Source organism: Chelonoidis abingdonii, chromosome 9 (assembly GCF_003597395.2).
Source record: "Chelonoidis abingdonii isolate Lonesome George chromosome 9, CheloAbing_2.0, whole genome shotgun sequence".
In the NCBI taxonomy this organism is placed as follows: Eukaryota; Metazoa; Chordata; order Testudines; family Testudinidae; genus Chelonoidis; species Chelonoidis abingdonii.
This window is the reverse complement of record NC_133777.1, coordinates 49,528,607-49,672,785: the sequence shown is the minus strand read 5'-3', so window position 1 is coordinate 49,672,785 and position 144,179 is coordinate 49,528,607. Positions and strand designations below refer to the sequence as shown.

Genomic DNA, 144,179 nt, shown 5'->3' with positions numbered 1-144,179 from the left:
TTCTGAACTGATTATTTTTTTCAGTCTTCTGTAGGATGTCACCTACTTTTGATGAGGTTTCAGAAGGTGTCCGCTAATGCTTCACTGTAACATTTGTTACCAGGAAAAAATTGTCTGACAAATGTTTACTCTTTTAAATAAATTTATTAAAGAGGCAGAGAAAGGTGTAAAGTAATTGACACTATCTAGATTGCCAAATACACAAAGTAAAACACCTTTCTCCTATTTCAGTTAGATTAAGCAGTACAGTAACTCCTCACTTAAAGTCGTCCCGCTCAAGGTTGTTTCGTTGCTGATCAGTTAAGGAACATACTCATTTAAAGTTGTGCAATGCTCCACTATTATGTTGTTTGGCTGCCTGCTTTCTTCACAGCTGGCAGCCTCCCTATGGCCCCCTCCCCCCAGCACCTCCTGCCTGCCGGCAGACTCTGCAGATCAGCGCCATCCCCCTCCTCCTGCCAGTGGCAATCAGCTGGCTTGTGGTGTTTTGGAGGCAGGAGGGAGGGGGGAGGAGCGAGGACTTGGCGTGCCTTTCTCTTTCCTTCCCTACGCAGCAATCAGCTGGCTTGGCGTTTAGAAGGGAGAGGAGAGGAGCCAGGACACAGCGAGCGAGTTAAAGGGGGAGGAGGTTGGAGGTAGAAGAGGCGGTGGGGTTTGAGGGAAGGAGCGGAGTGGGCAGGTTGAAGGTTGAACCCCCCACCTCTGGTGCTTGCAGAGTAGGGGAAGCTGCCCTGGAACCTAACCCCCACCCCATTTACATTCATTCTTATGGAGAAATTGGATTCGCTTAACATCGTTTCACTTAGTCGCATTTTTCAGGAACATAACTACAAAGTTAAATGAGGAGTTACTGTATTACAATTTTAACTAAAACACTTTTGGTTCAAAGTATGATGATTGAGTTGATTGTATCCTTCATTACATTTCTCGACTTTAATTTTAAGGTTGCAACCTTAAAGTTCCATTACTGTAAGCTTTGTTTTTAATTCTGTTTACATCTATAGGAAACAGTTTTGCTGATTTAATTCAATGAGAATGATCTATAATGCTCGCTCTGGTGACATTGCTTAATCTTAAACTTAGCCAATTTTTGCATTAGAAAAGAGGTGAAAACAGTTCAGAGATACCGAATGGTCTTAAAGTTTGAAAAATACTTTATGTTTAGCTGCAAATGAAGATCCAGAATGGATACTTGTCGAGAAGGATCGATTTGTGAATGATTATGACAAGGATAATGATGGAAAACTCAGCCCTCAAGAACTGCTGACTTGGGTAGTACCTAATAATCAGGGTATTGCACAAGAGGAGGTATGAGGTTTGAGTTCATGGCTTTTGTTTAGACTTAATGAAACTTCTTGAAAATATTGTGCTAGTGTGTAAAATGACCAAATATATGCTGCGTTAATTTAGTCTATTGTACAAAAAAGTATATTTTACATCTTATTAACTGAAAAGTATCTAATAACGCTTTTCATAAAGTTCTTATAAAATTATGATTTTCACTTTAACAAAGAATGTAGATTATTACAAAAATGTTGCATAGAGCAGCAGTTGGAATTCCTATGGACTATATGAATGCTGGTCAGAATATAAAATTAATACAGTCGCACTCCTCAAAGGTAAATAGTCAGTCTGACTTGATGGAAGATACAGTATTTTTAGCAAAACCATGATAAATCTTTCCAAAGTACTAGATGGATAACATGAATCCAATTAAATATTAATACAGAGGCCATAACATTAATTCTTCTGATAGAACTTGCTACCTTTCATCTAGCTGGATAAGTTGCTGCCATTTGTGTCTTGGGTGATAGAAACCTATATACAGAACCTAAGTATACCATAATCCAAATTTAAAACAATTAAATCAGTTGAATTAGGCATAATGTGATAAGGAGTTTAAATGGATTCTTCATCTAGCTGTTTTTCCTTCATCTTATTTTTTCCTGCAGACAATTGAAACACTTAATGTCCCAAAACCAAAGTGTTTGTTTTGGTAAACGGTCCTCGCTATTGCTGAGTACAGCAGATAGGGAGAAACTTACTCTCCCTTTTCTCCCCAATAACTTTATATTAATTTTCCAAATGTTTCTTCTTTTGACTGCATCAGATCATTTGACATTTCAGATTGGAGGGAAGAACTTGTTTCCCCTTCACATTTAGATCATCTTTTGTTCTTGCCTCCAAGAGAGACAGCACATTCTGTGTCAGAAAGAGTAGCATGTTCTCTGGGTTGGAAAGCATGGTTACTGAAGCCACCTCTTAACATCTTTGTTGTATTGTCACCAGAAAAAAAAAGAACTTGGCCAGGAGCCCAGTATTGTCTCTCACTGTATCGGGTCTTTTTTGAGGTTAAGTTGCAAAATGGTTGAAATAAAATTTCTGCAAGATAAAAGTCCAATCAGTCTTTGCCAGCAGGAACCCCAATATCCTGATATTACTTGCCCAAATCTGATTTTTCAGTCTGCTCCATTCTTTCTTCAAGGATCATATTATTCTTGCTGAATACCTGGCTTTGTGTCTTTCTGTGTACTTTCCTTAAATCCTGTGTGGTCTTGAACTTTTCAGTAATTCTTTGCTTATCCAGTTGATTTTTTTTTTTTTTTTCTCGAAGCTGACAGCTTAATTTTCAGGAGGCCATAGCATTTTTCAGACTCCATCCTGGCAAGGATGTCAGTAAATTTTTTTTGTACCATGGTTCCTGCCTTCTTTTCCAGTACCAACAGCTCATCTAGAGCCTTCAGGCTAGAGAGATGGTGACACTGAATGAGTCATTGGATGCAGTTTGAAAGTTTTTTCTGCAGTTTCATTTTGATATTTGCAAGTGACTTGTTGCTTGACCACTAGATTGCCAAACTCCCACGTATTCAATCCCCTTAGACTAACAGTTCAACCTTTTGCTTTAGTAGAATGTTTGTTTTTTTTTTAAAACTGTTCATAAATATATAAAGAATATTCAGCTGCAAATCTATACCTCAGATATTTTAAACTAGCCTTCTTCAAATACTGGAGAAATATTTGATGCTGAGATTTTTAACTTTCTTATCCAAACCATAAACTAGGTTAGAATTAAAGAAGAAAATATGCAAGTGTGGCCAGCAAACTAGGGATATCCAAAGCTGAAAACAGGATTATCTACAGCGTGACCTAAAGAGCCAGGCTCTGTAGCTGAGAGTTGTAACAGCCGTGCATCCTGTGTGGATCAGGCACAGAGGTGGACATTTGAAAGTTGCTAACCAGTGGATTATATATTTCTCCTGTGATGCTTGTAATGAACTTGCAGAGGTTCAAATCCTGGATGAGGCTCCACTTATGTGATGGCAGCCATTTTAATCAACACACTGGGAACCTCCAGAGGTAATAGTAAAATTGACTATAGACTGAGCTGAAGCATCGAGGTTGGGAGATGTGACAGACTCGTTTTCTTGATCTGGCAGAGAAAGGGGAATGTGTAACACACATTGACCAGAGGAATAAACAAGAAACTTGCTCTTCCAGTAAGATTCTTCATTGTCTTTTGCTGCTTGTGGAGATTTGTTTTAATACTATCTTCTTCTGCTTGATCGTGTTTGATATTGGTAAACTGCTATAGAATTGAGTGAGGCTAGACATTCAGCATTATCACTTTTCTGATAGAACTTGCTACCTTTCATCTGGCTGGATAAGTTGCTGCCATTTGTGTCTTGGGTGATAGAAACCTATGTACAGAACCTAAGTATACCATAATCCAAATTTAAAACAATTAAATCAGTTGAATTAGGCATAATGTGATAAGGAGTATTCTCACAGAAGAACTGTGAGAAAACAAACCTGTATTCTAAATATACAGTTTCGACTATTAAGGGGAAAATGACAGTGCCTTAAACATACAAAGGGAGTTGATTTTTGGTTCATAGGTGACAGACATTTTGTGTTATAAGAGTCCCTTTAAACTAATGGCACGAATTAGACAAATCAGTGCTAAAAGCATATTCATAAATGTAAGTGTAGGTAACTTACTGGACAAAACACATTGTGTTCCATTTATTTTAAAGGCTCTTCATCTGATTGAAGAAATGGATTTGAATGATGATAAAAAGCTCTCTGAGGCAGAGATTCTCGAGAACCAGGATTTGTTCCTTACAAGTGAAGCAACAGATTATGGCAGGCAGCTCCATGATGAACGTTTCTACCATCAAGAACTTTAGTTTACTCATTTGTGATCTTGCTGCCTCTGTGTTCCTAAATTGGAGTTTTTCTTTAGGGTACTCAAATTTATAAGCTGCATTGTAAGTTTTATTTTGTGTGATTATAATATACTAGTGTTTGTATAAGTGTTTTGCATTCTAAATTTAATTACTTAAGTAGTTTTGCAAGTTTCCATAGGCCTTTTCAGCCTTCAGAACTATTTATTTACTGAAATATTTAGTATTCCTTGAATTGCAGCATTAGCATTTTTGGCATCTGAAAAAGTAAAAACATTCTTAAATAATCTATATGTTTAGTACTGTATTGTGAAATTAGTTGTACTACCATGCTTGAAGAGTCTGAATGGTTCTGAAAAAAGGCAAAATGTGAGATAAGCAAAAATTACTAATCATTTATTTAAGTGGTTAATGTTTTCAGAAGTTATCAGGGGGAGAGTAGCAATGTTTAGGTTCACTATTAAAGATGTTTTATTTAATACCCTTGGAGGAACATTCAAAAGGATTAATACCTCAGTTGTTCAAGAGGTTTCTGCTTATTTTTAAATGATTTCTATAGCAGGTTAATTGTATGATATAAAACCTTTATATTTTTGCGTCTGTACAGATAGTAATTATTTTTAATGTATAATTCTATATCATTAGAGGTACATGTGATATTTCAGTGTCAGAACCCTCTTCATTTTCAGATTAAAACAGTTAAATGCTCCATCTTTCTATATTTCTTTTCTAAATTTATTCCTAATCTCTGATCATCTAAAGCAACTCCTGTAGTATATTTATTAAGGGATAATGAGAGATGCCTAATCCAATGAGACATTAAAATGTATCCATTTACAGTACTGCCAGTGAAAACTGTGGTATTCCTATGTCTGCTGTACATCAAGTGATGCTCTGTTCCTTTTTTCTATGGCAATTAAGAAAAATGTGATACAGTAAATATAACCCCTTATTTCTCCTATTATCTTCAACATACTGGAACTCCACCCATGAAATTGGTAGCATCCTCAGCCATTATATATCTGACAAGATTCAAGAAGAGCTAACCGTGCAATTGACATTTTTCTGAACAAAACCTGGAATTATAGAATGGGATAATGTTTTTTTTTTTTAATAAAAATGGAATGTTGGGCTAAAATGAACTAGAAAGAGAGCACTGATTCTACAATCATATCACCAATATTTTTAGAGTAATAATCTAATACCTTATTTTGGTGGGGTGAAATACCCCATAAATAGTATTAGAATGTGAGCACCCTTCACTTTCAGTTCCAGCGGTAATCTGAAACTGAGGCTGAAGGCTAAGTACCAGAAGCATTTTAAAACTGAGTGGTGGAAAAATTTTATTAAAATTTTAAGGAAAAATGTATTTTCTAAATACACTTTTAAAAATAACCTTATTTTCGTGCTTTTATGTCAGCAGGTCTCAAACTTTAGCAACCTGAGGATCCCCATTTTGATTTAAAATTTTTTGTCACAGACCTCAAAGTTGGCTTCTAATTTTCCCTGGGGTGGGAGGGTGCTTAACTCCTGCTCAGCACCAGGCCCTGCCCCCCAATCCACCCCTGGCCCCAAAGCCACACCTCTTTCCACCCCTCCTCTTCCCTGCTTCTCCCCCATCCTCCTGGTGCCTCCTGCATGCCGCTGAACAGCTGTTCCACGGCATGCAGGAAGCACTGGGAGGGAAGGGGAGGAATTGATCAGCGGGGACTGGTGGCCCCAGACATGACTTGCTGACCCCAATTTGAGAACCGCTGCTCTCTGTGTTAAAGGACATTCTATAGAAACTACAAAAAAAATTCAACGATCCTCATACACAACATTTCTTTTTCTTGGAAATAACTAAAGTCAGCAGAGTTCATGATATGTGGTCACACCTTTTAACTTCGATTTAAATATAGCTTGAGTTGCAGAGGTTTTTTTATTAATATTCAGAAAAAACATTCACTTGATAATCACTCAATTCTCTGCTAAACATACATACCCATATGAAAATGTTCATGATGAAATATATATTTGGAACACAGCATAGTGTGGCATATTCCATTGATGTAACAGATCTGAGTTAATTTAATGTATGTAGCACATATACTTTTCAGAACACTAATTTGATGCAGCAACATGTAACTGTGCAAAAAATGATGTTTTTGAACTAAGACTGATGCAAAGGACAGCCACTATGGTTTAATTTAAGAGCTACATGCAGTTGTTAACTGCATATTGAAAATCCCAAAGTTTTATTTGGGTGCAGGAATAAAATCAAGTAAAGAAGATTTCCAAGAGAACTACGTGTTTGATTTTTGGCTCTTCAGCAGCTAGCTGACTGTTCTACTTCATAAACTAGAGTCAGCAACAGAATAAAAACAGCTATTTGGGTCATAGCAAAACTAAGCACCTTAAACTGCTGAAAGAGATATTTAATTTTGTCTATACATAGTTAATAAAGCCCTCTTACAAACATACTGTTGTTGCTTGTGTTGCACTTTCGTAGGATTTTTCTCTCCTTCTCTTTATTATTGAGTAAACTCCTACATTGTGTTGTCTTAAGTTTGCTTGTTAATAGTATTAATGATTTTCAGAACAATCCGTGATGCTCAAAGGTGGTTTTAGCATGTCCCTTGATTTGCTAACTCTATTAGCAAAGCAAATATGTAAGGGTAAAAGGGCTTTTTAATACAGTGTTGATGACACATTTAACAAAATACACTTATAATTCTCAGGACACCAAAATAGTAAGAGTTTTTTGAGTTGGAGACTAATATATGAGTGTACTTTTTAAAGACTCCTACTTTCAATTGTTAGTCTAAAGTTTCATCTTCAATTTGTTTGAAATTGTTTTTTTTGAAAACTCATCTCTGGCAGCTTTCAACCAGGTGTCTGTCTACTTTTGCAGCTTAGGGGAAGTCTACACTACAAAATTAAGTTGACCTAAGCCTTGGTTTACACTGCAGAGGTTGGTGTAAAGGCAACTTACAACAACCTAACTCTGTAAGCGTCTACAATAGAACGTCACTCTCGCCAATGTAACTCGCCCACTACATCAACTTAACTCCATCTTCATGAGAGCCATACTGCTTAGGTCGATGTAGTTACGTCAAAGCAATGTCAGTGTAGATGCTGTTGCTTATATTGATTGTTGCTACCTTTCAGAAGCCGTCTCACACTGATAGGTAAATTGGTGCAAAAGCTCCTGGTCAGGACATGCAAAAGCGATTTAATTAGCGTGGTGGGTGTACATCAACTTAACATAGGTCTACTAAATACCTAGCACAGCTGGGGCTGGGGTCATGCTACCAGCGTGGTAGCGGTTAACGGTTAGGGCATGTTAACCAGTAAGACTAATGCTTACTGGTTAACCATTTACTGTTTACATCCCTATCCTAAACAGAAGTTATTTCAATAAAAGATGTTACCTCACCCACCTTGTGCCTCTAATATCCTGGGATAAATACAGCTACAAGAATGATTAAACTTGGTTATGCAAAAAGAAGTTGTGCTACCTGGCAATCTACAAATACAATTCAGCCATAATTATCCAAATAGTTTTTTGGCTGACGGAGACACACTGAAGATACAGATAATCAAGAAAATTTTGAGTGTAATTAAGGCTGGGTGGCATCAGCCTGCTTCAGATAACAGTTTTGAATAATCAGTGACCTGTCCTAGGAGGAAAAAAAAATGCTAATGGATTAAGTACTTTTGTTTTTATGTAAACTAACTTTTCATCTACATGCAGAGTTTCTGTTTAGCATTTAGTTTTAATCAAACCAAATGTTGTTACCTCCTCAAGAGGTGGTAGCCAGATCAATGGAAAAATTCTTCTGTTGACCTAGTACTGTCTATAGCGGGGTTAGGTCAACATAGCTACATTTCTATTGGGTGTGGATTTCTCACACCTGAGTGACATAAGTATGCCAACGTAAGTTCCCAGTGTAAACTAGCCCATAGCGGAGACACTTTCCAAGTCAACAGATGGGATTTTTCCACCGATGTAGGTAATCCATCTCCCCAAGACACGGTACCTAGGTCAGAAGAATCCTTCAGTTGACCTAGTTGTGTCTACGCTGGGCATTAGGTTGACCTAAATATGGTGTTAAGGCATGACATTTTTTAATCTAATTTTTAAAGTGTAGATCAGACCTCGTTCAGAATTAAGGTGGCCTTAATTTGGTTTAACTTAATTCACTTACAAAGTGAATTAAACTAAAATGAATTAAGGACCCCTTAATTCTGAATGAGAGTGTCCACATAAGGGTTTAATGCAGTTTAACTAATCCACTTTCAATACACCCCTTGAGTTAATGCAGATTAACTTTCCTGAGCGTTGCCAGGTAGACAAGGCCTCTGCCTACATCTCCCAGGAGTCATTCTGCGTTGTACACAGATCATTCCCTGGACAAACCTGCACATGAGGGACCTACAGAGAGTCCAGCTCCAGTGACTAAATGACTTGCTAAAATGCGATGAACAGGAAAAAATTCTTCTGCTTGTTCTGAAATCCCTCCATTCATTAAAGATCTGTGCAACTCAGCATCCTGGACCTCAGAATGAACACAATATTTACAAATGTATCAGGAGAGCAGTAATGTAACATGACAGCAACTGAAACATTCATTTTATGGAGCTAAGGTTTGTGAAATTTGACTTAGTTTGCCAGAGCAGCATGCACATTTTAAACCTACTAAAACAATACACTATACTGCACCCACAATTCTGGGGAGATGACAAGAAACAGAATGAACCACACATGACAGATACAATTCACATCACTTAATATACTACTGGTAGGTGCTCAGATGCTATGGAGAAGATGACAAGAAGAAACTGTACAGGGTAGAAGAGAGCAGCTGTTGGTTCTGTTGAACAATACAGAATGCCTCTTACATACATAGAGGAGGAGGAATGAGGAGCATCTCTACACTGACCTGTCTAGACAAAGGATAGGGAAAATTCTGACTATTTCTGTATCTTATAAAAATACTATTTTTATAATTTCCCATCTCAAGCTGTTCATTCCTCACCTGTCTGCATGTATCAGAGTCTGCCAGCAGCAACTGTGCAAGAGCTCTCTCTCACTCTCGGGTCAGACGTCATGGAAACTGATCTGAATTTCATTAACTTTGAAGTTACTTTTGTCACAACTTGCTGTCTAGTAATATTATTTCTCTAGATTTTACACAAGTAAAAAAGGGGATGGATATCAAAGGCCCTAGGCACCAGGCCACAAACGACAAGAACAAAAATAGAATGAAATAGCAGTCTCTACCCTACAGTGAGCAGAATGAACACCCCCCGCACCCACCCACACACACTCTCTCCCCTTACTCCATGCAGAACTCACTCCCATCAAAATCCACCTGCCACACAGATATGTCAAAGCATCCTGAACGCTGCCAGTGCACTGGAGTGGGAGATTGTTCATCGAGAGTGCTCTGTCACTAGCTCTATGAATCTTAAATCGAAGGGGATCAAGCTTGAGGGCTTTAATGTCACACTAACACGAGTTGTGTTCAAGAGGAGAAAAGTGGTCTCGAATGCTGGAAGGTCCCAAGTGATTTATACTTAAGGATTTTTGGGATCTGCATTTTTATCACAGGGCTGCCCGGAGGGCAGGGCAATTGGGGCAATTTACCCCAGGCCCCGAGCCCCACAGGGGCCCCCACGAGAGTTTTTTGGGCCCCTGGAGCAGGGTCTTCACTCGCTCCGGGGACCCCAGAAAACTCTCACGGGGCCGCGGCCCCGGATCATCTTCCGCTCTGGGTCTTTGGCGGCAGAAGGACTCCCTGCTGCCGAATTACCGCCGAAGTGGGACCCGCCGCCAAAGTGCTGGGTCTTCGGGGGCAATTTGGTGGCAGAGGGCCCCGGAGCAGAATGACTCCCTGGCGCTGAATTACCGCTGAAGCGGGGACCCCCCGCCACGAAGACCCCAGGCTCCCTGAATCCTTTGGGCGGCCCTGTTTTATCAGAGCATAACTTTTCCTACACAGGCTGTGATTTCATTGCAATTGCTTCCTGCACAAGTTACACTGACTGCTAGGGGATCCACCTAGCTCAGTTTAGGTGCTTTCCAACATACCTGGAGCATACTGTACAAGAAACATAGCAGCATGTTTGAGGATATGTGTACAAAAGAATATTTCATATTGTTTTTAAAAAAATCAAGATAATCTCTCAAAGGGCACTGCTATTGGCTTCTATATGGCTGATGCTCAAGGTACTAATATAGCAGGGCCACCCAGAGGATTCAGGGAGCCTGGGGTCTTCGACGGGAGGTCCCAGGGTGGAAGGATCCCCCGCCGCGGGTCTTCGGGGCACTTCGGCAGCAGGTCCCGGAGCGGAAGGACCCCCGCCGCTGAATTGCTGCCGAAAACCCAGAGCGGAAGAAGCTCCGGGGCCCCCGGAGCGAGTGAAGGACCCCGCTCCAGGGGTGCCGAAAAACTCTCTGGGGCCCAGGGCCTGGGGCAAATTGCCCCACTTACGGTCCCCCCCCCCCCCGAGGCAGCCCTGACTTATAGAGAAATACAATCAGAAATGGCACTTAAATAATTTGTCCATTCTGTCAACTAATTTTCATTCCCTAGAGTCCTCACTGTCTACTTTATCCATTATGTTGTTTACGCTTAATGCAATTAAGCAATGTTTTCAGTAACAATGGCTTCCCAGCAACATATGCTGCTTATTTATTATACTAAGTTAGTGCTTTATAAAGATTAAAGCACCAGAGAAATAAATGATAAGAAGGGCAGAAATTTGCCAATGCACCTGATAGTTTGGAGCAATTGATTGTGTGAGACACAAATATCTTATTCTAATGGAGGATGCCATGTGGATGATTTGTGAAGCAGCAGATATCTGACTGTGACACCTGGGAACATTCTTGCCCAACCCCAAATCTGGCAATCTGTTCAATTCTGCATGTGAGGAAGAAACACCATACCTAAGTATCTAACATTGTGTCTTAAGACACTGTTAGTATTTAAATAATTTGTCCATTTTTTCTTTAATTCCCTTTATGAGGATTCTATCTTGCAGTAATTGCATTCTTCATAAATGGTCTTAACTGTACTTTTACTTAACAAATCAGTACTGACAAAATACATGTATCACAATTGTGATATTTGCGGGGAGGTCCAAGTCTGGGAAAACAGTATTTTCGAAAGGGACAGGAAATCCATATTTTGTTTTAAGATAAAAAAATTGAAGGTGATGAAATTTAATCTACAAGGGGTTTATTTAAAGTAACAAAACTTTTTAAATATACAAATTGTTAAGGTAGCTAGGAATCTCTCTACCACTATTATTATTAAGGGAGAATGAGACAAGAAAGAGCAGCATTGATGGAAAAAACAGACCTAATTACTTAACCATCTGAAGTATGATTCAACCTGATCAACATTTCTAGCATTCATAGTTCGCAAAAAGAACAGTCGTTGGTGCTCATATACTACAAATACTTTTACCATATGACGGTGGAAACAACTGTTACTTTTTCTGCTGCTTTATATATTTAAGGGTATGTTTGCATGACAAAACATCTCTGTGAATATATTCTCAAAAGTGGAGAAATTTAATTAACTGATTTGTTCTGAGACTGAACAGCTAGTCAGTGTCTGAAGCGTGACCCTGTATCTAAAAGTCAAGAAAACTGTTCTTTAAATGGAGAGAGAAAGTTTACAAATAATAAGCAGTCTATAATTATTTACCTTTAAAAAAAAAAGCATATTGGTTTGGTTTTCCCTGTTTTTTAATCCAAATACTTTATCTTGCAACTTGCTACATCCCTACAGTTTTGCTGTTCTACTGGGACAGCATAGAATTAGGCATTTATAAAAAACAAACCTACCCCCTTAAATGAACACATTTGTTAGAATATTTATGTTTGCCTAAAAATGCCAGAGTAACCTGAGCTAATATTTATAATAGTTAATTTGTGCATTTTCCATGGCATCACAGGGGAAAATTCTAATGCAGGGAGTATACTGTACAATTCCAAAAAATCCTGTTGAGTATCCAAAGATTATTCTACCACTTTTAGCAGAGAATCAATTCACAGATATTGTTTATATTTTTCAGTCACTGGATACTATTTCAAATTAGCAATTGGCAAGAGAGATGAAATAAATGTAAGCAATTAATAAATACAGTTGCGGCCTAATTAATCCAGCTAATCTTTCTTCTCATGTGGCTGGGACAAGCAGTATTTGCATGTGCTATATTACAGCTAACGCTATGTAATAAGACTGATCTTATAACAAACTGAATGATATCCTATGTGATGCAATGTCATACAGGAAAAGAGTGACTCCCAATTCAACCTTTTCTCAAACCAGAGAAAATGTTTGCTCAGAAATGATTGATTGATAACATGAGTTCTACAGGATAACTCAGTGATATGGGTCTGATCGTATTTTTTTTATTCTTATTGTTTCCTGTATATAAGGGAAGTAGGTCTGTGATTCTACTTCTACAATAGGCACTGTAGAGAATTCTTCTTACAGTAGTAATAAATAAATTATTGACTGATTAGCCAAGAAGTTTGGTCCAATGGTTAGCATGGGACTCAAGAGACCTTGATTTAATTCACTGCTCTGCCACAGACTTCCTGTATGACCTTTGGCAAGTCACTTAGGCTCTGTTTGCACTAGAGAGATTACAACAGCACAGCTGTGCTGCTGTAAAATCTCTGGTGTAGCTGCTCTATGCCGATGGGAGAGAGCTCTCCCCTCGACATAATTAAACCACCCCCAAGGAGCAGTGGTAGCTTCTCCTGCTAACATAGCGCTGCACACACTACCACTTATGCCAGCATAATTTATGTCGATCAGGGGTGTGTTTTTTTCACACCCTTGAGCAACATAAGTTTTGCCAACATAAATGATAGTGTCGACATGGCCTTAGCCTATCTGTGCCGCAGTTCCCCATCTGTACAATGGGGATAATAGCACTGCCCCATCTCACATGCATTAGAGAAGATAAATACATTAAAACCTGTGAAGCGCTCAGAGACGTCAGAAATGGGAGCCATATAAGTACCTAAAATAGTATGTGAAACAGTTACATTTAAATAAAAGTAACAAATCTGAGATAATGGGGCATAGCACATCCTACAATATTTTTATGTGCAGGAAGAGTAACAGTTGGAATTTTTGCATTCATTTTGCAATCTTGATTACATTTTAATTACCTACAACTTACATGTTCTTTCGGATTTACTGAGACCTTGGTACAGGGATGGTCAATGGGAACTGCAGGAGCTCAGTGCCCTTTGGGAGTTGTCCCATTAAGAGTAAGCCAGATTCTTATAAAATATTTGTAATCAGAGATTTCACTCAATGTAGTAAAAAATCACTATTAACAACATGTTGTGTCCTGTAAAAACGCTCATTCAGTAATATGGTAACAGCCTGTTAAATAGAGAGATCCAATGATTATATTACATTACCGTATAAATGTTTCTCTAAACAAAAGCTCACTGTTGTAATTATTGTTGTTTTGTCTCTAGATCAACCTGTTAAAACTCCCTAAATAAATAAATAGTTTAAAAAAATGGGCCAGATTTTGGGATGGTGTAAACTGGTGTAACTTGATTAGAGTCAAAGAAGCTATGCCAATTTCCATCAGTGGACTATCTGGCTCAATATGTGCTTCTAAGTATTTTATATCTAGTTTTAATTCTCACCCAGCATACAGGTGAGCTGAGGAAGTGCAGCTCTCCACCATCCAAAGATAACATGTGCCTGCAATTTTTTCTTTCTTATAGCTGTTACTGAAAAAATTGGGAATGTTCTAGGAAAGATTAAAGTCTCGCAAGTTTATTAGAATATACATCTGCAGTGGTTGATCTTCTGTCATTGTAGAGAAACTAAATGAATTCTTTGCTTCAGTCTTCATGGCTGAGGATGTTAGGGAGATTCCCAAACCTGAGCCGTCCTTTGTAGGTGACAAATCTGAGCAACTGTTACAGATTGAAGTGTCACTAGAGGAGGTTTTGGAATTAATTGATAAATGTAACAGTAACAAGTCACCAGTACCAGATGGCATTCACCCAAGAGTTCTGAAAGAACTCAAATATGAAATTGCGGAACTATTAACTATGGTTTGTAACCTGTCCTTGAAATCAGCTTTCGATGGCCAAGGGCAGGCGAAAGTAGTAATGAAACATTCCAAATATTAAAAAGGGCTTCTAGAGGCAACTCTGCAATTACAGACCAGTAAGTCTAATGTCAGTACCTTGGCAAATTATGAACAACAGTAAAGAATAAAGTTGTCAGACACATAGAAGAACATAACTTGTTGGCAAAAGTCAACATGGTTTCTGTATAAGGGAATCGTGTCTCACTAATCTATTAAGTTCTTTGAAGGGATCAACAAACATGTGGACAAGGAGGATCCCAGTGGACATGTTTGACAAGGTCCCTCACCAAAGCTCTTATGTAAATTAAGTTGTCATGGAATAAGAGGAAAGATCCTTCATGACTCAGAACTGGTTAAAAAGACAGGGAACAAGGGTAGAATTAAATGGTAAATTTTCAGAATGGAGAGGGGAACTAGTGGTGTTCCCGAAGGTCAGGTCCTAGGACCAATTCTATTCACTTATTCATAAATGATCTGGGAAAGGGGTAAACGGTGAGGTGACAAAGTTTGCAAGATGATCTAAACTGCTCAAGATAGTTAAGACAAAGCAGACTGTGAAGAACTTCAAAAAGATCTACAGAACTAAGTGATGGACAACAAAATGGCAAATGAAATTATGTAAATAAAATGTAATATGTACATTGGAAAAAAAATACCCAACTATACATACATATGAGGGGGCTATTTAGCTACATAATCAGGAAGAGATCTTGGAGTCATATGGATAGTTCTCTGAAGTAATCCACACAGTGTGCAGTGGCAGTTAAAAAAAGCAAACGGGAAGTTAGAAATCATTAAAAAGGATAGAGAATAAGATGGATAATTATTTAGTGCCCTTATATGAATCCATGTAGCCCACATCTTGAATACTGCTTAGGATGTGGTCTCCTCATCTCAAAAAAGATATACTGGCATTAGAAAAGTTCAGAAAAGGCAACTAAAATGATTAGGGGTTTGAACAGTCCATATGAGGAGAGATTAAAGAGGCTAGGACTTTTCAGCTTGGAAAAAGAGGAGACTAAGGGGGATATGATAGATGGTAATAAAATGTTAATGGTGTGGGGAATGTTGACTAATGAAAAGTTATTTACATTGTTCCCATAATATAAGAACTAGGGTCCACCAAATGAAATTAATGGGCAGCAGGTTTAAAACAAATAAAAGGAAAGTCTTCTTCACACAGAGCACAGTCAGCCTTTGGAACTTTTTGCCTGAGGAGGTTGTGAAGGCCAGGACTATAACAGAGTTTAAAAGAGAACTAGATAAATTGATGGAGGTTAAGTCCATTAATAGCTATTAGCCAGGATGGGTAAGGAATGATGTCCCTAGCCTCTGTTTGTCAGAGGGTGGAGATGGATTGCAAGAGAGAGATCACTTGATCATTACCTGTTAGGTTCACTCCCTCTGGCACACCTGACATTGGCCACTATTGGTAGACAGGATACTGGGCTGAATGAATCTTTGGTCTGACCCAATACGGCTGCTCTTATGGTCTAAGTGCACTGAACACGTTGAAATTCCACCAGGGATGAATGTGTCCATCTCTGTGCTGCCTCTTGTACCTCTAAGGAAGTTTTCAAAGCATGAAAGTAAACCAGATGTTCTATCTACATTTGAGAGGGAAAGGACCCCCTTTTATGCACAGGCTGAGCCAGGTTACAGAATTTGACTCCCTCTATCTTACCAACTTGAGACTCAACATTCTAGTAAAGAAGGTTTGTTTTAAGAACAGAGCTTTCACAAAGGCATTTTTTAATTATGAGTTAACTGGGATGTGCAAACTGATTTTTATAAAATGTTTTTGCAACTTGGTTTCTGACAATATCTAGCTGGGTCCACTGACGAGTTTTCTGCCTTTATCTGGACTTTAGAGCCCTCCCCTCAGAGAGTATAGGAGGTAGAGTCAGAGGAGACAAATCTAATTTATTTATAATACCAGTGAATTACAGGACCAGCTGAGAACATAGGGTTTCAGGGTAACAAGACCAAGGATAGGGGCATTTGAATCCCAGAAATAAATCACTCCTAGACAAGGACAGAGCAGAAATCTGTACTAGACTTTAGGATCATGAGGAATGTTGAAAGAGGAGTCACTAATTTACATGGATGGTAAGTAGAAAGAAAATGGATTGTTCCTGCTATACTGGAGACCCAGAAATAAAAGCTTAGGTAGATTGTGACGGTGAGGACAAATGGTTCTCACATAAACTATTTGAATACCAAGCACTGATGCAATATTTTAAAGTTACTTCTACTGCTTTACAGTTTCCTTGACTGGCTTTCAGCACCCCCTCTATGAAAAGTGTTCTAGTGCCACTGGCTCTGCATGCCACATGTGTTGTGCTCTTACAGGGGGAATAATGTAAGATTAAAGGGGTAAACTCAAAGAACATATGGAGGCTTCAGGAAATGGTGCTGGTGATTCAGATACATTTACACTGCTGCTGGGGGGAGGATGATTCCATGCTCAGGTAGATGTACATGCGCTAGCTCTGTTGGAGATAACCTGCAACAGCATAAAAGGCAGTTCAGGCTAGCTACTTGAGTACAGCCCTAGGATCTTGAATGGGGTTGCATTTCTGTGGCTACCACAACCCACTGCCTGTGTCACTGCGGCCACACTGTGTCTGTCTACTGGAGCTGGGAATTACGGGCAGAGGTACTCCAAGTCAGTAGCAAACTAATGCCTCTCACCATGCTAAACGGTAATGTATTAGGCACAAGACACTGACTGTTGGAGGTGGCATATTTTGAATAAGGTCTTGATGTCTTGTGATCAGTTAAAGATACTGTGTATTTTTCACAAGATTTAGGAGAGACTTTATAAACTCCAGCTTGGGTAATAGTTATCTTCCTACATTCCCCCTGTAGTTTCAGTCAGATAAGATATGTTTCAGTTTTTGTCCTAATCTGCTGGTTAGTTTTTCTGTGAGCTGTTAAACAATTGCCACATTTTACCTCAGAGGTGACTGCATTTCCATGGCAGAGAAAACAATCTCTGTATGTAGTTTTTACATCAATTTAAGTTGGAAAACATTTATGTGGTCTCATTGCAAAGTGTAAGATAGTACAGTAGTCAAAGAGTCCCGACTAGGAAACAAACCTCTTCAACTCTGCACATGCTGCCTACTTAGCTAGCAGTTACATAGTTACTCTGCATTTCATTGAATTCAATGGACTATAGAGATGAACGACCATGAAGACTTTGTCAGTAGAATGTGCAAAGAGCAGCAATATGATAAAAAAGTATCTTTATCCAAAGCTGTGACAAATGAGGGAGATGGAATGCACTTACAGAAACAGAAATCTTTCTATTTTTTCCACTGAAAGCCATTTACAGCTTGTCTCTAGCACAAGTACAAAGAACCACCAGTAGTTCAGTCACATCAGTTAAAGCTGGTGGAACACACCAATGCGTTTAGGTAAGAACACTGGCGCCTTATCCAATATTGTAGTATAACGAGACCCTCTCAGCAAGTTAGGACGCAGGCTACCAGTCTGTGCTGAAATTATTTCAGCCACTTAATTCCCCATAAAACAAACAAGTGTGGCATCCATTGCCTGAACATTATGAATGGCACAACTACCACCATAGGTTATCAGTGAAAGAGAAGCACTGAGGCCTTTAACGTTGAGAATTAACAAGAAAAAAAATTACTTTTGGATTTCTACTAGCCTAATGAACCTGCAGCACTGGAAGGACAGGGAAGTTCCATTTCTAAAAGAATGATAGATCTCTTATCAATAGCCTTGTATCAAAAGATCATATGGAGAAGAAGTGAAGTATAGGGGATAGGACACAGGAAAGGGACTAAGGATACCTAAGTTCTATCACTGACCTGCTGAGTGATCCTGGGACAGTGTTTTCACTTTGCTGTTTCCTCTCTCACCCTTTGTCTATTTAAATTGTAAACTCTTTGGGGCAGGGACTGTCTCTTACCACACATTAGAGCAGCACCTAACACACTAGGGGCCCCACCTCACTTGGCTACTGAAATACTCGCAATAATTTGGGGGAAAATACTAACTGGGATGATTTTAATACAGTATTGAATCCATTTATAAATCTCATAATTGGTAGGCAAAACTAATAGATCTGCTGAGTGCACACTTCAAAAATCAGTGTCCTGTTCCAACTCGCCATGAAGTCAATGGAAAAACTGACGCTGACTTCAGTGGGACCAAGTTAGGGTGAAAAAGAAAATACAAATATACCAATAAACGCATTAGTCTGTGTGCTGGGGCGTTAACAGACATTTTTAATTCCTAAAATTTGCATCATTGCAGAAACATACATGCCCTAGTGAATAGAGCACTGGACTGGTATATGTGGGAGCTTAGTTTCTATTCCTGGCTCTGACATTGGCCAGTTGGATGATCTGGGGAAAGTCACTTCTCTCTATTCCTCAGTTTCCCCTTTAATAAAATGGAGATAACAAGGTTGAGATCCTTGGTAAAGTGCCTTGAGATCTACAGGTGAACAGCACTATATAAGAGCCAGGTATTAATTATAATCAAAAATTCAATATGGGTTTGCCTTTCATGAATTTTTGGGGTTCTGAGATTAATTTTCATGTTAAATGTAAATTTAATTAAAGCAAAACACCAATTAAAGAGACATTCTGTATTATAACAAACAGTGGATTTGTGTCAAGGCAGTTTAATAAGGCCCTTTAAGAAAACCCAACCCCATAAATATACTAGAAAAACATTAACTTTCCTCCCCATGGTTAATGTTGCAGAGTTGTTGAGAACAGTGAATATTAAACTTTGCTGGTTTACATTTAGCTTTCAGCCAGCAGCAAGAGCTGAACTTTAAAAGGGATCTAACAAATCACTCAGAGGCCCGCTGGCTGTAGTTGCTGTTTCCATGGAAACAGAGATTGGCTTGTCACAGAGGATAAGGTGGTGTAAAATAATTGTAAATCGACAGAATTGAGGATAGTTTCAAAGCACTTCATTGAAAATCTGACATCGATTTCCATGGAAACAGAAATGGCAGCTCCCAGATAACCAGTTAGAACTCTTGGAAGTTTTAGCTGTGATTTCCCACTGGGAGATGAAAATTGTGCTGTTTCACTGTTATCAGTGTCTATATACTTTAAGACCCAGTAGGCTCTGTATTGTTGTATAGAGTCTTTATTGTTTTATTTTTTAACCTTAATATAAGCCTGTTAAATATGGGTTCCTTATGTTATTGTGACAGGTGCCTTAGATCTGACAGAGATAGTCTCCTACTATTTTCCATTTCACAAGCACAGTGATTTATCCAAGGAGACTTGACATGTGCATTAACTAGATACCCACATAGTCTGAAGTATTACCATCTAATTATATGCCTCTTTTTATAATTTCCATTTATAGAACCCCCACCCAACCTCTATCTAGAAGAGAAAGTATATTGTCTGTATTATCAGAGACCTATAAATCATTAATATAACACTGAAAAGTGTCATGTTTGCGGCACTGGATGTGTACAATCTCCACCCACCGTGCTGATATTTTAAGGATGAGATCAAATAAAAAACTAACTCTCAACTTCATATCATTACAGCGGGCAGAATCAAAGCACCAAAACTCTGGTCTGAACCATCCAAACTCAAGGGTTTAAAGTCTGAACCTTCCCAGTGTTTAGAGTTGGAATCTGTACTCAACCCAGCATGATCATAAACCTGCAGTCTACAGTAATAACTTGCTGTTACTACAAATGGCCACAATTGCACCTTTCAGCAACAAGCACTTCATAATGGTCTTGAAACTAACATATGGGACTGCTTTCCCCATCCACATTCTAATGAGAATTATGGCTGCTTATCAGCAGGGGCGGCTCTAGGGATTTTGCCACCACAAGCACGGCAGGCAGGCGTGCCTACAGGAGGTCCGCCGAAGCTGCAGGACCAGTGGACCCTTCGCAGGCAAACCGCTGGAGGCAGTCTGCTTGCCGCCCTTGCGGCGCCAGCAGAGCGCCCCCTGCGGCTTGCCACCCCAAGCACGTGCTTGGCTTGCTGGGGCCTGGAGCTGCCCCCACTTATCAGACAGAAGAGATTAGTTTACAGTACATCCAAACCATCTTTTTCCTATGTTCTGTTTCTTTGTATTTTCTTATTAAAACAACCCCAGATTTACAAAAGGAACATTTTTATCGGAGTTTGTAACCACATGTAATATCCTTCGATACACATACACGCTTAGATCCAGAGTTCTCACAATAAGTTCTTTGGTGGCCTCAGAGGGCGGCCACCACGTCTTGCTGGTGGCTGTTATGACAAATCTTCTTAAAATACTGAATTAACTTTAGGAAAAACAAAAATATGTACATCTATATGGCCAAATCATTATAATTTATTTATACGGGGTTTTATTGCAGACTCAATAATAAAAATAATGTACAATTCTCTATTCTTTACTGGACCTAAACAGAATAGAAACACTAATAAGGTGCTTTGCACATCCTTGTATTTTGTTGTTGTTGTTGCTTTTGTTTTTGGTTGCCTTTTTTTTTTCTTTTTAAGACTTGCTGGCTAGTAAGTCTGGTGCTGCAAAAAGTAATATTTGTATATTTGTTAATATCACTTTTCATAGCAGACTTACTAGCTGGCTGGGAGGCTATGAAAAGTGATATTAAGAACCATACAAATATCAATTTTCACACCACACTTACTCAGCCCTGGCAAGCCAGGGGACAAATTAAGCCCTGGATGGGCAGGTGGGTAGGGAGACAGTGGGGGCCAGGGGTGATGGATGAGATGGATGGGGGTCTGGGGAGGGATTGGGGACCAGGGGCAATGGGGAGGCAGTGAATCCAAGGTTTCAGGGCCAGAGCCCAGGGCTGGAGGAGGCTGCAGGGGCCAGGGACAATGATGGGGAAGAGGTGGTGATCCCAGAGCCAGCACCTGCTGCCGTGTGGCTAGGGTCAGGGCCGGAGCCCAAAATCCCATGACCGGAGCCTGCCGCTTGCCGCCCTAGGGCTGAAGCCCGAGACTGGGAAAGTGAGGAACCCACTGGCTGCCTGCTCCTCCAGTGTTTGTGGCTCCAGAGGAGGAGAGGGTCCAACCCCTTCAGGGCCACCAGAGAGGTATTACTTTGCGTTCTCCCTCAGTCAGTGCCCAAGAGGCTGTGGCTGCAAGAAAAGCCCCCGATTGCCACATACGGACACAGTGCCCACATTTGAGAAACACTCGCTTAGATGTACTGCAAAGTTATTTGCTATATACCTGAGGTCAGAAAAAAGTTTATTTTCTGTTTGGCAGGCTTTTCTGAGTACAGGGGATCCCTGATATATGACGGGGTTGCAATGGATACCAAAATGACAGATACCGGGGAATTTTTCCCCATAAGAAATAATGGCCCACCCCACCTTTTCCCACCCCCTCTCCACCTTACCTCTTCCCACCCAGTTCTGCCCCCTCCTCTGAGTGCACCCTGTCCCTGCTCCTCCCCCTCCATCCCAAAGCCTCCTGCACACCACTGAACAGTTGTTTTGCAGCATACAGGAGACTCTGGGAGGGAGGGGGAGGAGTTGATCAGTGGCTTTGTGGGACAGGAGCGACAGGGCGGGGAGGAGGGGTGCTGGCTGCTGGTGGGTGCTAAGCACTCACAGAAAAGTGATGCCAAAAGTGAAGCGAGTAAGTGGCAAATGACAGATATGTGGATGGGACCAACATGAATTGGAACACATTCCTCTACTGATGAGTGATGGATATGTGGAACAACGGAAAAGGGGAGATATATACTGGGGACCCCCTGTAGCTGTGGATTTTGCAAACTACAGAATACAAAGCAGATGACTGTGATGGACTTCAGTGGAATTGTAAGGCAAAGTACTTAGGTCAGGTGGTAGCCATAAACTCATAGATTCCAAGGCCAGAAGGGACCATTGCGATCATCTAATCTGACCTGCATACACAAGCCCATCACAATGGGATCCACTGATATTCCCCTGAATTTTAGGCTCTATATAGCCAGAAATTAGAGAACCTTATCCAGAAGGAGTACTGTCAATTTTAGGCTTTGGTGGTTATAGTTCAGAAGGCCAGCTGGAATGATAATGCCTAGAAAATAGCAGACAGTTGTGGACACGTGGCAAAGAGAGACTACTAGAAATCTGTGGTGTCAGGAACAGTGAATATTTGAATTTTGAGTGGATTAGCCAGGTTTACAGCTTGAAAAGAACATATTCTATTACACATTGTATCTAGCCTGCTAGGCTGGTAGTTGACTCTTTCCTTGGTGCTATCTAGGTGGCCAGTGAACAGCTTCAAGAGCCCGGGGAGCATGAGGGTGGGCTGCGTCCCCCAAGATCACTACAGGCATTTCAGCATTGCCAGTGGTAATCCTCTGGTTAGGAACGAATATCCTTGCTTGCCTTTTTTTTTTTTAAAGTCCTGTGTTATTAAAGACGTGAGCATCATTGCTGACAGTCACAGTCCTGCATAGTGAGAGACAATTAATAGCCCTACGCACTCACATGACAATGGCATTGGTTTTCCAACTCCAAAATGACTTCGCACTGATCAGCTGCATGCTTCCAGAGTGCGATTGCCACTCGCTTCTCCACTGTCAATGCAGCTCTCATTCTGGTGTCCCTGTGCTTGAAGGCTGGCATGAACTTGGCACACAGATCCAGGAATGCAGCCTCTTGCATCTGTAAATTCTTCAGCCACCACTCATCGTCCCAACCTGCATTATGATGTGATCCATCAGTCACTGCTTGTTTCTCGGACTCAGATGCAGTGCTCCGCCACCTACAGCAGCTCTGTGAACACCAACCACTGCCTTGAATTGTTTTCCGCTATGTCCATCAGCAAACTGTTGAAGATATCATAGTGCAACAACTGGGGACGTGACTTCTTGAGAGTCTCTGAAGACAGGAGAATCAGGCTTCCTGAATTTGCAATGTTCAAGAGAATAGCACAGAGCTCTGAAAGCTGACATCTTTGACAGAAGCATGGAGAGACCAAAAAGCACCATGCAGGTTTGTGGGATTTAAAAAAAAATGCTGTGTAAATTATGGGAAAAGGATGGTATTATGGAATGGAAAAAGTTACATGCTTTGAATTTGATCCCTGCATGTCATTAATATCCCACAAAACATTGCAAAAATGTCCCAAAAGGCATTAAGTATCAGAAGGGTAACCGTGTTAGTCTGGATCTGTAAAAGCAGCAAAGAGTCCTGTGGCACCTTATAGACTAACAGAAGCATTGGAGCATGAGCTTTCGTGGGTGAATACCCACTTTGTGGGATGCATCCAAAAGGCATTGTACTGGATGGCGGTGCATGGCACAGAGAAATGCCTGCTCATGGTACACCACACTTTACATCAGTGCAAGCACTCGTAGTGAGCACGTGCAGCTCTAATGCAAACGGTCAAGTATACAGGGGCCCGAGCAACATATACATTGTGGTGGCTGGACACTGACCTAAATTGCATTGACTGTGGCTTGTCACGTACACATGACCAAACTAATCCCTTAACCTCCCTCCTTGAATCTCATTTTACGCTGTTAACATAATATATTGCTTCTCTCTTGCACAGGGTGTCATGGGCTTTAATTCATTATATGTCTCAAAAGAACATTGAGATCATTAGATGAAAAGCATAAAGAAGTGCAAAGCACTAATCAAATGGGGAAGAATTAGTGATGGCATGACTCAACTGTGTTTCCAAATTCCATTCCCAGGTAAGGCAGCAGACGTAGCAAGTGGGATTATGGCATAACGATTTCCACTCACTCCATAGGAAGAATTTCCATATATTCAATTATTTTTTCATAGTGTGAGCATAATATAAGGTAAGACGACCTAAGGACCACATTCCATAGCCAAATGCCTGCTTTAAGTAGACTTCAGCTAAAAATATCTTTTGCTAAGTCACTGATTTTTACTTACAAAAGGTTTTCCTGTACAGTAGTAGCCTCTTAAAATGAAGTCACTTAAAAAACAACAATTCCCAAATACAAAAAACTGCTATTTTCACACTTGCACACACACAGACACGATCTGACACTTTTATTTTATTAACTGATGGTAGAGTTTCTCCAGAGTTCACTGTAGGTGCATTTCACAGTACAGCTTTTTAAAAATATAAACACAAATCTTTCTTCCCACTATCTTTTCTATTCACCTTACCAAAGTTACGAAAATACATTGAAATGCAATTTACATGGTAAATTTACATGGGGGCGAGGGAGAGCCTGAATGAATGATGAAGTCCAATAAATTTAATACACTCTCATCCTCATAATTGTCTCAATTCATTTGGAAGGAATTCTATATGTGATTACCCTGGGGTTAATATCAGTGACATTTCTGACTAACTGAAAACATCTCCTGAATGATCAGTTTTATAGATACTGTTGAACCTGCTGCTGAGCAGAAACTGGTGAGATGGAGGCAGTTATTTTCTTGGTGAAATTTGTTTATTTACAAAATACACCGAAGTCCTGTTTAATTGAAAAGAGATGGTAACAGCTTATAGGCAACTCTCGCAGGGAGCTTGGGTAAGAGATCCCTGCCACGGTCCCCAAAAGCAGCTGCCTTGGCTTTCTCCAGGCCAGGTCTCATACAGATCTCTGCTTACAGTAGGGCATTCCAAGTGTTGTCTATTCTAGTCCTTGAGTTTTTCAACTGGGTAAATCCTGCCCAAGGAACCCCATCAGAGCACACGGTCTGGACAGATTGCCTCGCCATTTACCACCCTTCTTCAGAGCTGCTTTGCAATACGAAGGAATCTCAGAGCTTTAACTTCCAGATCAAGGAGAGTGGTTAAACCCACACAATACTCTTAATGACTCTCTGCATGCAGTTACTGCATCCTGAGGCCTGGTCTACACTAGAAAATCAGGTTGGCATAACTAAATTGCTCAGAGGTGTGAAAAATCCACACCTCTTAGTTAAGCCGACCTAAGTCCCTGTGTAGACAGCATTAGGTCAATGGAAGAATTCTTCCTTCAAACTAGCTATCACCTCTCAGAGAGGCGGATTACCTACGCTGATGAAAGAATCCCTCTTGTTGGCACAGGTAGTGTCTGCACTGAGGCGCTACAGTGACGCAGCTGTGCTGCTGTAGTGTTTAAGCATAGACAAGCTCTTACTTTCATTCTGGTTGCTTATAACATTATAGTCAATACCATTTCTATTTAACATGTGTCTTTTAATGCATTTTCCCTGATTAAGTGCTTCAGGATGAACTTCCTATATATTGTATACATAAAACAAAAGGACATAAAATACTAGGGTTGTGGATCTACACTGTTGTACTCCATACATGGCAAGCTGTTGCTTTGCAAGTGTGTGTGTGTGTGTGTGTGTGTTCATCTCCTTATTCATGATAAGAAATACTAAGTGTTCACACCTATGGGACTTGTTTGTGATGGAATGAAAAACAGTATTTCAGTTTAAAAAAAAAAAAGCCTGGGAGAGCAACAAAAATCCATTGAGATAAGTAGAAAAAATAGTGAATTATGCCAAAGGAGAGTATAGACAGGGGTGCCAAGCCCAGCAAAAGGTGAGTTTGGTGGCTTCCACAGCCTGCTTCCCTATCTGAAACCCTGAAGGCTATGCTAGTTGCTGCTTTGAGTATGGGAAGGAATTTTCCCTTATACCACCAGATTGGCTGAGGCTGGGAAAGGTTTTGTTACCTTTCTGACAGCAAAATCCAACCAGAGGGCTGAGATTGTCTAGCTCCCAGTTTGACCTATGTGAGAGTTGTTTAGTTGTCACATGTTTTGGCAGGCACCTAATGCAGAGACTCACTGATTTAGGCTCCAGATCAAAAAAGGTAACATGGTGGCCAGCCTGAGGGCATCTCCTTATGAGGGCAAATGTGAGCCAAGGTCCAGGACAATATCGGGGGGGACTGCCCCTGTCAATGTGCTTTATAGCAGTGCTGGTGATAGGAGGTGTCAAAGGTCGCCTCTCACCTCAACCCTTGAAAGGGGAGGGATACTAGCAGCTGAGTGGAAGCACCCAGAAAACCTCCTAGTTTTATGATTGGCTGCCCCTGTGGTGAGATCACACAAAGAATTGGTAAAGCATTAATGGGCTAAAAATGACTACTCTGGGCTGTCTCCTGACTGGAAACTTGGATGTAATTTTTGACTAATAAAGTTGTGGCCTTCTTAGAACCTAAACCATGTGGTCCTTTCCTTCTTCCCTGCCACGAGCACACCAGGGAGACAGTCCCTGTCAGACGGAGACCATTTCAGACTTTATCAGCAAACAATCTTCACTTCCAACGACCACCAGTGAAATTCCAGACAGATGTAATTTTGAACTGATGTCCTCTGTCCACAACTGCATGTTGCCCTCTTAAATAACTTCTCTCTAAAAATGACACTGGAACCATCTTGCTCTATTTCATAATGTGAGAAGTCCAGCTTTAAAGCACAGCCCTCTGAAAGTATTGCTAGTGAAGGGATTCAAGCACAGCGGAGGCCAATTGCAGTGGACAGATCATGTTTCCATTTTTCTCCTACTGTCATTCCAGTCCCCACTGCTACCATAAAAACAAAGGGACAGAGCTGTGAAGCACGCTGATGTGGATTAAAAATAATAGTGAAGAATGTGTTAAAATGTTTTGCAGAAATAGAATGACTTTAGATCCTGCCTAGCAGCACATATACACACATGCTGTACTGAGATCTACCTTGTGGTCAAAGAGTGGTGATCAAGAGATTTCAGAGAGGCATACATTCTCATTGTCTTTACTGTTGAAATGCAATTGTTATCATGAAAGATCCATCGTGGTGGTGTGATTCTGTCTTGTTTTTTAAAAGATAGTTTATTCCCCAAAGTTTAGGTAGATTATTGTTCCTCCGCTATTACTTCTCATCCCTCTTTTGAGAAAATGCTAAATAGACAGGAGTTGCTGTCCCTTCATATATGTAAGGATGTTAAATGGAAACTTTTGCATGGCCAAATTTTTACCTTAGCTTGTTTCGCCTAAGGAGTTTGAGGAATCGGCTACCTTGCTCGGGCTTGCATCTGCACTTGCAGAGTTAATCGACACCTGCTGTCTTTTAGAAACCTGCTTTCAATTTACTTTTCAACAGCTACAAACAATTATTTGTATAAGACAAGTTCCTTGGAAGTGGAATGCATAATAATTTGCTTAAATCGTTTCACATAATGCACTTAAATACTTCTTCGTGCAGTTTTCAAGAGCCTCAGACTTGGAATGGTATTTATCCTCATTACACAGTAGCCTCAATCTAAATATTCATTATAATAGCACAGCACATAAGTTTAAACAAGAAACTGAAGAGTCTACAGCTAATAGCTTTCTTAAATTGTTGTTAATATGGCAGTGAAATGCATATATCCCTTCCTTGCATAACAAAGCCTATATGTACTTTATTAATATCAGTCATCTGTCAGGCTAAGCAATAGTTTTCCAGATATTTCATCCTGTATAGTTGTGCTATGTAAGACTGCTTTCTTCTGGATGGAGTATATCAAATCTGTTCATCCATATGAAGCTCTTCTCTGACAACCGAGATAGAAGAACGATTCCCTGAGGACTCCATCCTGCAAGGTTCTGAGCACTCTGGTTCCAATCCAGCAAAACACATCAACATGTACTTAACCTTCCCTACGCTTCAGTTTGGGCCACCATAATGCTCAGCACAATGCAAGGTCAAGTCCCTAGTTAATGAGGAAGTAATCTGTGAAAGAGGCCAGTATTTCTAACCCTGATGCTGTGACAATAGTAGTGGTTTTTGGTTGTTTTTTTAAATAATGAGCTGGGTGAAAGAAACCTTGTTGAATTCAGTTAAAATCCATGCTGGGATTGATAGGTGTGAACTCATCCCTCAATTAACAGAACTGGAAACATAAGCCCCTCAGACAAAAGTGCATGTGAACTGTCCTAGGAGCTTTTGAGCTGAGTATTGTTTTGAGTAGGTGTGTGTGAGAGAGAACACACACCTACTGAGGTCACAGACAAGAACACACAGAGGTAGAGAGAGTTTTTGGGTTTGGTGTTGGCTCAAAGAGTGCGCGGGGGGGGAGGGGACTGGTAAGACAAGAAATTACTCCTTTTTGTTCTTGGTTCCTTCCGTGTTCAGAGACACAGGACTTTGTACATTCCTTGATGTAGTTTTGTTTATTTACAAAGAAACACCTCGCTACCACAAATTTCTACTCCCAACTGGAACACCCATAGAGCCCTATACTTTGACTAGTTGCTCTGATCAAAAAGGAGAAACAATATAGTTGCAGCTGTGGATCATTAAACTAGAATATGTAGTTAGAGCCAGGAGTAGTACCCAGGAATCCTGGCTCCAAGACTCCTGCTCTGCCACTGTCTTTTGTGACTATAAGCCAGAGAGAAACTGAAGCACAGGGATGCTCTCTCTCTAAAATGAAGATAATACTTCTCTTTCTCATAGGAGAAGAGAGGCTCAATTTGAGGATAAACTTGTCCTTGTACATCTCTGCTCTCATTTCCTTCTACTGCCCTTTTTTACACTATGCTTCTCCCAGTGTTCTCTCATTATTCCCTTAGGGCTTGACTGTGCAAGATGGTGAGTATTTATGCTTAAATCCTTTGCTGGATTGGGGCCAGCAAGCAGGACCATTGAAGGCAGTGGGACAACGCTCATGCTTGAAGTGAAGCATTTGCTCAAGAGCTGTGCTTGATCAGGACTAGTGTATTCAGCACCTTGCATGACTGAGCCCTTAGTCTTCTCCTTGCCATTCATGGTTCTGTGCCTCTTTCTCACTGGTTTGAACAGTCTCATATGCGTAGTCCACCAAGTGCCCTCCCTCTTCAGAAATCCCACTACTTCCACAAATCCTTCCCACCGTGTTCTCCTCATCAATACCCTCCGCTCACCCTTCTGGATCCGCACAGTTGTCCTGTGACTTGTCTCTCAGATTGTAAACTTTGGGGGCGAGGAAACATGTCAATTTTATGTTACGTTTGCATCACTACACGCATGTCCAGTAACAATAATTGCAGAACGAATCTTGCAATTAGATCACTGTAAGCAGACACTTATGCCCACAGGGCGGCCCAGTGAGGTCAAGAGGGCTCTGTGTGGCCCCAAGGTCTACCTGTTTGGAACTGACTGCAGGAGCAGGGGAAACTCCTGCAAAATGCTTTGAGATCCTTCAAAGAAAGAGTGCTGTTTCAATAGATCAGATTTTAAAATTAATTGAGTTCACCTCAGGCATTTATAATGGACTTATAGTGGTCCAGGTTTGGAAGTAGATAGTATGCTGCTGGGAAACCCAGATTTCCAGAGCTTTGTATGGGCTATTCCCTACCCCATATTCAAAAGACTCCTTGTTCAAATTCCAGTCCCAATTTTAAAATAAACTCCTCTCAAAAATTTTGAAAGGGACTGACAGACAAATTGCATCGATCGTAGAGTAAAGAGGAAGGCAGAGACAAATCATAGTTTCAAATAAAGAAAATTACCACATTAGTATCCATTATTTCCAGGCCTATAAAAATATCTGTCATCCGATTTAGCTACTTGTTTTAAACACTGCATTTCAGTACTTCTGTGGGTAAGGTGTTCTGTACACTGTTAGATTAGATGTCTGCTCTTCAAAATGGTTAACAACTTCAGACCTCTATGCTGGTTAGCTGTTAACTCTAACTCACCTCTCACTCACTCCTCACTTTAAAAGAGTTTGGGTTTTACTTCTAGACCTCACTTATCCAGCTTCTTAGTAAATAAGGCAGTGCCTCTCTTAATATTTTATTTGCTAATGACTTGACAGATCACACAGGGTGCATTCCTAGCACTCATTTTACTGAATCATCACATTTTAAAATTCCTTACACAGTGATGTCAAGAGGAAGCTCTGGATTAGCATTCCAATGTCAGTGTGCATGCCTTTTTTCTTTTTTTTTAAATAGTCACAAAGACATTTGTATGAAGGCAGTTTGAGAAATATATATATGAAGACACTGTGATTTCCTCAGTCCTGCTAAGGGGCTGCAAAATGTAACTTTGCAGCTACACTTCCTGTGCGTGTGTGTGTGTGTGCACTTATGCACAGCATTTCTTCATAAGCTTTTTGGCAGGACTTTTTCTGCAATGCCTCCTCAGCATGTGATTATTTTAATCTGATTTCCTCCCTGGTTTGTCTCTTTCTATTATGCTGGTTTCCTTATTATTATTTTTTTTGCATTCTCTCTTTGTGCAGTTCATCAGATCCTGTGATCACCTCTTTTTTTTTTTTTTGCCCGTAGCTCACGTGCACACATGGCAAGGAGCAAACTGACATCATTTGACATCCCTCTGCTTCCTCATTTCAATATTAACTGTTTATCAGAAGAGAAACAGGTTTGGGGCTAGGGCTGAGTGTTTTGTTTATTTTTTTGGTTAGTGAGGTTTTTTTCTCTTCACAGTAGCAGATGGAGCTTCCTCAAACTGCCCAGTGCTGTTTTTCATTTTAAAAGAGACAGGACTGTGGAAGTGTTTCACTTTCTGCTCTAGCTGGTGTATTGTAACAGCAGCAAAGCCGAGTGCCGCTGCTACTCTGCTCTCAGAGCAAACCTGTTAAAGGATTTTTCTCCCCCTCGATAAATCAATAGGCATGACACAGCTGCAGTTCAAAGATGCATTTTGGGTAAGTGTGCAGTTCCTCTATATTTCCTGTGTTATACCTTCATTTATACATCTAAAGGGATTTTCTATTAATTTAATTACGGTTCACTCTTCAAACTGAGTTTAGAAGCAGATTAAGCTCCCCCCCAAAAATATACTATTTGCTATGATAACCATTTAATCTTTGAAAGAAAGACACATTGTAAAGAGTTATGGTCGACTTGGACTATATGACAGGTGAGGTTTTGATACTTTATTTCTAAACTAAGTACTCAAACCCTTTTGAAAGAAACAAGGCTTAGTTTGTCATGCAGCCCCAGGACCACTTGTTTATAGTGAATAGTTGGAGTTAAGTATCAGAGGGGTAGCCGTGTTAGTCTGGATCTGTAAAAGCAGCAGAGAATCCTGTGTTGGAGTTAGTTGGAGTTAGGGGGTCGCTACTTTGGGCAGGTGAACTGTTGCTAATGATATTATGATTTCTCTAATACTTGCTTTTAGAATTTTTCAAGCCTCAGCTGAACTAACAGCCCCACACAGAACCTTACCATGCACCCACCTGCTGTGTGTATATCTAACTTAAATATGCAGAAGGAAATTCGTGTTGCATTAAGGGCTCAGCGTCCCAAACCACGAGATCGTGAGTCAAGGTCTTTCCCCTCTCCCTTTTTTTAAAATGGAGATGGACTTAAAATCATGAGAATTTTAGTAATAATAATTTTTAGAGCTGGAGGGGTATTAATTTGTCTTTTGGTTTCTGAGCCTTTAGTTGTCTTGTTTTCAATCTCTTCTGTGGAAACACAAGGGTTAGAAACAATTTGTTTTTTTTAAATGAAAACTGAGGTTTGTAAGTAATCCCATGACTGCAGGAGCTGGGACTTTAAGAAAAACAACCAATGCTGTATGGTTTACAGGCTGAAAATGACACTTCTTCCCCACCCTGCTTTCCCTTCCTTGCCTCTCCCTCAGCCCTGGAAAGCACCTGCAAAGAATAGGGAATCTACATGAGGGAAGGGAGTGAAGATGAGTGCACTACCCCCATCATCCCCTCACCAAGCCTGAGGAGAATCCACTTAAAATTTAATTCAACCCTGATGCTGTGTTAACTTTCATGCCACACCCACAGCACAATGAATGCCTTGTGGGTGAGGTGGAGGGCAAGGACCATGGGTAGAGCGGAGTGGGGAGATAAGGAAAAAAGAGAAGTGGTGCAGAGACAAAAAAAAATAGAAATAGCTAACCTAAACTCCATATTCCCCAAATGAGAAGTAGGCAAACTCCATTTCCCTGCAATTACACTCATGAAAAGGAGTCCACCTCCTTAGCAGCTTGTCTCTACGAGAGTTGCAAAGCCTGGCTACTGGAGAAGAGGCACACAGCAGGCCCTGGCTGGAGCTATTGTTGATGCACAGGCCTTCTGCACAGATGATCCTGATCTCCAGTGAATATTGGAGAATCCACAGTTCCGTGGGCCAGCCACTGGACTCTTTCCTGGTGTGGGTGCCAATGGTTTCCCTTGGTGAGCTTTCCTCCCTTGGATCATCCCTGGAGGTTTTCCCACAGGAGGAGCTTTGAGCAGTTAAAATAGAACCCAAAAATACAAAAATTAAAGTTCCTATTGTAATGCTAACGCAGCCGTGGGTGCACCTAGGAGAGATTTTCCAGGCCTGTTTTTCTGTTAAGGTTGGTAAATGTACAATGTAATATTCAGGATGGGGAAATGTAGCTAGTCAGCGCTACTGTAGGAACTTCAACTTCTGCATTTTGAGACTTCTTTTTAAACCGTGCAACTTACATTTTGCATAATACTTTTTTTTGCATGTACTTTCTAGGGGCCAGATCCTCAGTTGGAGTAAATCAGCATAGCTCTGTGGAAGTCCATGGAGCTATGCCAATTTACACCAGTTGATAATCTGGTCCTAGCAAGGTTTTGGTTGTGCTTTTTCCCAGTAAAAACCCATTGCCTGTATTTTGGAATGTTAGTATTTGAATAATTCCTACTAGGCTTTGAAGTTTACACCTCCTTAAAGTGAACATACCTTTGTTTTTGCTATTGTTTGGCTACAAAGACTTTTTTTGCAGGGCATAGTTAATAAGGTAGAAACACATCCGGTGGCTGTATCTTCACAACGAAAAAAACTAAAATAAAAACTTAGAATATTGCACTATGGATATTGCACAATGTGCAACACCTCACAGTTAAGCACTATAAATCACAGGATCAGCAGTTAATTTCCCATCCATGAGTTTCTGCTATGTCCAATAGCAAGGCAGGTTTTGGAAGAGATTTGCTGCATCTCTTTCAATGAGAGATTATTCTCCCACATTCAACTGGCCCCAACAGCTGTAATTTATGTCTTCATGACAAAACAAGATGGTTTTCACCTTATGGTAGCTATCTTGAGATAGCTCCTTAAAAACCTAGTGGAGACAAGGCAAAGGTAGTTCTTATCTCAATGTATCTTGTAAAGGTCAACCCCCCGTGAGGGGTATACTGTTCACCTCAACTAGCAATTATGAGGTAAAAACTACCCATGCTTCATCTACACTAGGATTTAAGTTGAGGGAGTTGAGGCAAAGATAGCTTTTAGCTTGTCATAGCTAGTTGAAGTCAACACTGTACCCTTCGCTGGGGTTGACCTTGACAAGGAGATAAAAATTAACCGTACCTTGTCTCCACTAGGGTTCTATATGGAGGGAACTATCTTGTGTTAACAACTGTTATATTACAGAACACCCACACATACAAGCTCTTTTGCAGCGAATACATGACCTGAGAGCAGCAGATCTGTGTCTTTAGGGCTGGGTAGAGAAAACACGTAGTTCACCCTGCCTCTTAAGTGTTGCCCATGCTTTTAAAGCTGAGCCCTCTTTCCGGAAAATGAATCATTTCATCTGGTTTAATTTTTCATTTCCTCCCCCAGTCAAACATATGGAAAATTTAGCACAGAAATGACTTTGCTAAATTTCACGCTTCAGCCATTTTTGCTGTAAATGGACTTGGGGAAAACAAAAATCATTAGAATTTTTTTTAAATGTGAAGTATTTTTAAAATTGTCTACAAACTCAGCAATTGCTGAAGGGAATTTGGTTAAACCCTCTGTAAAATTTGCTTTTTTGGCTGAAGTGTCCCATGCTCCAATCTATAAAGTAACACCATTTGGGATGTTTTGAGGGTGAGAAAATAGACACTTACCTACAAAACCATTTTGCTAACTCAAGTGTCGCATTTGCTAGCAGGTGAATGCTTTATAATTACTATGTAAGACCAAGGTAGCAGTGCCATTCTCTCTCCATCTCACCAGCACATACATAGTAGAAGATAACTTTGTGTTAGCTGTACCAGTTGAGTTTCATTTCTGTAAGGTTACGTTAGTGGGCAGAGATACAAGCAATAAGGGTTTATGGTTACAAATTTGGGATTTCTTTCCATTGTTTTTTCACTGCTAGGAATTCTGAGGGTCACCTTTTCGTCCTCACCCCAGTTTGATGCTGAGCCATTAAAATCAATTGAGGCTTTGCCGTTGACTGCAATGGAGCAAGAGCAGGCCTTATCTCCTTTTCTTTTGACACACTCATCCCTACCATCAAAGCCTTGTAATGCAGTTAACTGGCCAGGAACTGGATACGGCTTTTTCTGGCACCTTTCAATACTGTTCCTTAATCATCTTGGAAGACAGAAGACAGAATATGATTTTCAAAAGCACCCAAGTAACTTAGGAGCCTAGGTCTCATGTTTCAAGTGACTTAGGCACTTAGGGCATGATCCCAAGTTCACTGAAGTCAATAGAAAGACTTTGCATTGATTTCAGTGGGGTTTGAATCAGGCCCTGGGGAATCTAAATCTCATTGAAAGTCACTGAAATTGAAGCTCCTTAATGTGGGACCTAGTCATAAACCATTTAGGTTCTATTGAAAATTTGACCAGCAACATAAGGTTCTTGCTTCCCAACCCTGGACTGAGCACAGCACTCTCAGTTTCTGGTCATTCAGAATGAAAAGTATTAGCAATTTTTACTGGCAAACAAGCTGATTCCGCTCTCTTGTAACTTTAAATACATTCTGTGCAAGATACGCTGCAAAATCTACTGCCTAGGTGAACCTCAAACATTACTTTGGTTTTGTGATTGCTCTCAATATTTCTGCACACAGGTATGCTATTTGTACACAGAAGGCTAAAGTAAAAGTTTTCATTTCTAATGAGGCTGTGGCCCATGATATGCAGGCGCAGAAACAAACCTAAGAGTCCAGCATTTCTGCAGGCATAATAAAAACTGTTTGAGAAACTTAGCAGACACAATACTTAGTATACACTATTCTGATTGATATTTTATTTTACAAGGAGGCTCTTTTTACGTGGTGAAACCATTAGACACTCAAGATGTTTGCTTACTTTCCTGTAATAATAAATAATAATAATGATAATAATAAAGAGCTGGAAAAATTGTATTTATGTGTAGGAATGATACAAACACCTTGATGTAGCTACATGAAGCTCAGCTGCCACCTGGTATTGATCTAGACTCTCTATGCTGAAGTAAAAGCTACCTGTGGCTTGATTCCACTAGGATTTTGCATTGCAGCAGCTATCGCTGTGTAAAAATGCACTTGTCATCCTCCCCACCCTACCCCCAGCAAAGACACAGCCACACACAGTTTGCAGGGTTTAATTTGTCCCGACAGCAGCAAGGGAGAGGCTAGAAACCCACTGAATAGGATCTGTGACCCTTCCTGTGCAGAAGAACAAAATAAATGGTTGATCAGATCTCCATCCCAGGATAGTCTAGCTATATTAGCTTTATTTCATCACAATGGACTAGGTTAGTAGTACATTTTCAGTGCATTGGTTTTCACATGCAACAGATAAGAGTTTGTTGGCTCCTATAAGCTTATTCCTCCTGCTACTTTAGAAGAACGGGTTAGTTCAGTCTAATATTGTTTTGATTTCTTTTGGTGAAAATTATTAGAATAAAGCATCTGGAAGTGTAGTGCAGGCCAGTGTTTAGAGCAGGCATGTGGAAGGCAGGACTCTTGGGTCTCTTCCCTATTTTTTCTATAGATTTGCTTTGTGATCTTGTAGGCATGTCATTTAGTCTGTTTACTCATCTGGAAAACAAGCATAGTACTTGTCCATTTCACAGGGGTCTTATGAGCTTTAATATTTGTAGATACAGCATAGTAATTCAATACAGAGTTTCAGCAGACTTGAGTTGGGTTTAAGGGGAACAGAAATATTTCATTAGCACAGAAATATTATTGCAAACTGGGGAGCCCAGTTTTTGACTGGGTAGTGAATCCACCAAAGCAATTTAAGAGGAGTCTGGGCCTTTCTAAAGGGAGTGAAGTAAAAAAAAATACATAGAGTAATCAACAAATGAAAAGGGCCATCTGCCAATTTTCAGAAAGAGCCTTATGAAAGCTTTGAAATGGAAACACTGAACTAATGAAGAATGCCTTTGCTGTAGGTGTCCAGACGCCATAAAAAGAAAAATATTGAAAGCCAGTTAAATGCTGGGACACATTGTCTATGCTTTTGGAATACAAAATTGAGAAATTGAACTCGTCTGATGGTATACATCTGGGGTTGTACTGTATGTTGGCCATCAAAAAAGGTGCTAAAATGTTGTAATCTATGGTCTGCAGGATCCCTTTGATAAGCAAATTTATCAGAACAAATAATCTTATCATATGAGACTAGTGCTCAAGTTATTTTGGGGATAGTTAATTTGAAGAGAAATAATAGACAGTAAACACCAGCTGCACCCCTGAATTCACACCCTATACACCATTGTAATACTCTTTGTACAGAAATGCCTGGTGAGGTATCATATGAAAACTACTAACTTGCTGGTCAATAATATCATAGTGAAATGTATGTAGCAACATCATATGTACAGTTATGAATTCCCCCTGTATGATGTTATTAGCACATATTCAAAAGCAGACAGCCCTTTCTAGGCAAAAATTGTTAAACAGTCTATCCTAAACAGAGAAATATGTGTTTCTCAAATTTACATATAAGTATTAAACATGGAGACTGGTGCTAATGGTTCCTTTTCTGACCTACATCTCTACCGCAACAGTGAGTGCATGCATAAAAAGTGCAGGTATTGATGATAATACAGTTTACAATAATACTGCTCCTGCTTCCTGAGCTTAATCTGGAGAACCGCTATCTTGCTTAAAAGTGACCTCAGTGATTCGAGAAGGAGGAAGAGGAGGAGAAGCCAGTGGATGAGACTGTAAACCCAGTTTGGAAGTTTAACATAAGAATTTTTAACATTATCTGACATTTACACTGTAAAGTTTTTCAATCATTTAAACAAATGTAACAGGACGGAGGCTGCGACAGTAACAGAAAGAGTTACTTCAAATTAAAACAATATTTTCAGTGTTTTGCAACAAGAGTATCTTACCATAAGAATATTCAAGTTCAGAGCAAGAGCCATGGAGCTCTTACTGAATGCTGTTGAACCACTACCATTTTTGCCACCACCACTCAGATCTTCTAGTTGTCACAGCTTGTGCAGTCCATCCTGGGACTCAAAATGACAGACTTGTCCCAATTCTACACATTCTATTGGACACAAATGGGCAATTTCTTTTCTTTACTCATGTTTCCTACATTCTCTTCACATCCAAATTTCAATTATTATTAGTCTGGCATAGCTTTGTACAAATGCCGTTGACCTTTGGCTGGGAAACTTCTTCTCATATATAGTAAAATCAATTAGATTCAAAGATCTAATCTCTTAAGTTTTTCCCCCACTGTGGACTGCATCATTAATCTTCTCCTCCGCACCTCATGTCTCACTTTGCCAGGATTTGATCATAATAGCACAGCGACATACCTGCGTCATTGAAGTTTGCAATGACTCAAGAGAAGTAGCGAGAAAAATGTCTTACATCCCCTAGCTTAAGGGGCATGTTCCCTTGCATTGCTTTGAAGATGCTGTGGAATGTTCTTTGACACTCACTGGGCATTTGTATGGATGGCACATCAGGTTGCCTAGAAAACAGCAGATTTTTGGTTCCTTCCTCTGTCTTTATCTCACCAATGTCATTTTTTGGTTTTACTTTCATGCCATAGTGCAGCAAGGTGGATTCTAACTGTCAGATGATATGTAATGCATTTGCTTAATCTCAGGCGGCTCATCTGTTTTTTGTTGTAAAACATTTCTCAGCAACTACAGTCAAATAACGTAAAGCTGACAATACTATTCCATAAGGACTTCAGGATTCCATCAGGGCTGAGTCAAACACTGAAGGTACATAACCCAGCACTGTAATCATTCAGTGTTATTTTGGAGGTCCAGGATGAGAAAAAAAAGAAAAAGAATGTTGAAAATATGCATCCAAGTTCCAGCAGTTTCTTAGTTCCTTAAGATGTTGCCTATTTACTAGAAATGGAATTCAGTTCTGCTTCCATGTGTTAAGAAACCTCACTGGACAAATCTCAGAAACTGAAAAGTTCCATGGCTGCAGCTGAGCAGTCTTAAAGCATCTTTATCTTTGTCTTAAAGGAAAATAGGAGCAAATTGCTATAAAGCCTTAGAAAACTCAGTAGCAAAGAGCCATTCAGAAAAAGGGTTTAAAAATGGTTTAGAGACATTAGCTCTTGTTCCTATATACAGAGGCAAGAGCAAATAAAAAAAAAAAAAGATTTGTAAAGTAACAGCTTTTTCAAACCTTGGGGCAGGTTGGCTCGTGGTGACTGAAAGCACCCCTGAATTCACACCCTATACACCGTTGTAATACTCTTTGTACAGAAATGCCTGGTGAGGTATCATATGAAAACTACTAACTTGCTGGTCAATAATATCATAGTGAAATGTATGTAGCAACATCATATGTACAGTTATGAATTCCCCCTGTATGATGTTATTAGCACATATTCAAAAGCAGACAGCCCTTTCTAGGCAAAAATTGTTAAACAGTCTATCCTAAACAGAGAAATATGTGTTTCTCAAATTTACATATAAGTATTAAACAGAGTCCTCAAGGCAGCAGCGGGAGGGGATGGCCGGAAACAAATCAATTAGATTTCAGCAAAAAAACACATGGAGAAAGAAAATCATGGAGCTTCCTTCACCACCAGACTCCAAGTTGCCTTCTTTACTGCATGAATACTTTTTACTTTGAAGGGTAATCCTCAGAATTCACTTTAAATGCCACCGGACCATAAAGGAAAGGGGCAGAGAACCTCATGTTCTCTTTCTTTCACCTATGAAGAGGAAGACACCATCACCCTTGGGCCTCTGGGAGAGATCTTGACCAAGAAAAGAGTTAGTCACCATCTTGCTGGAAGACTGTGGGTGAGAAAGACCATCCTAAGCAAATTCTTGAACTAAAACTTGCTAGATTAAGTTTTAGACATTTAGATGTTTACACTTTTATCTTCTTGTACCTAGAGCTGTCGATTAATCGCAGTTAACTCATGTGATTAACTCAAAACATTAATCGTGATTAATCAAACTATTAAACAATAGATTACCAATTGAAATGTAGTACATATTTTGGATATTTTTTTTACAATTTCAAATATATCAATTTCAATTACAACACAGAATGCAACATGTACAGTGCTCACTTTATATTAGTTTTATTACAAATATTTGCACTGTAAAAATAAGAGAAATAGTATTTTTTAATTTACCTCATACAAGTACTGTAATGCAATCTTTTTATCATGAAAGTGCAACTTACAAATGCAGTTTTGTTTTGTTACATAACTGCACTCAAAACCAAAACTACGTAAAACTTTGGAGCCTACAAATCCACTTAGTCTTACTTCTTGTTCAGTCAATCACTAAAAGAAACAAGTTTGTTTTTCATTTACAGGAGATAATGCTGCCCACTTCTTAATTATAATGTCACCTGAAAGTGAGGAAAAGGTGTTCGCATGGCACTGTTGTAGCTGGCATCACAAGATATTTATGTGCCAGATGTGCTAAAGATTCATATGCCTCTTCATGCTTTGGTCACCATTCCAGAGGACATGCTTTCATGCTGATGATGCTCATTAAAAAAATAATGTGTTAATTAAATTTGTGACTGAACTCCTTGGGGGAGAATTGTATGTCTCCTGCTGTTTTACCCGCATTCTGCCATATATTTCATGTTATAGCAGTCTCGGATGATGATCCAGCACATTTTATTCATTTTAAGAACACTTTCACTGAAAATCTGACAAAATGCAAAGAAGATACCAATGTGAAATTTCTAAAGATAGCTACAGCAGTTGACCCAAGATTTAAAAATATGAAGTGCCTTCCAAAATCTGAGAGGGATGAGGTGTGGAGCATGCTTTTAGAAGTCTTAAAAGAACAACACTCTGATAAGGAAACTACAGAACCCAAATCACCTAAAAAGAAAGTCAACCTTCTGCTGGTGGCATCTGACTCAGATGTTGAAAATGAACATGCGTCAGTCCCCACTGCTTTGGATCATTATCGAGCAGAACCTGTCATCAGCATGGACACATGTCCTCTGGAATGGTGGTTGAAGCATCAAGGGACATATGAATCTTTAGTGCATCTGTCATGTAAATATCTTGTGATGCTGGCTACAACAATGGCATTCAAACGTCTCTTCTCACTTTCAGGTAACATTGTAAAAAACAAGCAAGCAGCATTATCTTCTGCAAATGTAAACAAACTTGTTTGTCTGAGCGATTGCCTGAACAAGAAGTAGGACTGATTAGACTTGTAGGCTCCAAAGTTCTATGTTGTTTTATTTTTGAATGCAGGGCTTTTTTGTACATAATTCTACATTTGTAAGTTCAACTTTCATGATAAAGAGATTGCACTACAGTACTTGTATTAGGTGAATTAAAAAATACTATTTTTGTTTTTTGCAGTGCAAATATTTGTAATAAAAAATAAATATAAAGTGAGCACTGTACACTTTGTATTCTGTGTTGTAATTGAAATTAATATATTTGAATATGTAGAAAACATGCACAAATATTTAAATAAATGGTATACTATTATTGTTTAACAGTGCAATTAATTGCACGATTAATTTTATAATTGTTTGGCACCCCTACTTGTAACCCTTTCTAACTTTATTTCTTTTACTTAGCATCAGTTAACCTATGTTCTATTGTAAATAAATTCATTTTATTTTACTATAAACCAACTCAGTGAGGTATTTCAAGGGAAGAATGTATTCACCTCAGCTACATTGATAAACTAGGATGTGTTTTTGTGTTTTTAGAGGAACAAATGAACCTTATTATTTCTCTGAGTTGTTCAGGAGAGGGCAGGGCACTTCAGGGTACAGTAAACAAACCCAATTTTTTTCACTTTTTCCTCATAGGTTTTATCTCTAGACCCTTAATCATTTTTGTTGCTCTCCTATAGACTTCCTCCAATTTGTCCACATCTTTCTTGAAATATGGCACACAGAAATGGACAGAATACTCCAGTTGAGGCCTTATCAGTGTGGGATAGAGCAGAAGAATTACTTCTCGTGTCTTGCTTACAACACTCCTGCTAATACACACCAAAATGATGTTTGCTTTTTTTGCAACAGTGTTATACTGATGACTAATATTTAACTGCTGATCCACTATGACCCCCAGAACTCTTTTCACAGTATTCCTTCTTAGGTAGTCATTTCCCATTTTCTATGCGTGCAATTGATTGTTCATTGCTAAGCATAGTACTTTGCATTTGTCCTTATTGAATTTCATGCTATTTACTTCAGACCATTTCTCCAGTTTGCCAGACCATTTTGAATTTTAATCCAACCTCTCTCAGCTTGGTATCATCCACAAACTTTATAAGTGTACTTTCTATACCATCGTCTAAATCATTTACAAAGATATTGAACAGAACGGGACCCAGGACCAATCCTCTGCAGAACCCCACTCAATATGCCCTTCCAGCTTGACTGTGAACCACTGATAACTACTCTTCGGGAATGGTTTTCCAAGCAGTTATGCATCCACCTTATAGTACCTCCACCTAGACTGTATTTCCCTAGCTTGTTTATGAGAAGGTCATGGGGGACAGTATTAAAAGCCTTACTAAAGTCAAGATATACCATATCTATCACACACCCCCACTCATAAGACTTGTTACCCTGTCAAAGAAAGCTATTTGGTTGGTATGACATGATTTGTTGTTGACAAAATGTTTTCTTCCTGCTCTGAGCTGTGTTTTCATTTCATCCTGAACACCTCAAGGAGGCCTCACATGTGAAGCAGTGATTGGAATTCTCTGCTAGGCTCTCTTTAACAAAAAGGAACAAAGGACAAATAAAATTTGGAGTCCAATCTTGCTCTCAACCTTGATTGGGGGGTTCTAGACACTACTGTGATACAAAACAATAAAAACTCCAAGTGACTTCAATGCAGCAAAAATCAAGCCCTTGGTTACATAGTTCCATCCTATTATCCTATTATCACAATTCTGAGCACCTCAGGGAACAGTAGGAGAGTCATAAAGGTTAAGGCCAGAAGGGACCACCAGATCCTCTAGCCTGATCGACTGTATATAACAAGTATTAGGGCGTAGCCGTGTTAGTCTGTATCCACAAAACACAAAATATATCACAGAACACCAACTCCACCCAGCACCCACACACTAAACCCAGGGCCAGTGCAAGGATGTTTCGCACCCTAGGTGAAACTTCCACCTTGTGCCCTCCCCCGTCCCCGAGCCCCCGTCCTGAGGAGCCCTCCCCCCAGGAGCAGTCCCCTCCCTCCACCCTGAGGCACCCCCCACATGGCAGCTCCCTCCCTCATCCCTGAGGCGCCCCCCCCCGCGGCAGCTCCCCACTCCCGACCCTCTGCCCTGAGGCACCCCCCTGCCCCAGCTCACCCCTGCTCTGCCTCCTCCCCAAGCACGCTATGACTGCTTCACTTCTCCCGCCTCCCAGGCTTGCAGGGCCAATCAGCTTAGGCGCTGCAAGCCTGGGAGGCGGGAGAAGTGAAGCACCACAGTGTGCTCAGGGAGGAGGCAGAGCAGGGGTGAGCTGGGAAAGGGAGTTCCCCTGTGTGCCACCCCCCCTTACTTGCTGCAGGCGGCCCTCCCCGCGCTCTCCTGCCCTAGCTCCCTCTGTCTAAATGCCAGCAGCGACCGGGGCAGCCGAAGATCTGGCCGCTGCGGTCACTGCCAAAGAAAATGGCGCCCCCCAAATGCCAGCACTCTAGACGACTGCCTAGGTCGCCTAAACGGTTGCACCGGCCATGACTAGACCCAACAACTGAAATTAGACCAAAGAGGTAATAACCAAGTGAGACTTGTGTCATAAACAGATAGCTAAGGGTTAATGTTTCTTTTGCCTGTAAACAAAGGTTAACAAAGGGGACCAAACACCTGACCAGAGGACCAATCAGGAAACCGGATTTTTCAAAGCTCAGGGAGGGAAGTTTTTGGGTGTGTGTTCTTTGTTCTGTTCTGTGCTCTCTCGGCTCTGAGAGACGATCTCTCTACCTTCAGGCTCTTTCTAATCTTCTGTTTCCAAGTTGTGAGTACAAAGGCAGAAAAACAATAGGCTTATATTGTTTTTTTGTATTTACATGTGTGTAGTTTGCTGGAATGTTTTAAATTGTATATCTTTTTGGATAAGGCTGTTTATTCATTTTTCTTTTTAGCAATTGACCCTGTATATTGTCAACCTTTATACAGAGACCAGTTTTATGTCTTTTTCTTTCTTTTTATAAAGCTTCCTTTTTAAAACTTGTTGATTTTCTTTTCTAGTTGAGGCTCAGGGGGATAGGAATCTCTTGTGCCAGGGTTAGGTCTCTCAGGGAAAGACTGGGAGGGGGAAATCTCTTTGTGTCAGAGTTTGCCAAAGCTTACCTTTGCAGGGACTTTGACTGAGTGAAGAAAATGGATTCTCTCTGTTTTGCATTCAAGTGTGAAATAGGGTGATCATCGCGGCCATCTAGGGACGGGAAGCCTAGGAGGAAATTAAGAGGAGACAAGGGGAGGGGTTATTTCCCTTTGTTGTAGACTCAGGGCATCTGAGTCTTGGGGTCCCCCAGGGAAGGTTTTGGGGAGACCAGAGTGTGCCAGACACTGGAATCTGGCTGGTGGCAGCGCTATCAGATCTAAGCTGGTAATTAAGCTTAGAGGAATTTATGCTAGTACCTCATATTTAAACTCTAAGGTTCAGATTGAGGAATTATACTATGACAACTTGGTCACAGGGAGGGGTTACTCAGTGAGTAGAGTGCGCACAGAGGGATATCCTCAGGAGATTGAGCAACATGAAATGCTGCTGTCACAGGGGGAGAGCAGTCAGACAATCTTGCAGTTCTTTACAGCATGAGATACAATGGAGCAGACAGGACTGACCAGTTACAGCATCAGTTTGTTTTATACCAGAAAGGCTTATGGGGAAAGAGAAAGTTTCCTAAAGATCAACATTGTCTGGTTTTGTCTTCCAGTTGAACAGGCATTTCATTCTAGTTAGATGGAGCTGCAGCTCTGAGTCAATGAGACTATTCACAATGCCACTATGCCTGCTAGTAACAGCTGATCTAAACAATAGTTTTTGCGCTACTCTGGATGCAGTTATGTCAATATGAAAGTGTTTATATCATAGTTTGTATCAGAATGGGGATGTGTCCATATGAAACTTCCTACCAAAACAGAGCTCTCCGTTCCAAAGCAGTTTAGTTATTCTGGGATAAGGTGCAAGAGAAAGCAATGTAAGACAATTTGTGTGTGGATAGTAGGCAGGTTCTGCCTGAAAAAGCAAAGTTGTATCAGTAGAATGTTCCATGTTTTCATGAAACACTTGTTAGTTGTGCGGAATTTCTTTTTGTCATCAGATTTCACAATTTTTCAGGTTTTGTGACACACCATCCTGATAGATTGAGTTGGCATATTGCATCATATTGAGTAACAGGATGTGTTGAAAATTATTTGGAAGATCAAGATCATTAGTTAAATGTGGATTTTGTGGTTTGAGATGACTATCTAGCCATGTGGATAATCTCTGCTAGGAGCCAGAGGAATTCATTGCCATATACAACAAGGAATGGAGAACATTTCTTAAACATATGTCCTTTCATATTCTGGAGATCTATCACACACAAACCTCTCGCTGAGAAAAATGAGGCTCAGATGGAGAAAAGGCCTAGAGAATGGCTGTGTGACTTTAAAGTGAAACCAGTTCAGGAAGGAGTAAGTGAATCAATGTGAAGAAGCAGTTTGTACTTAAAAGCACTGTAAGAAGAATTGACAGAAAAGTTTGTTAGTGAGGAGAAAGAGGAAGCATGTACCTGTTACAGGGGATTAACGTATTTTCCATACCCTTTATAGATCTGGGATCAAATCCTGCTTAGGTTGTAAATTCAAGGGAATTGAGTGGTCTCACTTTTAGTTCTCAATTGAAGATGTCTCACATCTCAAAACTACTACTGCAGCCAGCCTGCTGTCTCAGAACTGCTATCTCTCTAACAGGGGGAATCCTCAGTTCAAACCCTTGACTGTCTCTTGCTCCTCCAGCCAGGAAATGCTTGAAGCACTATGGAAACAGAAAATTTCACCTCCAAAGAGGTATCTGTTTGTCTCACAACAGTGGCACCGGCTGGCTACTTACAAATAATATATTTATGGATCTCTGAAAGTCTACTATCTATTTTACGTAAGGACCAGAATGCTCTAAATTACGTCGAGATACAGTTCAGCCTATGCTCAGGCTGAACACTTAAGAAGGTGTAAAAAGGTACCTTTGCCCTCACACCTGAACTGCTCAGAACTGTTCGACTGCTTCACGCTGCCCCGGCCCCAGCTGCAGCTCAGGATGGAGCCAAACGTGTATCTGAAGACAGGAGAAGATTTTTTTCTAAAAAGAAGGACTGGAAATAGAACAGGGAGGAACAGATACATAAATGTGGGGAAGATTTTTGGCCTGAGTTTTGTAATATCTACATATTCACTATTAACAGAAGTTAGCCTGAGACCAAGAATCTTCCCCAAATTTTATTTTCAGTTTCTCTTACGTGATTAAATAAATATTATCTAATAATATGCTGGAACAACCTTTGACCTAGCCTTTAGCCCATGTATCTACCAGAAACCAAAATGCCCTCAGAAAAACAACACTACTCTCTGGCCTCACTCCATAACAAATAGGTGGAAGTGACTGAGTCAGATTTCTCTGTCCTTAGATTATCCAGCAATGGACAGCCTTGGTTTGTTGATTAAGCTGAGGCATAAGTCATCTGATGACAGAAAAGTTTAAAGGAACACCACTACCTTGAAAATCTCATTTATCTCACTATTTTGCACAGACTGTAGCTGTAGGTAATCCCCTATAATCATTCTAAACAAAAGAAGTTGGCAAAAGAGTCTTGATTTTTGTAGAGTAGAACCTCAGAATTACAAACACCAGAGTTATGAACTGACTGGTCAAACACACATCTCATTTGGTCCTAGAAGTATGCAATCAGGCAGCAGCAAAGACAAAAAAAAGCATATACAGTACAGTGCTGTGTTAAACATAAAGGGAAAGTTTAAAAAAAGATTTGACAAGGTAAGGAAACTGTTTCTGAGCTTGTTTAATTTAAATTAAGATGGCTAAAAGCAGCATTTTTCTTTTGCATAGTGAAGTTTCAAAGCTGCATTAAATCAAAGTTCAGTTGTAAACTTTTGAAAGAACCATCAGAACGTTTTGTTCAGTTACAATCATTTCTGGGTTACAAACAACCTCTCTTCCTGAAGTATTTGTAACTAGGGTGACCAGACTGCAAGAGTGAAATATCAGGATACATTGGTCGAGTGGGTGGGGGGGGACAGACAGACACAGGTGCACAGCCCTGACCAGAGCCAGAGGCACACTGGTCCATCTGGCCCTGTGCTACCAGAGTGCCCCTTCCTGTTGGGGGTGGGCCCATGCTGTGCCACACAGCTCCCCTGCCCAGTGCCCCCTGGATCCACTATACCTAGAGCCAGGGCCAACTCCAGCTTTTTTGCCGCCCCTCTTCGGCGGCAGCTCTACTGCGCCGCTTCGTTCTTCAGCAGCAAATCCTTCACTCCAAGAGGGACACAGGGACCTGCCGCCAAATTGCCGCCGAAGACCTGGATGTGCTGCCCCTTTCCATTGGCCCCCCCAAGCACCTGCTTCCTTTGCTGGTGCCTGGAGCGGGCCATGCCCAGAGCCCCCCTACAGCCCTTCCACCACAAATGCACAGTGCTGTGCACACACACCCTGCCCAGCACCTCTCTGCCCACAACCCCACCACAGCTGCCCAGCACCTCACACAGAACCCTCCACTCACTAGTTTTCCAATACACACAAATTTCCCCTCCCTCCGTTCCTTCCTCCCTCCCACTTCCCTTCCCCGCAGCCCCACCACCAGAACTACACAATGCCCACACAGACCCACACTGTCCATTGCCCTGACACACACAGATCACCCCCACTGCCCAGCACCCCCAACAGGCCCCCACTGTCTAGCACCCCAAAACACACAAACTCCCCCACTACCCAGTGCCCTCCACACCCTCACAGCCCAGCACCCCACACACACCTCCCAGACACTCACTCCATCGCACCCTGCCCCCTTCTGTGGCTGCACTCACCAGTCCTGCTGGAAGGTCTCTGGGTCCTAGGGTGAGAGTGGCAAGGGGAGTCACCAGACTCTCCACATGCTGTGCCCACCACAAGTGTGAGCTCCATGGCTCCCATTGGCTGGGAAAAGTGCCAATGGGAGTTGCCGGAACTGCGGAGCAGGGCTTTCAGGCGCTGGCAGCACGCAGTGCCCCCCAACCCTAACAGCCAGAGGGACCTGCCAGGGGGTGAGGTGGGGAGTCCCGGCATGCTCACCTGGGATGGCTCCTATCCCGGGAAGCATCCGGTGGGCTGGTCCCTTTGGCTCCTAGGGTCATGGGTTGGGGCGGAGGGCTCTCTGCCCGCTCCCAGCTCCTGCAAGCCCTGCCCCTGCAGCTTGTGGTGCTCCTGCTGGTGGGCGGGTGCCGGGAGCTGCCCCAGGAAGCAGTGCCGCGGCTGCAGTCCAGACGGTCCCCAATATCAGGACAAAGGGCATCCCGACTGATGTAAGGTTGGGACGCAGGACAAGTTCCCTAAAATCGGGACTGTCCCAATAATACCGGGACGTCTGGTCACCCTATTTGTAACTCTGAGGTTCTATGTAGTTAGTTTGCTTTGTGCATTTAGAATCATAGGGTTAGAAGGGACCACAACGGTCATCTAGGCTAACCCTCTGCCAAGCTGCAGGATTTGTTGTGGCTAAACCATTCAAGACAGGTGGCAATCTAGCCTCCTTTTGAAAATCTCCAGTAAAGAAGTTTCCATAACTTCCTAGACAGTCTGTTCCATTGTCCTACTGTTCCTACAGTTAGGAAGTTTTTTCCTGAGATTTAATCTAAATCTTCTATGCAGTAGTTTGAACACAGTGTCTCTTGACCTGCCCTCTGTATCAAGAGAGAACAACTTTTCTCCATCTTTTTTCTGGCAGCCTTTCAACTATTTGAAGACCACTATTATGTCCCCCCTTAATCTCCAACTAAAAAAACATACCCAGTTATTCTAGCCTCTGCTTATATGGCTTGCATTCCATCCCTTTGATCATCTTTGTCACTTGTCTTTGGATCCTTTTCAGTTTTTCTACATCCTTTCTATACACTGGTGACCAAAACTGGACACAGTACTCCAGCTGAGGCCTAACCAGTGCCGAATCGAATAGTGCTATCACCTCCCACGACTTGCAAGCTATGCCTCTGTTAATGCAACTTAAAACTGCATTTACTTTTTTTTTGCAACAGCATCGCATTGCTGAGTTATGTTCCGGTTGTTACCCACCACTTCCCCCAGATCCTTCTCAGCAGTGCTGCTGCCAGGCCAGTTACCCGCCATTCTGTATTTGTGCATTTGTTTTTTCTTCCCTAAGCGTAGCACCTTACATTTGTCTTTGTTGAATTTAATTTTGTTGTCTATAGCCCAGTTCTCCAATTTATCAAGATCCCTCTGAATTTTAGCTCTATCCTCCAAAGCATTGGCAACCCCGCCCAGCTTTGTGTCAGCTGCAGATTTGGTCAGTGTGCTCTCTATTCCTACATCTAGGTCATTAATAAGATGTTAAAAGAACACCAGATCCAAAACAGATCCCTGTGGAACCCCTCTTGAGACCTCCCTCCAATCTGATATCAGTTTATGTATCAGAATGTCACGTGGGACTGTGTCAACAGCTTTGCTGAAATCCAGGTATCTTATGTCCATCACATTCCCCCTATCCATTAAACCACTTACCCTGTCAAAGAAGGAAATCAAGCTGGTTTGGAACGATTTTTTCTTGGTAAATCCATGCTGACTGCTAGTGATTACCCCTACCTCCTCCAGGTATTTGCAAATTGAATGTTTTATACATTGCTCTAGTCAGCGGCGGCTCCAGGCACCAGTGCTCCAAGCGCGTGCCTGGAGTGGCAAGCTGCAGGGGGCACCCTGCTTGTCCCTGTGAAACCTCCCTCAGGCAAGCTGCCGAATCCACGGGACCGGGGACCTCCCACAGGCAAGCTGCCGAATCCGAGGGACTGGGGACCTCCCGCAGGCAAGCTGCCGAATCCGAGGGACTGGGGACCTCCCGCAGGCAAGCCGCCGACAGCAGCCTGCCTGCCATGCTTGGGGCGGCAAAAAAGCTAGAGCCGCCCCTGGCTCTAGTAATTTCCTAGGTAACAAAGTCAGACTGACTAGTCTATAGTTCCCTGGTTTCTCCTTTTCCCTCTCTTTAAAGACGGGCACTGTGTTAGCCCCTCTCCAGTCTTCTGGGACCTCTCCTGTCATCCATGAATTTGAAAATACTATTGCCAGTGGCTCTGAGATTTCTTCAGTTAATTCCTTCAGTGCCCTCTGACCCTGCTGATCTGAATTCAAATTGATCAGATCTCTGATGTGTTCTTCACTTATCCCAGTCTGCATCCCTTCCCCTTTATGTCAGCCTTTGATGAAATGTGCAGTTTTCCTGTTTCACCTGTAGGATCTATCAGTCAGTTTTTTCTTTGCTGAAAAGATCCTTAAAAACCAGAACAGGTGAACAGAAAATCCCTTATCACAATTTCTAAAGGACTTAACACACATTTCAGGACACACTATTTAAGAAATTGGAATTTTTCTAGATTAAGTCTTTTGAAAACACCTTTAAGTTGATAGTGTCGTAGTGTAGGACAGCTTACGAGGTTGGTGGCTCCAAATCTCCATTATGACCTGTGTCCTATGCATCACTACAGCATCAGAAAGGGGATGAAAAGCTGTGGAGAGGGCCCCAAGGAAATATAATCTGCAGAAAAGGGCCTCTTTGGTCAGCAAAGAGCTTCTGCAAAGGTACCATGATTTTAGCCTCCTACCCCAGTTTCCAGCACCGGTAGAGGATCAGGGGTCTGGAGGAGATGTGTTGCTGTGCTCCAGCCATTCTTCACTTCCCATGACCTATGGGAGGTGATTGGAAACAAAGTCAATTTAGAGTAATCTTGCAGCTGCTGTAACTGACTCTGAGGGTCAGGGAAGCCCCTAAAGGGCCACAGAATACAGGGAGAGCAAAGGAGATTTAAAGTCACCTTTGCATCCCCTCTCTCCACCCCACCTTCTGCAGTGAGAACAGAGATGGAGTAACAATGAGGCCCAATGTGCAGGAACTTCATTTCAAGGCTTTAGAGTCAGTGAAAACCAGTAGCATCTGAAAGTGGGTTAATGAAACTGTCAAATTAATATTGTGATAGACCCAGGCCAGTTGGGAACAGCAGAGTAGTTGAAGGGAGATATACTGGCCACTGGATAAGCAGTTTTCTGTTCCCTGAGTGACCACAGCAGGGTCTGCTCCAGGATAATGAGAACACCTGACTCCAATTAACCTGCTAAGAATCAAGTGAGGCAGTTAAGCACCTGACTCTCATTAAGGCCTCTCTGATGCTATAAAAGGGGTCACTCCAGTCAGGCCAGAGGAGAGGAAGTGCATGCGAGAAAGTGGGAGCAAGAGATGCAAGAAGCTGAGAGTGAGTAGGCATACTGCTGGAGGACTGAGGAGTACAAGCATTATCAGACATCAGGAGGAAGGTCAGGTGGTGAGGATAAAGAAGGTGTTGGGAGGAGGCCATGGGGAAGTAGCCCAGGGAGTTGTAGCTGTCACGCAACTGCACCAGGAGGCACTCTAGACAGCTGCAGTCCACAGGGCCCTGGGCTGGAACATGGAGTAGAGGGCGGGCCCGGGTTCCCCCCAAACCTCCCAACTCCCGATCCTACACAGGAGGAATTGACCTGGACTGTGGCTTCTACTAGAGGGGAAGGTCTCTGGGCTGTTTCCCGACCCACAGGGTGAATCTGTGAGGTGTGCAAATCCGCCAATAAATGCAGGACCCACCAAGGTAGAGGAGGAACTTTGTCACAATACGTAATCTGAGCCAATTTATGACAGCAAGAAAAGATCTTGATTATTCAAAAGAAGTTAGGCTGTGTCTGCCTGCTTCGCTATTTAGAATAAGACCATTAGAAATGGTCTGCAGGGTGGATACCACTTTCTTAACACCTTTTTATATAGCTCTTTATTCGGGATGAAGAAGGCACTCCCAGCCATCAGAAAAACTATCATCTTTTTATGTTGGAAATACCAGGTCTCCAATTCCCTGGTTTCACTGAGGATCCTTGGAAGACTGGAGAACTCATGCATTACAACATCCCAAGAGACTGACAGCTGAGCAATTGAAAGGAATAGATAGGATGATTTAAACCTCTGTTTTAAACTTAGAAAGCTCTTTTTGTGAAGGGTTCAAAATCCCTTAATGGAAGACTGAGAAACCGTTTCCTCAAAGTTCTCTAGTTGTCCAAGAAAAACAGGGAAGATAAGACATGAGGTTCCTGTTATTTCAAAAAATAAAAATCCAACAGAAAAGTCCTTAAAGTAAAAATTCCGTGATGTCCAGCTTCTGGGAGAAGCAAAAAAGGGGAGAGCTAAGATATTAAGGTACTGCTTGTCTAAGACTTAAAGTTGCTGAGATGAAGTTAATGAGTTCAGGCAGGGTGCTTGTAGGATACAGTTAGACTAAAGATTTTTTTGAACTAGTACCTCTGTATCCATTTATTTCACTACCCAACAAAGTGCAAAACTGACGACTTGGAGCTACACTAAAGTGGGAGTAGCAGAATGTAGAAAGGCCAAACCATGTACTGCAACAGTAAGAATGACAAATATATATCACTTTACTAGTCCAGAGGACGAGTGAGGATGAAGAAGCACAAAGGTGAAAAGTGCATTACTCTTTTTAGCAGTACACTAAGCCATGCATCTGCTTTGCTAATCCACACTATGTCACGGAGAGAGAGAGACGCACCACAGAGCAGGCTGCTGAAATGCTCAGTGTGGCCAACTCTTGCAATTTTATGAGTCTCATGATATCTGGTGTTTCTTAGAGGCCCAGCTCTCAGACGCCTGCAAGTAATTGAGAATCTCAGCTTTCATTTAAAAAATAATTAATTTTCTGGCCCTCAAGGTTGCCTACAAAAGCATGAAAATGAAACCAGAGCATAACCTAAGGACTCAGCCAGAAGGTAAACAAACAGAACCCCACTATTTTTTTTTAATTACATCTTATGATTTTAAGCTGGCCTCATGATTTTGAGGGGGCCTGACTCATGATTTTTAAAATACACGGGGTTGGCAACAGTATTTGCTAAACAATATGTATGAAACGGTTTTCAACAGTGCCTAGGTGACTTAGAATGGGAATCTTATGTCCTATTTTCAAAAGTGATTTAGGCTCTTAGGCTGCTTAAGTGACTTAGTGTTGAAAATGGGACTTAGGTGATTTTGAAAATTTTTCCCATACATAAAATTCCAGCATAGCCTTTTGGATCATTAGCAACCACTTAAATTTCAAGTAAAGAGGAAAAAAAAAAGTTGCCTAGGAGTGAAAGAGATTGAAACACTGGTATAACTGATTTTGAGAACAGATGTGAGCACAGCTCCTCAGCATCCTTTCCTTATGATCTCCATCCAAAAAAGGTCAATTTTTGTACACAGAAGCCAAAACCAGTTCTAACTAGGAAAGCAAGTGCAGTGTGCAAGAGCTGCAAACAACGGTTACCTTTCAATGGACTCCAAGCAGTTCTGGCCAATATGAGCAAAGGAGATAATTTGTTAGGAAACTGCTTAGAACATGGGCATACATTTCAAAAGTCATTAACTATATGATTACTGGAATAAGAATAATACTATAAAAGTACATATATAACTCCGGACAAGTGCAGTGACTATTCGGGTTACAGAGTTCTAATTTCACACTACTTGGTTCCCTGAGCTAAACCTCTTCCTACACCATCTGTACTATTTATGTGCAGTTGCTTACCAATTAAGCTGCATACCTTCAGCATTTGGCCATTAACAATTTCCAGCATAAAATGCATCGAGATGACCAGATAGACTTTTTGTACTGGGAATACTCCAGCCTTCACCAACCTACCCAAGCTCACAGGATGCAGAACACAATTTTCTCTTTCTTTATTTCTTTGGAAGAAATATATAAGATTCTTTTGCCATAGATGGCACTCTGAAGTCCCTGCACATCTCCTTCCTCAATATCATTTTACGCTACTGTGCACCATGCTAGAGCTTGAACTTGAATAGCAACAATAGATATTTCTCTCTCTCTTTTTTTTTTTTTCTAATTCTTCCTTATGCACCAGGTACTTAGGCTATTAGACCATTTAAAGGTACCCTGTCAAATAAGAGACATGATCCAGTCACAATAAGGATTACAGCAATCAAGAGAAAGTCACCAGCGCAATCAAATGAACTTTGGGAATACAAAGCTCCTTTAATTGTTTACCAACAGAGTCGCAAATTAAATCTGTTTGTGTGATTCACCTACAACATATAAATTTCTGAAATTCGGTCCTTGTTGGAGCTCCTAAAAGGAATCAAATAATCCCCAAGGATCAAAGTTCAGGGGGAAAACACCCCCCTCAAAAAACCCCAGTGATTTTAAACAGTTCCAAAATCTAATACATTATTTATTGTTAGAGCAACACACTTTCGATAGATCATTTTGCAATGGTTGTATAATATGGATTTCCTTCTGGTAAAAGAAAAAAAGATACTGGCATGAAGAAATAGATTCAAACTTCACTTCCAAAAAAATAAAAATAAAAGTCAACCCTAAAACTATCATCCAGGAGCTCCTCGTTCATAATCCTCGCTGGTAATTCTCTCATTTATAAGCTTGTGACAATGAAGTATTAAGTTTCAGCTTTGCTAAAATAGTCAATATCTTATCTGTCAATTTCACCAAACAAGACAACCTGTGAAACAAAACTAGAGCTGTTTGAAAAAATGAACACCTATTTTTGTGAAAAATTTCAAAGTTGTTGTTTTGAAGTGTTCAGAATGGATCCATTTTTCAGGGTTTGAGATTTTCTTTTGTACACAAACTTTTTTAGACTTTTTAATTTACCAAAAACTGGGTTTTCAGCAAATGACAAATGGATAAACATATTGAAAATGGTTTCAGTATTTTTTTCAAAACTTCATTTAAAAATAAAGCACACCAATTTCCTCCCCAAAATGATAGATGATGTTGAAATTTGAGGGGGAAATTTTTTGTTTGTGAAAAAAGAATACTTTTCAGAGAACTTTTCAGCCAGCTCTGTGCAAAAACCCAGCATGACTGAGGAAGATGGATTAATGATAATAGAGTGGCTAAAGGCTACATGTAATTTAATTATAATGTCAAAGTTTCCATAAGCCCTTGTCAGGTCCTTATGGTATGAGGCACTGTGGAAACAGAATTTAAATTCTTTAAGGCAAGAACTGTGTCTATCTAAGAAGAAATGAGCAACAAATAAAGTGAAAGAGAATGAGAAAACATATAGGGAGGGATCCTCATCTGATTCAATGATTATAGACTTCAATGGAGCTATGCCAGTTTACACTAACTGAGGATCTGTCCCACAGTTTTTAGATATAAATACATATACTTAATTTTTTTAGTTTGGTAACTGCATAAATGATGACTTTCCCAATCACTACCCACAGGCTAGCCATGAAACATTGGCTGACTTCTTGCAGGTGTCTCAGCATGAACAGATTGTAAGAAGGGGTCACATTCAGAGAGCCTAGTCTAACTGTCATACATTTCAAAGCTGGAAAGCTTGCCAGTGTGGTTTTCAGGCTTTGGCATGGAGCTGCAGTTGCAGAACACGTTCAAATGGAATGCAAATTCAGAGACACAGCGTCACAGGGGCAGACCTGTAGCCGGGGTTGCCAACCTCAAATGTCCAAAATTATGAGACAGACACTTAGGAAAATGTCTATGTTAAAATTCACACTGCTTTTTCATCTGTTTTAACTCTCGGGGGAAAGTCATCCCTTTTCATATGAGCATATTTCAGGAGACTCAGTCTGAAATGCACAAAAATAAATCCACCCACAAACTGAGGCACCTCCACCTCTCTTTCACTTCTGGTTGGTTGGTAGACACTTCCTCCGCACCATCTCTTCTCCAGGCACTGGTCTCAGCTGCCTTCTTGGTGACCTGCCCTGTGGACCTTTGCAGTCCACAGCTCTTCTCTCTGGTGGGCACCCCCCCTTCACTCTTCTCCACTGGGCACTGCCCCATCTACTCTTTTTTTATTCTATCCAGATTTTTATTCCACCCTCTTGCCCATAATATCTGAGTGCCTTCCCCTAGCACATTAAGCTGTGTATTTGATATGTCACATATGGTTTATTCTCTCATTCACCTTTGCAACAACAGGGAAATTGTGGGTATTGTGCAGTGTTTTTCATCCCTTTTTCTTTTAGGTGTGTATGTGCCATCCAACTCCCACCCCAGGTTACAGTCCCCTGTTCAGTTCCTTCTTCCTTCCCTGGATCCAGGCCCTGCCCATCTCCCTCTGCTCATTTCCTGGACATTGTCCCAGGCCTCTGCTCCATTCTCATCCCCCGACCTCAGATATTGCCTCTGCCCAGTTCTGGGAGAATGCAGCCAGGCTGGGCTGATTCCCTGTGTTCTGTGGAGGAGTTGAACTAGCGTGTGTGGGGGGGGGAGGTGGTCACACTCCCAGGGTGCCTTTTCCATCTGTACTGCTCATCTTTGCCTCTCACGTCCATCGACCTAGCACTGTCCATGCCCGTGATTAGGTCAGTTTAATTGTGTTGCTCAGGGATCTGAGTTTTTCATACCCTTGAGCGATACAGTTATAACCAACCTGATTTCCTAGTGTAGACCAGGCCTAAGTGTCTCTATACAGGGTCAGATTAGCAAGTGCATATCTCATTATAATAGGTATTTGGACACAAGACTGACTATATAGGATCCTCTTATTGAAGGAGTCAGTGGGGAATTTTCCAAAGGTTCATTGTCCAAAGCTAAGCTCTGATTAACTGATTGAGGTTTTTTTAGTATTGTCACAATTTTGTCCTCTTCCAGTAGGACCTTATCACTTGAAAACATAAAGGAACAAACTTGAAAAATGCTCCCGCTTAACTTCCAGACCCCCTCTACTATGCTCCAGTCCACTACCCCTGGTCTCTGCAAGACTACTGAACTACGTGTTAACAATACAGGGCCAAAGGTTTGATGCTGGCCAACTACCCTGCAAAAACACCCCTCCTTCTAAGCAGCTGTGAATTAGTTGTTTCTGTCTAGGAGATTTTTTCTGGTGCAGTGATACATAAAAACATCAGAATTTCAAGTTGTTCCAAGCTGTCTTCTTTTTTAAATTTTTAATGCAAGCCTGACAGCGTACAGGGACTGTATTAATCATTAGGTTTATTTGCGTAGATGTAAGGATATAAGCATTACCACTGCAAGGACCTTCAGCAAGAGCCTTAAAGAGGAGATAAGAGACCACACATTCACTGTTTTAGCACTCAGGTACCACTTTATTCCTGTTAGAGGAGCAAGGAATTGAAACTACACAAGATGCCGTGCCCACAGGCTCCTCTGATTCTTTATATAATCCAAATTCCCACAGCTTAACCACCAATCACCACATGAATCATTATGTGAAACACACACAGTAATGGCTTATTGCTCTCAAGTCAGTCCTGACATTTACCTAAGTTATTTATTTTGGAGAAACTTCAACCTACTAGAAAACCTATACTTTTCAGCTACCCAGTTCCCTTTTTAAAGCATTATTGCATGAGGAGCAGCACCTACAAAGCATTGGGGATGGAGAGGGGAGAGAAAACAGCAATATGAAAATATATTCCAACTTGCCCACTTCATCATGAGGAGTTGATTATCCAAAAACTCTGAGGATAATTTTGTGTAGTTTCCTGCCAGTCTCCCCCTTAAACCCAACCCCCAGATCCAACCTCCCAACCTGTCAGGAAGTTCAGATCTAGATTGTGCTGCACGGACCCACTTATCATTGTTTTAGGCTGGGATTTGGATGCCTACATGCCCTTAGGTCTCTTTGAAAATCCCACCTGAAATGTGCGAGAGAGATGTTGCAAGAGAAATGTAGGACCATAAATCCAGGCATTGGCAAGTTAATTAGCTGTTACCACTCAAGAAAAAGATCTTGGAGTCATTGTGGATAGTTCTCTAAAATCATCCACTCAATGTGCAGTGGCAGTCACAAAAGTGAACAGAATGTTGGGAATCATCAAGAAAGGGATAGATAATAAGACAGAAAATATATTGTCTCTATATAAATCCATGGTATGCCTACATCTTGAATACTGCGTGCAGATGTGGTTGCCTGATCTCAAAAAAGATGTATTGGAATTGGAAAAGGTTCAGAAAAGGACAACACAAATAATTAGGGGTATGGAATGGCTTCTGTATGAGGAGAGATTAATAAGACTGGGACTTTTCATCTTGGAAAAGAGGCGACTAAGGGGGGATACGATAGAAGTCTATAAAATCATGAGTGGTATAGAGAAAGTAAATAAGGAAGTGTTATTTACTCCTTCTCATAATACAAGAACAAGGGGCCACCAAATGAAATTAATAGGTAGCAGGTTTAAAACAAACACAAAGTATTTTTTCACACACTGCACTGTCAGCCTCTGGAACTACTTGCCAGAGGGTGTTGTGAAGGCCAGTACTATAATGGGGTTCAAAAGGGAGCTAGATAGATTCATGGAGGATATGTCCATCAATGGCAATTAGCCAGGATGGGCAGGAATGGTGTCCTTAGCCTCTGTTTACCAGAAGCTGGGATTGAGTGACAGGACATTAAACACTTGATGATAACCTGTCTGTTCACTCCCTCTGGGGCACCTGGCATTGGCCACTGTCAGAGGACAGGATACTGGGCTTGATGGACCTTTGGTCTGACCCAGTATGGCCGTTCTTATGTTCTTAAAAGCTTTTCACTCAGTCCAAAAGTGGCATTGGTCAAAGCTGCAGGAGAGAAAAAAAAAATCAAAAAGCCACACGTCATCTTCCAAACCTCACATTAGTTTCAGAGTAGAGCTGTTGTGAAACCACGGTGGTGTTACAAATGCAAGTCTGGACAGCTTGAGCTAAAGTACTAGCCTATGTAGCTGAGCAGACTCACATGCTCTATGGATCACGTAACACAAACTGCTTAGTGGGCTAGACACTTCCATTGGACAGAGGAAGCTTATCCTGAGCATTTAAGGCCCACAGAAGTTTGAATCTTGAATAACTCCTCATTTATGTGATAGCAGCCATCCTAGCCAACACATGGGGAACAGAATCAGATGCCACCAGAACATCTACAGATTGAGCCAAAACCTAAGCTTTGTAGCTGGGGTTGTAACAGCCTTGGCTCCTCTGTGGATTTTGCTCTGAGTGGGATCATAACACAGCAGCCAGTGGGATACACCATTACAACTAATCTATTGGATGAATTTTGATTTTTTTTCCAGTCAAATGAAATAAATTAACTTTTTCATTATCTGATGAGCTCTAATCAAATGGATGTTTTAGTAAGTATTATTTAGCAATATACAGGCTGATTCCACCTTGAAATTTAAAATTATTGGGGACAAATATTGAACTACTATTCTCAATTTTCTTCCTGTGTTATGATCTCTTTTGTACTGCAGATACCTGCAATGCCACAGTTATGCTTCCACCTAGTAGCTCAGCTGATTTAGGTGTATTCAGCACTCAGCATTAGCAACAATACTTTCCAAATTGAAGATATAACAAGAATCCCCAGACCAGGCAATAAACTTCACAAAATACTCTCTTAAGGTTCAGTCCTGCTTAAATTTAGGCACATTAGTACTCTCATGGTTTGAGTGGAACTCATCACCATGGGATGGTGTGAAGTCCAAAAGTACAACTGAGTTAAAAAATACTTAGATAAGTTCATAGAGAATAGGTCTATCAATGGCTATTAGCCAAGATGATCAGGGATGCAACCCCATGCTCCATGTGTCCCTAAACCTCCAAGTGCCGGAAGCTGGGATTGGACAACAGGAGATGGATCATTCAATATTGCTTTGTTCTCTTCATTTCCTCTAAAGCATTTGGTGCTGGCCACTGTCAGAGATGGGACACTGAGCTAGATGGACCATTGGTCAGATCCAGAATGGCTCTTCTTATGAGTGCTTTGCTGGATTGGGGTCAGAGGGCAGAGCTCCTTGGAGGACTGAGCCTTTAAAAACAATCTCTAGATGAGAGATTCTCAGCCTGTGGTCTGTGGAGCACTTGATGCTGGTCCACAAAGAACCATCTGGCCACATTGTTCTGGCTCCCTTCTCTCCTCACTCTTAGCTGAAGGGAAGGGGAAAAGACATCAAGTCTTTCCCCATATGTACTTTCTCATATAAGCAATTGCTGACTTTGCCACAAAGATGATGAATGAGAGGGGAGGAAGTTTCTGCAATCATGAATGGGAGTGGAAGGTGGTGTCAGGACTGTCTCACTCAAGATGCAGTCCACCCTATGAAAAAAGTTTGGTATCCGTTGGCTTTAGATCATAGATCAAGATGGATTCAAACTATTAATGGAATAAGCTCAAAGCAATATCCAAATATCTCAGTTACACTAAAATTGTCAAGCAGTTTCTTGTTAGAGAGTTAAGATCTGCTGGACAAGATAGATTAGATACTCCTTTTTGATGACCCGACTATGGGCAAATCCTCTTTTGTGTTCATGTAAATTTCACCTAATTGGAATCTCTTACCTGACAGCCAGACGCAAAATTATCCCAGTGGCTTTACAAATGGACATCTCTTCTTATTTCAGACAGCTGTTAAATACTGTCTGTGATCAAATCTAGCACTCATATCATTTATTAGTTATTAAAACATTTCTCCTATTTGTTCTAATAAAATGGCTTAATTGTTTTGTCATTTTTAAATACAAATATACTTCCAAGTCATCTCACAAGAAATGAATAACATTAGCAGTGACCTTCAAAATCTGTAATGAAGAACCACAACGTATCATTCAAATATGTATATATTGTTGTGTCCTCTGGTATGTGGCCAGAAACTGGAGTTAATGTAGCAAATTAGTAACAGGGTTTGATCTAACAGATACTTTGTTTCATTGGGAAAATTGTTTTTAGAATTTATTTTTATATAGAACATTATGAAATGTAATGTGTGAATTCTGAGCACCTTGGCAAGGGTGGCACTTAATTAATAAATAACTCGAAATCATAATTGCTTCTCCCCTCCCCCCACTGGTTAGTGATTTAGACTCAATATCAAATTTACTATATCTGCACATTAAAAAATATTTCTTCTAATTGCCAGCCCAGCAAAATTAAACTTGACATCTGAGAATCAGGGTGGGGACTCTTAAGAGACTGAAAGAGCAGAGGTCAGAATTTGACAGATAATAACTGATGCGTGAAGCAGAACAGAAGCCAGCTCATTCACAGCCAGAGCAGCCTATGCATAAAAAAATCACTTTTTGTCAGTAAAGTCAGTAAGCAACAAACAGGAAGCAGATCCGTTGAGATCCTCACTGTACATACTCACTTTCCAAAAGAAGTGAATGTCAAAGGTATCCCCTCCACATGCTGTTTGGTAGGAATGTAGACGGAACCATGCAAATCAAATTACTGCTGATAGCTACTCTGTCCTTTCAAAGAATGGTCTGTGGTCTCACTAATGGGATAAAATATTCCTGTAGATGCTAAGGGCTGAATTCTGGTGTTTGTACTCAGACGTGTACTGAGGCAGGGGAATAAGGAAGGGACCAGGTGTAGCCCAGAGCCCTTCAGGAATCACTGTGAGCAGTCCACTCTCACGATTACTGCTATTAAAAGTAATATTGTGTGCTAGTCCCATTACCACCTGAGGGACTCAAGCAAGAATGCTAAGCAATGCCATACCCATGCCCCTAAATGGACTGGCCCTGCCACCTGAAGCAGCATAGTTCTTCAGGGAACCTTGGCCTGTCTCTTGGTAGATGTGCTGCAGAAACTCATGGCTCCCTCTTGTTACCTAGAATCTAGATTACTTGTGCAGAGAGCATCACGATTTAGTCTTTAATATGGCAACACTTTTTTCTTCCATTTATCATACATTAGAACAATCAGTCCATTACAAATAGATACTTGACTGACTTCTAGCAGTTGAGGGATAGGCACATTAGCTAGAACCACTCACGTGGCTCCTCAGTCTGCTTGAAACGAGATGATATTAATGTGCACTAAGGAAACTTTGAGCACGTGCCAGCAGGATCTAGAATTTACACCACTCTGGTGAGAATTAATGCACCATGTGGACAGACCCACGTTCTCTCTGGCACTTGGCCTGGGAATTTATCATAGAATATTTTGGCAGCTGTTATGAGTGTTAACTCTTGGGTTAAAGATCTGGTTTTATTCTCCCAACTTTTCTTTCTTGCATTTTTAAGATCTTATTGCAATTTGCAGCATTGTGTGTTACTCTGGGGGGGGATGCACCATGTGTGCAATTTGTTTAATTTCCTCTGGGAAGCTTTTCTTGGGCATGAAAAGGAGCTTTGGTTCTTCTTTGGGGTTTTTTTACAGTGCACTGCTGCCCAGCATTTCTAATTGCATCTCCAGCATTAGAGATGGTATTAAGTGTTGAATGTCAGTCTTGGAAGATTAAGGAAATACTACAGAGAGATAAACAAGTGAGCCCAAATGTCCCATTGTGTGTAACCCTGATCACCTGGTACCCAGTATACCCTGGCTTGGTGCACGGCAGATGAATAATTTCTCACTTCCTTGCTGAGTAAGGATACTCCCTTTCCTGTGGATAGCACTGAACTTGACCCATAATGTCCTGTGTCCGGGATCATAGCTAGCCATTGAGAGGTGGCTTAGTCCTGGAGCAGGCCATGCTTGCCATGTTGTCCAGTGATCTGCACAGACTTCATAAGGAGACAAAAGGGACCCAATGCAGAGAATGTAGGCATTGCCATACTGATTACTAGATCAGTGGGCCAGCCAGTCTAGTATCTCATGTCCAGCAGTGACTGTTGTCAGATGCTTCCAGAGGAAGGCTCTAGAATCACTGTAATGGACAATTATAGAATGTCTGCATACATATCACCACTGGCACAATGATCAACACTCCCCCCGGAACACACCTTTCAAGATCCATGGTTCCTACACATGCCTAGCACAACATGTTGTGTAAGTCATCCCGTGCACTAAATGGCTCAATAGAAACTATGAGGGTGAAGTCAGACAACCACTATGCTCTCAAATGAACTCACACAGGAAAATGATAAAAGATAAAAACACCAGATCACCCATGGAGGAACACTTCACAAACAATTACTCTATACTTGACCTCTCAGTCTGCATCCTCAAAGAAAACCTGCACAATGCACAATGCTTTCAAAAGATGAGCCAGGGGCTTAAATTCATGATTCTGCTAGACACTCAAAATCATGGACTGAACAGACATGCTGGATTTATGGGTTATTACAGCAATCTATAACCCTCTCACCCCCTCTTTTGTCCTATGACTGCAGAGGTGGTAATGGGCGACTCTACTTTGAATGGTCCCTTACAATATATGCTTACACTAAACAATCTGTTGTCTCTTGTATTTAACTGTGACACTCTCACTACCTTTCCCAGACCTGAAGAAGTGCTCTCTGGGACTCGAAAGCTTCAAGCTGTGTGACTTGAAAGAAGTTGGTCCAATAAAGGATATATTTCACCCACCTTATCTATATCCCTTATAAATCAGAGTAAAAATGTGCTGAACACCCTGTGAAACGAAACCATTTATTTTCACTCAGCTGTAGGCTAGACTCCCAATCCGCTTGATCTAAGCAGAAGGCTACAGTGAATAAGGCCCACCTTCACAGTTGTTGTACTGACATGACCATGTTGATTAGGGTTGTGATTTTTTTACTGATCCAGTTCAACCCCAGTGGATGCAATTACATTGACAATGAAGATACCTTATTCTGATATAGTTTATTCATCTTCCTGTATGGGAGGAAAGCTGTATTGCTATCTGCATCCACACTCGGAGGGTTATGCAGCTTTAACTACACTGGGATAACTGAAATAGTACAACTTTTGAGCATAGATAAGATCTAAGGCCAAGTGCACACTACAAAATTTTGTCAGCACAGTTATGCTAATTAGGGTTATAAACCCTTCCTCCCCCATTCCACCCCCACCTCCTAGCCAACATAGCTATGTGGGCAAACCCCAAGGACAGACGCTGCTATGCCGACAGAAGAGTGCGGGTGTCGGCCTAGCTAATGTCTTTTGGGGAGGTGATGTTGCTCTACCAGCAGGGCTATGTCACAAATAGCTGTGTAAGCTGTAACGGCAGAGCCTGGATAGTGACTGTAGACTAGCGCTAAGATCACGCTAGAATGAGCAGCTCGCAACAAAACTAAATATAGAGGAAAAATCCCTCCTAGAAATGCTCCTCCATAATATGATGGAACTTCCCTGGAAAAATTCAATCAGCTATGGGCTGTGGCTTGTGTGTGGAGTATATGACTGAAGCAATTTCTATCAGAAGGAGACCAGGGGAAGGATAAATTGAGATTCTGTCACAACAGCAGCAATAAAGCTTCCATCAGGACCTGAATTCTCAAGACATCGGACGAAAGCAGGTGGCAATCAGCTGTCAGTGGGGTTACTAATTCTCTTTCCTACTTTGGTCCTCAAATGGCAAGTGTAGGTTTGTCTTTTGTTCTTTATTTTAATCACTGGGACAATGGCTTAGGGTTTTATCTGCTCAATATATGTGAGGTGTTAAACATATTTCCACCACAGCAGAACAGAAATAATGCTAGCGTGTGGGAGGGTGTAACTTGCTGGCAAGGATCAGATGGGCATCTCTAACCATATCAATTTCTTGTGGTTACACCAGTGGTAGGGATGGATTCACCATCCCCTTCCCAGCATCTTCTATGCAAGTTGTTTTGCCTCAGTTTCTATAGAATGTGTATTTTGCTGGTAGAGGCATTTGTCTGAGACTAGTAGGGGCCATTCGCCTTCTCCCCCCTTTCTCTTCATCCTGGGGCTCACTGTAAGTTTCCACTAGAGAGGAAGGAGCTGCCGCTGTCAGGAAACTGTGGCATTGAAAGCTTGTAAATATGCTAGTGGTAGCAAAAGATTAACCACAGAAGTTAAACATAGCACTGGGGGAAACAAAAGCTTCCAAAGCCAAGGAGCCACATGCTGCTCAGAACCACTGAAACCCAGGGTCCTTAGTTCAGAAGCATAACAGTAGTTGCACAAGGCTACAAGTCAGTAATCAGTCTGTGAAGTTCATTCCTAAATGTCGCTCAGTTCCTTTCTCTTAAAGTCAGTAGCTGAAGCCTCAGTGTATTTGCTTTAAAATGAAATGTAAGAATCTGGCTGTTAGCTGCCAAATGGTTCCTCTGGAGTCTCAAATCTTGCCAAAGGGACCTAGTTCTTGGTAGTTCTGGGGGGAAGGCAATATGTCAAGGCATTTATAAAACAATAAATCCTTTGAGGTCTGGGAATAGATGAACTATAAGAGTAATGAATGCTTTTGGAATCTTCATGTTGGACAGTAAGCAATTTGTAGTTGGACCTGTAATGTCCTGTGTGTGCTTGTACAACAGCTCATTTAAGCTTTTATATGCTACATAATGCAATACTACTATTTAATTCTTGTAACACTCATGTAATGTATGGCACCATATCTTTATACTATAGCCATTATAGAGATAGATAAATCAAACTCCTCAAAAGTTAAAATGGAGCCCAGAATGTGAGTCAGTGGCAGAACCAGGAAACAGAACCCAGGAGTCTTGGCTTCCAGGGCTGTGCTCTAAGCTATGCTTTAGACAATGGGCGGTTTTATAGCCCCCGTTTCCCTCCCATTTTTGGGGGGTAACTGGAGTTTGCCTAGTTTGGTGGCCCTCACAATTTTGTGAATATAATTCACCATTGACACTTCCATACAAATCTGGAAGTCAGCAAGAAGTGGCCAAATGCAAGTAAAAATGACCCGGTACTGCAAAGCCTCCAATTAAAAAATATAAAATAAAATAAAATAAAATAATCACTGCATGCAACAGTGAAGAAGAAGATGGTTCTTGGCAGCTACTATTGGTGCTTCAGACCAGTTTAATACTCCATAGGGTTCCTGTGCACACTTAGTTTCACTGCACATCCATGCATTGCAGCAACTTTTTAGAGCCTAAGATGCTGCATCTACTTAAGCTAGAGATGGATTTAGTGAGGGGAAGATTCTTCGCAGTTACAGCATTTCCAAAGATAATACACAAAGAGTAGCTGATGTGTTGGCATGATGATAAAATACTTCAGCTGTTCTCCTGTGTTGGCTTTAATGGAACCTCCCTGTAAAAACTAAGATAGGCTAAAATCATTTGTGCAATCCCATGGCTGTGAAACAAGTTCCTCAGGCTTTTATAACTAGACTATCAAGTTGCCATAGACTGAGTGCATCACAGCATGTTGCTGTCTTGCAGGGAAGCCCTGGCAGGAGTGGATAGTCTGCGGGTGGACTGCCTTTGTCTGTTCTTCTCAGAGAAGTGATGTGCACAATAGCGCCTCTTCCACAACAGTACTCAAAATGGAACCCACCAGTGATCAGTATTGTCTCTCCATCTTTTCAGCATATCTGAGACCTCCTGGAGAGAGACAGGGAAATACCATGGGCTCTCATGCCACCAATACACTGATGAGAAATAGCTTGAGGTTGTACTGGAACAAACACAAAATCAACATCCAAGTAATTAAATTATGTATTCAAAAGAAGGAAAAACACCTTAATAGTACATCTAATGAGCTGAGGTACAAATAAAATACATTGTATGGCTGCCATAAAAATTAACTCCAAATATACTTAAAGGTTATAAAGTTCTAACTACACATCTAGGGCGGAATCCTGGCCCTGCTGAAGTCAATGGAGTGTTGTCATAGACTTCAATGGAATCAGGATTTCACCCTTAATGTTTAAAACACAGGTATAATGCTGATTTGGGGAAAGTGTTTGTATATCACTTTCTTGGCTTAGCTGATGGAAGTTTTAGATTATTATTGAATAAGGAGAAATCATGAAGTCCTTTTCCAAAGAGTTAAGGGTCACAATTGACAGATTTCCAGAATAAGACCTGCCCCATGAAGCTAGAATAAAAACCAAAGAGAAACACAAAAAGGCATTATTTGCTTGTCTTTGGCGCTATTACTAGGTTCATTTTTACATTACATCTTTGCTTTAAAATAATTCAATATTTTATTCAATAAACTTGGTTGATCTTCTGAGGTAGGCTGGATAATGAAGCTCTCTAATCCATTGGTAAGCTTTAGAAAAAAATCCAGTTGACTTTGCACAATAAACCTCTGACTGCTAGAACCTGGGTCTGGACAACAGGAAGTGGATTACTCTACAGTTGCCATCTACAAGCATCTGGCACCAGCCACTGTCAGAAGACAGGATACTGGGCTAGATGGACCATTTGTCTGATTCAGTATTGCCATTCTTATGTGCTTATGGATCATCATCATAGACTGTGATGAGAACTAAAAATCATTTTTTCCTGAAAATTTTATTTATGTAGCTTCTAATGTGCATCCCTTATAGATACTGAAGGGCAGGGCTGGCTCTAGCATTTTTGCTACCCCAAGCGATGGAAAGAAAGAAAAAAAAAAAGCCAAGCCATGATTGGCGGCACTTCAGCAGCAGCTCTACCGCCGCCACTTCATTCTTCGGTAGCAATTCGGCATCCGGTCGTTCCCTCCAAGACTGACTGAGGGACCCGCCACCAAATTGCTGCCGAAGAGCCGGACGTGCTGCCCCTTTCCGTCGGCCACCACAAGCATCTGCTTGCTGCGCTGGTGCCTGGAGCTGGCCCTGCTGAAGGGCGAGTCTCTGAATGTTTGGAAATTCAGATATTAATGCGTAATCTTTATCTAGCACTTTGTAGCTTCAGCTCTTATCTGACAACCAGAGAAACTTCACACAAAAGCCCTGGAAGGAACCTAAGGATTATCTTACATATGGTGAAACAGAGACAAAGATGTTAAATGACGTGCTGATGGTTACAGTGGGAGTCTGTTTAAGAGATAGGACAGAGTAACTACTGACTTTCAGATCTGTGCTCAAAACCATTTCTCCCTCTCTGATAAATGCCAACATTTCAGATACATTTCAGATTCTGCTCGTCAGATCTTTTCATTCAGCTAAATTGGGCTGGAGATCTCTGATGCACTTCCTCCCTTTAGGATATTTCAGTACTTGTTGTGTCTGGATCGGATGAGATGTAAAGTAATGTTATGGCAGGTGTCACCAAGTGACACTGTTACATTTAGTCTTCCAAGTTCTTTCTTAGCATACAAACAAATATGCAATCTTGGAGAGACACGCTATGTGTTGTTATATTTGAACTTTGCGAGCAGCAGGAGAGTTTGCTCTCTGACTTGGTCTCTAATTAGCAGCAATTCTTGAAGTAGAGTTGCTCCCTGGGAACCAGGCATTGGTGTTAGGTTGAGATTCTTGAGAGAAGAAATTGCTTACATGCCTTTTAACCATGTTTGGTCCAGGACTGATATATGCATGTAAATAAAACAAGTTATGCTTAGACCACTCCCAGACACCATGTCACGAATTTCTCCACCACTGCAAAACTGACCTGCAAGACCCTGGGGACATCTGCTCCTGCTCTGCAGGAGAGCAACAATAACAAAAGAATAGACTTTCTTGTAGTAAGTTAGTACACCCACTTTGGTGAGAACCGTTATATGTAGAGGCAGTAGGAAAAATAATTTTTGAAAAGTTACTTTGTTTAAGTTCTGTTGGTTGTTTACATTCTGGGAGGAATTAAACTTGGTTCTTGTTTTTTCCAAACTGATTTGTTAAGCAATACTTACAGTAGGTTTCTTGTGCACTTCAGAATGGTGTCTGCTAATCAACTTACATAACTGTTTGCCTTTGTGATTTCAGTGCAAGGAATTCACTGTCCACTCTGGCTATGAGGTGCTTCTCCAGCGAATGTTGGATGGGAGAAAGATGGCAAAAGATGTGGAGGACTTGCTCAAACAGAGGTAAGAAGTGGTGGTGAAGGAGGTATGAAAAACTGTTTAAGAACTCATCTCACCTACTTCTGAACACTCTTGCAAGAGATGCAGGAGGATTCTGCGGGTCACTTCAGAATTTGATTCGGAGAGTACTGTCATACATGCTTTTAATAGAGAAATCTGTACAGAAATGATCTGAGAGCCAACGAGTTCTTAGCAGCAAAGTCAGACACCACGTTGGCATGTGAATCATTTGAATGATGACCCCTTCCCCCTCCCCTACACTCCGCATAGCTAATTTAAGACATATTTCCAAAAATGAAATGAATGAAAATAAACAATGTCAGAATTACACCTTGTCATGCAGTTAAACAATGCTTGGAGGAGGAATCACAGACATGAGCAAGAGGAAAGACTAAGTCATCTAGCCCTCTCTATCAATGCAGGATTTTTCCCCTTGCACTATACATAGAGAAAGACCTGAGTTTCAAAGTTAAGATCCAAATTTTCCCAAAGATTTTTTTTTGAGGGGGGTGCAATAGGAGGAGGTTTGGAAGGACTTTAGATCCTGAGTTCCATTCAGATCCATCTCTAATCAGTTCTGTGTCTGTAAATACATACTTAACTACACGCATCCAATTTATTGACTAAAGCGGCAATCCTCTTTATTAACATCCAGAAGCGAAACATCACTGTTTTCCCTCGTTCACAGAAAGCCAATGCTTCATACATATTATAATATGCTATTAGCCGCAGTGGGTCAATTTCCTATAATTACTGAAATTTGATCTTTCTTTTGGTGTAACCAGGGATATGTATGTTAGCTCTGTGTAGACTTTTCCCAGGCATTCTAGGATTGACCATATTATTCTCCCATCTTTTCAGGACTAGGTCTTTGTTCCTAGATCCTCTTTGAACATACTGTACGCATGTGTGTCCATCTGCAGTCTGTTTCTCACAGGTTGTCCCACAGCAACATGTGGTGGTTGCCATTAGTTTCTTGGTTTAGAAAATACATAGAAACAGAGGCCACTCTTCATTCTCATTTTTGTCCTTCATTTTTAGCTGAGACTTAGAAAAGTTCTATTCAGTATTTAGTTCCAGTTTTAATTGGCTGTGTTTAACAACTAAGACACCATGTACGCTGTATGGTGCTACCCCAAGGCTATTAACTCATTGAAATGTAAATAGTCTCCCAAAAACATTTAAGTGGTTTGGGTTGATTTCCTAATGGAAATGTCTTTTACCTGTGTCACACAATCCTGCAGCAGTCTCATAATGACATTAGGTGAACTGTACCCATTTGAAGTGATTTTTTGTGGCTCCTTAAACTCCTGGAGATCAAATCCTTTCTTGCATGTGTCTGTAGTAGCTAGGAATTATAGTATGTGATTGAGATTATGTAGAGGTGGAGGTGGGGTGTTTCCATCATTTGCAGGATACGCCTAACCATGGCTTGCAGTATGTGCAAAAAGGACTTTCCACAAAGCAGGAGAAAGATTCATCTCAAAGACATTCTGAAACAAGTAGCTGCAGAAATCTCTCAGAATTGTTCTTTCCATGAATTCTCACCCTCCTCCAACCCACTCCTCTGATCTGTAGTAGTGTACGTGTAAGTATGTGCACACGTGTGGCGGCTGTCAGAATCTCTTTACTTTTGGCTAGAAATGCATTGGAGCTGCCTCTTCCAAGAGTGATGCAAGTGCATGTTGGTGAGAAGGACAGAAGAGGGAGAAAGATGGGACAAACCAAACCTTTATTCTTGGAAGCCACATGAGTCACAGTCAGGGATTTTATCACAGCAGCTGCTGAAGGGGCCTTGTTGACACCAAGAATGGGTGCAGTTTTGCCACCTATCTCAAATGCAAACAAATTCTGTCCACAGCTATCCTGTTCTATGCACGAGGATGGGGTAAGATTATAAAGAGGATTAGGACAATGGTTCTTTGGGACAAACATCAAATTTAACTCACTCATGTTACATAAATGCTATGCATGTAAGATTGTTCGGTCCTTCCATCCCTGTTCCTTTCAGTCTGGTTATGTTTTCAGGCACTCTTCACAAAGGCTTAGAAACTTACTTTTTGTTTTAAATGAGAACTGTGGTTCTCCTTTATGGGGCCCAAACATTGATTCTATTAACAACTCCTGCAAGTCCCCTCCAGCTTATCAGCAACCTTGGTCAACCTACGCATAGATTCAGTACTGTCAAATATGGGAATTCAAAAGTCATAAGTCATTCCCTCACCTCGGCCCCAAAACCATGCAGTTTCAAGAAAATGCATTTTGCCCTCTGATTTTAGGTCCTTTAAAGGTTCACATTCTGTGCAACTTTCATTAAAAAAAACCATAAGCTGAGAGTCTCATGCAAATCACCCGACTGCAGGATCTGGGGCTTTTGGAAAAACAGCAGTAACATGAGAGCTGGCAACACCCTTTGATCACCATAGCGCTACCTGAGTTTAAAAGAAGATTCCACATCTCCAATTCAAAACAAACAAACAAAGAGCCCTATCATAAACCCCTCAATTTACCATGCAGCTTTTGATGGATGATTATCCACATTTTCATGCCTCTAATCACAGAAGAATCAGACTGTATTAACAGAACAAAAATTAATCACTCTTTTCCCATGTGCAGGGAGGAGAACTATAAACTAATTGGCTGCTCCTTGCTGTACAACTATTATTATTCAGATACAAGCCTCTTCTTCAGAACACACACGTATTGCATACAAATCATAAGACAAATGGCTTCTAAGGACATTATTAGAGCGAAGGGAATGAGAATCTTGTCACCATGTTAAAAAATTGTCTGCTCTCTGAGCTGCACATATACAAGGGGACACAATAAGCTAATATATGACAAGATCCCACTTCAAACAGTAAAGGGTCAGAGCTCTTAGATGTCTGTTTTCAATACTTCCTTAGCAACTCCAGTTTTCACTAAAAATGCTTTTGGTAGTCCAGGCATCACCCTCTTTTGAACACTGACATGGCATTACTGGCAAGGGCCTCTATTTGTTGCATAAGCACTAGTGGTTTTGCAATGCACTGTGCTGTGGTTTTTGCTTTGCAAAGATTAAAACACAAGGAGTGTGTGTAATGTACACATTTGCTTGAACCAATTTCCTGTACGTGGAATTAAGGCAGCAATTACAAATTAAAATGTAGATATTTTCTGTATTTAAAATAGAGAGATGGCCAGGTTAAAAATCATATCTTAAAAAATAATAAAGTGGCTCCAGTCCTCATTTGGGGCCACGAAACACACAGTGCATCCAGGATGCACGTGCAGAAAGATGGCTTTAATCCACCTTTGCACTCCCCTGATCCTATGCAGGTCTGGCCCCAAGGGGCCATTGCAGCAGGTAGAGAATTACTGAAGAGTCCTGGCTACAACCCTTTTCCCCAGCCATGCCCCTCCCCCAGATGCAAGGATGGGCCTGTGGTATGGAGCCACTATGCAAGTTCTATGCTACCTGAGGATTCGCCTACACTTCGGTGATCATCCCAGGGCTGGATACATTGGCTGTGGGGCTGCTTTGTGCTGCTCCAGTGGAGCAAAAGGCCCAAACGCAGGTGGGGATTGGAGCTAAAGTTCTTATCTAGGGCAATGACAGCATCTCTTATTTTTAAAAGAAAAATAAAAAATGAATTTACTTTTCATTCTTCACTCTGCATTTCCTCTCCCTTTATCCAATTAAAGTAGACTAGTCAGTTTCACTTTGAAGGCATCTCTTACAAATCTACTGTGTTAAATAAAGGTAGTGAAGTGCCCCTGGGATCATACTTGATATTTAGTTCCCGTTAGCCCCAGAAGATCCCAAAACCACTTGGACATAAGCGGCTGCGTGTGCCCATTGACCACCACTTGGAAAGGGCATTCACCTCTGGGGTGGACTGCAGCACTAAGTGGGCAGACCATAGAGGGCGATGGTAAAAATGTGAAACGTCAGCAGAATAATTTATTCAAAATCTGAACTCGAGTACAGCAGGTTGTAAAGTAAGGCCTATCACAGCAAGTGTAACCAGAGAAGTGTTTGAAAGGCAACTAGGTCTCTTTAAAGACAGGATCAATCAAATCATCTCATTGTGGCAGGGACTTGTCTGAATCCATATGGAGAACACCCAGTGTACTACACCTCTACCCCGTTATAATGCGGTCATGGGGAGCCAAAAATCCCTACTGTGTTACAGGTAAAACACCATTATATTGGGGTAGCGGTGGCAGGGCAGCAGCGGTGATTTAAAAAGCCTGGGGCTCTGGCCGCAGGGAGCACCAGGCCCTTTAAATTGCCGGCACAGTCCCACTGCCGCAGCACTGGGATAGCAGCGGCAGGGCTCCAGCAGTGATTTAAAGGGCCCAGAGCTCCACAGCAGCCAAAGCCCCAGACCCTTTAAAGCGCCACCAGAGCCCTGCTGCTACCGCGCTATACGCGAACCCGTGTAATGTCAGGTCGTGTTATAGCGAGGTAGAGGTGTAGTTGTGCCAGATAAACAACAAAGGTCAGAGTGACAAATCAGGAAAATGGAGCTAACATTAATTTAAATGGGGCCTGTTAGGCCAAATAGCCATACACTTGTCTGGCAATTCCTTTAGGATACAGGGGATAACTTTCAAAAGTGCCCAATTGACTTAGGAACCTCAGTCCCATTTCCAAAAGCAACTTGGGTTTCTAAGTGTTTAAAAAAAGAACGAGGAGTCTGGTGGCACCTTAAAGACTAACAGATTTATTTGGGCATAAGCTTTTGTGGGTAAAAAACCCACTTCTTCAGATGCATTTTTTTAATGAAAGCTGCACAGAATGTGAACCTTTAAAAGTCCTAAAATCAGAGGGCAAAATGTATATTTTTTTAAACCTCATGGTTTTGGGGACTGGGGTGAGGGAATGACTTGTGACTTTTGAATTCCCATATTTGACAGTACTGGATCTATGCATAGGTTGACCAAGGCTGCTGATAAGCTGGAGGGGACTTACAGGAGTTGTTAACAGAATCAATGTTTGGGCCCCATAAAGGAGAACCACAGTTCTCATTTAAAACAAAAACTAGGTTTCTGAGCCTTTGTGAAGAGCGCCTGAAAACATAACCAGACTGAAAGGACTAGGGATGGAAGAACCTAATAATCTTACATGCATAGCATTTATGTAAAATGAGTGAGTTAAATTTGCTGTTTGTTCCAAAGAACCATTGTCCTAATCCTCCCCGTAATCTTACGCCATCCTTGTGCATAGAACAGGATAGCTGTGGACAGAATTTGTTTGCATGTGATATAGGTGGCAAAACCGCACCCATTGTTAGTGTCAACAAGGCCCCTTCAGCAGCTGCTGTGATAAAATCACTGATTACGACTCATGCCTAAATAAATCTCTTAGTCTTTAAAGTGCCATCAGACTCCTCATTGTTTCTGAGGATACAGACTAACACAGCTACCCCTCTGATACCAAGAGTTTAAGTCACTTTTGAAAGTGGGACTTATGTGCAAACGGGCACCTGCTGGGGACTCTACTCATTTACATCAAGCATACACCACTCAGCTATAGACCAACTTTTCCACCCAACCGTGAGCCAAGCAAAAATAGAAAAGCCAATTTAATAAAAAACATGTATTCTCTCTAAGCAGATAAGAGCTTCTTCCAAGTCAGAGGAGGACATCAGTGGGTGTCTTTTTAGATGAGCTCTTGATAGCAGTGGCACTGGGGAGAGAGAATAAAGACAGCTACAAACCAATTGTTTGCATCTCAGAGTCGGCTACAAATGCATTCTTGCAAACATGGGCCCAACCTCAACAGATGAAAATAACGAAGGAAATTTTGTTAACAGGGCACAAGCAGAAGAGAGATATGGGAAAGAGCTGGTTCAAATTGCTCGAAAAGCAGGAGGACAAACCGAAATTAAGTAAGTCTTTTTCGAGTTTTTTGCATTAAAGTGCCTCCAGTTTGATAATCAGAGACATGGCTTCACTGAAGAAAGGGTCAGGAATGTGCATTTCACACTGAACTAAGCTGACATTTCAGTTGGCTTGGGAAGCCTTATTATCCACTAAAGCTCAGTTCACCTCATGAAGCATTCTTTCTCCATTTGGCCCCTCTCGGCAGCTTGGTAATAAAATGGCAGTTGTTGCTGGGAGTTTCCTGAACAAGTTTTTATTTCAATATTACTGATCTCTGCAACTGGTCAGTGAAGGAATGAAAGGGAAAAGAGATTTGGACTTGGGCAGCTCTAGAAATCTTGGTAAAGCTTATATTAGAGATATAGGCCAACTTCTATAGCCACTTGAAACGCTTTCACTCTTCAGTTCTATTAACTAATGTACTGCAGCATGCTAAAACAACACATGGTGCTTCTCCATGCCCTCTACTGACAGTATGTATAAAGTGGTGGGAAAGAGGAGAGGTATGTGTTGGCAGGGAATTCAACTTCATAAACAGCACTGCAAGACTGCTGCTATTTCTGATTGACACGGCAGTAATGAGACATCCTGTCATTACAGCCATAAGTAATAAGTAGTAATAATGGTGTATTAAGGTGAAAGAAGATGAAGATTTGGGGTCACAGTAGTTAGGGCTGAAAGAGTGGACTCCAATCTACACAAACCTGCACTAAAGATCCCTAGGGTCACCCACCCCCTTCAGCCCAGATCTGATTTCATAATTGCATCCTACTGGTTTGGTCAATTTATCACTCACTTCCCCCAACGTGCATATGAATTTCGGTTAGTTTTTAATGGAAAATCTGACCTCAAACCTGTGGATTATTTCCTGGGCACCATCATAGCATGCAAGTACCAATCAATCACCTGTATCACTGGCCCTCATATGCTGTGACATATCCCAGATTAAAGGGCCTACGGGGAAATGCTGAATTTGACTCTGGCCATTAATTTGAACTCTTAGATGAGCCTAGTGAAAAGCAGCGTAGAGATTTGAGAGACTCACACTAAGGGAAATCTCTGGCATTATTTTTCTTTGCATGCTATCCCTTTCCTTTGCTGTGAGTCTCTAAGAAAATCCAGTAAGTTAAAAGGAAGAATTCTTTCAGCTGGGAAAATCAGTTTCTTGCAATTCTTGCAATTTCCATTGAAGATGGTTTTAAACATTCTGATGGTTCATTTCATAGAGTGAAAATGGAAAAAAAAAGACTAGTGGTTTCAGAATTAAGAGAGTGGATTAATGATAGACTGTTTCGTCTCCAGTAAATCTATATGCCTTTTAAAAGTCCAGGACTTACAAGAAAATTTCTTCAAAATTTCCTTCCTGGCAAAGTAGGGCCGGCAGAGATTGTATATACAGAAATGAAGGGCTTTGGCTGCTGTCCTAGAACTTCAATAGGCAACCTATGGAAATTGTGTCCTCAGTAACTATAACAATTTGATCTAAAGATAAGTCTAGGTTTCAGCATTGGGATATGAATCTGAATTTCCCTAAAGTTTAGGGATGTTCAGATCCAGGGCTTGGGTTCAGGCCCATCTCTACATTATACTGGTATTTATAATACTTTGTCATGGACAAAGAGGTGAATACACTGTCACAGTGTGTTGTAAAGCTCATTTAGAGAGGAATGTTTCTATAAAACCATGGCCAAACTAGTGGCAGTGATCCTCTTTGCTATGATGCATGTTGTCCCAGATGTCTCACTGTAGTGGTATATTGGGGTTGAGAAAGAGAGAAAGTACCTTTCATCACTCAGCATCCTCTCTGATTGTTTAAAGAGCCACACAGATGGACTGAGAAGTTACTCTTGTCCAGAATATGGGGATATAAACCAGACAAAACTGAGATCTAAGCATGGCACATAATGACATGACTAATAATATGTAGTTTTATAGCCTATATTTTGACACCACGTCAAGTTTTTGTTTGCTTGCCTGGATATATGCTGCAGACAGTAACTCTGCACCTAAGAAGCAATTCAGTCAGAGAGACTCAGAGTGGGAACAAACATACTAGTGACAGGCATGTATCAAAGGGCCTTTTCAGTCTGGATCTGTAAAAAGCGACAAAGAGTCCTTTGGCACCTTATTGACTAACAGATGTATTGGAGCATTATCTTATGGTGCCACAGGACTCTTTTGTTACTTTTTAGTGATAGTCAAAAAGTTTCTAAAAGAATTGCACCACAGCTAACCTCATATTCCACTGCCTAGCCATGAAATTAAACAAAATCTGTACATCTATGTGAAATAGTGAATAGTCTGTCACTCCCAATAGTATTCCAAAATTTAGACTGAACTAAGAATAAAATGGCTCGGTGTGTTCAAATGCAGCTTTTGAAGCTGCATCTGGGCAGCAGTAAATCTGAAATGTAACCTAGGGATTTTGCTAAGCATTTGAATTTGTGACTCATATTTAACAATTAGCAGGAAAAACAGCTTCAGTTTTTCTTGCAGAACACTTTAGTGAACTTCCTGTGTCATACCATATACAGAATCATAAAAGCTAGAGATGGAAAGAAAAAAAAAATCACAGGTCACTCAGTCTCTCTTTCTGCCAGTACAAGATTGTGCCCTCGTCTTTTGTCCAGCCCAGTTTTAAATGTCTCTAGGGAAGGGGCTTTCCATCACTTCTCTTGGGAGATTATTTCATATTCTAGTAGAGTTCAATGTCAGGAAGCTTTTCCAGATATTCAGTCTAAAAAAGTTCCCTCTCTTAATTTCATCCCATTACTCCTAGTTTTTTAGGTTGATACAAGGGAGGAAAATTTACCCCCATAAATACCCAATCCCAGAGAACATCCAGAAGGCCCCAGAGAGAAACAATGGCAAGGCCAAGATTTTAACAACTACTGACAGAAGTGACTGATGAACTAGTTGAAAAATATCCCCATGGCTCCCGCAAGTCACAGTGATTCTCTAAAGAACTTACATGAAATGAAGCAGGAAGGCAAAAGGGGCTGGAGTGCTTAAGGAATAAAACCTACACAGCCCCAGTCCAGGAACAGCTGGCCTACTGACAAAGAACCACTGGCAGACCCTCACTGCAGACAGAAAAGCAGCCAAGGGAACCTTCCTCCCAGACACAATTGCATCTGCCAAATCACAGATAGCAGAACTGTGACATGCAGCAAACAGCTGACTAGGGCCCCAAATACCCATGCCAATACGAACAGTTCTGCCCAACTTCACGGTCAGTGGTTGTCACTGGGCACTTTACATCTCCTGTCCCCAGGGGAGCTTAGAGACTGGGATCTTCTCTAACATCCACTCTACCTGAAGAAGTGGCCTGGGAACTAGAGAAGAGCTGCAAGAAGAAACTAGTTGCAGTACAGGAAAGCCTGATCAGGTCTTCACCTCAGCCCAGCTGGGATGGGAAAGGAATGAGGCTAGGAGACTAAGCAGCACCAGTGAACACCGGTAAGAGGCAGCAGCCACCAGGGTTCACCTTCATGAGCTTGCTGCCTCTTCTTTACAGCAGATACCTTGGGTTGATAGAAGTACAGCCTGCAGCTAACCGTTGTGTGCCATTGAGAGGAGAGAGCCGAGGGCTGGCAAATTGCTGGTCAAATGGCTGGCTGCCAGTTTGGGCTTGAGGGAGGACCAAGCAGCCAAGATATGGATCCTTAGAACCAAAGATTCATGCAGAGACTGGGTCCCGGAGGAAGAGACTCAAGGCTAATTCTTAAGGAGTACCCAAACTCTTTTAAGCCTCCTATAAAGTTTTGAATGAAGTTACTGTATTTTATCCAAACCAGCCTGCCTGTGCATCACATGCCTAGGATAGTGTGCTGTGATAATTCCCTGGTAAAATTAGAAGATTCCCTCTCCTAAATTGGATCCAACACAACAAAGGCGTGGCCTCCAGTGATAATGGAGACGTTCTTGCCTTCTAATACCACATTCAATTTTTTTTGCCTGAGTTTAGCAGCAGTTTCAATCAGGAGGCTGCATCACAAGTAACACCTAATGATTTCTTAGTTACTCAATATAGTAACTGTTTCAGGTTCACCACAAACAAATTACTTGGCCAGTGAGAAGGCTTGAGTGGGGATTCTAAGGTTGTACAATCAGGAAAGCAGCCATGTTTGAGGAAATGGTAGGAAGAGGAATTTTGCCATAAACTTAGTTGAGTTATTACTTATAACTCAATGGCATCATTTGTACAACAGAAAAGTTACTGTAACCAAGGCCAGAAAGTTTTCAAAATGTAATTTTAGTTCAAAAATATTATTTATAAATGAACCTGAAGAAGAACGCAGTCTGAACACAGGCATAGGAGTCAGGAACTACCAAGTTCTAATCCTTTCCCACACAAGTTCTAATCTAATTCACACACGAAAACATTAATATGGAGTTAAAGTTGCAGGTACTCAGCAGCACTCTGTGCTCCACTGGCCCTTCCAGAACAGAACGGTTTGAAAAGCTGGGAACACAGAATTACGTTGATGCTTCCTGCACAGCCTCACCTCTGCCCCCAAAGGGGTGGCAATAGAAGCCAGGAATACAACAGTACCTCACCCCTCCGTAGCAATCCTGCAATTTTCTCTGTGGTGCCCACAACTTTAAATCAGTACTTTGTCTGCTGGCCCACTGACCCCTTCCTGCTGCTCAGAGGGGTGCAGTGAAGATGAGAAAGCCCTTTGAAGATTAAAAGCACCATGTATGTATTAAGCATCATAGTGACAATTGTCATATTGATTTTATCAACTTTTTAAAGCTATTATATTTTCAGTAGTAGAAATAATTAAACAAAATGATAAAAATTGTATAAATGTACAAAACCTCTGAAAGAACACTAGTTGGGAAGCCTCTCTAAGTCAGAGATCCGAGGGGGCCCTACTGTGGTAATTCCATTTCCTAGTATAAGAGAAGTTGCTGCTGGTTACCATGGTAATAAAAACTGTTGGCTAATATCCAGCTGCATAAAGTTATTTTATACAGATAGCCTGATCCAGGCAAATTTAGTCACTGTAGCTTCTTGTTCTTGGAGCTCTGCAGCTGTGGAAGCTATTTTCGATTTGGGGTGGAGTGAGTGTATCTCTCTCTAGCCTTTTAGTCCAAACTTAACTCATCGGTTGGGTGGGGGCATTAGCCAGGGCCCTGGCTAATTTATTACGACGCAGTAAAGGAGACAGAGGCCTGATCCCAGCTCCCTTACAATGAGCTTTTCTCTAAGCATGTTCACCTTAGAGTCTCAACTGTCCACTTTGGTTCTTGTGACAGGGAAGGAGTGGAGAGACTGGCTGGCTACTTCTTATATTTTAATCACCTTCATCCTCCAGTGTACTTTGGGATCTCCCATCATTGGTGCATTTGGGATGCAGGGGGTTGGGAGGCGCTAGTGAAAGAACTGCAAAAAGAGGCCACCAGACCAGAACTTCAAAGGGAGGAGTAGGGTATATCAGTGCAAGTATGGTCAAGGTTTTCAGAGCTTTTCATTAAAATAAAGTCTGAGATATTTGCATGTCTGCAACCTAAATTTGTACTCATAGTCTCATCTGCATGAATGTTAGATGGAGGAGGAGAGAGGATGGGTTTAGGACTTTTAACTTTCTCCAGGCTTTGGACTTGAACATCACTCTGAAGCCTGAAAGACCAGATTGTCATATCTGGGCAAAAGTGGCAAAGATATGAAAAACATCCATACGTTTCACACAACTGGGAAAGGATGTCTCAGAGGATTTTTAAAACTGCAAGGTTTTTCAATTGAATAACAAGCTACTCTGAGTTTGCAAGTGCTCAATGGTAGTTTCTTCTATGGTCAGCAGAATTAGATACATTTAGAAGGAGTTTTTAAAGTGTATTAGAAACAAAAAGAATCTTAACAATGGTATTGGTTCATTAGACCATTAGTAGATGGAAATGGTAGAATTATCAATAATAATTCAGAAGAGGCTGAAGTGTTAAATACAAAACAGAAATATTTATTGAAGAAAAAACTAATGTTGTAGTTATACCATATGATGAAGCTATCACTCCTTCCATTTCACTAGTATCTCATGAGGATGTTAAACAGCAGATAAAAAAGTCAGACATTTTTAAGTCAGCAGGCCCAAATAGTTTGTATCCAAGACTTTTTAAAGGAATTATCTGAGGAGCTTTCTGGATAGTTAGTGTTGATTTTCAACAAGTCTAGGAACACTGGGGAAGTTCCAGAATATTGAAAAAAAGCTAATGTTGTATCAATATTTAAAAAAGGATAAATGGAATGTCCTGGGTAATTATAGGTTTGTCAATCTGACATTGATTGCAGGCAAGATAATGTACTGCTGATATTGGACTCAATTAATAAAGAATTAAAGGTGAGTAATAAAATTAATACCAGTCAAAATGGATTTATGGAAAATAGATCCTGTCAAACTAACGATTTTTATGAGATTACAAGTTTGATTAAAGATAATAGTGTTGAGGTGATATAATAATAAACTTTTAGACTTCTGTAAGGCATTTGACTCGGTACCTCATGATATTCTGATTAAAAGACTAGACCAATATCAAATTAACATGGCACATATTAAATGGATTAAAAATTGGCTAACTGATAGGTCTCAAAATGTAACTGTAAACAGGGAATCATCACTGAACAGGTGTGTTTCCAGCTGGGTCCCGCAAGGAGTGGTTCTTAGACCTACACTATTTAACATTTTTATCAGTTACCTGGAAGAAAACTTAAAATCATCACTGCTAAAGATCAACTATCTGATTACAAAGCTGGCTGAGACCAAAGTTGGAGGCGTGAAATTTAAAGATTCATCTTTAGAGGATCTTGAGTATGCAGATGATGATTCTTTACTTGGAGAGACTATTGACCAACTACAGCTAATGCTCGAAGAGCTGCGAAAAACTGCCAGAATCTATGGGACTTAAGTTCAATGGTGATAAAACCAAAGTTATGCATGCTGACTATAAAACAGAAACCAATAACCTGCCAATGCTGCATGTAGATGGCAAAACAATTCATCCATTCAATGTCATTATCTATCTAGTCAGTCAGTTGACAGCAGGATGTTCCTTACCCAAAGAAATCGCACATTGGATTGGTTTTGCATCAATGGCATTTCAGCATCTTCAGAGGCCTCTGTTTGGGAGGTGGGACCAGTGCCTAATTTGTAATGAAAGAGGTGCCAGGACTCAAAGCATTTAGGTGCTGGGGTTCAAGCAGTTTTTTTACTTTCATAATTGATGTGGCAAGCCTGGAGGTAAAAGAACAAGGTGACTGCAATGGGATGGAAGGGAGGGTGTCCTATCCTACATGCAGAAGAAGTTACATTTTTATAGGAGACTTATACAGCTGAAGTTGACGGAAGTAGAGCATGAGGCCTACCACAAATGAGATTGGAAGATGCAATTTTAAGGGATTCAAGAAACCTAAATTGTTCCATTACTGACTTTTGCTGAAGGAAGACGATTTGTTAGGAACCATTCAACATGAAAATCCATTTTACTCACCACTATAGCTATAACACAGCCATGAGAATCTGCTGGATGAAAGTTTCAGATAACACAAAAATTGGGGGAATGGTAAATAAGGACAAGGACAGGTCACTAACACAGAGCAATCTGGATTGCTTGGTAAACTGGGAGCAAGCAAGTGATATATTTTAATATAGCTAAATTTATACCCCTAGGACCAAAGAATGTAGACCATACTTACATGATGAAGGATTCTATTCTGGTGAGAGTGACTCTGAAAAAGATTTTGGGGTTGTGGTGGATAATCAGCTGAATGTGAGCTCCCCGTGTGATGCCGTGGCCAAAAAGATAATGCAATCCTTGGAGGAATAAAACAGGAAAATCTTGAATGGAAGTGGAGAGGTTATTTTACCTCTGAATTTGATATTGGTGCAACTGCTGCTGGAATACTGTGTCCAGTTCTGGCATCCACAATTCAGGAAGGATATTGGTAAACTGGAGAGGGTTTAGAGAAGAGCCATAAGAATGATTAAAAGGTTAGAAAACATGCTTTATAGTGATAGCCTCAAAGAACTTATTCTACTGAGCTTAACAAAGAAAGGGATAAGGCGTGATTAGATCACAGTTTATAAGTACCTACAGGGGGAATAAATATTTAAAAATATGTCTTCAATCTAGCAGAGAAAAGAACAACATGATCCATTGGCCAGATGCTTGACAAATTCAGACTGGAAAAACTGCACAGAATTTTAACAGGGAGGGTAATTAACCACTGGAACAATTTACCAAGGATCATGGTGAATTATCCATCAGTGGCAATTTTAAAATAAAGACTGGGATGTTTTCTAAAAGATCTGCTCTAGTAATTATTTTGGGGAGGTTCCATGGCCCGTACTAGACAGGAGGTTACATTTTCTGGCCTTGGAATCTATGAATTAAAAGCTAGTTTAGTCCAAATACTGGTAGTTTAGAACCAAGCCAGATGTTTACCATGGCCATGGAAGGAAAAGAGGGGATTGGTATTTAACTGGTCTCCTGATATGTAGCTAGGGCACAGACAGAGGTGAAAGTAAGCTAGTACGGTCTGGTTTGGCATACCGGTAAGAAAGTGGCCACCGGTATGCAGCCAACTATATCAGAAGAGCTGCTGAGCCAGGGGGAGCAAAAGGGGCAGATGTCCTGGGACTGGTGATTTAAAAGGGCCCAGGGCCCTTTAAATTGTCACTGGAGCCCTGAGTGCTGGGGCCTGGGTAGCACTGAAGGGCTAGCTGAGAGAGTCTGGCCCCAGTCCCGCCTCTTCCAGGAGCCCAGAGCCACCCCCCAACCTTGCCCAGGACCCTGGCCACCCTGCGTACCGGTAAGTTACTTTCACCCAGGGCCTGTGCAAAGAAGTTTCGTGCCCTAGGGGAAACTTCCACCTTGCATCCCCCGCCCCCAGCTAACCCCGCCCACAGCAGCTGATCCTGCCCACCGACCCCTTCCACCAGAGGAGTCCTCCCCCCCCGCCCCAGGTAACTCTGCCCGCCACTGCAGCTAACCCAGCTCGCCACCCCCCGACCTGGGGAAGCCCTCATGCAGCAGCTACCCTAGCTGCAGCTAACTCCGCCTGGGGAACCCTCTCCCCATTCTGTGGCAGCTAACCCTGCCCGGGGAGCCCCCCCCCCTTGCAGAAGCTAACTCCACCCCCTCCACAGCAGCTAACCCTGCCCGCCACCCTCCCCCCACACACCCAGAGAGCCCTCCCTGCAGCAGCTACTGCCCCCTGCGGAAGCTAACCCTGCCCGGGGAGCCCACCCGCCCCACAGAAGCTAACCCCTCTCCCTCCACGACACCTAACACCACCCGGGGAGCCCACCCCAGCTCACTTTCGCTCCACCTCCTCCACTGAGGACGCCAGCGCCACTCTAATTCTCCTCCCCTCCCAGGCTTGTGGCACCGATTGGAGGAGAATTAGAGCGGAGGCTGTGTGCTCAGAGGAGGAGGCAGAGTGGAGGTGATCTGGGGTGAGGAGCAGTTCGCCTGTGCGCACCCCCCATTACTCACCTCCACTCCACCTCCTCGCCTGAGTGGGCTTTTAGGCTCCCTCAACCACTAGGCACCCTAGGCGGCCACCTAGTTCGCCTAGTGGTTGCACCAGCCCTGCTTTCATCCCTAGGCACAGAGTACACATAGCTAGTGGGGAGCGTTCTCCTTAGGGCTGAAGAGTCTGCATAGCAGAGGCAATGGTCTAATTCTCCATTTTAAAAAAGCCACACTTTTTATAAAGAGAACATGGTGTATCGTGTTGCTGTTATTTATAAGAAATATGATTGAGGCAGTGGTATTTTCCACTCCTATTCGCTAAGCGAAGGAAAAAATAAGTTGTGGTTTTCCTGTCAGAAGAGTCACTGTGTTATCTTCCTGTGTATCAATAGTAAAGGCACTTCATAAATTACTGCATTAGGCTATTCTGAGCTTGAGGGAAGGGGCAAGACATTCAGAAAAACTCAAACTGACACAGCAAACATTCCACTTTTCAGTTGGATCCATGTCTGGGTCCAGTGTTCCTTAAGATATCCTCTTCCTTTAACAACTGGGGAAGAAAGCTGAGGCTTTGAGCCACAGCTCATTCACATGCAGCTGAACACACTTTAGTGGGCAGGCAGGGGTAAAAAACAGCACAGACAAAAAATGTTAGTGGACATAGAAAAAAGGACGTGGAGCAGAAAGAGTGAGAGGTTGGGGCTTCAGGAGAAGCTAAGCAGAGAGCTGGGTTGCTAGCGACAGGAAGTGCATCTAGTATACACTAGAAGGTTTTACAGCTGTTTCACAGCAGCGTGCACTGGTGCTAGCAAGAGTGCAAACACCAGCACTGACAGGATGCAGGCGATTTTACCCACTCTATCATGAAGCCAGGCTTTCATGACACGGTGGTGAAAGCACCCTCAGTCTATCAATGGCACATTGTTGCTAGCGCTGGTGCAGCTGCACTTTTGCTGGAGAACAGGTATGACATTTTTTAGTGCAAACTAGGTCTATAAAGCATTCGCTCTCTCTCTGCTTAACAGCAGATAAGGCAAAAGGACAAGAATAGAAGGGCTGCACGGCAGCCACCTTACCTTCAAGGAAATAAAAGACATTTATATGAAAAATAAAGGACAGAGCTTGGTTTTAAGGATCACCATCCCACATCCCAGTACAAAATCCTACTTCTGATCAATGGATACTTTGCATCGAAAACAGATTTATAATCTGATCCAATTCTTCTCGGCAGTTGCATTTGGTCCATGGAAAATTAGGCACCAAACAAGGGCCACCCTTGAGGGGGTGGGCAGCAAAGGGAACAGGCCCTGATGGAAGAAAACAGGGTCAGTTTTCAGGTGATCAATCCCTGCAATGTCTATCAATGTCAAGAAAGCTACAAGGGGAAGCAGTGTTACCTAATGTATAAAATTCTGGAGTGGGACTCAGGAGCCCTGGGATCTATTCCTGGTTCAGCCACTGGTCTGCTGGGTGACTGTGAGCAAGTCACTTCATTTCTTTGTAAAGCACTTTGATGACAAGCACTATATAAGAGCCAGGTATTATTATTATTAATTATAGTGAAAGTCTTCCCTACTCAATATCCCGCATCTTCATATTTCCACACAAGGTATAAGCTCCTTTAGGAAAGAAACACATATGGGGATTGCTTCCTAAGCAAGTACCCAGGAAAAGCAATGCTCATGTTTTTAATGTGCTCGTTTCAAAATACTTCAGGAAACACTTACTTCTTTCAACAGTGTGCTGAATATTTTCAAAGTCTTAAAAATACTGTAAGGAATGAAAGTACATCTGTAGCCTGGTTAACAGAAAAAGGTTTCAACTACTAAATGGCAAAAATCATCTGAAGTTGGTGCTTGGTTATTGCTCCATCTGCCACAGCTCCCACAGCTCTAACCCCAAGTACAGCCCCTTCATTTCTCTGCCAAAGTTTCATATGAAAACTGGGTCTTTAAATCCATGTGACTAAGTGCAAGGCTTTAATTACACACAATACATTTCTGTAGACATTTCACACGGATGCTAGCAAGCTGGCTTGCTGTGGGGAGGTTCAAGGCAAAGGCTGATGCTTTGCCTGTAACTTAGTTTAACAACCCTCCTGACTTGAAATAGTGGCACTTCCCTCCCTCCCCCCTTAAAAACGTGAATGTGAGCACAATGAATTTTGTTCAACCAGACTAAAACTGAAGCATCCTCACCCTCACAGACATTAAAACAAAAACATTACAAATCTCAATAGGAAATCACACCCCCCCCCCATGGAGAGGGGCTCTGAAATGAGACACTTTATTTAGTTATCATGCATTCAAGAGTATTAGCAATATTTAATTACAAGCATCTCACACATACATCTCTACTAAATGGGATACTTTCCTTCACCCACACAGCTACATCCTGGTGTACTGGACTGAGATGTTCCATCTATATGTCAGAGCTTCAGAAGGCGATACATAGCTGATACACGGGACTGTACCTGGTATATTGGGCAGCACTCAAGTAATTAAAGAGATATTTGAAGGTTCTTAGTCCTAAAATTTGACCTACCTATTCTCCCTCCTATCTGTTTAGAAAGTTTATGTGCATGTCTATTCCCTCCAAAAAGGTTAGATTCCGTTACTCCCACCTGCTTGTAGCCTGGGGCATTATTCAGCTAACTGGAAGACAGACTAACCCTCCTCCACTCAAAGGGCCCACAGAAGAAAGTAAATCACAACATTTGGCTTCCTTTCATAAACCACTCTGATAGCATAGACCACTTCAAGACTAAAGAGAGTAAACTCCTTTTCCCCTTGTATTGAGATTCTATCTTTCTTCAGTATCCAATACAGCAATCTAACTACATCTGGCAGAAACTGACACCTCAGGCTCCAGGAAAAAATTCTGGAAATGATAGATCAACATTCTGTGCAAACAGCATGTGCAAACAACAAATGTCCTGAGTTCGTTTTTTATATCAATATTTGTATGTTACTCTGATGAGGTATCTAATAAATTGCCCCACCCTCACTATAAGATATTTACAAAAGCAAGGGCCAATTTGTATTGTAAGTTATGTTTACTTTTTTAAAAAATCCCAATAATCTCATCTAGTACAAAAATGGATGAGCCACCTGCTATACTCAATTTATTATTTGGTTTCAAATTTGGGTAAAAAGACTCCTTCATTTCTGAGACCTTATGCTCCAAGTTTCAGTTTGCATCAAACATTTACACCAGCCAGGTTATACATATTTGGGAACACAAGGATAAAATGAAATCCAAGGGCACCTTCACAACAACAAAGTAGTATATTTTAAAAAACAGTCAATCCTTTATGCTATGTCCTAGCGATCCAAGCAGATTCACAGGCTTTTGCAGGCCGGCTTGGAGCCCCCTCTTACAGCAGAGGATTTTGAGAGCAGCAACCCAAGCCTTTAAAGAATTTTTTGTTTAGAGCCACCAGTTATTCATAACTCATTTCAGGGAAAATATTTTGTTGGTTTATACACAAAAAGCTGAAACAGTTTGAAAATAAGATGTATATTGATCATTTTTGGCTGAAAGGCTTTTTGTTCACACAAAGGTAGCTGTGCTAGCAAATTTTGAATCAAGACGCAAGGTTTTCATGATGTTCTTTGGGGCCTGCATGATGGTGTCCATTTGCCTTTATATTTTTCCCCTAAGAGTCCACAAGAGTGCTTCAAGACCTGAAAAAGGATCCTATTTCTCTTTGCTGCTTTACGTCCAATTTAAACTCTAAACAGGCCCCTCTGGAAGGGCATAAGGCAGTGTTTCCCAAACTTGGGACTCCGCTTGTGTAGGGAAAGCCCTGGTGCGTGCCGAGGGACGTACTGGCTGCCACTTCCAGCAGCTCCCATTGGCCTGGAGCAGCAAACCACAGCCAGTGGGAGCCGCGATCAGCTGAACCTGTGGATGCGGCAGGTAAATAAACCATCCCAGCCCACCAGGGACTTTCCCTACACAAGCGGCGTCCCAAGTTTGGGAAACACTAGCATAAGGTATATAGACTATATTTCTTGCTCTTCTGGCTAAGCATGTGCCATGAAGAATGGGGAGGCAGCATATCTTTAAAGATGACAACTTCAGGTCCAGTAGCACAGGCAGATTGTACTAAGGGAGATTCTCCAATGGCAGGCCCAGTTTCTGCCCTTGGATCTGTGCACTGTTGAAGTCAATGAGAGCTACATGCATCCATCCAAGAGCAGAATGAAGGTCTATGTGATGAAGCAAACCTAATTGTTGCCCAAGTGTCGATAGCTACCTTCAAGTGTGCTTAACAACTACAGTCCACCCAAGGACTGAAAATAGCAACCTCTCTGCTCCAGGGCTGGATTACATGTTCAAAACAGTCAGCGCTAAAGGCACTGGAGATGCTGACATGAAAGGATGAGGGCTACCACTTGGCTAGTTCAGCACCAGCTCTGCCAAGTTTGTGTGTGGTGGTGGTGTTGTTTTTAACATGAAACCTGCATGTGGTAAGGCAGGAGCCAGGGATTTGCTTTCTCTTTAAAAGTGATGTGAAGGTCATGCCTAGAATGTTTTTAAACACAGCTCCAAGTCTCAGCCAAGGGAAAAGCATCCGGAATTCCCACAGGAAGCATCAGTATTGAAGAGGGAAGGAGGCTGCACCAGACAGGGTACAAAGTGTGGGTTTTGAGCCAGGTGCCTGCAGGCCCACTCCCAGGGTTGGCTCTAGGTATTTTGCTGCCCCAAGCATGGCAGGCAGGCTACCTTTGGCAGCTTGCCTGTGGGAGGTCCCCGGTCCTGTGGATTCGGCGGCATGGCTGTGGGAGGTCCGCTGAAGCCGCGGGACCAGCAGACCCTCTGCAGGCATGCCACCGAAGGCAACCTGCCTGCCACCCTCGCGGCGACTGGCAGGGCGCCCCCCATGGCTTGCTGCCCCAGGCATGCGCATGTCATGCTGGTGCCTGGAGCCGCCCCTGCCCACTCCTTTGGAAGCCAGGTTGCCATCGGGAGCCTGCGCCTTGCCCAAAGTACCACAGAGAATGTGAGCTCTAGTATGTGTGTCTCTGGCCTCTTAGGGTAGCCCAGGATGTACATGATTTCCTCATAGATCTCTGTCCCCTAGGGGTTGGCAGGGCCACACATCCCTCCCCACTCTCTCAGTGGCAAAACTTTATGCTTTTAGACATTGAATATTTCAGAAGTGCCACTCATAGGCTTGGCTGAATATTTCTTCCCCTCTCATGGGCCATATCAGGCTTTCCCTTTATCAAGCCCCTGTACAGGCCTTTGGGAGATCACACAGTCTGTGCCCTGGAAAGATTACCTTCTAAATTCACAATACAGCTCCTAGTAAAACCACTGGTGACCAGGCTCCTCAGACCTGTGTGCAATTGGAGCAGCAATGCTGCAACAGAATGGTAAAGTGGGGAGTGCCCACTATGCCTATGGCAACTCGCTCTGAATTTCTTCTCTACCTCTTTGCTGTTCTTTCTGCTGCTTCATTAAAACATTTGCGGCTTGTTCCCTATTCATCTGCCTGACTGATTATCATTTACCCAACAGACAATATGCTACTGCCCTTTGCCAGCCCCCTGTGAAACACCATTATAAGGCCCCACCTCTTACTTTGACCCAGCTCCATCTGGCTGCTCATATTGACCAGTGTAATGTTTTGTCTTGCTAGTCTCACCTGTTTCATGGCCTGGTGCGGAGGTCTCCATCTGGTGGCAGAGCTTATTCATACTGCACTATGCAACTGTGAAAAGCCACTGTATGGTCCAGATTTCAGACCCCTAGAGTGTATGGCTCCGAAAACCATTGGTCTTAATTTGGTTTCTTTAAAGAATTTGGAGACAGTACCACAAGGGGGTGCTACAGAAGTGCAGGAGGGAGGTAATGTCATACAGCCGATCCATTGCTCCTGCTGTGAGGATTACTAAGGAGTTAAAAACAAGATATACTAGTACGGCACTGATCTCTAACTACAGAGGTCTTACCTTTCTCTGTCCTCAGAGATCTCCTCTTTTGAACTACTATTCCAAACATCAGTTATACTGGTCATTTGTATTTCCCTGTATTCATGTTCTCACCGAGACATTGGTAAAGACAAGTTAATATTAACGTGTTATAACGAATACTGAGGGGTTAAACAGTCCAGTGCACCAGGAGTTCGGAAGTCTTTAATCCCCTTCTTCACGAAGCATTTGATTACATGGCCTAATGATAACCTATAAATGTAATCTCTCGCCCTTTTGCATGGTCAATTTTTTTTGATAGGGCTATTAAAGGTTTTATTTATTTTTGTGTTTCTTTGAGGGTAAAGGTCTGGTAGTGGATTTTTTTGGTTTTTTTTTTAGATTCACAGTCTGTCATTAGGACACTATACTAATAAGTATGTGTTTGTTTTCTCAGCACTCTGAAGGCAGCATTCGAGGTCCTAAAGCAACGTAAGTTTATATTCGCCTTTCCATCCCTGTTGGAGTCCTTTCATTGATGGCTGATTTGTCGTGGGGCCAAGTCAGCACTGAGGAAGACGGATTTTCTATTCCAAATGTTTTACTGCCTGTTGTTTACACCCTTTATTACTCTAATCCACGGTATGGAGAGATGGGTATTCACATGGGTCACAATCCTCCTCAGTAGCTCCACATTTTGTCCAAATGCCCCTTCTCCAAGAGCATGCACTGTACCCACTATAATCCACTAGCAGAGGAACAGCCAAGCTGCCATCCCAGTTCCTTTGCTACTCCCCTTCCTCCTGAATTCCTAAGAAACCAAAGAGCCATAAAACTGTCTCCAGTTTAGATCCTCAGGTCTCTGCACTGGGAACTATGCTTCCTCTCCCAGGCCAGCCATTTAATAAGGGAAGGGATTTCCTCCTCTTTTTGGAAACAGGATCCCAACCCCGCACCAATGAGTTGACCACACATGGCTGAAACATAATCAAAAAGGACCAGCTGGCCAATGAGTGACCCCTAGCAGGCTAATTTGCTGTGTGACCTTGGACAAATTATTTAAGGCAGCATCTCCGGCAATTAGGATGTTTAGTTTTCTGTACCTCAGTTCACTCATCTGTAAAATGGGGGCTATCACACACCCCTGCAGTTGTAAGGTGCTTCAGATCCCTCCCGATGAATGACAGTAAGCAAAGGCACACCCATCTCACCAGCACAGTTGGCAGAAAGCACCCTTCACCATGGTCACAACCTGGACATACAGAGACACTCCAGGATCTAACACACTCAGATTGTCCATCTGTGCTACAGACGGTGGCTGCACTCCCCTAGTTAGGGGTAATAATGGAATTTTTGCCAACTTTTTGGGCTGCTTCCCCAACACTTGCTCAGTCTTATCTGGTTTGAGGCACAGATGACTAACCCTCATCTAAGCCCCAGGCTCATCAAGACAGCGGAATATGCACTCTCTAAATGCTAAAGTTTTTACATCCCTACAATGTAATAGTATAATTACCTAGTATACTATGGGGTGATGCAGTTGCACACACGGCCTACAGTTTAGATAAAGAAGCCAAGATTTTCAAATGTGGCTAGAGGTTTAAGGTCACTCCTGGTTTGAAGGGGCCTGATTTTCAGAGAGGTGGGTGCTCAGCACTTTCTGACAAACAGGCCCTTTTCAAGACTTCTCAAAGTTGGGCACCCTAAAATCAGTAAGTACTTTTGAAAATCTTGGCCAGACATTTTAGAATTTAACTTCAAGAGTAAGATATTTTTCTTCTCTACTGAACCCTTCATTTTCAGCCTCCCTAATTAGATTATAGTGCTGAGACAAGCCTGACTGTAATTGGGAAGTGGCTGACAAGAGAGGCTGATGTCAAGAAGTGTGATGGGTAGGAAGGTGATCACAATGTGGATAAGAAACCTGGAGTCAATAGGGAGACATGGAGGGGGAAGAGCTAGAGCTCTTAAAAAGAAAGGGGAAAGGTTGGAGGTGCGTGTTGGGAATATGAAGAAGTGAAGGGGGCCAGCTAAAAATATTTCTATTCACATTCTCCTGCCATGCATAATCTTGGCAAGTGTCACAAACAGCAGCAGTTCTGGCCCCATGTTGCAGGCATCAATGGGATTGAGATGAGTCCTATCCTCCTTTAACTGATGAGATAATACAACAATCTGAATAAAAAAAAGCCCTCCTTAAGTTTCTGAGACTGCCAGGTGCATGTAAGTAATACATTCATGCCACCTCCCAGTAAATACCTGCTGAAAAACCTGACTTTGTATTCATTAGAGGCCTTTTCACTGACTGTCTATAAATTCTCATCTGCCTTAGAAATTGAAAATGTTGGAAACTCTCATATCCAACTGGCATTGATGCTGAAGGATGAACTGAAAGGAATAGAGGAGTTCAGAGAAAGACAGAAGGAGCAACGAAAAAAGGTGAGGAAATATAAGAATTGTCAGACCAAGGGCCCATTTATTCTGACAGATTGTCTCCAGCAGTGTGCTATGGATGTTTCAGAGCACGATAATCGCCCCCTTCCCCGCAGGCTCCTAGCTAACTTGATGCTGGGGGGAATCTCGGTCTTTCTGTGATCACAGCTGGTGATGAGATAATGCTCTGAACTATGAAGACTGAGAGCCCTTGTCACTTTCACTTTCTAGCTAATTTAACTGCAGATGCTATTTTTATTCCTGTAAGGGCTTGGCTACACTTGTGAGTTACAGCACAATAAAGGAGCACCAGGCAAGGCACGTAGAGCGCTTTGACTCCATGGCTACAGTGCTGTTGGTACTCCACCTCGGCGAGAGGAATAACATTTCCTGCGCCTTGGCTACAAAGCACGGGCATCAGTGTGTACGAGGTGTTCGGTTACTGCATTCTGATCGGCCTCCGGAAACGTCCCATAATCCCTTAAGTCAAGTGGTCACTCTTGTCATTGTTTTGAACTCCTGTAGGAATGCAGAAATGCCCTTTCAAAACTCTGTTTCTGACAGCTGGCATGCAAGCCATTAGTGTGAAATGCTGTGAGTGAGAGAGAGAGAGGTGGGGGAGGGAAATGGGGGTCCGTGTTGTCTGAACTTACAAGATAGTATGCTGACATACTCTCAGCCCCCCAAAACCCCACTCTCTCTCCCCGCACATACACACAACACACTCCCTGTCACACTTTATCACCACACCCATTTGAAAAGCACGTTGCAGTAACTTGCATGCTGGGATAGCTGCCCATAATGCACCGCTCCCAATATCGCTGCAAATGTGGCCACGCCACTGCGCAAGCAGCTGTCAGTGTGGACAGACTGCAGTGCTTTCCCTACTGTGCTCTCTGAAGGCAGGTTTAACTCTCAGCACTCTACATCTGCAAGTGTAGCCATGTCCTAAGTATTTAATCTCTTTTTAAAACTCTTGCTAAGCAGGTTGCTTCAGTAAAAATCCTGTAAGAGCATAGCAATACACTGAAATTGAAGCAGTGACAAAAGTTTGTGCATTGTGTTGAACTTGAAGCCTAAGTAATAAGGTGATGAATGTGTTAGAAATCCACAAGATAAATGATATTAATCTAGTATTCACCAGAGGTGTTATATTAAAAGAACTCAACTATGTTCAAGCCAGCTATCGTCTCCTTTGAGCCTCCCAAATTCAGCATCCTTTGAACAACCCAGAAGGGCCTGGGGACAGAGCATAGGCAGGGCCACCCAAGGCTGTTTGGGGAGGCTCAGCCTTCCCCAGCTTTCGACACCCACCATCCATGCCCCTTTTCCCGCCACCTTCTCCAGGAAAGAAACTTTGATTCCCACCATTTCCCCGACATCATGGATGAGATGATCTAGAGATTGAGTTCAACACAAGGCTCAAACTTTTTGCTACTACTTCAATTGCAGTATATTTTAGTGTTCTGGCAGGATATTATAGAAGCAACTTTCTTACCTAAAGTTAAAAGAAGTGATCAGACACTTACAGCAGTAATCAGCAGGGACCTAGAAATCCATTTCCCATGGAAAAAATGCAGAATTTGCATTTTTACAGAGAATTGTTATAGTTTTTAAAGTTTGTGAAAAAATAAAAACATCAATGTTTAACTACATTTTACGGAAAGTACCAGCATCACTAAGTGTGTGCAATCTCCTCCTCTTGTCATTCATTTTTGAATGTGCTTCATGTTTACAGTGGAACCCCATTTATCTGATCTAACTGGGACTAGGGGATAATCAGGAGAATTGGCAAAGAGCTTTCTATCCTTTATTTTAAGATTGTGTGTGCAGAGGGGTGCTTGGGCAGTTAGCCCCATGCAGCGCTGACAGCCAGATCCCCAGCCACCTGAAGCTGACTGCCTGAGCTCTGTTGCTGTCAGCCCCAGGCAGCTGGTGGTTCAGTTAATGTGGAGGACCAAATAATGGAGGCTCAGATAAATGGGTTTCTACTGTAAATCAATAAAGCATCGTGTTCAGCTGATACTTGTATACATTGTGGCTAGGGAAACAGTCACAATGTATACACGTTCAGCATTTCATTTTAATCACAAAAAAATGTGTATTTCTATGGTGTGTGGTTTATTTTTTTTTAAACAAATCAGAGAAATTTGGGTTTTTTTTTAATCGTGAAAAACTAGGATCTCATGATCAGCCAAAGCTGTTGGGAAAGCAGCATCACATATATTGAAATTTCATAATCTGAAACAAAGCCATCTGTGTTCAGATCAAGCTTTGTTAAAAAGACTGCGTCAGCAGATGAGAGTGATGTCTGGCTGCCGAATAGGAAACGCTCTTGTGTTTTTAAGCTTGGAGCCGGGTATTTCAAACCTTGTCAAATTGAAGAAGAGGCTGGGCCAATGCCTTTCAAACTAATCTGCTGATGCCCATGGAAATTAGGTAGAATATAATCATTTGACAGAGGTAACAGGATCTGTTATTAATCATACAGGATCTGGTCACATTTGGAATGGATAGAAGTCCTTACTCAGCAAGGTGGGGCCTGCACAAACACAGCAGCAGCACAAGATCCTATGCCAGGGCTTGTGCTGTTACGCAGAACTCTGCTGGCAAAGTTTATGTACAGTGTGACTGGGTGTTATGCAATGTAAGCGTCTTAAGATAAGGAGAGAAAATGAAGACATATCCTCTTGGCTATTAATGGAAGCCACTGAAGCAAAATGATCTCAGATTAATTTTTCCTAGCTTTGCACTGTGTCATTTAGAAGGGTGTGAGTTACAAAAGCAACATCAAGGCATTTTTTGCACAGGAACATGGTTCTTAGAAATGGTGCAACAATTGCTCTTCTAATCCTCTCACTAAAAGGAGAAATTCTTTAGTCCTGTATGTTTTTTACAGTATGAGACTGCAATGGATCGTGTGCAAAAGAGCAAGGTGTCCCTTTATAAGAAAACTATGGAGGTAAGTTGTGTGGTTTAATAATACATTCATTCAGTTGCACAAGGTGGTTAATTAGGGTGGGAGGGTGAAATTTTCATCACAGACAATATCTTAAAGGAATGTCAAGAACATAATGAAATAAAGTAAAAAGAGTATGTGTTTCCAAGCCGTGAGGTTAAGACATGGAAGGATGTTTTCCCTGCCACACCTGGTTAAAGGTCTCTTGCAGTACCTAGAGGGTTAACTTTAAGTTAGTGCCAGACCTATTTCTGTTTTCAACAAGTTTACTGGCTAAAATTTTTTTTCTGCCATTCAGCCTGGCCTACTCAGCCTCGGGATCTGAAAATCAAGTGAATTCGTATAGTCTCATGCATCATCACCATCAATGAAGATACTACAGGCCAAGTGCGACCTGAGGATCACTTGTGCAACTCCAGTGGGAGAATTTGGCTCAGCTGTTGAACTAGATGGCAATGATGATGATGATACCTGAGCAACAAAGGAATTTAGTGCCCTCTGCTGGAGTTGTTAACTTTGGAGGGCTAACTAGAGAGAAAAGCAGGGAAAACCTATTTTGTAACTGAGGTTGGCAGCTATAACTCTGAATAAGACAGAGAGCAGCTCTGTTGATTAAGTAATGCCATGTCTAGAACTAGGCAAATGGTCATGTTAATGATGATGTCAGCTGCCATCACCCACTTTGTTCAGTTTTCAAACCATGTACTTTTGTGCTTTCTCTCATGCTGCCTCTATCCATGATGCCAGCTGCCAACACCCACTTGTTCAGTTTTCAAACCATGCACTTTTGTGCTTTCTCCCATGCTGCCTCTATCCATGAGAGATGCTTCTTGTCAAATCCATAAAATTAACTCCTTATTCTCCTTCAAATCCCTCTTTACAACTCTCCTTTTCCATGATGCCACAAAAAAACTTGATGACGGATAGGCAGCTGGTGTTTTGAGGCCACTGCCCACCATGCTGACTAGTATTGTTTTATTAGGCTTCCTGACATTTGTTATACCCACCTGGTGTTTCTTGTTACCTAAATTATAAGCTCCTGGGGGGCAGGAGGAAGAACTGTTTGTTTTGTGTTTGTACAGCACAGTGTAGTCCTGGTCTGTGAGTAGGGCACCTAGATGCTATTGCAATGCAAATAACCACCAACCATTCTAAACAGGACTTTGCACCTAGTGTGGACAGGGCAAGTCATGTTTAAAAATGTGTTAAGCTGGTCATGGTCAATCCTGTGGGACGCAGGGGAGGCAGTGTGGTCTACTGGATAGGACACTGGTCACTGGGACTCAGGAGACCTGGCTGCTGGTTCCAACACTCCCCTGGTATGTGCTTTGGGCAAGTCATTTCCCCTCCTACCCTTCATCTGTCTTGTGCGTTCAGTAGAGCTGGGTGGAAGTTTTCAGATGGAATGTTTTTCTGTTGAAAAATGCTGATTCTTCAAAAATGAAGCTTTATTGTTTAAATGAAACTATGACCTTAGCAAAATGCCTTTTTTAAAGCTTTTCCCTTTGATCAAAAAGAAACATTTCTATTAACCCAAAACAATATTCTCCCTCCCCCTGAATATTGTTTTTCACAAAATTTCAGTTTTTTTCGTGTTGTTCCATTCCCCCCCCCCAAAATTGCAGAATTTCCCAAGAAATGGAAAAACCAGTTCCAGTCCAGCTCTAGTATTTAGACATTTAATGAGAAACAATCCCTGCCCTCAAGAGCTGTGTGGCTGTACAGTGCCCTTCTCCATAGGGGATCTAGGCATCCTGTCATAAAATAAATAATTACAGTGACTAGTGGCAGTACCACACCTGGGGATGCTGAGTGGGTTGCTTGGTGTGCTGCTCATTTGATATGTCAGCATCCAGGTTACTTTTTCTTCTCTCTTTTATGTCCATCTGTGATTAGGTGGGCAACAAAAATGATTAGGGGTATGGAACGGCTTCTTTATGAGCAGAGATTAATAAGACTGGGACTTTTTAGCTTGAACAAGAGACTCCTAAGGGGGGATATGATAGAAGTCTATAAAATCATGACTGGTGTGGAGTTAGTAAATAAGGAAGTGTTATTTACTCCTTCTCATAACACAAGAACTAGGGATCACCAAATGAAATTAATAGGTAGCAGGTTTAAAACAAACAAAAGGAAGTATTTCTTCACACAGCGCGCAGTCAACCTGCGGAACTCGCAGTCAGGGGATGTGACAAAGACCAAGACTATAACAGGGCTCAAAAAAGAACTAGATAAGTTCATGGAAGATAGGTCCATCAATGGCTATTCGGTAGCATGGGCAGGGATGGTGTCCTTAGCTTCTGTTTGCCAGAAGCTGGGAATGAGCGACAGGGAATGGATCACTTGATGATTACCTGTTCTGTTCATTCCCTCTGGGGCACCTGGACCTTTGGTCTGACCCAGTATGGCCGTTCTTATAACAGTTTAAAATTGTTCCCCTTTCAATTTTAAAATTTAAATCAATTTTTTTTAAATGTAAATTGTTCCAACCTAATGCCTGATTTGTCCCCCCTTGCCTGCAGAAGAGACCGTGTCAGGGTGGAGAGGGTTATCTAGCCCCAAAAGAGAACAAACATTCTTTTGAATTTATTTTAACGCAGTCAAAGAAGACCTACGAGCAGAAGTGCAGGGATGCAGATGAGGCTGAGCAGGCCTCCGAGAGGATAAGCACTTCAGGCAACCAAAAGCAAACAGAAAAGGTATCTTACACCACTGTGCTATTTAAGCAATGGTAGCAGACAGCTCTGTAGTTTTCAAAGATAATCCGCTTTGCATCAGAGTTTGCATATTTCAGAGGCTGCTCTCTGTTCTAATAAACATTGTAAAATTCACTAGGAAATTTTCCTCCACAGATAGGCTGTGCCTTTTGAGCAATCAATAAAATTGGAACAAGTTCATAGTTGCCTGTGTTTTTAAAAAGCATGGGAGGCTGAGAGATTTAGTGAGACAATTGGTTTGGTCTATCATTAGAATGCAAATTCAGTTTCTTCCTGAATCAAATTATTCATAAAAATGAAAGAAAAAGTCTGAAACATATTAATCTGCTGTTTCCACCTTCGGATCCCATGATAACAAAAGTAAGTACAGTACCTTACATTAAATGCCCTTTCTTTATCAAACTTTCTCTTGGTAGACAGTTTAGTTTTGTTAGAATGTACAAACTTAAAAATAAATCATTGCAAAGCAAGGCGTTTCAATCCCTCATTGCATCATCTTACATGTTTAGCTGACAACCTACTAACCTTTCATGAGAACATTTTACAATGAAGCAGATGGAGTAAAAAAAATAACCTAACTCTCTTTTTCTCCATAAATCGAGTGCAGCGTAAGAGATCCAAACTCTTTTTTTTTTTTTTGCAGGGGAGAGGGAAGGAGCAATCTAAAAATGGCATTGGAAATATGAATTTTATATCCACAATGTTCCAAAAATCTTCCACAAGTTACAAATTAGATTTTATTTATAGTGGGTGAAATCCTGGCCCGATTCAAGTTAATGACAAAACTCCCATTGACTTGAATGGGGTCAGGATTTCACCCAGAACAGTCCTAGGGTGACTACTTTTACTTACACATACACGGAAAAAGAACAGGAGTACTTGTGGCACCTTAAAGACTAATAAATTTATTTGAGCATAAGCTTTCGTGGGTTACAGCCCACTTCATCGGAGGCATGCAGTGGAAGATACAGTACGAAGATTATATATATATATATATATATATATATATATATATATATACGCGCACACACACAGAGAACAATGGTGTACAATATACACTTCTAACGAGAGTATCAGTAAGGTGAGCTATACCAGCAGGAGAGAAAAAAAAAACTCTTGTAGTGATTAATGAAAGTGATCCATTTGCAGCAGTTGACAAGACTTTGTTAGGAACGATCTGTGTGGGTGGGGGGGGGAATAACATGGGGAATAGTTTTGCTTTGTGTAATGGACCATCCACTCCCAGTCTTTATTTAAGTCTAATTTAATGGTGCTCCATTTTGCAAAATTAATTTCCAATCAGCAGTCTCTCACTGGAGGTCTGTTTTGAAGTTTTTTGTTGTAATACTGCAAATAATATCTACCAATGTGATAATATGCCATCATGTTGCAGCAATGCCCCTCTGCCATGTACACTGCCAACTGGACCCTCTACTATAAAAAAAATAAATGGACACAAATCAGATGTCAAGAATTTATAACACTCAAAACCAGTGGAGAACACTTCAATCTCTCTGGTCACTCGATTACAGACCTAAAAGTTGCAATATTACAACTAAAAAACTTCAAAAACAGACTCCAACGAGAGACTGCTGAATTGGAATTAATTTGCAAAATGGACACCATTAAATTAGGCTTAAATAAAGACTGGGAGTGGATGGGTCATTACACAAAGTAAAACTATTTCCCCATGTTTATTTCCCCCACACACACTGTTCCTCACAATGTCTTGTCAACTGCTGCAAATGGACCATTTTCATTACGATTACAAAAAGTTTTTTTTCCCTCTCCTGCTAGTAATAGCTCACCTTAACTGATCACTCTCCTTATAGTGTGTATGGTAACACTCACTGCTTCATGCTCTCTGTGTATATATTTTTTTTCCTACTGTATTTTCCACTGCATGCATCTGATGAAATGGGCTGTAACCCACGAAAGCTTATGTTCAAATAAATTTGTTAGTCTCTAAGGTGCCACAAGTACTCCTGTTCTTTTTGCGGATACAGACTAACATGGCTGCTACTCTGAAACACACATATGGGTGTAACACATCAGTTGTTTAACTGCACAGTAACAACGAACAGTTTAGGACAGTTTTTTTGAGGGGGAAGTTCTTTGGCCTGTGTTATACAGGAAGTCAGACTAGATGATCACAGCGGGCCCTTCTGGCCTTGCAATCATGAAAATGTTATTGGAAGCAGCCAGGAAACATTAGCATCCACAACATAGTGTAAAAGTTTGACAGTGTTCCTTTAAAAAGTCTGGTTACTTATCTCTGAATGGTACTCGAGGAATCCGAGGAGATGAGGAATTTCAATTGCCATTTATTTCTATTTATAAACTTCCGTTACACAGCAGTATTTTGAATGTTCTATAGAAGTTATCTATCAGTGGGAACAAACATAGGGCCAGATTCTGCAAACACTGTTTTTTTAAAACAAAATAAGAAAGTAGAGTCTTTGCAAGTGCAGTACCTAGGACCAGGGCCTCCCCTTGGTCAAACTATCATAGCTATATTGAAGTCAATGGCACAATGACTATTTACAGCAGCTGCAGATGTGGCCCCTACTTTGAATAATGCAAAGTCAATGAGATGATTTGTAGCAATAAACTAGATAGCAATTCTTTGCAGGGACAGACACTTAATATTTTGCCATGGGGATTTTGTGACCTGAGGGAAAAAAATATGAAAATGGAAAAGGCTTAATTTCAATGTTTTATTTTTATATTTCAGAGTCAGAACAAAGCCAAGCAATGCAAAGACACAGCAAATGAAGCAGGTACCGTTCTACATAAAGTCTAACACCCAGTTGATTTAATGGGATGCTATCGGGGGTGGGGTGGGGGGGACAACCACCACCATCACAAACCCCCCAACAACCCACATATAAAAGTGCAGATTCCTAAAGACTCCTAAACTAGTGAAAGTGCAGTTAAAGGCAAGTGTCAGCTACTTTAGACCCCAAGTTTACCTTCCATTAAAGGAAGATAAATATGATGCTGCATATACTTAGGAGATACCCTTCATGTATTCTACAGTTTATTTAAAACACTTTAATAATGGGATTTGTTTTCCGTTTGTTCTTTAACATTGTTGGGTCCTCAGCCACCCTAACTCAGGGCAAGGAAGACGTAGGTGTGCATGCTTACACATGGGCAAGTTAGTATGGCTATGTTCTCCGGATCCAGCTACGAGCCCAAACTCAGGGAGGGTACATCTACACTGCAGCAGGGAGGTGTAATTCCCAGTTCAGGAGATGGATGTGCGCTAACTCAGCGTACAAATAGCAGTGTAGCCGAAGTGGCATGAGTGGCGGCTTAGGCTAGCTGCTGAAGTACATACCCAAGGGGTCAGGTGGGATTGTACTTGTGCCTGTTGCATGTAGGCCACAGTGTGATTTTTAGCATGCTAAATCAAGCAGAGCTTTCACGTGTTTGTCTGTCTCCTCAGGCGGAGAGGTATGACTCCCAGCCACTATATATACACACCCTATTATCAGAAACACAGGAAACTCACATATGCTCTGGGACTGTGAAATGGAGTATTCCACTCCTGAGTCCTCAAGAAATCCCCTCTGCCAATTGGGTGGGTCCTTCTGTGTCCTTCTTGGGCACCTTGTTCACTTTCGACAATACAATCCTACAATATCACTCAAGCCTAAGAACCCATGGCTGCTATGAGCGTACACATTGTCCAGTTGAGATGTTTGTGGAGTACCTGTGGGCAGAGAGATCATTATCTCCAGTAAAAATACCATGAGCTAACCCAGGCATCTTTCTGCTTAACCAGGCTCTATTGTACTATATTCTGTAGGATATAGGTTAGGGCTATGTTTTACCAAAGTAAAGTCACACCATATCTTACAGGAGGAGATGTGGGGCCCTGCATTATTTTGTGTAGTCAGGAAGTTTCCGTTTCATCTTTCTATTTACAGAAAGGGTGTACAAGCAGTATATAGAACAGCTGGATAAGGCCAGAATAGAGTGGGAGAAGGAACATATCAGCACCTGTGAGGTAAATATTTTGATCTTTGGAACTGTTTGTGCATTTTTTTTATTTTACTCACTCACGGATCTCAGTCCCAGATGCAGTGTTACCACTACGGGATCTGTTACATACTGGTGATACTCTGTGATTAGCTAGAGATGACTGCTGCAAGAGTACACTTGACACTACCATGGATTTAAAGTATAGCTGTTAGCTTTCTGACTTGCTTATGCTTTTCTTGCTTGCCCATTAAATTTAGGTGACCAGATCCTCAGCTGGTTTAAATTGGCATAGTTACAGCAGTACACTGCCCATTTCCACCAGCTGAGGATCTAACCCATGGTGGAATATAAGATCCTGCTAGTTTTAGGGCTGCCTTATTTAAATCAAAGCCAAGTTAAACCTATTTCCCAAGTGACTGGTTAGAAGCACACAATTTAAAAGTGCCTGAATACCAGTTTATGTCCAGGAGCTTCCAACTCTTCTTAGCCCACAGAGAATCCATTTGTGGTCTGCTTCTGTATGCTTGCCAGGTATTTTTACATCATCCCTGCCTCCCTGTAACTTTCACTTTCTGGAATTGTCCCATAGCTGGCATGGCAACTGTTCTACAGAAATGGTTTAAAAAAAAATCTGAAGTTTCCCCTAAGATTCAGATTTCCTCTCCCCTCCCCTTCCACCACTGCTATACATATCCCAGCCTGGGAGTGCTCTTCAGAACCTGGCCAGAGGCTGCCTGCTGCAGTTAGTACAGGTATATCACTCTTCAGCGAATGGAGTTATTGAGCCCTTTCTAGATATGCTTGTGGCTAAATCCAGGACTACTAAATTTTTAAGGGGGTTCTAAGCTAGCAACTTATGAAAGATGTCCAAATACTCGTTTATATATACACATGTGCATATGTAGTTGGCCTGTTAAGTTCACCATCTACAACAGAATAATAGTGTCTGTTTTAATGAACTGACGCACTTGTGAGTAATAAAATAGTTGTTATCAGGACTGGCACTAGTGTTTTTAGCACCCTAGGCGCACGGCCATTTCGCCGCCCCGCGCACTAGTCCCGCGGCTCCAGTGGAGCTGTCCACCGGAGCCGCAGACCATCCGCAGGAATGCCTGCGGCAGGTCCACTGGAGCCACGGGACCAGAGGACCCTCCGCAGGCACCCCTGCAGCAGGTCCACCGGAGCCGCCTGCCGCCCTCGACAAAATGCTGCCCCCAATAATCCTGGTGCCCTAGGCAATTGCCTAGGCTGCCTAAATGGAAGCGCGGGCCCTGGTTGTTATGCATTGCAAATGGCTTCTTATGTTCACTTATGTAGTGCTTAAGTACTTTGCTGAGTTGCTGCCCCAAATGAAATACTTTCTCATCTCTTTCAATCTCTTCTTAAAAGCTACTTCTCCCAGAAATGCTTCCTACCCTTTTCTTTTCACCAGCTGGTTTCTCCATACCCTCCCTCCATTGTGCCATGCCTTATTTCTTACATGATGAGATCTTTAGGGGACAGGGAATGTATCTTACTTGATATTTTGTAAAACGTTCTATGTACTTAGTTTTGTGCTGGTATGGATGCGAATAGTAACAAAAGAAGAAGGGAGCAGATGGCTAGAAGAGTTTGAGCTTTCCACACCTTATGGAAAACAAATAAGCACATTCTATTTGGAAGAACAGTTCAGCTTAGAGATCAATTTTATTTCTGACTTTGCTGTAAAAATAGTTGTAAAATAGTTTCTCCTCTTCAGCTCCTCCCCCCACCCTGCACCTCAGCTCTGCTAAAGTATAACAACTTCAAGCAGAGGAAGAAAGGAGCAAGTGAACTCTGAAGAAACAAAAAACTCTGTTCTGCTACACAAATAGTCTTAGAAATAATAATGTATGAATCCAACAGTTTCTACATACAGTATTTTCCCAAAGCTTTTCATTAGGGGATTTACCTGTATTATAAATCCAAAAAGCTTGTCCCCTCATCTTGTTACAACAGGATTCTGGGTTCTAAATCCTTGGGATCATTTGCTATTCAAATCACAATGCCATCCCCTTCTCCTCTTTCCCCCTTTATTTTGTGTCAGGGAAATAGGAAAAGCTTTGAGTGTAACCTACTACCTTTCATTAAGATAGCAGGAACAGTTAAGCTCCTTTGTGAAACAGCAGTAGTCTCCAAATCAAAATATAGGCTCATGACATCATCCAAACCAAAGGCACACCTAGGGCTGTGATGGGTCCCCCCCACCCCAGTTCCAGGCAGCACCCTGAGGTACCACTGAGCTTGCCTGAGTTCCTTTTATGCTATATTGCTGTGCATACCTGGCAAGCCCTCCCTCAGGCTTTAGAATGCACTTTACCAGCACACATACACATAGGGACATCCAGCTGCAGCTTCACTCAGATGCTGAGATCAGCTCTGCATGGGAAGGCTTAGCTGAGGAACTGCCCAGTACTCACACCCCCTGTAGAAGGTAAACCCAAAATTATACCATCTTGTGTGCACAGAATTCTGTGCAGTGCTAGCTCATGAAATTCACTCCCTCCTTCAATGTGGAGAGGAACAGACACAGTTTTCTGCCCTAAGTTATGATTTCCACACACTGGTTTTAGACCAAAAAAAGCCAAAGTTCGTTAACTACAAAAAGATTTTAAGTGATTATAATGGAAAGCAAACAGATCAAAGTAGATTACCTAGCAAATAAAACACACAAACTAAGCTTAATATACCAAAGAAATTGTACATGTGTAGCAAATTCTCACCCTAAATGTTGTTTTAGGCAGATTGTAGGGCAAGCTCCACTTGCTTGCAGCTTAAAACTCCAGTTATCCCTTTCACAGGCTCTAGTCTCTAGCCTGGGTTCAGCCCTTCTCCCCCAACTCAGTCTTCATTTCTCAGGTGTTTCCAGCAGCTTTCTTCTTGGGTGAAGAGTCAGTGAAGAATGAAACACGATGAGGTCACTCCCTGCCTTAATTAGTTTTAGCATATGGTGGGAACCCTTTGTTTCCCAGTTTGATTTCCACCTCCAACCAGTGGAAAAACACTGGCATTATGATGGAGTCCAGTACCAGGTGACTTGGCCACATGTCTCTGTAGGGCCACTGCAGCCATGACTCAGAGGCTGTTTTCAGTATCCTCAGTAAGGTTCTCTGGTGGGAGATCATCTTCTAAGACCTATTGTTCTCCTTAATGGCCCTTCCCAGCTAGCCCTCTAGACTGTTTGTGTTCTATCTAGTGGGCATTCCCCAAGTAGAAACATTTTTCATAGATGCATAGACAATATTTCTAACTTCAGTTACAAAAAATGATACATGCATACAAATAGGATAATCATATTCAGTACATCACAACCTTTTCAATGATCTCACATGATCCATCTTGCACAACATATATCGTAATTATGCCATACTCATAATAATATTACAATGAAGAATATGGGGTGTAATGCCACAAAGACCACTCAGGAATTTGAGCTATATGGGTGGGGTGGTTTGCTGGGTAGTGTTTTGGGTAAGGGGTACATGTGAGAGAAGCATGCAAGACAGCACAGAAACCACCATAGAGGCTTAGGGCTAGTATACACTAATGCTGTAAGTAAGTCAACAAAACTTAGATCGACTTCCAGGGGTGTCCACATGGCACTATGTTAGCAGGAGATGCTCTCCCGTCGTCATAGCTTCTGCCTGTTTGGGAGATGGAGTGCAGATGTCAACTGGAGAGTGCTCTCCCATTGACTTAGCGTGTCTTTACCAGACCTACTAAATTGACACCACTGCATCGATCACAGTGGTGCTGATTTTGCCTGTAATGTAGACATGGCTATAGTCTGCACTACAGAGTGTTGCTGGTATAGCTATGCAGCTGAAACCCACGGCATACACTCAGCTAGGACAATAAAGAGTGCTTCTGTCTGCTTAGCTAGTATCATTCAGGGAGGCGGTGTATATATAATCTCATCAGAACTACTCTGATGATTTATGCGCACCTTCATTAGGGAGGGCTGCTGGCAAAGCTATGTCAGCAAAACCATACCAGCAAAGCCTGTGTAGTATTGGTCAGCCCAGAGAAGGAGTCGAAAGCCAAACACAGCATAATCAAGCACAGTACGTGTGGTCCTGGAACAGACTAAAGAGGGGTCTTTTGGGGCTGGGTGCTGGCTAAAAGAGATTTGGAGCAAGGATATTATCTCCTATTTCATTCCTCTTATGTTCAGGTAAAACAGGACTTTGTACATTATTTGTAAATAAACACAACTGCATCAAAAAGGTATCTAATGCCACCATCAATTTCTTCTTCCAAAATTGCAACCTATAAGGCCCTGAAAATTTGGCTAGCTGCAGTGAAAGGTGAGATAATATTTTTTATTGGACTAACTGCTGTGGGGGAAGGGACAACCTTCTGAGCTTACACTGAGCTCATCTTCAGGTCTGGAAAAGATACTCAGTGAATTTAGAGAAGTCAGGTTAAAAACCCCTCATGTACTGTTTGCAATTTGAATGACTAAATGTAAAAGTGGATTTATTTTTAAATTCTTCATTCTGACTGTAGCATGTTTCAGAAAGGTTTTCAGGTATACAAACATTGCACAGTAGGATCCTGATCCATGACGTGGGCTTCTAGGTGCTACCACATAATAAATAATAATAACCATGATGCTTGACATCTCTTCTTTTGGATTTAGGCCTTTCAGCTCCAGGAATGTGATCGTATCACCATCCTCCGGAACTCCCTTTGGGTTCACTGTAACCAGTTGTCCATGCAGTGTGTGAAGGATGATGAGGTACAGGCTTTCCCCCCCCCAAGAAATCTCAGTTCTTGTGCATGGAGAAAAATTATCCTCTAAAACCACCATACTGTCTCGCTCCTCTCCACACTAAAATGCCTCCAGCAATGGTGATGTCCATCTTACCACACTTGGCCAGGGCAAGAAACCACGAGCCAAGTTTGCCCTCCCCACTGAAATGAAAATGAATATTTAGGCCAGCACAGACTCAGATTCTATAGCAAACTTGGTGCCACCAAGCTTCTGTCCCCTCTCCCCCCACTATGAGGTAGAATCTCACACTTCTAAATCAGCTTTAAATAAGGATTTTTTATTGTTATTCCTTACATACAGGGAAAAATTGACTACTTCCATTTTAATAGTGAAAATCTTTACACGGTGTGTCAACCATCAAATTACTGTCTCCCCTTTTCCCCTGCTCCCATGAGTTCTTTGGATGAGAATTTTGGGCATGTCCCCTGGAATTTTTTTGTATTATACAGTTTTGTTAAGACTCTTAGTGTATGTGTGGGAAAATAAATCTTTTCTGCCCCCCTCCTCCACCCATCTGGGTGTAATCCTACACAGGTCTGCACAGATGCAGAGCTCTACTGACTTCAGTGGGGAAGACCTGGTTCTTTGAACAGGGCCGGGGCCTGGGTCTCCTAGCATGGGGCCCAAGAAAATGTTCAGAGATGCATTTGGAAATAACAAATTGCTGAAACTGATTAATAGATTTAAAGGCCAGAAGAGACTGTGTGATCATCTAGTCTGACCTCTTTCTAACACAGGCCCAGTTACCCCTGTATTTAGTTAGCACAAGTTATGAGCTCAAGCCTTCTTTCTCAAAAGGTAGCCAGCCTTGATTTGAAGGCTTCAAGATGGAGATTCCATTACTTTCTTTGTTCTAATCATCCTCAATGTTAAAACATTTATCTTCTTTCTAGTTTTAGTTTGTCTGGCTTTAATTTCCAATCACTGGTTCTTGTGATGCCTCTTTCCAGTGGATTAAAAGAATATTTTTAGTACCAGGGTTTAAACCTGGTCTCCCTTCTTCCTCATATTCTAAGATGTTATCCACAGCATAAGTAGAGAAATGTGTTTATATTATTATATATACACACACGATTGATGTGGACAGTGTCCCTTTAAGATGGAGAGAAATACTAGCAGAGAATTCTGTGTTAAGAGCTTATCACAAAAAGCTGAAACTTAAAATCCTTCTTTTCGGTTTTGCAGATGTATGAAGAGGTTCGAGTGAGCTTGGAGAACTGTAACATAGAATCTGACATGGATTACTTTATTAAGAATAAAATGACAGGAACAGATCCACCAGGTAATAAACCTCAGAGTTTTTTTTGGCCTCATTACCAATTAGAAGTAGAGTCCCCGTGACAGACATGCTGCCTTTCTAATTGTGGCCTTAGAAAGTCACTTGAGTTTCTGTTCCTCATTCTCTTCCCTCCGTAAAATGGGAATAATACATACTGACCTCACAAGGAAAGTAGGCAGCTTAAATAGATGGTGTTTATAGAAGGCTTTGAAGAGGCACATTGCTAGATTTCCTCAGCTGGAGAGAGCCAGAATATAGAAACAGTCCTACAGCTCAAGGTGGGGACTGCCCACCAACATCCACTGAAGTCAAAGGGAGTCTTGCCATTGATTTCAGTGAGCGTTGGATCAGGACTTTGGTGATGACGACATGTGGAGTGGAACTGACAGCAGTTGGAAAATGGAACAATCCTACTTAAAAAAAAAAAAAAATAAGAGAAAAAGCAGCATTTTTCTTTTGCATAGTAAAGTTTCAAAACTGTATGAAGTCAATATTCAGTTATAAGCTTTTGAAAGAGCAACCATAACTTGTTCAGAGTGACAAACATTTCAGAGTTACAAACAACCTCAATTCCCAAGGTGTTCATAACTCTGAGGTTTTGCTGTAGCTTATTCCTCTTCCCATATGGAAACAAGCTATCGTGGTATATTTGCACTGCTATAACTGTGTACACACTTATTATTGATATTTATTTTATTATCATAGCACCTAGACACTCTAGTTGTGCACCAGGATTCCATTGTGCTAGGCACTGTACAGAGTCAGCACAAAGTGTTGTACCACTTTATCGATATTGGTGTAGGTTAAACTGTTACAACTTTTGTGTTTAGACAAGCCCGGAGTAAAATTAAGCTTTCCCTCTCAGGTTTGACTGGTGTTAGTATCTCTGGTGAATAAGCTTTCCAGTTCTCCAGCTGTCAGAAATCTTCCATGAAAAACAGTGTAGACTGGGGTGGGCAAACTTTTTGGCAAGATGGCCACATCTGGGTATGGAAATTGTATGGTGGGCCATGAATGATCATGAAATTGGGGTTGGGGTGCAGGAACGGGTGAGGGGGGAGGACTCTAGCTGGAGGTGTGGGCTCTGGGGTGGGGCTGGGGATGAGAGATTTCGGTGTAGGAGGGTGTTCCAGGCTGGGACCTAGGAGTTCAGAGGGTGGGAGGGGGTCAGGGGTGCAGGCTCTGAGCAGCACTTATCTGAAGCAGCGGCATGTCCCCCCTCCGGCTCCTATGCAGAGGCATGGCCAAGCTGTTCTGCACACTGCCCTGTCCACAGGTGCCGGCCCTGCAGCTCCCATTAGCCACCAGTTCCCAGCCAATGGGAGCTGTGGGGATGGCACTTGGGGCAGAGGCAGCCTGCACAACCCCTTGGCTGCCCCTAAGCATAGGAGCTGGAAGGAGAACATGCTGCTACTTCTAGAAGCCTTGCCGTGAGTGCTCGCAGAGCAGCCTCTGACCCTGCTCCCCTGCTGGAGCAGGGCAAGCCACAGACCCTGCTCCCCAGCAGGAGCTCGAGGGCTGGATTAAACTGGCTGGAGGGCCAGATGTGACCCACGGGCCGTAGTTTGTGTACCCCTGGTGCAGATGAAGCCCATATTTCTAAAATATATAAAAAAATAGCATTCAGACCTCCTTTAAATATTATAGAGAAGAAAAGAGACACAGAGGGCATGTTTCTTTACCTTTACATGTCAGCAGTTTCTCAGTATGAATGCTCCTCTTCACCCTCAGTTGTGGCTCATTACTTCTCAGAATAGCTTGTGGCAAGTTTCTGGCCTGCAAGTTGTAGTATTTTAAAGTACAAGACACAGAAGCAACCACATGCATTCTGTTATATAAAAGAACCACAGACAAGGACTTTGCTGTTAAAAAGAAACCTTCTCTCTTAAAACTAACTCTGATGTGAGTTGTGGGTGTGAAGTCATGTGACTAGCCCCATGGTGGACAGTGAGAAGTGAGGGGGAAATGAATAGGTATTTTGGGTCAATAGCAAATTCTCTCTCTCTTTGGGGACAAGAGAGATAGGCTGGTATTTATGTACACATGAAGACCAGGAAATACCTACTTTACAGCATCTGACAACAGGGCCAAAAATTTCCTCAGATGTGGCTGGAATTCCTGAATCTCTGCCTATACATTTAAAAAATCCAGAAGAGCTGACTGGGTCATCATCCTCAGTTAGTAGCTGAGAGCTGCAGAGTGATTAGCTTTTGCTCCTTACACAAAGATGGGATGACAAAGATGGCAGAAGTCCTATTATTGAGGCAGCAGCCTTCTTGATTAGGATTTGACCATAGCTATTGAAATGGTGCTGAATGGATTGTGGATGTGTCTATACTTGCAGCAGAACTGTATTAAGCATCAGCTCAGTAGTACCCATTACTCACATGTGTCATCAATAGTTTTCCTAACATAGATGAGCTCACAGGTCTGCATGGGCTGCATCTACGTATTAAAGAGGAGCATGGTTACACTGCCGAATTCCATTGGCTACTCCTGCTCTAGAAGATTAACCACCGTGCTATGGAAAAAAATCAGTTGCATTGCTGGCAGAGGGGGGAAAAAAAAAAATGGATATTGTCTGCTTGTTTACACCCTTGTTTTTTTAACAATTATCCCATTGTAGTTCCAATAGGATATGAGAATTATTATGCCAGAGAATCTCCTAGATATAGTAACAGTCCAGTCCAGTCCTGTGGGATGATGAAAAGGTGAGTATATTGCTTCCTTGTGGAAATGCTTTTCTGTGTAGAAAGCAATATATGGTTACATACATGCAAGTGACAAATCCGAATCTTGAAAGAAATTGCTTCTATAATCGTGGTGAAAGGCAGATGTGATATGCATGCATATCATATACATATACCAATTAATTTAGCAGAATTTAAAGTGAAGCAAGATTAGATATTCACATTGTTGCTGGCAGGAAGGGAGGGAGGGAGGGGAAGGAAGAAACTGATCAGCCAGCAAGTAATTGAGGCACACTTAATTTTGCTTTGTGATAGGACAAAAGTTGTCTTTTCCAGCAATACCTTCTGTGCTAAACCATAGTGCACTACCATGCCACAGATTAGCAAATAGCTTTAAGCCTGGTCTGCACTTAAAAGTTTCAGTGGTATAGCCTTGTTGGTTAAGGCTGAGATTTATACTGATGAAAGCCCTAATGTGGACCCTATTATATCAGCAGAAGATGGTTTATACTATGTGATACAGCATGGCCAGAGGGCAGCATAAGAGTGTTAGCAGGGGGCCTTATTCCCTGCCAAGGGAGGAAGGTTTGCTTTAGATTAACTAGAACAGCGTTGGGCAATTAGAGACCTGACTCAGTTAGAGCACCTGACACCACGTGTGACAAATTGCCGGTACTGTTCTCTGGGTCTCGCACTCTCTCTTCTCTGGGGTGGTTCAGGGCGATATTGCTTGCCTCTGAACCAGTTCTTAATCACTCCCTAGTGTTCCTTGGAGGAGGGGAGTGGAGGGGAGGGACCTGGGCCCGCCCTCTACTCCAGGTCCCAACCCAGGGGCCCTGGGGTTGTGGTGAACCACTTGACTAGCAGTTTCTTCCCGGGTTACTTCCCCTCTCAAACCCGTCAGCTTGTGAAGGGCTTCTCGCTCTCTTCTATACAAGCCTGGTGCCCCTTACCTAGGGTCTCTGTTGGCTTCCCAATCCACGCAAGCACTCCTCCAAACCTTCTATCTTCTCTGGACAACCTCTTCTCATCTGCACTCTGTCACCATCCAACCTTTCTCCTTCAACTACCCCACCCTGTCTGACTGAAGCAGGGTTTATATCCCATGACGGAGTCAAGTGCTCTAACTGGAGTCAGGTGCTCTAATTGGCCACAGCTGTTCTAGTTAATCTAAAGCAAACCTTCCTCCCTTGGCAGGGAATAAGGCCCCCTACTAACACTCTTATGCTGCCCTCTGGCCATGCTGTATCACAACTAGTACACTTTATGTTGGTTCGGGAAACATCCAGGGAGAAAAATTAAATAGTTTGCTATAATTTTAAAACTGACAGTTTTTAGACAAGTGTATTATAGTCTACAACATTCCAAAAGCCAGCATTTTTTCCTATGTTCAAGTGCATTATTATGAGGAGAAAAGAAAAGGATGCCACACCTTGCAACTGACCAGTCAACAGATCCATCATGTCACGATGGGATGGTTTTAGCTTTGCTTCATGTGTCTTGAATTGTCCATAAGATAAAACTATCACAAAATAATAAATGTATAATATATTTTATTATTTTGTGTACAGTTTAGTGATTGGAAAACTTCAGAAGATTTGCTAGTTTACCAGGGTTTGTTTAAAATGAAAATAAGTGTGTCTGTTGCTCTAGTGCAAAACAAAATAAAAGTTTCCAAAGAGGAAACATTTGGCCAGAAGTGTTGGTGACAAATGGGAGGAATGAGGAAGATTACATGGCAGTGGACTAGCGCTCTGTACATTCTATCACCGGTTTCTTTTGGTTCCACAGATTCTCTGGATTGTTACATGGAAATAGCAGAAACTCCAGTGAAACCATCATTCCCACAGCCCCTCCTATAGGTATGTTTTACTATGTAAATCAAAAGATGTATCCGGTCCTATGAATGAATCATTTACATGCTTGTTGCATGGAGAATAAAACTATGTGATAAGACGTTAATGGGTTATCTATCCTATGAGCTAGCATGAGACTATAATCTAGACATCAGTACAGCACAAACATGTAGCAAGCAGCTTCCCCCACCATGGAGACTAATATGAGCTGTACTATTCTTAAATCATCCTCTGGATGTATGAAGTTTAAATTCTGACTGAGACCTCAAGGTCTAGGAACACAATTTTTTCCTCAACTTAAAGTAGAGTATGGGGAATCCTTCTCAAGCCTTCCTGTGGCCCAGCTTGGTGTCCCTGCAAACACAAGTATCCGTACTGCTTCAAATGTTATGCTGCCTTACCAATCCCATATCCAGGGCCATCCTTAGGGTTTATGGGGCCCTATGCAGTATTATTAAACTGGTGCCCCTATGCCTGATGGCAGCTCGGGCTTGCATGTGTATTTTAGATATGGGTGATTTTTGAAGGATTTATTTAAAAAACTATGTCTGAAGATCCAAGCATTTAAGTCTAAAAAGATGAATACTTAGGCCTTGGCTACACTGGAGAGTTGCAGCGCTGATGGTGGGTTTATAGTGCTGCAACTTACTCACCGTCCACACTTGCAAGGCACATACAGCGCTGTATCTCCCTGGCTGCAGAGCTGGCTGTACTCCTGCTCTGCCTCGGGTATAAGGATTGCAGCGCTGGTGATGCAGCGCTGCTCCACAAGTGTGGCCACCAAAAGCACTGTAATTGGCCTCTGAGGTATCCCAGAATGCCTGTTCAGCCACTCTGCTGTTTTGTTGTGAACTCTGGGCTCCCGGAGCTGCTTATCTAAAAAACAAACAGCTCATTTGCTGGAGCAGAGGCAGGCAGGGGAATTCCTTTGGAACGTTCACAGCTTGATAGTGTTTGCTTGAGAAGAGAAGCAACACAGCGGGGGGGGGGGGGGAGTCCGTTTTGGAGCAGCTGCTTATCCAGTCTGAAGGCTATTTGCATTTAGTGAATAAGAGAGGGGTGGGGGAAGGGGTCGAAACTTTTAAAATGATTGAAGGTTGGTGCTGTGTATCTTCCAGTCCTTAGAACTTGCAAGGCAGGGAGCTGACAGTGTCACCTCCAAAAATCCACTCTGTCTCCCCCATACTCCCTGTCACACTCCAACCCACCCCCCTCTTTTGAAAAAGCACGTTGCAGCCACTTGAATGCTAGGATAGCTGCCCATAATGCACCACTCCCAACAGCGCTGCAAATGTGGCCACACTGCAGCGCTGGTAGCTGTCAGTGTGGCCACACTGCAGCACTTTCCCTACACAGCTGTAACTCCTAGCGCTGTACAGCTGTAAGTGTAGCCATGGCCTTAGATTCTTGCATAGAGACTTTTAGATGCACAATTTAAGAGATGTAATTTTATACTCTTCAGCAACACACTAATGAAATATTTTTAAAGCAAATTTTAAATTAAGGTCCTGTAGACTAAAACATGTTCTTAATAACTATTACAGTAATGCACAACTGTTTGTCAGTAAATTCAGAAACTGACAGTATATATCTGGGGGTTGGCAAATGCCTGTTAAAGGACTTCATTACCACTTGAATGGCCCTTTAACAGTTTCAGTGTTCAGAGTAGCAGCCATTTTAGTCTGTATCTGCAAAAAGGAACAGAACAGGAGTACTTGTGGCACCTTAGAGACTAAGGGTATGGCTACACTTGGAATTTCAAAGCACTGCCGTGGCAGCGCTGCGGGAGCGCTGCCGCGGCAGCGCTTTGAAGTGTGAGTGTGGTCGGAGCGGCAGCGCTGGGAGAGAGCTCTTCCAGCGCTGCACATAAACCACATCCTCCACGGGTGTAGTGTGCAGCGCTGGGAGCCACGCTCCCAGCGCTGCCGCCCTGATTACACTGACGCTTTACAGCACTATATCTTGCAGCGCTCAGGGGGGTGTTTTTTCACACCCCTGAGCGCGAAAGTTGCAGCGCTGTAAAGTGTGAGTGTAGCCATACCCTAACGAATTTATTTGAGCATAAGCTCAAATATAACATAAGTTTCAGTGTTGTGCTAATAGGTCTAGCAGGCTGGAAGGCGTTTTCAGTTGTAAGTACTAGATCCCCTCTGGAGGAAGACTTCCCAGGCTGCTGCAGATAGCTGTGGTGGGAGCCTGCAGGAAGAGTCAGAACAGGGATAGGAAGAGGTGGACGGGTGGACACTAAGACCCACGGGTGCCCCAAATTTTCAGGTGCCCTACACAGCCGCATTGCAGTATGCCTAAGGATGACCCTGCACATGTCACTCAGACGGCAAAGCATAATATTTTGACAGCACAGGAAACAGTTTGTGACATTTGTATTGGCTCGATTTAAAACTAGCTAAGGAGATTTAAACTGTGATTGTCCCCTAATAAGAAACAAAAAACAAAAACTGCTGCTGGAACCAGTTTCCTTCACTACGTCTGTGTGTCCACTCGGGCACCCAGAAATGAAAAACAGTCTCTCCTAAATCCCTTGTCTGAGTCCCTGAACAGTGAGAATTCACTGTCATTCATGCAGGCTAGATCAGCAAGGGCCGGGTTTTTAAAGGTACGTAGATGTTGCTCTGCTCAGAGTTGCAATATCTCATTGATTTAGGAGCCTCAGTCTCATTTTTGAGACTGAAATAGGCATTTAAGAGTCTAAGCCCCACTGACTTTCAATGAGACTTAGGCTCCTTCATAGTCTGAGCTGAAGTGCCATCCATTTCTATAGAATTCAATGGTGTCTCTGTGAATACAACTTGAATGAGAGTTGAAGGCATTCAGTGCCGCCCAGGATTGGGTCCCACATGTCTATACAGTAGCATATGAACAGCATCTGTCACATTTAATGCCTCCCCAATCTGCTCACAGCTGTTTGTGCATCTAGATAGTGGCAGTTGAGCATAGCTTTACCTGGAGTCCATAGCTGTTTCTCTAGGCACACACATCACACATCCCAGTGCACAGAGAGAAGAGTAGACATCTTTGTGTTTGTGAACTCTTGCAAATGATTCCTTGCATTTAAAAGCAGCTGAACTCTTTCACTGTTTTTCTAGACGAGAAAGTGGATGGGGTCTACGCCGCTATTAATGTGGGTGAACAAGCAGCAACCACACCATCCCAGGACTACAGAGTGCTCTACGACTATACAGCCCAGGTAGTCAAAGGATTAAAGAATGGGTGTCGTAATGAACGAGGCTTAAAATAGTACCTTTGACTCAAAGAGCCCATTAATTCTCAACACCCCTAGGGGTTATGCATTATCCTCATTTTATAGATGGGGAAACGGATGGAACAGAGAGTTACTTAGCTAAGGTCACCTAGCAAGTCTTTGGCAGCCAGGAGTTGTGACTCCTAGGTCCCTGCTCTGGCCACTAGACCATACTGCTCCCAAATGTATTTCAATTTGCTGTACATTAATGTGTTTCATCAATAATGGTGCCAAACCATCCCAACCCTTGTCTCTTTAGGGATAAGAGACTCATTCAACACAGAAGCTTTGTACATTTTGACTGATGGTAACTAAAGCCACCTGGCTTTACAGGAAGATGTATAAAAATAGTCCCAATAAAACAAGTAAGAGAAGTTAGTTAAGGTCCTGATCCAGCATCAGGATTTGCTAGTGCAACCCCCTACTCCCATGAATCAATGGGGCTCTACAGAGGTACACACTAGCGGATCTTGATGTAGGATTGGAATCCAGAACATTTGGATAGAAATTTAGGGCAGGAAATGATGAATACTGTATCCAGTTACAAATGCAGAGGGAGTTTAGGGTAGAAGAATGCATGTACTCCAACTGGAATCTTGGCAGTATAGCAAAACGAGTCCCCTCTTACTGTTTTTGCTCAAGAGGACAATAGGATCTTTATTGACAAAATGGTCAGGATCCTGTTTTACAGCTTATTGGAAAACAGCACCCCCCATAGCACAGCGCCCTCAGACACCATACTGAGACACTGAATCTAGAGCAGGTCAGCAGGGAATGGCACCTCCACTTCATACAGCACCTGGGTTTTCCTTTGTGATCTCCCATCCAAGTAATGACTCATTCTGACTCTACTTCACTTGTGAAATGTTTTAGATTACAGCCCAAGGGAATATGGTTGCAGCTCATGTTATAAAATTCTCCCTGGCTTTTATTCAGCCTGGAAACAGGAGTGAGAGTCTGTCAAATATTGTCTAAAAGCTGTTCTCCATTTGACCCCATCCTCATCTGGAGAATCCTACCCCAAGACCAGATTGATGTGTTGTCTGTATGCCATAGCAGGGGCAGACTTCCAACACAATCTCCACTGCACAAAAGGATTTTAGAACAAGTCATACTGATTTCCTGTTCATAACTATTGCCAGATACAGACTCCCAGCCTGTCTTCTGCCTTTGCCTCAGTTTAGTTATGGTTTTGTGCGGGATTTGCAATATAAATATTTGTATCCATTTTCCACTTAAAATAACCCCCGAGGCACTTTTTAAATGGAGCTGAACCACCACGACAAGATCTGGCTTTGTCATGCTACTCCAGTTCCTGCACGATGGAAATACTATGAGCTTATATTATTCCGGCTCCATTAAACAGATCCAGGAGGAGGAAAAAAAATTAATGAAAGCGCTACTGATACAACACATACACAGAGACATTCTGACAGAGACATTCTGACAGAGTCAGGCAGCGCAGCCCTCCCTCACATTTTTCCCATGGAAATACACTGTGCCCTGTTGATTGCTCCTTCCAAGTGCCAGTCCTAGCACAGGCCCCTTGGGCAAATGGCAAGGAGCTTGGGTTGACATGCTCACTGAATCCGAAGACACTGCTGATGAGCAACCTGCGTCCTCAGCTAGGGTACTGTAATGTTCCTGACTTCAGACCTAATTCTGTTAGACATCATGAATAAAGTCACAACAGAGACAAGCTGATTTGCTAAAGCAAGAGTTTACTAACACCACACACCTTTTCAGCCGTAATTTTAGACTGGTTTTCAAAGGAGGTAAAGTGGGGATGATGTTTATAAATTTGAATGCCAAAGCAGCCCAAGAGCCTTTAGCCTTATGATTGCCCTTAATGCTCCTACACAGGAAACACAGAAGTATAAAAGAGTAATCCTACTGGTCAGGTCCATCTAGTCTACTAGCCTGTCTCTGACAATGGCCTGATGTTCCAAAGTATGGTGCAAGAAGCCTCACAGAAAGCAGATGTGGGATAGTCTGCCCCCGCCCCATGATCTCATCCTAATCCCCAATAGTAAGAGATTGGTTTGCACCCTAGGGTTTTACCTCCCTGCCAATATTCTTTTCCTTAGCATGAACTATGGATACTTTTGCTATCCATACAAATAGCCAATCTCTCTTTGAACTTTGCTCATTCTTGGCTTCAACAACATCCTCTGGCAATGAGAGTTCCACAGTCAAATTATGTGTTTGGAAAAAGATTTCCTTTTATTAGGTTTTGAATTTGCCACCTTTCGGCTCCTTAGAAAGTGCCCTTGTTCTTGTGTTATGAGACCCACATTGAAGATGTGTCACTTAGGAGACTCTTCGTAAGAGGTCAACATGAGTCAGAGTCTATCTCAGGGTAGTCAATAGGCAGCCTACAGGCCAAATCCAGACCAGCAGATGCTTTGGAATAGACTCCACCCCCCCATTTTTTTTTAAACTTATTTACCATTTTTATCTGGAGTCTGGACCTTGACTATTCCTTGACCAAGACATTTGGACCTTGGGGAAAAAAAATTGACTACCCCTGTTTTAACTGAAGCCAAACAAAAGTTGGGTTATGCCAGTGCAGCTGAAGAGAATTTCCTATGTAGTTCAGGGTGTTCTAATATTTTTTCTACTCCCTTTCACTGTTTGGAGAAATATTTGCTTTAGAGCCTGTTCAGGGTCATTTTAATGTACCTCAGCATTCATGGCATTTTGCCTTGAGGGGAATTATTGAATTCCTTTCATGAAGATGGACTATTCCTAACCTGGGGGTAGACTTCCACACACTTGAACATTATATTCCAATTAGATTGATCTGATCTGTTGAATGCAAAAAATTTGGTGCCTGTGCTATCACTGTTTTGATTTCATTGCTCTTTGGACAGTGAACTGATGCCCCATCCCACAGAAAACAGGACAGTATCACCTAATGGAAATCACTGCAAGTCAGTCTGGCTATTTCCTAGGGGGGCACGGGTGGGGGGAAGAATAGCATGTTTCATGAATAAGTCATTATACCACTGTTGACCACTATTGCTCAGCAACAGGGTTCTGTTCTACCATGCAGGTAATCTGAGATCAATTGTCCTGATGAGACCTCTCTCCCAGACTGAGATTATTGGAGGAATTTTTAATCTCCCTTGAGCATGTAGCCTTGTATTGCTCTAATGAAGGAGCATGACTGGCTGGTTCAGGAGAGAGTTGCATTTAGGGCAGGTCTACACTTCAAAAGCTAAACCCATGCAGCTGTAACACTGTAGTGCTTTAGTGAAGATGCTGCTGCGCTGAAGGGAGAGCTTTTCCCAGCAGTAGTGCTTCATTAGTGTCAGGGCTGAGCCTGGCACCTCTAGGCTTGGCAGTTCATAGCCCTGGCACCTTTCTGCATCAGTTATGAAGGTAAAAAGTTGCTTGCACCCTGGCACCTCTTTCATTACAAATTAAGCGCTGCCCATCAGCATAGTTAATCCACCTCTGTGAGAGGCATTAGCTATGTCAGTTGGAGAAGCTCCCATGTCAACACAGTGCTCTCTATACTGAGGGTTAGGTCAGTATAACTATATTGCTCAGGGGTGTGGATTTTTCACACCCCCAAGTGGCATAATTATACCCATGTAAGTTAATAGTGTAGATCTGGTTTTAGTCTCTTCTGGAAGAGAATGTTCCTATAATACAAGATCTAATCTGCACAGGGAGTGAATGCAGGATGGGTGCATTTCTGTTCCACTCCAGAGATCTTCAGGAGATGGGAAGAAAGTTGATAGCCCCAATATGGCAAGCTCAGTAAACACGGAGCCATGCACTGAGTGGGTCTGATATTTCAGATTCATTATCACAGTGTGATGTGTAAGGATATGCTTTAAGACCATGGGAGCTAGCAAAATCCTTCACACATTATGCAGAAGAGTGTGATACTGAGGCTAACCAGATTGCCACTCCCTCTTTTGGGTCTCTCCTTTCAGAACACCGATGAACTGGACATCAGTGCAGGAGACATCATAACAATCATCGCAGAAGGCGAGGATGGCTGGTGGACAGCAGAAAGGAATGGTCAGCAAGGATTTGTACCAGGGTCTTACCTCGAAAAGCTTTGATGAAAAGATGCATCTGCTTTAAGACCTTAAAAATACCGTTTTCTCTAAAGTGGCACACATGATCAGCCAGTGTTCACCAAGAGGAGCCCATATCATTGTCTTATAAGGTTATCACTTGGGACTAAACAATTGTCTATGCCTTTTTCTTCAGGCCTCCCTCCCCACTCTGGAGTCTTCCCAGAGACAATACAGGTGTTCCCCTCTTACAAAGGCTTTTATCCCTTTGACTGCTCCATCAACATTGCATTGAATACATTCCCTCAGCACCTCAAAGTTATGACAAGTATGGAAAAAAAATTTCTCTGCACAAAAAAAAATTGCTTACAAAAATGGAAGATAAGAAATGTCCCTCAGTAAGTCTATATCACCTCCTGACAGGCTTGGAGACACTCTTGTGCTAACAGTCATATTCTCTACCAATTAATTATCTCTTTCTTTATCTGCATAAGTAGCATAGGCATCTTTGACAGAGGTGTGAAATACGGGGATGGTGGTGTGGGTATGCTGTGCTCAGGATGAAGACATACCAGGGTCTAAGCTATACAACGAGACAGAAGATCACATAGTCCCTCTCCCCATCCCCAAATGCATGAATGGGAGAAACGGGTAAGGATTCCCCACCTATTTTATCATCAGAGCGACTAGGACAAATCATAAAGATGAAACGCTGCTTTAAAGAACATTAAAAGGATTGTGACATGCATTGAGCTAAAGAAGAAAATGTAAGCCCTTCCACCCCACCACCAACTCCTCCTGCTATAAAACCCCAAGTCCTCTACTGTTCCATCCTGGTGTGGAATCCAAAGGCAAAGAGATCAGGATAGACCCTGATCCTGACCTTTGCTGGAAGTTGCCTTTTTTAATGGCTTGTGTCATAACCTTAATATGATTTGTCATGTTTAAAAATAAGCTAAGTAAAGGCTTTCACTAGAGCTGTATTACCCAGACTGACCTGTTGTGAGCTAATCAGGGAGCTGCCAATCTCTTGATAACCTTACATGTAATTGGCCTATACATTACCTGATTTAATCTCCACCCTCCCATCTCTCAGCCTACACGATTTTCTCCTGACCCCCTTTCAGATGCCCCTCCCCTATGATTTCCCAATTATCCCGATAGCCTTCCTGCAGCCTCTGCACCTCTGAGATCATTGTCATGGGTCTGTCCTGGTTCCTTTTCCCTGCCTCACAGTGCACTCACACTTTATGAAAGTTCTCATAAGCAAAGCTGGCTATTTTGTACACCATAGAATAGGAATGCTGTGGGGAAATTGGTCTATCAGGTGACTAGTATTTAGAAATACTTCCAAAATCCACAGTATTTACCCAGTAGAGACCATAAGATTCTCCTTCAGTATTTAATGACGCAATACAAACCTGCAAGGATTTGCTTGGGGGGGAAAAAAACAAACACTGCTTCCTAGAGACAGAATGAACTAACTGCCAAAATTTCAGATTTTAAAAATCTAATCAAAAAGTCAATTTAAAGCACAAATAATCACCATTAACAGGTAAATCTTTTAAGTGAGGAGGCATTGTGGGTGTGGAGTGAGGATTTTAAAGCCAGAAAGAAATCTATAAGGACTGTTCCACCATTTTAGTCAACAGGATTGTAGCATATTAATGAACTAGAGTCAATCCATAGAAACCCATAGCAGATTTTATTCAGTTTTGTGCTGAGAAACCAAGTAGTGCAGCCCTTTTGGGGATCCTCTCTTGCACACACATTCCCCCTCACTTGTCGCCCCTTGCACTTCCCCCTCTGAGGAAGGCTTCTCTACAATTCGGCCCCCCGCTCCTAGACCTGGTACACAGTACGTCTAGAAGTGCCTTGAATAGGCGCTTACAGTTTCATTTTAACATAGAAACCAAAGAGATGAAGTGATAGGCTGTTTCCCAGGGCTGGCTGTGCAAAGGCAGAGCATGAGTGACTATGACAACTTCTCTGTGGGGCAGGGATTATCTTTCTTCTGCTTGTCCCTGATCAGGGCTTCTGAGCGCTACCACAGTATAAATGGTAACAATAAAGTGCTCCTTACAGCTTGCCAATGCCCAGGACAGCCCTGTGTGGCCAGATCTGAATTTTATAACCCAAGAATCATGGAGAGCAATAGGCCACAACTAGGGCCTGTACCATATGCCAGTCGACACCTGCAATGTGGCTAGTCAAACAATTGTGTGGTAACCATCTTGAAATGAAGCCTAAAGTATGAGTTATTTTAGATACTTATCTCCTTTAACAGCAAGTCTTTCAGCCAGAATTGATGCAGGTAGACATTTTGTAGATGATTTCAATTAAAAAAAAAAGTTTCCCTCAAGATCTTGTCTGATCCGTAAATAAGTAACACAGCTATTCAGTTAAGACCACATTCTTCTTAGGGCTCAGAGGGTTTCACTAAGCATTGGAGCACGCCTCCTGGTTACCACATTGTCCGCAGAATCTCTTGCTGTGGGTAAGGTATTACTTGCTTCTCCGATCATGAGGTCATTACCAGTTTTGTGAGGACTGCAGTTCTCAGGCTCTTCTTGCCATCCCATAAAAGCATTTTATACTTTGGAATCCCCACCAGTCATTCCTTGATTAAGTGACATAACCCCTTCAGTCTATAATGTAGGTAGTTATAATCTACCCATCACTACAGTATCTGGGCACTGGGTGCTAATTTGGGATAGTTCTGTAGGTGGAAAGGCAATTGCAATGGTCTCATGATTTATCTTCCCTTCTTTAGAGTGAAGGGCTTGGCTGATAGCTGCTTACAAAAATATTTGTAACTATGCAGTGTACCCCATCAACCTTGGTAGCACATGTCAGAAATAGAACACTGAGAAACCAGTCAAAATATCCCAGCCCCCTGAGCACATGCAGTTTCTAAGAGTCACCCACATCTGGAGAGTGGCCAAAAGGTTAAATTCCAGGTGCTGCATTGGGCTGGAGACAAAGTCTCACTAGAGCTGTGCAGAGCTTTCACAGCAAACCAAACATACAGCAAAAGGGATGTTTCACATTTGGTTATATGACTGCATATTACCCTATTTTTCAGGGAAGAGAAAGGAATGGGCCTCAGTAAAACTCACATTTAATGTTTTGACCAGTTTAAAAGCTTTTCAGAAAAGAAGTTTGTCCCAAAAGAGGACCTGTGTCCAAAAAAAAAAACAACAAAAAACAAAAACAAAAAAAAACCCCTCTTCCCTCAAAAAACCTGCTTGCTTGACAAAAATAAAAGGGAGAAAAGAATAATAAATTAACAGTGTATATAAAAACACACTTTCATTTAAGCACAAAGTAACACTGACTTTTTCAGTTGGGAAACAGTCAATGAGTAAGAAAGTGGAGAAAATCCTATTTTCTGCCAATTTAATTCCCTCCCACACACACACGCACCTGGAAAAAATGGAGGGACAGGGGCAGTAAAGTATCTTTTCACACAACTGTTTTTCTAAAAGAAAAAACTTTATTTCCCTGATGGGAAAATTTCAAAAGGGGATTGTCCCTGCAAAAATTCCTGCAGGTAAACTGGCCATCTTTGTTAATCATCACCTTTTCTCTGATTGTTAAACTTTAAAGTATCTTGTTTCACTGTTCTGGACTATAAAACTTCCGGTTTCACCCGGACAGCATCACGGTTTAGTAAGCCAGCTCCTACCAACCAGAAATGCCAAAATGACAACTATTGACAAAGCTGTATAGTTTCAGAGCGAACTTTTGTTTCATGGGACACTTGCAGCAAGGAGCACATTTCATCGTGTAAGCTGTGTGGCTGGGACTGAGTGGAGTTCTCCTTTCACATGCATGAATCTGTTCTCATAGGTGCAGGCTTAGAAATACTCAAAACTCATGCTTTTGTCCACAGATTCATAAGTGAGAAACTGCCAGTAGCACCACCACAGCCTGTAGTATAATTAAAGGGCAGGTACGCAATAAAATGTACTGAGCTGAGTTAGACTGTGCTCCAGAGGGTGGGGTTCTGTTTGCACAATAGACTATTATTCATTTTCTGGCTGGGCATTCTCACACTTGTAACTATTAACCATTGATATCCTGACCAGGCCCTAAGAAACCTGCAGGCATCTCCAATCCACCCAGCTGACAGTGTTTCAAAGGGATAGGAAATACCAGGACACCACAATACACAGGAGCCCAATTGTAGCTCCTGGATTTAGTTGATTTTTGGTTCTGAATTTAAGTTTTGGCAAATAGCCCTATTTAGGGCACTTCCCCTGACAGCCTGTTGAGTCTCTCCTCTGACCACTTCCAAGCTCGCCATGAAGGTGTTGTCTTTACTACAAAGACAAGGTATATTCTTCATTTAAGGTAACTATCACATGGTAAAATCCTAGTGAAAACAAAGCCAGGTGTAGTTTTCATACAAGTTAGCAGGCAGTAGTAACCTGAAGGTTCCCCCATACTCTTCAACTTGGGCTTTGTCTTCACTTTGCCAAAAGCATATTTACACAACAGGATCACTGCTGCATACTATCTCCAGCACTGTAAAAACCTACTGGAGACCAGGGACAGCAGTTTTGACAGTGATGTAGCTAGGCAAGCTCAGTCATGGGCAGGGATATAGTTTTGACCTCTTCCAGTTACCTTGTGGTAAAAACTACATGCTGTGCCTTGTCTCCAGCAGGATTTTACAGTGAGATAACTACAAGGTGACCACACAATCACTGTGTAGATTTCACAGTGTTTCTAGGAAAAGTCTCTCACTCAAGCTAGGTTAATTCCTGCAGCTGACTTGAGTTAACTCTGCAGTGAAGATACTTGCTTAAGATATGTCTACACTGAAATTAGACACTCACAGCTGGCCCATGCCAGCTGACTCATGTTCATGGGGCTCAGGCTAAGGGGCTCTTTAACTGCACTGTAGATGTTCAGGTTTTGGCTGCAGCCCAGGATTCTGGGACCCTGTGAGATGGGAAGGTCCCAGAGCTCAGGCTGAAGCCAGAGTGTCTATACCGCAACTGAACAGCCTGCAAGCCCGAGTCAGCTGACACAGGCCAGCCACAGGCGTCTGACTGCAATCCTTGCAATCTTTTAACTAGAACACCCACTGCATTTTAATTATTGCCAGAAGTTCTCACACCTCTTGCATTTCAGACTAATATTTTCCTCCTCTTTACTGTCCCCCTGTAGCAGGTCCAGAATCCCTCCAGATAAAGTTACTTACCTGAAATGCCTTCTGGAACCCAACCAGATACTACTGAGGGCCATGGTCCTCTACCCGTAAAACCCTGCTGAAAGGAAGGTGCAGAAAGCACCTTCTCCTATACTGGCTGTCTGAGCATGCCTCCTCCACACAGTTCTCCAAGCCCTGGAACAAAGGGCTGAACTAGAGTTTGAGCAATACCCAGCTGGGGTGCCCCAGAGTGGGAGCAATGTGTATGGGGTCATGGTCTTGGTGCAAGATGTGCAGAGGGCACAGGCCCCTTCAACCTGACAAGAGTTAGCCAGAGGCAGTTTTTACACAGGTGCTGCCAGACATTAAAGGACAAGCCACATGATTTCTGGGCTTTTTGGATAGCTGCAAAGAGAGAGAAAACACAAGCAGGTTTTCCCCAGGCCAGGCATCTCATTTCCAGAGGGAAGGAGGTGGGAACTGAAGAGATGCTTTTTTAGGGATCCTCAACTCAGCAGCCAGTGGATCTCCAGGTTGGCTCATGGAACTATGGAGCTCTGCAGGAGTCCAGGTTCCTGGAACTCTGTCCTGCTCCCAGGAAGTCAGCCAACTCTCTCTGTTCCAGACTGACAGGTGGTCACATGCTACTCTTATGAAGAGCACAGATTTTCACTGAAATGTGGCAAATCCTGCATTACATAGGACAAGAGTGGCCAACCTGTGGCTCCAGAGCTACATGTAGCTCTTCAGAAGTTAATATGCAGCTCCTTGTTTAGGCACTGACTTTGGGGCTGGAGCTACAAGTGCCAACTTTCCAATCTGCTGAGGGCTGCTCACTGCTCAACCCCTGGCTCTGCCACAGGCCCTGCCCTGACTCCACCCCTTCCTGCCCCTCCCCTGAACCTGCAGTGTCCTCACTCCTACCCCCCGCCCTCAGCCTCCTGCATGCCATGAAACAGCTGATCAGGAGGGAGGGGGAGGTGATCAGTGGGTGGGAGGCACTGGAAGCAGAGGCCAGGGGTGGGTGGGAAGCTGCTGACATATTACTGTAGCACTTTGTCAATGTACGTGGGTAAATTCTGGCTCCTTCTCAGGCTCAGGTTCGCCACCCCTGACGTAGGCATCAAGCCAGCCAGCCCCATCTTTGTAATGAGCTCTGTTTCAAATAGATACATAGCTAAAAAGAGTAAAACTAGAAAGTTCAGATTAAAAAAACAAAAAAAAGTAGGTACTTGACTACAATGGTTCCACAATAGTCTTTGGACAGAGGAGGTCTCTGGGGTTATGAGCAGCATGTGCTTTAACTAATGGGTTTAGGTTTGAGAGAAGAAAAAAAACCAACCCCCCCGCCACTTATTTATAAAGTACAGTAATAAAAAGCAACAGACATTTGGGTGGAAGCAGCTGGGTCCCATTATCCCTGTTATTAAAAAACCAACAACATGCACGGTGCTCTATAAGACACAAAGACAGCCCCTCTCCTGAACAGCTGGCCTAACAGTTTCCTTTTAGCTGAGGGAGCTAGAAGTGTTTCAAGGGAGTTTTTACAATCACCTCTGCCTAAGGAAGCACCTTACACAGCAGATTAGTTGAGCAGCTCTTGTTACAGTTAGCAGAAATGCAATAGGATAACTACATAAGACACCCCAACTGTTTGCCACCTCAAAAGAGGTTACCCTCAGCTTCCTTCAGCTTTAGTGAGAACAGAGCATCTCCTACCTTATCTGTCTTCTCTCCTTGCTAGCCATCAATTTTTCCCCCTTCATGGTAGAAGCATCTTTGCCTCCTCTAAAATCTGTCTCTGGAAGCTGTTTCCCTAGCGGAGACTCCTGATTACATCAGGAAACTAACTGATTGTTATATATAGCTAAAGTGAAAGCAGGTGGAGATCAACATGCATTTCATTATGAGCTAGGCCTCAGGTGATGCTTACTTGAGGCCAAAAGGAAGGAGGGAGGGGATTGAGAGCAGCTGAGCCTGAGCACCAGCCGATAGAATAGCTGATAACAACACACACTTCCAGGGCATGATATACTTGTGGCACACAGGATTGTGTTTGTTTTTGTTTCTCTTACAGGGAAGATGTCCTGTGCATCAATCCAGAAGTTTGGTGTATGTTGAATAGGGTGTCAGCCAGCTGCTCACACAGCATCTGCTAGCTGCTGTCCCTGTCATTAGGGCTAGCAAGCTGGCTCGACTACAAGTTTAGAGTAGCCACGCTTCTCTAAGTGCACTTCATGCAGTTTGCTGTTCACTCCTGTATCACCTTTAGCCCAGGCTCGTATCAAATTTGAAGACCATAAAACAGATAGGTTTCGGAGTAGCAGCTGTGTTAGTCTGTATCCGCAAAAAGAACAGGAGTACTTGTGGCACCTTAGAGACTAACATTTATTTGAGTATAACCTTTCGTGGGCTACAGACAACAGAAAATAGACAAGTTGTCAGGGCCTGAAAAATCAGCCATGACTCCTACATAGCAACTTGTTTCTTACTATCCCTTACAGCTGCCATAGGAGGTATTACTTATCACACTGGGCAACTAAGCCCCTTTAAAGATAAGACATTGCAGGCTGTTGCTTAGCAAAACTGAATGAAGAAGTAGGATAAGTTACTGTTGTTCTGCCAACACCACTCACCGCCCTTTTGAACACAAGGAAAAAACTCTACTCAGCTGCTGTTACGTTGCACCTGCACTGAGCATGATCAGCATATTTAGCACCAGTAAGGAGAGAGGAGCTGGGCTTTTGCCTCAGTTCCCCTTGGCCAATGAGAGTGGCTTTCACAGAATGTTGCCTAAAGGTGACCTGCAAAAGAAAATTAAAAACTGGGCTTGGGTTCTTCTTTGCTTCTTGTAAATCACATGGCTGAGAGGTCTTGTGGGTTTGTTTGTTGTTTCCCAAAGGATGGGGAAGGACTTGGCTGATTCTTCTACATTAGAAATTCATGTCCTGCTGAACTAGTGAAATGATATCACAAGTATCAAAAAAGACAAAGCAACTTTTAAGTCACAACAATTTAAACTGTTGTTTTTGGTTTAGTGGAAACTATTTAACTCCAATGACCAATTCACATTTTGGATAAAGGAAGTCTTTGTTATAGATTCAACTTGTTGACTCCCTTCAGTTCAGATGTTAACACTAATAATAAAAACAATAAGGAGTCTGGTGGCATCTTAAAGACTACTTAACACTAATAATAAACATCCCTGAGACCTCTCAAATGTTCTCCAGGAAACACCAGACTTGACATTCTTGATATTTCTAAGGACAAATACCAAACAAGATTTTGCTCAGAGTGGGATGATCTGTTTATACTCAGACCTCTTTAGGCAAAAGAGCAAACAAGTGCATTATGAAAAAATCATTTGGGCTCCCAAAGAATCCTAACAAGCTCCTTGAAGTCAAAAGGAGTTTTACTACTGAGTTCAGTGAGAGCAGGATCAGGTCCTATGACATGCATTTTACACACAGCCTGTATGGTCACAGCTATGCAACCAGCACCATAATTCAGTTAGCCCCTAAAACTGAGTTAAGGCTGAGTGGGCAATATTAAGTGAGAGCTTTATGGTATTTTAGTTTGATCAAACTTCCTTTGACATGATTGCAGAGAGGTTAGCTTTCTTCCCCTCCCCTCTGTATTTGAGGATACAAGCACACAACACAGTTAGAAAAAAAAATTGAGCATATTTGCAACTAACATTTCCTGCAAATGCAGAACTCTGTTTGGGCTATTTAAAGAACCCAAGCAAAGCATTTTAATAAAAAAATACTTGCATTGTGATTTTAGGCAAGTCACTAAAAATCTCTGTGTCTCAGTTTCTCTAGCTGTAACATGGGAATAATAATGCTTCCCCAGTTTTGTAAAGCACTTTTAGATTAGCTTGCCTATAGGCTTTTCAGGTAGTAAATATCACTATTATTGTTCAACCCCAAACTCACCGTAAACAAGCCAGTTTTGTGATGGCTGGACTGATATTTGCAGTGGAAAAGCTGGTACAAAAGAAGACCCATATTATCCTGTGTACATGATGCCCTGGCTTGTTTTGTAACAAGATTAGACAGTTCTTAGGAAGGGGGTTGCACATATGAGATACCATTCACTTTCAATACAGGGAGTGGGGGAGGGAATTTTGTGCATTCCCTTCCTCTTTGCCAGTGTCCAACAGTTGTGTCTAAGGAAGAATTGTTTGGACGTTCCACGCTGGAACAGTCAGTGTAGAAGCTTCTTGGGAAAGTGGTGAACTTTAACCTTCCCAGGATAAGAACATTAACACAAGCATGAATGGAAGAGCCTTCAATGCACTGATAGACGTGAGAAAAGCTTTGTCTTTAGAAAAGGAGTGCAGGGCCCTTCTTGTGTCTCAGCCCATTGAGAGGACCCAAGACATGAGTGACAATGACTTTGTTCTGCTAAAGTTTTTGTTTTACTACGGTCACTGCTTGATTCAGCCACCATGTGGGGGATATAAAAACAGAGAGAAGCCCTGCTTTTAGAGATATAAGGAGTCTTGATAAATACCCACACCCTGCCAGGATGGGGGGTGAGGAAGGGGCAGGGACAGGGCCCTGTGCCAACTCCTTTAACCAAGCACATATCAGGGCAGGCACCACCTTTGATCTGTGTCCTTTTTTAGGGCTGGTTTCTCCCATTTTCTCCCCACCTCACTGGTGTATCATCCTGTGTCCTGGCAGGAGTGAATTAGATCTTTCGTTGCTGCTGACCCAGCTTGTCTCCCATGCAGGCTTCAGGTATAGCAACACAGACAAGCTGAGAGTGAGTTGGGTTCTTAAAGTGCATTGAAGAGCCATGCAGTTACTGTAACAATCCTCACTTCCAGAATTTCTCAGACATGCCAGTCCTGCAAGTGTGTTCAAACAGCAGTACTCCATTGTGCTTTCTGCATCTGCGGCTGGGTTTTGGGAAATCAGTTGTCCTCTTGAAAGAGGTTTCCTGACAGCTATGTATTTTAGGCTGAAAGTAGCACTGTACAGCACTTATGGACTCCTCCTGACTGACAGAAATTTGTGTGGGGGGGGGGGAGGGGGGAAGCTGGGGCCTAAAGGAAGACAGATGAGAGCATGGAGGGAGATGTAAAGGTGGACAGCTCACAGCATTGCAGCTATAAATCACTTGCTGAGCCCAGTCCGACAAGATGATGACCTGCTGCTTGAGTGTCCTCCCTTCCCTTCCACTCCACTGGCAGCAGGGGATATTCAGGCTTCTCTCATGATTGGTCTGAGGTCTCACTTTCACAAAAGAAAAAAATAAGCCTTTGGAAGTTATAAAAGAGCCTGAAGGAAAACGACTCTCTGCAAGCATTAGCTGCCAGCCTGCCTGTTTGCTGACAAGGGGCCATGTAGTGCCCTCTCTCCATATGGAGAAGGACAGCAGGTGGGCCATAGCTTAAAGAAAAGCTGCGTCCATCCCTGGCACCTCCTGTTTTCATTAGAACTTCCTTTGTCAGCCTTGACAGCAGCAGGCTGCAGCCTTCCTGCTGGAAGGAGCAGTAACACAAGGATGGGTTTCTCTAAAAACAGGAATGTAAACATTAGGAAAAACTTTCTGATTATAAAGGAGAGGTAAGCAATGGAGCAGATTACCAAGGGACGTTGTGGCATCCCTATCACTGGAGGGGTTTAAGAACAGGTTAAACATCTGTCAAGGATAATCTAGGTTTACTTGGTCCTGCCTCTGTGCCAGGGGTTGGACTAGATAAACTTGAGATCCCATCCAACCTTACATTTCTATGATTAAATTCTAGTAACTACTCATGTAGCTCCCTAAGGTTTAGTCACTGCCATTTCCCTACTGGCTCCATCCCCACTGATGCTGAAACTGGTGTAACACAGACCTATTACGGAACACAGGTGCCAGGCAACTGGTTTAAGTTGAACTGCCACTGAACAGAGTTTGGATTTGTCTACACTGACAGCGAAGGCCTTTTGAGGACTGTCAGCTACACTGATTGCTGGCAATGTTCAGTAACAACCATTTGTTGTAGTATATTCAAGGCCTCAGTGTTTGCTTGGCCCATGTGGAAAATGAAACTGTTTCAAATCCATGTTTAAAGGCAAATTCCTGGACTAAGTCCTCACTTATTGTGGTCTAAAAGTGACTCTTAACCAGGATGTTAAAGTGATGCCTCTTCCATGGGTACTGTGCAGGCAAACCGAGGTGGAACAGTGTTAGTAGGACACAATGTGTTAGCCGGGTTTGCTCTAATGACTGAACCACATGAGTAGGGCCCTACCAACAGGGCCGGCTTTAAGAAGTGCGGGGCCCAATTTGAATAGTTTTGACGGGGCCCCGGCAGGGATGACTCAGCCGGCAGTGCTCCAGGTCTTCACCCTGGATCTTCTGTGGCACTGAAGGATCTGCCACCGAAATGCAGCCGAAGACCCAGAGCACCGCTAGATGAGTAAAAATTAAAAAAGGTGCCTAAGTTAGGCACTCTTCTTTAGGGCACGTGGCCCAATTCGGGGGAATTGGCCTAAAGCCGGCCCTGCCTACTAAATTCATGGTCCATTTTGATCAATTTCACGGTCAAAGGATTTTAAAGATGGTACATTTCATGATTTCAGCTATTTAAATCTGAAATTTCAGGTGTTGTAATTGTAGGGGGTCCTGACCCAAACAGGAGTTGTTGAGGTTCACAAGATTATGGGTGGAGGGGAAGCTGCATTATTGCTACTCTTCTGCACTGCTGCTGGCAGTGGTGCTGCCTTCAGAACTGCGGAGCTGGCAGGGGCGGCTCTAGGGATTTTGCCGCCCCAAGCACGGCAGGCAGGCTGCCTCTGGCGGTTTCCCTGCGGGAGGTCCGCCGAAGCCGTGGGACCAGCGGACCCTCCGCAGGCAAGCCGCCGAAGGTGCCCTGCCTGCCACCATCGCAGCACTGGCAGAGCACCCCCCGCGGCTTGCCACCCCAAGCAAGCGCTTTGCGTGCTAGGGCCTGGAGCCACCCCTGGGAGCTGGAGAGCTGTGGCTGCTGGCCGGGAGATCAGCTCTGAAGGCAGAGCCACTGCCAGCAGCAGCGCAGAAGTAAGGGTAGCAAGGTATGGTATGCCACCCAGCTCTGAAGTCAGCACAGAAGTAAGGATGACTATACCCTGACCCCCTAAAATAACCTTGTGACTCCCCCTGCAAATCCCTTTTGAGTCAGGACCCCCAATTTGAGAAGTGCTGGTCTTCCCCCAAGAAATCTGTATAAGTGTAGGATAAAAGCACACAAAAGATCAGATTCCATGGTCTGTGATGCATTTTTCATGGCCATGAATTTGGTCGGGTCCTACACATGAGCCTTGCAGCGGAAGCGTCTGTGCAGCCAAAACCAAGTGTATTGTCTGAGCACGTATCCCATGTGGAGCAAAAAGACCCAGTTTTTCATTCTATGCCCTGGTAGCAAGGGAGGTAGGGGATAGTGAGTGTTCATCATATTTAAGACTCTAGAGATAGAGGCTGCTGTATATCTAAGGTGACATAGCTAAGGTGAAACCAGCCCTGCATAGCCTTTGTACAATCCCACCCTGAATCGCCTTGTGGCTCTGCACTCATTTCACTTTTACAACTTGTTTCTCATCTACAGAAAACTACTGGCAAAGCGAGAGAAGGTCCAAGCCCAAAATCAACTCACAACCTTTCCCAGAAGGTGCTCAGCTATGGTCCGCATCAGCTAAGGACAGTGGGTGGGGTTGGGGAAGGGCACTGCACACATCACTAAAAAGCTCTAAATTAAGATGTACCAGAATCCCCTCCTGGGGATTATCGTTATTGTGCAGTGTGATCACAGCAAATGTGCTGCGGGGAAGGAAACGTGAACCTTTCCCTCCCCCCTATTTCAGTTGTGGTTGAGGAAAAATCTTTTTGGAAGAAGTGCTATGGGCAGGGAGTCTATTTCGGTGGAGGAGATCCTGTGAAATAGGGCAGCAGTAACAGCCAGCTGGGAACCATCATCTTTCCCAAAGAAGAGCAGACAGTAGCACCAGCAAAATCCTCCTGACAAAGGACGGTTCATAGGTCACATCTGCACCCAAGAAACATGGCGTCCTAGCTGCTTTGTGATCCCCCAGCATGTCTAGGACATGCTACACATTCACATTCCTAACAGTGCACTGGCATCACAGCCACTCTCTGGATTAGACTTGCTTGGAACAAAGCTAACCACACTGTATGTTGGCATAACTGGTCCAGATGGACAGCAACAGCCAGGGCAAGGAGTATGTTGAGATGAAGGACCACTGCCATAACAATTGGTCGAGCCTGGCATAGGATACATAGGTGCCAACTTCCACTGTTCCTGGTGGGTGCTCGACCCCCACTCCCGGCCCCACCCCTGCACTGCTCTCACCCCACCCCCATTCCATCCCTTCCCCAAAGTCCCCTCCCTGTCCCGCCTCTTCTCTGCCTCTGCCCTGAGTGTGCAGCGTCCCCACTCCTCCCCCTCCCTCACAGAAAGTATTAAGCACTGCCAAACAGCTGTTTGGCAGCAGGAAGTGCTGTGAGGGAGGCGGAGGAGCGCAGACATGGCGTGCTCAGGGGAGGGGGAGGAGTTGAGGTGAGGGGGGTGAGGGGAGCTTGGCTGCCGCTGGGTGCGGAGCACCCACTAATTTTTCCCTGTGGGTGCTCCAGCAATGGTGCAGTACAGTACAGTACAGTACAAGCATAGACATCAGGCAAAACTTATACAGCTGGAGTGGACATATTGCATCATGGGTAGTGTAACGGTGCGGGACCGGGGCTCAACCCTCCTTGAGGGCGGAGGGGAGCCACACCAGCTCACCACACTTTGTCGGCCCGGGGCCCGCCCCTTCTTTGGGGCTGTGCGGTGGCCCCCTGTCACTTAGGGCTTAGATGCTCTGCTGCAGGGCTGAGCAAACAAGCAAGCAGTCCAGGAGCCCAGGCCTTCGGGAGGGCGGGGCAATAAGCAGTTCAGGTGCAGAAAGCCCGGGCCCTGGCCCAGGGTAGGGCAACACGCAACTCAGGGCCCAGGCCCTTCAGGAGGAGTTGAGCCACCGAACACCAGGAATGGCCTCCTCAGGCCAGGGAGAAGGGGGAGTCTGCTACCCTTGAAGGGGTGGCAGGGGGAACGCAGGCCCTCCCACCCCACTGCGTTCCAGCCCGGGGCCCTAGTAGCGGTTAACACCTCTGATCGTCAGTGGGGGATCCTGACCGAAACACACTGACATCGGCTCAGGTGAGTCTACAGCCTGACTGGAGTCGGCTGCCCCTGGGCCACTTCCAACCTCCCCCTCACTGGGTACCTGCCATCCGCCGGCGTCGTCCAGTGGGTCCCAGACCATGGGTTCCTCAGGATACTGGGCGTCGGGAGGTCCAGTCCATTCCTCTGGGTACTGGGCATTGGGAGGCCCCGGCCCCTCCTCGGGGTACCGGGCGTGAGGAAGCTCAGACAGCTCCTCCAAAGGCCGGGCGTCGGGAAGCTCAGGCAGCTCCACTGGGTAGGGGGCACAGGGTAGGTCAGGCCAGTACTCCTCTGGGTATCGAGCACGGGGCAGGTCAGGCCAACCCTCCTCTGGGTACTAAGCACAGGGTAGGCTGGGCCCAGCAGGAGCTCAGGCCCCAGCATCTGCCTTCTCCAGCAGCCTCCTGCCAACTGAGCGCTGGGGCCGGGCTTTTATACTTCCTGTCCCGCCCCTTGACTTCCGGGGGGCGGGGACAGGCGGCAGTGGCCTTGGACTTCCTGTCCCGCCCCTTGACTTCCAGGGGGCGGGGACAGGCAGCAGTGGCTCCGCCTGTTGCTGTGCCTGTTCTGGCCTGTTCCTCTCAGGCACAGCGGGGAGTGAGGCCCTCTCACTACAGCAGTTACTCTAGGACTAAACCAAAGGGTCAGTTCTCTGACAGATACAGACTTGGTGTATGTAGCAGACACCTGAACTCTCAGTTAAGGAGCAGGAGTGCAGTGCTGACAACTCCCATCATTTCTTCCCTCCCCCAAGTCAGCCCCTTTACAGACCAGCGCCACCAACTCAAGCCAGACAAGTGACAAAGCAAATCCAAGGCTGAGAGTGCTACAGTGGGTGTTGCATTCACTTTCACTAGGCTAGAAACATATTAGTAATTTATGTGTTATCCTATTTCCCATTGTCTGCGTCAGCTGGTATCCTATCATCCACCAGCTATGTGTTGCCCTCAGCAATGGGCATATACTGTTTCCATTTTATAGTTAATTGTGTTTTGTTCAGTCAATTTCTAAGGTTGGGAAAGTTCTATTTTGTACTGGTGCCGTGAGCTGGCAGCTCACTATTATTTTTATAGACAGCCTGAGCGTATCCAAATTTTCATTAAAATACCACCCCAAAGACATTTCCATCACCTCAGTATGATTACAGGAAAGAGGGAAGCCCTGAGAAAGCACAGAGAGGATTAGTGAGAGGACTTTTAAAAAGGGATTTGAAGGAACGATGCTTATTGTGTGGAGAACTGGCAGCTATTCCAGTCCTAGGGGTTGTCTTTTTCTCTCTCTCTCTCTCTCTCTCTCACACACACACACACACACACAAATATGAAATTGAGCTAAAACTCTGTAAGGGCCAGATGACAATTTGCAAGCAATCCTTCAGACATGCAGGTCTCCAAATATTACATAGTAAGGACCTGATCCAAAACCCACTGCAATCAAAAGAAAGGCTCCTAGTGGAGTTCAGTGGGCTTTGGATCAGCACGTAAGGGTTTGTCTACACAGCACTTTGGAGCAAGCTGGAATGAGGCTCCCAGCCCAAGAAAGCCACAACTTTAAAGGATTGTCAATGCAGTTATTTTTAAGGGCATTAGCCAAAGCACCACTAGCTCAGGTCAGTGACGGGCTGGGAGGCTCACTCCAAAATGCTATGAAATTTATTCTACAAGACTTATACAGTTTCAAAGTTTATTAACTGCTGCACTGCCAAGACTACCACTTATCTTTAAGAGCTCATGTGAGGCCTTGAATAATAATGATCCCACAACAGTCCTCAGTCCTTTATCCTCACAAACCAATTTTGTATTTAGTTTAATATTACATTGAGCTTGTTAGAAGAAAACCAGCATGTAAAGTTGCCTGTTTAACATGAAGTTTGCATGTCTGATAACTGCTTATTGGACTGTAGCCATCCAGGGAAGCATTGACTCTTACATTAAATTGTTTGAAGCCAGCAGTGCATGAACGTGCACTGTAAAGTATTTAAAAGTCATTTTTACAGCGGCAAGCCTCTCCCTCTAAATGTGAAAACCATCACAAGTGAAAAACTTAAAGCGATGCTACCCTAATGCCCACAGCTGTTGACAAGATGCTTCACATCAAGTTAAGACCAGTCTACACTGAAAACTTGCACTGACATAGCTATGTCTTTCAGAGATGTGAAAAATCCACACCCCTGAGAGAAATTTAGCTGACCTAACCCCCAGACAGCACAATTATTTTCTCAACCTATCATCTTTTAGGGAGTTGGATTAACGACGACAGGAGAACCCTTCCCATCCCTGTAGCGAGTGGCTACACTGAAGCACTGCAATCATACAGCTGCAACAGTGCCGCTCTCGCATTTTAGTGTAGAAATAGCCTCAGGATCATTGCTGGTGGCAGGTTGCAGGCTGGATTAGGCTTGTTGCCATGTTCCAGGTAATATATGTGTGTGTAATTATTCACAGCAACTTCTCCTCTGCTCTCCACATTAATAATCTACATTGTTCCTTCAGCAATAAGGCACCAAAACTGGGTGTGTAGATGAATTAGCCTTTCCAGTGGTGCAGTCAGGATGAATTTGAACATACGTACCAATATCCAGTTTAAACCTGAACACTGTCGTACGACCTAGGGGCAAATACTTTTTTTTTTTTTTAGAACTCTTCTCCACTCCTGCAAAAAAATTTCAAAAATTCCCCACTGTTGCTATTACAGGTTTAGCTCCAGTAGTGGTATCAACAGTAGGAGTGGTTGTGTGAAGAGGGCTCCAGGCAGCTGTCTGTACTTACTGTGTCATCTGACCATGATCACTTAGCCCAAAAAGTTTGCCCAGCCCTGGTCTGAGTGCCACATCTGGATGGGAAATTGTATGCAGGGCCACAACAGGGGGCTGGGGTGTGGGAGGGGGTGCGGTGTGCAAGAAGCTCAGGGCAAGGGATTGGGGCAGAGGAGGGATGCGGGGTGCATGAGTGGGCTCAGGGAAGGGGGTTGCGGTGCAGGAAGGGTTTGGGGTGCAGCGGGGCTCAGGGCAGGGAGTTGGGGGTCAGGGTGCAGGAGAGGTTCAGGTTCTGGGGTGGCAGCGGTGCGCACTGGGGCCAGGGCAGGCTCCGTGCATGCCTGCCCTGGCCCCGTGCTGCACCGCTCCAGGAAGCGCTGCGGCCCCTGGGGGAAAGGGGGCGGAGGGCTCCACATGTGCTGCCCTTGCCGCACCTCCAGGTACTTCCTCCGAAGCTCCTATTGGCCGTGGTTCCCCATTCCTGGCCAATGGGAGCTGTGGGGGTGGGGCGGTGCCTGGAGGCAAGGGCAACAAATAGAGCCTCTGCCCCCCAGCCCGAGAGCAGCCAGATCCAAAGCCCTGAGGGGCCAGATTTGGCCCGTGGGCCGTAGTTTGCCCACCCTGACTTAGACCATAGAGTGGTAAAACATGCCTGAACACTGCCTATACTACGTTCCACTGTTGCTACCACAGTTGTATTGGAAGTGAATTACAGGTCCTTGTTTTTATACCAAGAAAATTACGGCTTATTGTAAACCAGTTATCAGATAAATCTCTTTGATGGACTGAACATTGTCCAAGAGGAACCACTTGACATAAAAATGGTAATGGGATATACAAGCGTTATGCAGATACACTACTCTGATTAAACTAACAATTAAGCAGAAGGTAAAACAAGCTGCCTGACAGGAAAGAATTATCAACATGCAAAGAAAACTGAGTAACCAGATATAGGCAAGGTGGGTAAGATAATACCTTTTACTGGACCCACTTCTTCTCAAGAAGAGCTCTGCATACCTCAAAAACTTCACTAACAAGAAGTTGGTCCATGCACCTTGCCTCTAGTGTCCTGGGACCAACATGGCTACATCACTACTGCAAATATCCACAGCTATGAAGTCATGTGTAAAAGTATATTGGCTCTCTGCAAATTCCTACCCAGGTTCCTCCACAGTAGTGACATGTTAATTGAAAGAAACTAGAAACTGTCTCACTAGGAATGCATGACTACAAGGAGATAGTGTGACAGGAATGATTATGCTTCTTATTTTAATGTGCTGAAGTTGAAAAATAAGATGGTCTTTCATAGCTTCCCAGACCAGAAAGGATCCTTTGTGATCATCTAGTCTAACTTCCTGCATAACACAGGCCATAGAATTTCCCCAAAGTAATTCCATTTTACACTCGTATCAAATACGACACAATGCTTAAATGGTAATGAGTACCACACTCACCTTTACTTTAGGAGTGTAAACAAGCCAGACCAAGTGAGGAGGAAAGACAAGCCTGACTTGGGATATGCAACTCAGACCAAGAGAGAGAATTGTCAATAATGGGGCAGGGACAGGCACCCAGCCCAGAGCCCATAGGAACACAGATTTATGCTATGGCTGAAATCAGCTGCATCCGTAAGCTGGGAGCTGGAATGGGGAGGAAACAGGAACACCAGCACAGTCGAAGTGAGGCAGCAAAAGGGCACCTCCTCCCAATTCTAGTGTGGAAGAGCCAAATCTTCCTTTGTAGACATGTGCAGCCAATATTCTCCAATGCTGATTTACAACAGCTCTGTTATCCCAGGAACAGACTCCAATAGAGATGGAAAAAGTCAAACACACGGTTAGCTTTTTAACATAAATAGAGAGCTAGACTGGGGAGGGTCACATCTGACCCTCCAGATGTTTCAGTTTGGCCCTCAAGCTCCCGCCAGGGAATGGAGTCAGGGGCATGCCCTGCTTCGCACGGCTCCTGGCTCCTACATGTATGGGCAGCCAGGGGGTTCTGCACACTGTTCCCCCCCCCTGCAGCTCCCATTGGCTAGGAACTGTGGCCAATGAGAGCTGCAGGGGCAGTGCTTGCAGATCAAGCAGAGCACAGAGATGCCTCCACCTAGGAGCCAGAGAGGGACATGCTGCTGCTTCCAGGAGCTGCTTGAGGTAAGCGCCTCCCAGAGCCTGCACCCCTGAGCTCCTCCTGCACCCCAACCCCATCCCCCCCTCCAAACCCCTCAGTCCCAGGCCAGAGCACCCTTTTGCACCCCAAACCTCTCATCTCCAGCCCCACCCCAGAGCTTGCATCTATGCCAAAGCCCCCCCCCACCAACCCTCTGCCCCATCCCAGAGTTCCCTCTAGCACCCTGAACTCCCCATTTCTGAACTCACTCCAGAGCATGCACCCACAGCTGTAGTCCTCACCCCCTCCCACCCCTCAATCCCCAATTTAGTAAGCATTCATGGCCCACCATACAATTTATATACCCAGATGTGGCCCTTGGGCAAAAAAGTTTGCCCACCACTGAACTAGACAATCACTCAGTATGTAGGTCCACGCTCAACTTTCCCATCGTTCCTTCTAATACTGGTGAAGCTCCATTCTGCAGTGGGAAAGGCACAGACGTAGTCAGGATCTGACCCCAAGCATGGGGGGAGAGAGGGAAAGAAGGTGGTTAATTAGTAAATCTCACTCAGATACTTCAGTAATGGGCACAGTAAGAACCTAAAACAATCTCAGCAGCCTCTTGAAATTGTAAGAACCTAAAACAATCTCAGCAGCCTCTTGAAAGCCAGACACTTAACAGCAGCTGCACATCTTTTCCACCCACTGAACAGAAGTCTGTTTTTCTGATCCTGTAATTTTGCTTAGGAGCATATGAATTTGTAAAGAAAAGGGCACGGAATTTAATACCAGACAGACTGAACTCAGTGTGTGGGAATATGGCCAGAAGGCTGATAAATCTGAATGTTTTCACCTAGATACAAACGGATCCAGGTTAGAAAGTTTCCTTTTAAAGTTGAAATGTGTAACAATGTTATGTGAAAGCAAAAAAATATATATATATATATTCTCCAAATGGACAGAGGAAGCCCAGCTACAGCCAGGTGCAGATTTTCTTACATGGCATTGTTAATAATACAGCAACTATAACTGGATTTTCCATGTGGAAGGTTACGTTCCATTCCATTTCTTCTTAGATGTAGGCACACAATTTTAATGCTGATTATACTGTTGTTTCTGCTGGGCCGATCTTGTAGACCAGAATACTACCAATGAGATGTATGTAATGAGTATTTGATTCAGGCCATATCTACACTTGGAAAAGAGCATTTTTACGAAGATTACCAACACAAAATCTCACAGTAGACAAAGGTGTAGTTTCACCTTGATGTAGCTGGTCAAGGTGAATCCTAGACCAGCTAGGCCTAGAAGTAGGGTTACCAGATAGCAACCATGAAAAAACAGGACAGGGGGTGGGTGGGTAATAGGCACCTATATAAAAGAAGTCCCAAACAACAGGGCTGTCCCTTTAAAAATGGGACATCTGGTCACCCTATCTAGGGGTAAACTACAAGCTGCCCTATCTTGCACTACTCCAGCCTATAAAGTGATACAGGCATGTCTCATGTTCTGGAATACAGTGAGACAGTTGGATACAGGCATGTCTCATGTTCTGGAAGACAGTGAGATAGTTGGATTTAACACAGAGAATAGAGCCAGCTACCCAAGGAGATGTCATTTGCTTCCAAACTAGAATTAGATCACATGCAATCAGTTAAGTCTTAACTCTTGTAAAATGATGAGTACTTTCATGATTAATGCCAGGCATTTTATGATAAAATCCATCCACATGTGCAAGCTACATACTTCAAGAGAGCAAGAAGGCTACTGGTTACTTAACACTTATTAGATATACACTGCTTTTGAAGCTTGCCTGTCCTAAGCCCTTTTGCTACAGCATTTAAGTCTCACTAATGATGGTGGATTTGTACCTTCCCGATAAACCCATGCCAGCCTCTAGGGAGATGCACTGGGGACTCACTGGAGATCCACCCACAATGCATTGGGGGAGCTTTACCATCATAGGGGGAGGGATAGCTCAATGGTTTAAGCACTGGCTTGCTTAAACCCAGGCTTGTGAGTTCAATGATTGAAGGGGCCATTTCGATAATTGGGGCAAAAATCTGTCAGGGACAGTACTTGGTCCTGCTGGGAATGCAGGGGACTAGACGCAATGACCTTTCAAGGTCCCTTCCAGCTCTATGAGATATATCTAACAAATGGGGGTCCTAAAGACCGGCCACAATCACAAGCTCAATTGCTGAAGAGTGAGTGAAAGTTCATAACTTGAAATTTGAGTGAGTTATGCAAAACCAATACACCTTTAGTTATTAATGCTGTGTATCCTAATCAATACATTTCCAAGCTTTTGCATGAAGTGTGTTTTCAGGGAGTTAGCAGGCCAGGCTCTCCATACTTAAAACTCTGAACCACATTGAATTGTTTAGTATTGTACAGTGACAGTCATGTTAATACCTTGGAATAAACAGTCCCACTTATTCCATCAAAAGTAGCACCACCATACATGAACATGTGTAGCAATGATGGAGCTTGTTCGCAACCATCGTTTCATAAAGGTATTTTCAGACCTGTAAAATGGGGCTCCTGTGTTTTCCTCATTGTTTCAGTTAGTTTTCTCCTTGCATCCAGAAGCCCTTAGGTATCTTTCCAAAAAATCTTTAAAACTGCTCTGTTTGAATTCTCCCTCCATTTTGATTCCCCACATCAGCTCTCCCAATTTCTTCAGTCAGACATCTTCTTGCTAGGTTTGCTCTGTTATGCTATTTAGTCTGTTCCACCTTCCTCCAATGGTTGATACTACAGATTTCTCTAGAGCATGGGTGGGCAAACTACAGGCCATCAGGCCTTTAGTTCTGGCCCACAGGATTGCTACCCCCATGGCGCTGCTCCCAGAAGCAGACAGCACCACATACCTGTGCACCACTCCCTGCAGCTCCCATTGGCCAGGAACAGGAACCACAGCCAATGGGAGCTGCAGGGGATGGTGCCTACAGGCCAGGGCAGCACAAGGAGCCCTCTGCCTCTCCCCCCCAAGGGCTGGAAGGCCATGGTGATGGGCTTCCAGGAGTGACGTGGGGCCAGGGAGCCTGCCTTAGCCCCGCTGGAACTGCTCCAGGTAAGTAGTGCCAGGCTGGAACCTGCACCCTGAACCCCTCCTGCACTCCAACCCCCAGCCAAGCCCCCGTCCTACACTCCACACCCTTCCCTGCACCCACTCCCCATGCCCTGAGCCCCCTTGTACACCCTGTACTGCATCTCCAGCCCAATCCCTTGCCCTGAGCCCCTTCCTGCACACCACACCCCCTCCCACACCCCAACCCCCTGCCCCAGCCCTACATGCAATTTCCCCACCCAGATGTGTCCCTTGGGCCAAAAATTTGCCAACCCCTGCTCTAGAGCACTGCCTGTTACAAAATTACAGAGCCTCTGCAGCACCACCTAGTGGGGGATGGGGACACAAGATTGTAGGAGCAGTAAGATGAATGTGGGAAGTACGTACTCTGAATAGAACAGGGGTAAAATGTTCAAAAATGCTTAAGTCACATTTTCAAAACTGAATTTGGAACTAGGCTCTTAAGTGACTAAATCAGTTCTGAAAATGCAACTTCAGTGCATTTCCCATTGAGGGGTGCTTTTAAATCTTCTCTCCAAAGGGAATGATACCTTTGTTACCCCCCTGTTTAAAGTACTAGATCTTTGGTGAATCATGTTCAAGCATTCACAACATGTAAGTGGCCTACCATTTATCCAGAGAATGGTGCATCAGACATCAGAAGATACAGATATGTCGATAAAACAGATGCTTTCACATTAGAGAGCTGTAGCAGAGGGCTGGATGTACTGAAATCTTTCAAAAAAAAAAATGCAATGCAAGCAGCTACATTTTGAGGGAGGATATACAGAGATTTTATTTAATCAGGTTTACTATTTACAGTTGAGATCACTTTCACATACTATTTTGCTACTCTACATGGCTACATTATTTCCAAACCGACTTAAGATCTACAATAGAACAGTTCACTCAACACATAAAACAGCTCTTCATAGAAAAAATGAAAATTCATTATAGAACAGTAGTGCATACATTTTGCTCTTGAAAAGCCAGCTTTATTTTAAAACACTAAAGTTTGAAAGATTGGATCTCTGAATTTAAGATCAAAGATGCACGCTTGTGATTCTAAAATTATTTTGGTTAGCAGTCATTTCCTACAATTTATCTTTGAAGTGTACTGGACTTCACCTATGTTTTTTAAAAAAAAACACTGGTGAGAGATAATTAATATATTTACCATCACAAATTAAATACAGCAGACTTCCTTTGTACAACTTTGGCCAAAAAAAGTTCCACATAGTGAAGATTTAAAGGACTCCATATATATGTAAGAATCAGCCAGTTAATGCTTAGAGGATATCTACCAAATTAGGCACACTTTCCTTTAACTTTCATGTCAACCAAATTAATCTTGATCTGCAAATGGTTCTGAAATTAGAAAGTTTGCTAGTAAACTAAAACATATTTAGATACATGAATAGCTGGCTAAAATAGCAAGTCACACGTTAAGTATATGGGTATGTGGAAAACCAAGTTGCTTTGCCCATCACCAGTGTACATTACAGCTGTCCTCATCTGTGCAGGGTATGTTTCAGCTAAGTCTACATAGGCAGGAAAACTACTGCAGTAGACCAGGCCCATTCACCTTCCAAGTAAATAAGAGATTCAAGCTTAGGTTTGCATTATCTTCTATGCATAGGTTCCTCCAGTGATAAGAAGCTCGTAAGCAGGATCCCGGCTCCTCCTACACAACACTACACAGGCACACAGCATGCCCAGTAGCTACGGAAAAAAGAAAAACAAAACTGAGTACACAGGAAATACTTGCAAGAGATTCATGTCCAGAAACCAATCACTGGCTAGTTGCCAGTATATTTCAAATTACTGTACATAAAGCCTGATATGATGAAAGGCAAAATAAGATGACTTTTGAAAAGCTTTACCAGCTACTGTATCCACTACATAAAATTCAACTCCAAGCCGATTCTTACCCCCCCAAAAAATCACCTTATAGGAGTATCTTTCATTAGGCTATTCCTTGGTCAAATAATTTGCTGTATTCTGCCTCTATTATGCAAATAGATGTAAATCAAGACCAATTTAAAAAAAAGGGTGGAAACTTTATATTAGTGGATAAGACAGACTGAAATCTAGGTGAAATGGTTTAACATTCAATTGCCACAGAAGAAAGATATCCAAGTGCCAGAAGTTTAATATTTCAAAGGGGAAATTAGAACTATAGTATTTGATGATCGATGTGTAAATTACTCTAATCCAGAATGTACAAAATCAGATTGTACTTTAAGTTAACACAATATGACTTGTCTGTTTAAAAAAAATAAAAAAAGGACATGGTATAGCTGGAATCCTCTTCTTTGC

The 144,179-nt window shown here is 42.6% G+C and overlaps 3 protein-coding genes across 4 annotated transcripts in view; 2 read left to right on the top strand and 1 right to left on the bottom strand.

The window, feature by feature from the left end:
• Positions 1–4,893, top strand: part of RCN2 (reticulocalbin 2) — a 14,685-nt gene extending 9,792 nt beyond the window's left edge. The window contains exons 6-7 of the mRNA XM_032799798.2: positions 1,166–1,308; positions 4,035–4,893. Coding sequence (XP_032655689.1) covers positions 1,166–1,308; positions 4,035–4,187 — 296 coding nt within the window. The 3' untranslated portion in view covers positions 4,188–4,893. The remainder of the gene's footprint in view (positions 1–1,165; positions 1,309–4,034) is intronic.
• A 25,439-nt stretch (positions 4,894–30,332) lies between these two features.
• PSTPIP1 (proline-serine-threonine phosphatase interacting protein 1) lies at positions 30,333–121,922 on the top strand. 2 transcript variants are annotated; one of them, XM_032799835.2, is made up of 15 exons: positions 30,333–30,906; positions 68,185–68,285; positions 74,084–74,158; positions 90,009–90,043; positions 91,884–91,990; positions 94,884–94,946; positions 97,544–97,642; positions 100,395–100,440; positions 101,596–101,675; positions 106,311–106,409; positions 107,631–107,727; positions 110,351–110,435; positions 112,206–112,276; positions 115,375–115,475; positions 119,477–121,922. In XM_032799835.2, exons 1-15 carry the CDS (start codon positions 30,874–30,876, stop codon positions 119,606–119,608), a joined length of 1,224 nt encoding a protein of 407 aa, XP_032655726.1. In that variant the 5' UTR covers positions 30,333–30,873; the 3' UTR covers positions 119,609–121,922. The 2 variants fall into 2 exon arrangements, with proteins under 2 accessions (XP_032655726.1, XP_032655727.1); XM_032799836.2 differs by lacking the exon at positions 30,333–30,906 and adding an exon at positions 31,456–31,521 and having other exon boundaries at positions 119,477–119,706.
• A 20,708-nt stretch (positions 121,923–142,630) lies between these two features.
• TSPAN3 (tetraspanin 3) overlaps positions 142,631–144,179 on the bottom strand; it is a 37,474-nt gene continuing 35,925 nt past the window's right edge. Inside the window, exon 7 of the mRNA XM_032799777.2 lies at positions 142,631–143,582. Within this exon, the coding sequence (XP_032655668.1) occupies positions 143,490–143,582 (93 nt within the window). The 3' untranslated portion in view covers positions 142,631–143,489. The remainder of the gene's footprint in view (positions 143,583–144,179) is intronic.

What these genes read in the sequence shown, in the direction of transcription:
- PSTPIP1 (XM_032799835.2), top strand. Translation starts at nt 30,874, where the DNA reads ATGACACAGCTGCAGTTCAAAGATGCATTTTGG. An exon ending in GGAGGACAAACCGAAATTAA is followed by an intron (nt 74,159 to 90,008) that starts GTAAGTCTTTTT and finishes TTGTTTTCTCAG; the next exon opens with CACTCTGAAGGCAGCATTCG. An exon ending in AGTGTGTGAAGGATGATGAG is followed by an intron (nt 106,410 to 107,630) that starts GTACAGGCTTTC and finishes TCGGTTTTGCAG; the next exon opens with ATGTATGAAGAGGTTCGAGT.